This window comes from Sciurus carolinensis, chromosome 16 (assembly GCF_902686445.1).
Source record: "Sciurus carolinensis chromosome 16, mSciCar1.2, whole genome shotgun sequence".
Taxonomy (NCBI): domain Eukaryota; kingdom Metazoa; phylum Chordata; class Mammalia; order Rodentia; family Sciuridae; genus Sciurus; species Sciurus carolinensis.
In genome coordinates, this window is record NC_062228.1 from 49159588 (window position 1) to 49294880 (window position 135293).

The 135293-nt window shown below is 54.4% G+C and overlaps 5 protein-coding genes and 1 long non-coding RNA gene across 9 annotated transcripts; 3 read left to right on the forward strand and 3 right to left on the reverse strand.

The window, feature by feature from the left end:
- Nucleotides 1-1932: 1932 nt before the first annotated feature.
- On the reverse strand, nt 1933-24804 carry LOC124967175 (uncharacterized). The gene is made up of 3 exons (XR_007105476.1): nt 24582-24804; nt 23775-23891; nt 1933-2298 (listed from the first exon to the last, which is right to left on the reverse strand). It is a non-coding gene; the product is annotated as an uncharacterized LOC124967175 (long non-coding RNA).
- A 722-nt stretch (nt 24805-25526) lies between these two features.
- On the forward strand, nt 25527-40855 carry Acp7 (acid phosphatase 7, tartrate resistant (putative)). The gene is made up of 13 exons (XM_047529267.1): nt 25527-25914; nt 33458-33658; nt 33835-34017; nt 34918-34921; nt 35030-35149; nt 35375-35437; nt 35531-35645; nt 35720-35827; nt 35912-35969; nt 36068-36135; nt 36236-36307; nt 38871-39008; nt 40592-40855. The coding sequence occupies exons 1-13, from the start codon at nt 25530-25532 to the stop codon at nt 40655-40657; spliced, it is 1581 nt and encodes a 526-aa protein (XP_047385223.1). The 5' UTR covers nt 25527-25529; the 3' UTR covers nt 40658-40855.
- Nucleotides 40856-48407: 7552 nt separating this feature from the next.
- Pak4 (p21 (RAC1) activated kinase 4) lies at nt 48408-88011 on the forward strand. 4 transcript variants are annotated; one of them, XM_047529623.1, is made up of 10 exons: nt 48408-48551; nt 77178-77251; nt 78338-78573; nt 81217-81675; nt 81838-82272; nt 83636-83769; nt 84094-84220; nt 85231-85356; nt 86510-86644; nt 87099-88011. In XM_047529623.1, the coding sequence occupies exons 3-10, from the start codon at nt 78370-78372 to the stop codon at nt 87252-87254; spliced, it is 1776 nt and encodes a 591-aa protein (XP_047385579.1). In that variant the 5' UTR covers nt 48408-48551; nt 77178-77251; nt 78338-78369; the 3' UTR covers nt 87255-88011. The 4 variants fall into 4 exon arrangements, with proteins under 4 accessions (XP_047385579.1, XP_047385582.1, XP_047385581.1 ...); XM_047529625.1 differs by lacking the exon at nt 48408-48551 and adding an exon at nt 68062-68083; XM_047529624.1 differs by lacking the exon at nt 48408-48551 and adding an exon at nt 69804-69941.
- Nucleotides 88012-98396: 10385 nt separating this feature from the next.
- Nccrp1 (NCCRP1, F-box associated domain containing) lies at nt 98397-101561 on the forward strand. Its single transcript, XM_047527063.1, has 6 exons — nt 98397-98832; nt 99309-99371; nt 99467-99518; nt 100035-100130; nt 100945-101083; nt 101188-101561. The coding sequence occupies exons 1-6, from the start codon at nt 98448-98450 to the stop codon at nt 101326-101328; spliced, it is 876 nt and encodes a 291-aa protein (XP_047383019.1). The 5' UTR covers nt 98397-98447; the 3' UTR covers nt 101329-101561.
- Nucleotides 101562-102738: 1177 nt separating this feature from the next.
- Sycn (syncollin) lies at nt 102739-103425 on the reverse strand. Its single transcript, XM_047527185.1, has one exon. It carries the CDS (start codon nt 103423-103425, stop codon nt 102739-102741), a length of 687 nt encoding a protein of 228 aa, XP_047383141.1.
- Nucleotides 103426-121688: 18263 nt separating this feature from the next.
- LOC124966111 (interferon lambda-3-like) lies at nt 121689-129565 on the reverse strand. The gene is made up of 5 exons (XM_047527186.1): nt 129401-129565; nt 122443-122517; nt 122101-122244; nt 121905-122006; nt 121689-121823 (listed from the first exon to the last, which is right to left on the reverse strand). Exons 1-5 carry the CDS (start codon nt 129563-129565, stop codon nt 121725-121727), a joined length of 585 nt encoding a protein of 194 aa, XP_047383142.1. The 3' UTR covers nt 121689-121724.
- Nucleotides 129566-135293: the final 5728 nt, after the last annotated feature.

The following is a 135293-nucleotide window of genomic DNA, read 5'->3' on the forward strand; positions in this document are numbered from 1 at the left end:
CCACCCCAGGGCCTTTGCATTGGCGCCTCCTGCTTCATGGAACACTCTCCCTCAGGTCTCCCCATGGCTCCCTTTCCCCCTCCTTCAAGTCTTTGTTCAAATGGCACCTTCTGGGCCCAGGCGCCCCCTGACCGCTGCCTTTGCTGCTACTACCTGTCCTTTTAATCTCCCTTACCCTGATTGGTTTTCCACAGGCCTTCACGGACTTCTTCACCAGCTCCGCCTCAGGATCCCACTCATCCAGCCATGGGACATGGCCCCTGTCCAATGAGCTCCCCCTGGCTCACGGTGCCAGTGCCCTGGGAGGGCTGTTGGCACTCTGCGATCCATTCCCTGCATCTCACAGCCTCCGTGGGGTGCTGACCTTCCTCAGCTGGTGGCCACACCACACCAGGTCCCACCTCCAGCAGAGTGCCTCCCCCTTGCTGGACTTAACCTCCCTCTGTCCCTCCTTTAAAAAGATGCGGTGGCAGTCAGGGTCCACCCAATAACCCCAGATCTCGTCTCCAAACCATTCACTTATATCGGCGAAGATCCCGTTTCCACGGATTGGTGTATCCACAGGCGAAGGGGTCGGGAGCTTGCCTCAGGCTCTCCGGGCTGTGGTGACCGCAGGCTCCCAGCTGGGACGTAGGAACAATAGAAGCTGATTGCTCCTGGATTTAAAGGTGGGACGTTCAAGATGAGGCAGCAGCAGATTTGGGCTCTGGAGAAGGCTACTTGCTCACAGACAGTGCCCCTCCCGGTGTCCTCACATGGTAAGAAAGGCCATCCCTGGTGTCCTTTGTGAAGGCACCAGTCTCATTCAGGGAGGCTCCACCCCCAGGACGAATGGGCTCCCAAAGGCCCCACCCCTGATACCCTCACCTTGGGTGTTGGGATTTCAACATATGAATTTTGCAGAAGATGCAAATATTCACACCAGAGCAGACCTGGACGTATGTGGGGCCATTATTCAGTCCACTGGTGCTCAGGCCCTGACAGATGGTTATTGGCATTGAAAATGGATCCAGCAGGGCACGTGGTGCACACCTGTAGCTCCAGAAGCTCGGGAAGCTGAGGCAGGAGGTCCTGAGTTCAAAGCCAGCCTCAGCAACTTAGCAAGGCCCTAAGCAACTTAGCGAGACCCTGTCTCTAAATAAAATATAAAAAAGGGCTGGGGATGTGGCTCAGTGGTTAAGCACCCCTGGGTTTAATCCCCAGTATAAAAAAAAAGTTCCAGAATAGACCTTTGGAGGTGGGGGTCTGGAACTGGTTTTCTAGTCAGGTGGATTTAAAGGTCTCATCAACCCTGTTGCCATGTTAAAGGGACATCGGTGTCTCACAACATGCAGAAACAGAACAGTTTCTTAAATTGTCACCTGTGGTCACCTGCCATGAACAGGATCCTTCCACTCTATGCTGGTCTCCTTGCTTGTCCGTTTGAGGACTCTGCACATGCTAGGCAAGTGCTCTACTGCAAGTCCCACCCTCAGCCCCCGTGGTCTCCTTGTTAACCCAGGACGATGGCCACTGTCAATCAGGGCTGTCTACTTCCTGCTTTGGGTGTGTGCTGAGTCTCCCCAAAGCTCCTCTTAAGTGCGAGGGGTCCCTGAAGTATACAGGAGACTCTCTTGGGCTCTCACCAGCTGGACGACACATGAGTACCAGGGAACCCACTTCCGCAGGGACCGTGCACATGCCAGGCATTGATCCCAGATCCCAGCATGGAGGGCGCTCCACACCCCTTCGGCCCCTCTTCACTAAGCACTCACGAGGGTGGGAGCCCAGCCCAGCCCAGGGTCAGTGTCCTCTCCCGTGGTGAGATTAATCTAGGAAGGGCACCCGATCCAGTTCTGGCCAGTGGGGTGCAAGAAGGTGTGGAACAGAAAGTTTGGGAAAAATTCAGAAGAAACGATCAGGTTTACGGTTTAGAGTGAGAATTTGTGGGTTTTCTAGAATGACATGGAAGAAGGCACGAGGGAGAAGACGTGCTAGGGGGTGACTCGTCACCTGGTTCCTTGAGAGGTGTGAACTGAGAGCCAGGAAGAGGGAAGTAAATGACAGGAAGACGGGTTTCCTTTAGGAACAAATCGGCAGGAAATGGTGAAACCTCACATTGGGAAATCGCGTGGGCTTGACAGCTGCAGAGTGACCTGAGGGTGCCAATCACACGGTCTCCAAAGGATCACAGCCCTGGTCCAGGGTGAAGAAAACGCGGAGGTCCACCTGCGGGTTGAGATTTTGGCTTCTTCCTCATATGAGTCCATTATTGCTGCGACCCTCGTGGCATCAATGAGGGATCTTGAGTAGGGGCAACTGGAGATGGAGAAAAACACAGACAAAGAAAACACAGAGATATCGTCAAGCAAAGCTGGGACCAGGTGGGACGCTGCCCGAGGAGCAGTGACCCAGAACCAGCTCCGTAAGTTTATCATATAGGGTCTCATAATCAGGAAGTTTTGTAAATTGTTCAAGGCTTGTGAGTTATCAAGAGGCTTCTTTGTGCACTCAAAAGTCACAGAGCTAGAAACATTTTTGCAGCTATCCTACTGTTGCAGTGCTAGGAACATCCTGCTATTATCCGGCTGCGCCTAGGAAGTCCATAGTCCTGGAACGTCTGATAACTTGGCATCAGAGAAAAGTGTCAAGGCTGATAACATCCTTGCCTTTTTGGCAAGGAATGTTTCCCAGGCTTGGCTTTTGCCAACACAGCAGGATGACCTGGGGCTCATCTACTCTCCACATATTATCTTTTACTATAACCAAATAACTGAGGCTGTATACTTTGTAAAGATAACAGGTTTATTTTGGCAGGTCCAAGACTCAGGGACTGTGCCTGTTGATGGTTATGTTACTCAATTTTTTGTCATTGGGACCAAAATACCCAACAAGAATAACTTAGAAAAGGAAGAGTTCATTTTAAAACTGTATTTTGGGTCGTGGTTTTAGAGGTCTATGGTGTGGCCTGAGGTGAGGCAGAGCAATAAGGCGAAGGGTGTCAGCAGAAGAAAGCTGCTCAGCCCCTGGCAGCTGGCGGGCAGAGCAGGTGGGTGGGGTGGGGGAAGGGAGCAGGAAAAGATGAACCCTTCCAGGCACAACCCCAGTGACCTACTTCCTCCAGTTAGGCTCCGCCTCTCAGGAGTCCCTCCAGCCAACTTCGGATTAATCCATTAAATGGATGAATCCACAAGAGGTCAGAGCACTCACGATCCAATCGCTCCCTAAAAGCCTCACCTCCCGACCTTGCTGCATTTGATTTTTCTTTTATAGTAAAGTCACGTCTTATTTTTATTTATTTATTTTTTGTCTCAGTGTTGGGGATGGAACCCAGGGCTTCCTTAATGAAGCGCTACACCCTCTAAGCCCTAGGCCCTAAAATTACTTATAACATATAGAGTTGCTTTTAAAACAAATGAAGTCTAAGCTTATTTAAAGAAAAATATTAAGTAAACGAGAGTTCAAGTAGTTCACGAATACTTGCAAAGTCCTCACGTGACACATGAGCCAGAGGTTCAGGAAGCCTGGCTTTGGAGGAACTCTGTCAGTTTCCTCAGGTGTTGACTTGGTCACTTACCAGCCCTGTGACGTTGGACAAGCTGCCTAATCCCTCTGGCCTCAGTGTCCTCATCTGTGAAATGGAATGACTAATAAGGAAACCTGCTCCGTGTCCTGTGAGAGCCAAATGACGTAAGGAATAGACAGACCCTGGGGCGCTGGAAGCCAATTAGCTCGGGGTAGAGAGACCAGCCAGAGGAAGGTGGGGAACCATCACACAAAACTGGGGTGTGAGGCTTGTGAAGAACACCGTCTTGGACTCCTCACAAAGTTGGTCTCCTAGAAAATCAAAATGTACGTGTAGGGGTTGAAGGCACATTACAACAGAACGCCCCTTGTGAATGGTGGTTTTTTTGTTTTGTTTTTTGGTATCAGAGATTGAACCCAACTCAGGGACGCTTCCCCTGCCCTTTGCATTTTTTATTTTTAGACAAGGTGTTTCAGTCAGCTTTTCTCGATGCTGTGACTAAAGGACCTGACCCAACAACTGTAGAGGAGGAAAGGTTTATTTGAGGGCTCACAGTTTCAGAGGTCTTAGTCCATAGAAGGCCGGCTCCGTTCCTCAGGGTTCAAGGTGAAGCTGAACATCATGGTGGGAGAGTGTGACAGAGGGAAGCAGCTCACATCATGGTGATCAGGAAGCAGAGAGAGAGAGAGGAACTCCACTCGCCAGGTACAAATAATTACCCAAGGCCACACCCCAATTCCCACCTCCTCCAGCCACACCGGACCACTTCAGTTACCCTCAGTTAGTCCCTATCAGAGGAGTACATCACTGATTGAGTTAAGACTCTTACAACCCCATCATTTCTCCTCTGAACCTTCTTGCACTGTCTCACACGTGAGCTTCTGGGGGACACCTCACACCCAAACCGTAGCACAGGGCCCGCTAAGTTGCTGAGGCTGGCCTCAAACTCTCTATCCTCCTGCCTCAGCCTCCAGAGCTGCTGGGATTATAAGCGTGTGCAACCAGATCTTGTACCTGGCCCATTCAGGAATCCTGATTGACTGCAGATTTGGAGAAATAAAAAAGGAACAAGAGAAGAAAGACAGGAGGGAGGGAGGAAGGAGGGAAAAAAGGAAAGGTAAAGGGGAAAACAAACTGCAAAAGTCAATCGTGAGACTACACGAGAAATCTGCAGCGGAGGCGTGGTGGAGGCTCTGTGATTTCCAGGGATCAACTACTGCGATTGAGCAAGAGTTTCAGTGTGAAGCGTTGTCATTTCTGCAGCTTATTCCCAGAAAATGATAGAGACAAAGCAAACATGGCAAATTATTAACGATTATTAAATCTGGGTGGAGGTATTAGGTGGTGTAATTGACACTATTCTCTCTGCTCTTCTGTGTGGTAAAACAATAAAACCATCGTGTCGTAACAAGAGATTCTCCTGACCACAGGCAGGACTGGCCGAAAAGCCCTGGGTGGGCAGGGAGTCAGAAGAGACGTGATCCACTGGATGCTCGAGGTTATACACAATTTTTTAAATAACAGAAATAATGCCAGGTGCGGTGGCACATGCCTGTAATCCCAGCACTTGGGAGGCTGAGGCAGGAGGACTGCAAGTTCAAAGCCAGCCTCAGCAACCTAGCGAGGCCCTAAGCAACCTAGCAAGACCCTGCCTCAAAATAAAAAATAAAAAGGACTAGGGATGTGACTCAGTGGTTAAGAGTCCCTGGGTTCAATCCCCAGTACAGGTTTGGGGGTGGGGGGAAGGGAAAAGAAAAGAAAAAAGAAAAAGAAATAATTAAAAAATGCCGAACGTATATTACACATGTCTGTAATCCCTGGGGCTTGGGAGGCTGAGGCAGGAGGATCACAAGTTCAAGGCCAGCCTCAGCAATTCAGCAAGACCCTAAGCAACTTAGCAAGACCCTGTTTCAAAAGAAAAAAAAGAGAAAAGGAAAAAAAGGGGCGCTGGGGGTGTGGCTTAGTGGTGGAGCGCCCCTGGGTTCCAGCCCCAGTGCCGAGAAGAAAAGAAATAATATTAAAAAAACAAACGGAGTTAGTGGAGGTGGGGTGGGCAAGCCCTTCCTGGTCTGGAGCCCCGTTGCCCTCAGGAGCTGGAGGGCAGTATTTGCAAGGAATCTGCTTCACTTGGGGCAGAGATGTCCAGGTCTGTGGGAAGAATGAGGGGGTTCGGGGGAGGTATTCTGCAGGATAAAAAGTGAGGTGCGCACACGCCTAGGGCCGGGCGGTGCTGAGTTGGGGAGAGGATGGTGGAGGGGACTCGGGGCAAAGCACTGTTGCACTTCTCGCCCTGGTGACGTGGCACTTGCTGGTCCTGATCCCTCCATGCTGCTCTCTGTGCGTGTGTAAGAATGTTTTCTTTCTGCAACAGACATTGCCTGAAGGTATAAGCATGCCAGAAGTGCCGGAGGTCATCTTTGAACAAAGAGGCAACAAGTTCCAAGATGAGATGCCAGCATGCTGGAGATGACAGAAGGGAACAGTGGGCAGAGATGTCCCCTGCCCCTCCTGCTGAGCCACCGAACTGACCCACCTGTGGCCCTCCCTCAGCCCTCCCGACTTTGAGCAATAATAAATGTCCATATTTGAGAAGCCTCTTTGCATTGGGTTTCCTTTCAGGAGAGCCCAAAGCATCTTGGGAGTTATGTCGGGGGTCCCTGAGACCACCCTTGGGTTTGGTGAGTCACTAGAAGGACTTGCAGGACTCCGAAGCTGTAATACTTAAGGTTATAATTCTGTATACTGAAGCAGTATGAAACAAAATCAGGAAAGGGAAGAGGTGCCTAGGATAAAGTCCAGAGGAAACCAAGCACACGCTTCCAGAATCTTCCCAGGAAATTGCATAAGATGCACTTAAATCCCCCATCCACAATATGTGACAACACATGAGAAGTGTTTTCATCCTGGGAGTCCCGGATTTTTACTGGGAGTTGGTCACATAAGAACTGGCTACAGTTACTAATGCTGCAGACTCTAGAAGGAAAGCAGGTATTCAACCACGAGTTCCCCTGTTTGCACAAACTACCTGGTCAAACTGGTTGTATGAGTCCATTTTCTGTTACTATCACAAAATACCTGGGGTTGGACCCTTTATAAAGAAAAGAGGTTACTTAGATCACAGTTGTGGAGATTCAGGAGCGTGATGCAAACTTTTGCTCGGTTGTGGTGAAGACCCCTTGGCTGCATTCCACCGTGAGGGGTGGCATCATTACAGGGGTGTGTGAAAGGGAGAGACCACATGGGAAGACAGGAAGCTAGAGAGATTCAGGGCTAGACTTTCTCTTTTTATAACAACCCAGTCTCGCGGAAACTAACAGCAGTCCCATGAGAACTCATTAATCACTTTCAAGGGTGATGTTCCCACGACTTCATTAAATCTCATAAGGCCACGCCCCTTAAAGGCTCCCACCTCACCATCAGCACATTAGGCACCAACCTTCAGCTCATGAACCACTGGGGACAAACCACATCCAAACCACAGCACAGGTACCACATAGTTCAAGACCCTGAAGTGCAGAACACGCTTATAAGAGCGTTTGAAGAGCTCAATTCCCAGGCGCCAGTCAAGCAAAACGGGTCCCTCTTGGTCCGGAGCAGGGACCTGCTGAGTTAACTCTTCTCTGCACAAGATCATTACCCTTGCTTTTTTTTTTTTTTTTCTCTTTGAGGAAATGGAGGTCTGGAGAGATAAAGAAATGTGCCCAGGGGCTGGGGGTGTGGGTCAGTGGCAGAGCGCTTGCCCCGCAGGCGTGAGGCCCTGGGATCGATCCTCAGCACCACATATAAATAAATAAATTAAATAAAGCCAGCTCAGCAATGGCGAGGTGCATAAAATACAAAATAGGGCTGGGGATGTGGCTCAGTGGTTGAGTGCCCCTGAGTTCAATCCCCGGTACAAAAAAAATAAATAAAAATATAACAAAAAATCCTGGACCCCCCCCCCCACCACCACCACCAATAAGATGGAGGGAGAATGGACTACTTTGTGAGGTGGTGCTGGAGTGGTCACTGCCTCCCACCTCCACCCAGCAGCATGATGGGAAACTGGGCGTCCTGGTCTGGATCTGGCTTGTCCCCCAAGGGTTCACGGTTGTTGGAAGCTGGGTTCCCAGTGTGGCAATGTGAAGAGGTCAGGCCTGGTGGGAGCTTGTCATTGTTCCCTCTCTGGCTTCCTGTCTCACCTTTTGATTTCTCCCTCTCACACATCCTTCCGCCATTATAATGCTGTTTGCCATGAGGTGATGCAGCCAGGGGGCCCTCCCTAGAGCTGGCGCCATGCCGTCTGGACTTTCAAGCCTCCAAAAATGAAATAAAACCTCTTTTCTTTTCAAGTTTCCTAGACTCAGGTATTTCTTTCTTTTTTTAAAAATTAAAATATTTTTTATTTTTACAAATACATTTTGATTCATTGTACACAAATAGGGTACAACTTTTCATTTCTATGGTTGTACACAATGTAGATTCACACCATTCATGCAATCATACATATACATAGTGTAATACTGTCTGTCTCATTCTACTGTTTTTCCATCCCCACCCCCTCCCACTTCTTTTTCCTCTACACCATCCAAAGTTCCTTCATTCTTCTCTTTCCCCCAACACCCCTCCTTGTTATATTTTGTCATGCACTTATCAGAGAAAACATTCAGCCTTTGGTTTTTTGGGCTTGGTCTATTTCACTTAGCATGATATTTTCCAACTGCATCCATTTACCAGCAAATGCCATAATTTTATTCCTCTTTATGGCTGAGTAATATTCCATTGTGTATGTATACCACGGTTTCTTTATCCATTCATCAATTGAAGGGCATCTCAGTTGGTTCCACAATCTGGCTATTATGAATTGAGCTGCTATGAACATTGATGTGGCTGCATCACTGTAGTATGCTGATTTTAAGTCCTTTGGGTATAAACTGAGGAGTGGGATAGCTGGGTCAAATGGTGGGTCCATTCCAAGCTTTCTGAGGAATCTTCATACTGCTTTCCAGAGTGGCTGCACCAATTTGCAACTCCACTAGCAATGTACGAGTGTGCCTTTTTCCCCACATCCACATCAACACTTATTATTGCTTGTGTTCTCGAAAATAGCCATTCTAATTGGCATTAGGTGAAATCTTAGGGTGGTTTTAATTTGCATTTCTCTAATTACTAGGGATGATGAGCACTTTTTTCATATATTTGTTGATCACCTATATATCTTCTGTGAAGTATCTGCCCATTTCCTTAGCCCATTTATTGATTGGGTTTTTTGTATTTTAGGGGTAAAGTTTTTTAAGTTCTTTATAAACTTTGGAGATGAGTGCTTTGTCTGAAGTGTGTGTGGAAAAGATTTTCTCCCACTCTGTAGGCTCTCTTTTCACATTATTAATTGTTTCCTGTGCTGAGAACAAACTTTTTAGTTTGAATCTAACCCATTTATTGATTCTTGATTTTATTTCTTGCACTACGGGGATCTTGTTAAGGAAGTCTGGTCCTAAGCCAATTTGATGGAGATTTGGGCCTACTTTTTCTTCTATTTGGTGAAGGGTCTCAGGTCTAATTCCTAGATCCTTGATCCATTTTGAATTTTGTTCAGGGTGAGAGATAGGAGTTTAGTTTCATTTTACTGCATATGGATTTCCAGTTTTGCCAGCAGCATTTGTTGAAGAGGCTGTCTTTTCTCCGTTGTAAGTTTTTGGCACCTTCGTCTAGCATGAGGTTACTGTACTTATGTGGGTATGTCTCCGTGTCTCCTGTCCTGTACCATTGGTCTACATGTCTATTTTGGTGCCAGTCCCATGCTGTTTTGTTACTATTGCTCTATAGTAGAGTTTAAGGTCTGGTATTGTGATACCTCCTGCATCACTCTTCCTGCCCAGGATTGCTTTGGCTATTCTGGGTCTTTTGTTCTTCCAGATGAATTTCATGATTGCTTTTTCTGTTTCTATCAGAAACGTCATAGGGATTTTAATTGGAATTGCGTTAAATCTGTGTAGCGCCTTTGGAAGTATGACCATTTTAATAATATTAATTCTAGACTCAGGTATTTCATTACATAAGAAAAACAGACTAATACACCTGGGGAAGTGTTCTGTTGTGGTGGTGATGAGGAAGAGTCGCCAGCACTTCCTCGGCAGGGTATCAGGATGGCAAGTGCCCCAGACAGGCTGTCCCACACTGGGTCCCAGCTGACATTGGTTAGGTCAAGAACTTGTTTACAATTACCCAAGCCCAACCCTGAACTGCATTTTACTCATAAACAAAATTTTAACTTTCTGAAATGTAGCTATTGGGTAAAACAACAGAAGCCTGCCTGTTCATGGGTGATGGTTTGGGGGCCTGAATCACAGACAGTGAGTCTGCATTTGTGACAGTGCAGTCGGCATTCAGGAAGATTCTGCCCCCAGCACAGACTCCTAAGCCCTTTGTTATATCTTGTAGCTTAATCAGGCTTCAGCCTTTTCTTTATTTCTCTATAAATTACTTTCCTCTTATTCTTCCAATATTACAATGAGGACATAATCTTGATTTCAAAAAGATGTTTGTGTGGATAGGTCACATTATCCATGAGTTTTATTTCAGGGTGATAAAAGAAATGTAAAATATTTATTGTAACATAAATCTGTGATGATAAAAATCAGAACAGCAGTCGCCCCAGGGCCTGACTGGCAAAGGGGGGCACACCCCGGCCAGCCGCGCCCGTCGGGCAGGCGAATTTGATGGCGATTGTGAGATGAAGTATACCTCACTCAAGGGGACTGAAACCTAAACTTTAAAATATCTGTATAGAAACTTTAAAAAAATGTTAGAAAAAAGAGGTATGGATCTGAGAAGGCCTTGACATCAGCTAAATCAGATTCGACTGGCATTTAAAACAAAACAAAAACAGAATAGAATAGACATTCTCAGGATGGGGCACAGCTCAGTGGTAGAGAACTTGCCTCTGGGTTACACACACACACACACACACACACACACACACACAAGAATTTCCGTCAGTAGTGCCCATGTTAAAGATGAACAGGAACATCATGACTTCTGCATAAATTATAGAAAACTTTCAATTATATAATAGATAACTCTGTGTGTGTGTGTGTGTGTGTGTGTGTGTCTGTCTGTCTGTCTGTCTGTCTGTTTGCCTGCCTGTCCATCTGTGTTTTGCTGGTCTGTGTTGTAAATAGATACTGTGTGTGTGTGTCTATCTGTCTGTCTGTTTGCCTCTTTGTCCATCTGTATTTTATCTGTATTTTGCTGGTCTGTGTTGTAAATAGATACTGTGTGTGTGTGTGTCTGTCCTTCTGTCTGTTTGCCTGTTTGTCCATCTGTGTTTTGCTGGTCTGTGTTGTAAATACATTTCTTATTTGACATCATCGTCAAATATATTTTATTTTTAAATGTACTTGATACCAGGGATTGAACCCAGAGGTGCTTAACCACTGGGCCACATCCCTAGTCCTTTCTAATTTTTATTTAGAGACAGGATTTCACTAAATTGCTAAGGGTCTTGCTAAGTTGCTGAGGCTGGCCTTGAACTTCCGATCCTCCTCAGCCTCCCAAGTCACTGGAATTTACAGGCATGTGCCACCGGACCTAGCTCAAATATGTTTTTAAAAAACCCTAAAATAGTAGTTGCCAGACTTTCAAACATGCTCACCCATCTCTCAGCATAACACCCACCCAGGATGAGGACAGTGGATGGAAACCTGCCTTTCACACAGTTTTCTTGATAATATCTAATTTTTTTTACAGCAATGTATCAGATAAGATGAGGTTGTCATGGTTTTACCTGGGAAGCTTGCCAGTTAGGAGCTTGTGTGTGCTGGAAGCTTACATGTGGCAGTGTTAGTTCTAGTAACAGGGATCCCAGGGAAGGAGGAAAAGGAATAGTCCAGTCTCATCATCTCTAACGAGTTCATAGGGACTGTCCACCTGTGATCCATCCAGATGAATTCTGACAAAATTGGCAAACGCTCACATATCAAGGGCTAATTGTATCCACATCTATGTCTGTATCCATATCTATCGATCTCACCGATCAGTAAGGAGAGGAACAATCTCATAAGGAAAAAATGCAGAGTCTGTGAACAGGTAAGTCATAGAAAAGGAAATTCCTGTAGTTCTTTAGTATCTGAGGGTATAGGGGACCTGACCTGCAGTAAAATAAGGGCAGGTTAAAACAACGCTGAGACCCAGGTGTGGTGGCACACGCCTGTCATCCCGTCACCAGAGGCTGAGGCAGCAGGATTGCGAGTTCGAGGTCACCTTGGGCAATAGAGTGAGACTTGTCTCAAAGCGTAAAGCAACACTGAGATACCACTCTTCAGAATCCTGTGTGAAATAGCAAAAGGCAGAGAACCGTCTAAATCTCCCCTCCCGGGAGCTTGGTTGAAGAAGTCACCGTACTTCCAATACCGAGCAATGTGCAGCCATGAGAAACAAATCCATTCCCGGCCTGTCAAGGTCACCACTACCTTCACACCGCTCCACCTGGGTTTGATTCCTACTTCATCCTTGGACCACCTTTGGACCACCTATGGCATCTCACCTGCTTTGGCCCTCCATCCTTTGTGACCTGCGACTCCTGAGCACCATGTCTGTGGCAGCCACCTTGGTCTCTGAATCCCTCGGCCCCCTGTCTCTCTGTGTGATGCTTCCTCTTGTACATGCTCCTCCCAGGAGACCTTTGCCATGATGTGATGTAGCCAAGGGAGACCCTCACCAGAGGCTGAACTGTGGAGCCCCTCGAACTTGGACTTGCAGCATCCAAAACTGGGAGCTATACCGACTTCTGATCTTTATACACTCCCCAACCTTAGGTGTTATTTAGAGCAATGGAAAATGGATAATATGTCAGATTAACACATCAAAAACTGGATTCCTGCCAGGCCTGGTGGCTCACAGGGCTGGGGAGGCTGAGGCAGGAGGACAGCAAGTTTGAAGCCAACCTCAGCAACTCAGCAAGGCCCTAAGTAACTGTGTCACCTGAGCCACTGCAGCCGCCTCTCACTGGAGCCTCCTACACGTCGTCTGTTCTTCTTGTACTCAAAGAGTATAAGAAGGCCGGGTGTGGTGGCACACACCTGTAATCCCAGTGGTTGGGGAAGCTGAGGCAGGAGGATGTCGAGTTCAAAGCCAGTGTCAGCAAAAGCGAGGTGCTAAGCAATTCAGTGAGATCCTGTCTCTAAATAAAATACAAAATAGGGCTGGGGATGTGGCTCAGTGGTCAGTGCCCCTGAGTTCAATCCCTGGTATCTCCCCACCAAAAAAAAGCAGGATTTCTGACCTCTCAAGAGCAATATTGCAAACAAAGGGGTAGTGCTTTCAGAAATCTGGGAGAAATTGGTTTCTACCCCTGAATTTTGTACTCAGCCCAACTGTCAATCCAGATGGAAGGTCGGAGGGTTTCTGAGTGTGCAAACTCTCAACCATGGACCTCCCAGGAAGTCACAGGCAGGATGGGCTCCACCAAAATGAGAGCGTCACCAGAAGGAGGAAGTCTGGGGCCCAGGAGGCAGGGGACCTGAGCAGGGGTGGTGAGGGGCATCCCCAGGATGGTGGGAAGGGGAGATCCCAGCGTGGCAGCTGGGCACCCAGGTAGATTAGCTCCAGGTAAGACCGTGTGACTCGAAGGAACATGAACCGTGTTCTTGGACGTGCTCGGCTGGCCTTGACGCTGACGCTGCTCTCCCTCCAGGACCTGACGCTACCTGCAGGAGCCGTGCGCCATGGCCGCTCCTGGGAGTTCAGGGCAACCTGGGAGGTTCTCAAAAGTGGGAACCCCAGAGCTGACCACTTTCCTGCTGGCATGCAGGATGTGGCTCACCCTGCACCTGACAGACACCTCCATGTATGGCCGGCCAAGTGCCTTCCGGGATTCACTCATGCTCTGGCTCACTGAACGTTCCAGAAGGGGTGTGTGTAGACTCTCAGGGAAACCGACCCCAGGTTTGACTTGGGAATGGTGCTGCTCATTCTCTCCTGGGGGCTGTCACTATGGAGTGGCCAGACTGTCCTTCCAATATGCAGGTGGATGGTCCTTCTCTCTAATCAGTTTAAGATATCACCCTAGCCAGGTGCGGTGGTGCAGCCTGTCATCCCAGTGGTTCTGGAGGCTGAGGCAGGAGGATGGTGAGTTCAAAGCCAGCCTCAGCAACTTAGTGAGACCCTGTCTCAAAATAAAATATATACTTAAAAAAAGGGCTGGGGATGTGGCTCAGTGATTAAATGCCCCTGGATTCTATCCCTGGTATTATAATAATAATAATAATAAATAAAATACCCAGCCAACTATATAGTCTCATACATTAAATATTCCTTTCCCATATGATCTAATAATCAAGCTCCTTTGGTGTTTACCCAGAGGAGCTGAGCACTTATGTCCACACAAAAACCTACACATGCATGTTTATAACAACTTTCTTCTTTTTTGTTTTGTTTTGATGGTGGTGCTGGGGATCGAGCCCAGGGCCTTGTGCTTGACAGGCAAGCACTCTACCAACTGAGCTATCTCCCCAGCCCATGCTTTCTTTTTAATTGACAAAACTTGGGAGCAATCAAGATGTTCTTCAGTTGGTCAACGGATAAACAGACCGTGGGGCATCAGGGGATGAAAGAACACTCAGGGCTAAGAGGAAAGGAGCGATGGAGTCACGAAAGACATGAAAGACACCCAGTGAAAGAAGCCAGTCAAAAGGCTACATGCTCTTTGATTCCAAATCTATAGGACGTTCTGGAAAAGAACAAAACTATGCAGATGATAAAAGGGGCAGTGGCTTCTAATGGTTAGGGGTGAGCCGTGGTGGGGGATATTTAGGGGCAGCAAAACTGTTCTGTGGGATTTCTTATGGTGGACACGTGTCATTATACATTTGTTAAGACCCATAGAATGTACCCAAGAGTGATGTGAACCAACTATGGACTTTGGGTGATAATGATGTGACTCTGGAGGACACATCGATTGTCCCAAAGGGACTATGTGGTGGGGCCAGGGAGTATAATGGGACATCTCTGTACCTTTCTCTCAATCATGCTGTAAAACCAAAACTACGCTAAAACACAATGTCTTTAGAAAATCACAAAGTAACCATACAGCAGAAAATGGGTAAAATCCAAAAATAGACTGACATCTACTAACTAATATTATGCCAGTATGAATTTCTTAGTTTTGACAAATGCGTCGTGTTATGCACAATGGTGACATTAGGGGAGGCTGCGTGAGGAGTGTGTCGGAATCCTCTGTACTCTCTTCACGACTCTTCTGCCAATCTAAAACAAATGCGAAAGAAAAAAGAAGGAAAGGTGAGCTCAGTGGATGTGGTGCCGGGGCCAAAGCACAAGAGCTGGCCGGCGGCCCACGTCTGTCAATCCAGCAGCTCCGGAGACTGAGGCAGGAAGATCGCGAGTTCAAAGCCAGCTTCAGCAAAGGCGAGGCGCTAAGCAACTCAGTGAGACCCTGTCTCTAAATAAAATACAAAACAGGCCTGGGGGTGGGGCTCAGTGGTTGAGTGCCCCTGAGTTCAATTCCTGGTACCAAAAAAAAAAAAAAAAAAATCAGGGGTAATGTCTTAACATGATGCCTAGTTGTGGTTTGGGTGCAAGGCCACTGGCAACATTCCCAGCCAGCGTGCACACACGTGAGGGGCTTCTTCCTGTGCTCTGGGGAAAGTCCTTCCTTCCCAGACAAAACCAGCTTCCTGAAGGCGCAGGGATATCTATTTTGAAGATGTCATAGATCCAAAATGCAAGCCGGCCAGGTTCCTTGGTGTTCCGCATTTTCTAAGACTTTAATCTCAGCTGAAGATCTATCCAGACTACTGTTCAGTGACCCATTCCAAAGCTTGAGGAAAACCCAGAAGTCTTTGTGCAGCTTACTCAGACAGGAACTTTGTGCTTGGCTTCCCACATCTGTGAAATGGGTGTAATAAAAGTCCACCCATGAGGTGGGATTGTTATGAGGATGGGCCGAGCACTTGGAACGGCGTCTCACTGGCTGCCTGGAAACACTTGTTTGAAAAACGAGATTTTTTTAAAGGCAATTTTTAATAATTTCTATTTTGTTCCTTATTTATTGACTTTAAAATCCTCCACCAGCTGGGTGCAGTGGCGCACTGGCCTATAATCCTAATGGCCAGACTGGGGGAGGAGGGTCACAAGTTCAAGGCCAGACTTAGCAATTTAGTGAGGTCCTAAGCAACTTAGAGAGAGCCTATCTCTAAATAAAAGATAGAAAGGGCTGGGGATGTGGCTGAGTGGTTAAGCAACCCTGGGTTCAATCCCTGGTACCAAAAATAAATAAATACATACATACATACATACATACATACATACATACATAAGTTTCCAGAAGAGACCTCTAGGATGGGGATCTGAAACTGGTTCTCTAGTCAGTTGGATTTAAAGGTCTCATCAACCCTGTTGCCATGTTAAAGGGGACACTGGTGTCAAAATAAATAAATAAAAAGCCTCCACCACCCCTTGACTTGATTCCAATGGAAAATGTAGCCAAACAGTGACGTCATAAGTAGCTGGGCAAACTCTGCGAGAGCGCGTGTTCCTGGAGGGTTTTCTCCAGCCCGAGCCTCTCAATTCCAGATCTCAAGGAAACTTCTTTCTCAGGCACGACAGGACGGTGCTGGAAGAAGCCATTGAACTTGAGGCCTGAAATCCAGAACGCAGTGGCAGGTTCTGCAGACAGAGGGACACTGTAGGGACACTGTAGGGACACTGTAGGGACAGCGGAGCCCAGTGGCTAAGGGCCTGGGACAGAAGCCTGGGGAGCGAATCCCAGCTCCTCCTGCTGACAGCGTGATCTCGGTGATCAGTGTGACAGTGAGCTCACTGCTCTCAGCCTCGGATTCCTCTTCTGGGAGATGGGGTTCCTAGGGGAGGCGGTCACGCCTGTGAGCACCGATTGGCCTTGACGGTGACTGGAGACCAGGCTGCAGTGGCCGCCTTGGGTCTGTCACAGCGGCTTCCACGTTTGAGAGTGAGTCAGTCTTCCTTCCTGCTGTAATTCGGAGCAGGGTGGCATGTCCCAGGAGGTGAGCTGTGCCCTGGGCACACCTCTCACCTCCGGTGGCTCACAGGTCCCCTGATGCATGACAGCACACACAGTCAGGATGAAATCATGGAGCCCAAAATTTGGGACGGAAGGAAATGGGTCTGTACTGGCCTCTTCCTCCCTATCTCAAGCAGAGGAGGACTGGGGTGTGGTGACTAGCCACAATAACCCCTGGGGGGGATGGCGGAGGACAGCAAATGAAGGGTGGGTTCACAGCCAGGCATGGTGGCACATGCTTGTAATCCCAGCAACTCAGGAGGCTAAAGCAGGAGGATTGTAAGTTTGAGGCCAGCCATGGCCGTTTAATGAGGCCCTGAGCAACTTAGTGAGACCCTGCCTCAAAATAAGGACTGGGGGTGTAGTACTCTACACTGAGGTACAACCCAGACCCTTTACTTATTTATTTATTTATTTATTTTTAATTTTAAGACAGGGTCTCACTAAATTGCTGAGTCTGGCCTCAAACTGGTGATCCTCCGACCTCAGCCTCTTGAGCAGCTGGGGTTAAAGTGTGCGCCACCTGGCCTATCATTTGATTTCGCAGTCCGCCAGCTCATGGATTTTAATTTTTCTAGTAACCAGGGAAAAATTAAAAGAAGGATAATATTTCATGGCATGTCAAAATTAGATGAAATTCCAATTTCGGTAATCATGAATACAGTCTTATTGGAACACAGTCACTCTAAATGGGCTCTGTATTGTCTGTGGCAGCTTCTGTGTTCCAGTGACAAGTCATAATGGCCTGCAAGGCCTAAAATATTTAAGACCTTACAGAAAAGGTTTGCAGAGCCCTGGTTTAGGAGACAGGGAGTGAGGTACAGGGATGGGTTGTGATTTTATACAAGCAAGTCAGGTGGCCTGGTCTCACTGAGAAAGTGGCATTTGGATAAAACCTCAAGGAGGCAGAGGGGGTGTTATATGAGCATCAGGGGGAAGATGAATGTCCCAGGTAGAGGAAAAGGCAGTGCAAAGGCCCTGAGGTGAGTCTGTGTTTGATATGCTCAACAGAGCGGGGGGAAGCCCCTGTACTGGGAGCGGAGTGGGAAGGAGGGCAGCAGTGGGAATGAGGACAGGGCGGCGGAGCAGACCAGGGCTCGTGGGCCACAGGGAGGACCCGTGTCCCCCCGCCCAACTCCAGTGAGGTGGGGCCCAGGGGGGCTCTGGGCCAGGGAGGGATGTGACCTGACTCTGGTGCTCAGAAGGCCTCTCTAGTTACAAGTGAGAGATTGCCTCGGGGGTGCAGAATGGGGACAGAAAGGCCACAAGGAGGCTGTTGGGGCAGGCCAGGAAGGAGAGGCAGGTGGAGGCTGTGGAAAGGAAAGAAGCTTCTAGACAGATCTGAAAGCGGAGCTGTCCAGTGGTATTTCTCACTGGACAGTATCCCAACTGGGGCAAAGTCTCTCCCCAGAACATTTACACCCCAAACCAGACTCACCAGCCTCCTAGTCCTGCTTTTGCCCTGCATCAGCCTCGTGATCTTAGGCAAACTGTGTGGTCTCTCTAGCCTTGGTTTATCCATCTATAAAGTGGGTTGGTAAGTGGGGTGCAGTATCAAGGGGATCATTCATGCAATGCACTTAGAATGCCAGGTGTGGAGAAGCACACCTGTAATCCCAGCAATTTGGGAGGCCAAGGAAGGAGGATCACAAGATCGAGGCCAGTCTCAACAACTTAGTGAACTCTTCTCAAAAAAAAAAAAAAAAAAAAAAAAGCCTGGCACGGTGGCACACGCCTCTAATCCCAGTGACTGGGGAGGCTGAGACAGGAGGATCACGAGTTCAAAGCCAGCCTCAGCAACGTAGCAAGGCCCTAGTAATTCAGTGAGACCCTGCCTCTAAACAAAAACAAAAAAGGGCTGGGGATGTGGCTCAGTGGTCAAGTGCCCCTGAGTTCAATCTCTGGTACCAAAAAAATAAAATAAACAAAATAAAAAAATGAGATGGGCTAAGTGTGTAGCTCTGTGGTTCCATTCCCAGTACAAAATCAAGACCAAAACAAAATCCCTCCCCAAATAAAAAAAAACACTCAGAACGATGTGCAGCACACAGGGAGTACTCGACATAGTAGCTGTGATAATGAGGGTCCTTCCCCAGGGAGACCCCAAGACCTGTCAGCCCAGGTCTCTGTCCTAGAGGCCTGTGCCACATTTCCTCCTGGAAGGAAGCTATCCCTCCACCACTCGCTTCCTTTGCACCCCATCAGGTCAGAGCCTGAAGGTTACATAGATTTTTAGCTTTGCCCAGCCTCAGTTTCTTCATCTGTGAAATGGGCTTCTATTACAGGGTCTGCATTACAGGGCCTGGGGGTGTAGCTTAGAGCACTTGCCTCACATGCATGAGGCCCTGAGTTCCAGTCCCAGCACCACACACAAAAATGATACCAGCAATAATAAGGTCCATGCTTCAGATCGTTGAGGCCATTAAATGGATTCAGGCGGGGCACAGGCCACACACCACAGGGCTGGTTGCTGCTCTGGTTTTCTCATCATGACTCTCACCAACGATATCTTTATGGATGTCCTCAAGTATTTTCCCCCAAATTTTATTATGAACATTTTCAAACACGTGGGGAAAATGACTTTCATGTGGGACACACATTTATCTACCACCTGGATTCTATCATTACCATTGTATATTATTTCTTTATCACACATCTATCGATTCCTCTAACCATCCAGTGATCCATCTTATTTTGTTAGGGTGAATTTAAAAATCCCAAAGTATTTCTATTAAGAATTTTTTAAGCAGGATGCAGTGGCACTCGCCTGTGATCCCAGTGGCTCGGGAGGCTGAGGCAGGAGGATCACGAGTTGAGCCAGCCTCAGCAACGTACTGAAGCCCTAAGCAACTCAGCAAGACCCTGTCTCTAAATAAAATACAAAAAGGGATGGGGAGGTGGCTCAGTGGTTAAGCGTCCCAGGGTTCAATCATCCCTGGTACCCAAAAAAATTTTTTTTCAAGGACTCAGTTTATGGCAAGGGCAACTTTTGTCACTGTTCTTAGTTCATGGCCTCCGTCCATCATTTGCCTAATCTCCACTTCCCCTCTCTAACATATGTCAAGCATGCAGTGTGGCATATTATCCCCACTTTATAGATGAGGAGCTTGAGGCACAGAAAGGCCGAGGATTTATAGCTGCTAAATATTTGGAGTTGGGTTTGAACCTGGTTTTAGAAACACCCTGGCTTTTTGCTCATTGATGCTCTCTCTTTTCTTCTCAGATTGGGTGCAGTGAGCTACACCAGGGGACATCACCAGCCAGTGGGAAGGAATGCCTGGGAGAGTCCAGAAAGACAGCCCTGGACCAGGATGGTGTGACCAGGTTCAACCCAAACCTGAGGTCTAAGAAAACGTGCTCTAAGGAGGGGCAAGCACTGAGGGTCAAATACAATCTTTTTGAATAATTGCAGCTATTATTCCCTGAGCTCTTCTTTGTGCCCCAGCCCGTGTTACAGGTGCTGTATCTTTCCAAGCATTTTTGAGGTGGGCACTGCTATACCCATTCTAGACACGAGGACACTGAGGCTAAGATAAGAGAAGGGCAGACACTCGCCCAAGGTCAAACTGCCAAGAAGTGGCGGGACAGGATTCAGACCCCAGTGGGTCAGTTCCCTGAGCTGCAAGACCTTCCCTGCTCATTCTACCTTCTAATTTTTAACTAATGAAATGATTTTTTTCATAATTAAAAATAATTTAAAAAGTGAAGTCTCAAGAAAGTTGGTTCTCTTTAAAATAAATATTAGCCACATGCATGACTCTGAGATAAATGAAAATCCCTGCCTCACACCATACACAACAAGTCAGTTCTAGATAGATTGCCGCCAAATTGGAACGCAAAATGATCAAGTTCTAGGAAAATAACATGAGAGAACATCAGTCTGTTTTGAAGGTATAGAAATATTTCTTAAATAAGATATAGTAGAAAAATCAGTATCCGGGCCTGGGGATGTAGGTCAGAGGCAGAGCAATTGTGTAGTATGCTTGAGACTTGGGCTCAATTCACAGTCCTGAAAACAAAAACAAAAACAAAAACAGGGGCTGGGGAGATAGCTCAATTGGTAGAGTGCTTGCCTCGCAAGCACAAGGCCCTGAGTTCGATCCCCAGTACCGCAAAAAAACAAAAAACAAAAACAAAAACAATAAAGAAATCACTATTGGGTTGGGGAGATAGCTCAGTGGGTAGAGTGCTTGCCTTGCAAGCACAAGGCCCTGGGTTCAATCCCCAGCACCGTGAAAAAAAAAAAAAAAAAAAGAAAAAAGAAATCACTATCTAAAAAGGAAAAGATTGATAAACTAAATTATGTTAAAGTAAAACCCTTTTGTTCATTTTTTAAAATGCTATTAAGAGCCGGGCACAGTGGTGCATGGAAGTGGCTCAGGAAGCTAAAGCAGGAGGATCATGAGTTCAAAGCCAGCCTCAACAAGTTAGTGAGGCTCTAAGCAACTTATCAAGATCCTGTCTCTAAATAAAATACAAAAAAGGGCTGGAGATGTGGCTCAGTGGTCAAACACCCCTGGTTCAATTCCCAGTACAAAAAAAAAAAAAAAAAAAAATTCCATTAAGTGTGAAAAGGCAAGCCACAGAAAAGATATCAAATGGTTCCCATTCGGAACTTAGAAAGAGTGAATCCATTTAAAAATGAACAACTCAATAGAAAACCAGGCAAGACACTTGAACAAGCACATCACAGATACAAAAGACAGACAAAAGGCCCTGTGCAAAAGGAAATATGTTCCATGTCATGACTCATCAGGGAAACGCACATTAAAATGACAATGAGCTACTACCTCACGCCCACCACGATGACTTCAAGAGTGACAGCTGACAATGCCAAGTGTTGTCGAGGATCTGAAGTGATGGAACTATTCCCATCGGGCTGGTGGGAGAAGAAATTATTACAATGACTTTACAAAACTCTTTGGTAGTATCTACTAAGATGGATGTATATATACTGTGGGACTCAGGCATTCTCTCCTGGGTGTGTGTGTGTGTGTGTGTGTGTGTGTGTGTGTAGACACCCACAAAATATGCACTAGAATGTTAAGAGCCGTACCATTTGCAAAACCAAAAACATAAAAACAAAAAACAAAGAAACTAATCCCCATTGACTGGTGGGTAAATAAATAAACCATAGACTATTCCCACGATGGATACTCCTTGGCAGCCGGAAGGAATGGATTACATTTATCTATCTGCCCAACCCAGATGAATTTCACAACCAGCATGCCGCGGGGAAGAAGTCAGACATGCGAGTGCTCGCTGCCTGTTTCTATTTGTATCACATGCAGGAAAAAAAAGAGGGCAAAAAGAAGCCCTGGATAGGGAGGCATACTTAGGTGGGAAAAGCAGTCAGGTCAATGTCAGTAAAGTAGGTTTCTTCACATAGATGGAGAAAGTAGTGCCTGGAAGGGCCAGGAGGGGGTCGGGCGAGCTGGTGCAGTTGAATTTCTTTGCCTGGATGATGGTCACACAGGTGTGTTTGCCTTGTTGTACTGATTAAATGCAACGCTTGTGTTTTGTGTTCTTCTCTGTATGGATCTCATATTTCAGAAGAAAGTTTAACTGGGCATGGTGGTGTACACTTGTAATGCCAGCAACTCCAGAGGCTGAGGCAGGAGAATGGCAAGTTTGAGGTCAGCCTCGCAACTTAGTGAGGCACTGAGCAACTTAGTGTCTCAAAATAAAAAAATAGATGTGACTCAGTGGTTGAGTGACCCTGGGTTCAATCCCCAGGACCACAAAAAAATTTATAATAATAGGAAGAAAGTTTAAATGAGTTAGAAAAGTAAGGTCATTATAGTCTTTTCTTAACAAGCTGTGTAGATGAGTTATCTTGGGTTTAATAATAATCGGAAGCGGGCTGGGGTTGTGGCTCAGTGGTAGAGCGCTTGCCTGGCACAAGTGAGGCATTGGGTTTGATTATCAGCACCACATGTGATCAGATAAAATAAAGGTTCATTGCCAATTAAAAAAAGAAAGAAGAAAACCTTAAAAAAATAATAATAATCGGAAGGGATGCAGGATACTTGCTCTGTGCTAAGCACTATTCTAAGTGTTTCATGTCTATTCCTTTATCCTCACAACAATCCTTTGAGGTAATTACTATTATCATCCCCATTTAACAGATGGGGAAACTGAGGCATCATGAGGCTAAAGGCAATCAATGCTGTAGCTAGATTTGAACACGTGCCATCTGGTCCAGGAGTAGATGCTCTGTTCACCACCCCAAGATTATAGCCATACATGCACGCTGAGTCCTCCTCTATCACATCAGCTCCAACATATGTGATTCTAGTGGGGCATTTGAACATGGGTTGCTGGATGGAATTCAGTCACTACAGGAACTTGGGTGGGGGAAAAAAAAAAAACTTCGCCTCTTTTACTTTTATTCTTCTTCAATTTAATAGCCTTGAAATGTGACCTGGGAACTCTGTGGGGTTTTAGGGGTTCATGAGGTCAACACTATGTTCATAATAACATTAAGATGGATTTGTCTTTTTTGTTCCTCAAAGGCTCCCAGACCTGGGACGAGGTCATTGCTTTGTGGCTGTTGTAATGTAGGCACGCATGTGCTTATTTTATTCATTTCTCCATTTTATTTTCCTGCATAGTAAATAGTAACAGACATAACCCACAATATTAAAAATTTCCTGACTTTTTGGAGTGAAACTTTCAAGAGCCATCAGTGTAATTGAACTTGGTACGTCCTTCTATGGTGAGGAGCTCAACAGACCACAGGATTATTAGCAGACTCAGGGCTTTGTCCTGAGAGGAGATCACAGACGGTTTCAAACCCATTACAGTCATTCAGGCATCCCAAACATCTTCCATGCCCCGCAAGCTTCTAAACGACCTTATTCTTTTGGACCTGCCCCCTCAGTGACATTGAATGCATGAATAAAGAAACACATCTCACATACCTGTTTTAAAAATATTTGTCTGTACTCGGCACTGGTGTCTTCTGTAATTCTCTGTGTTTATTTTATGCATGTAAAAACACGAACCTGAGAAGGGCTTCACCAGCTTGCCATCGGCACTTTTAGCACAATGACAGTGAAGAACCTTTCATTGTGGAGACCATCAGAAAAGAATAAAACAAGGGGCCACGTCATTCTGGTGGCCACGGTAATGGTGGGCTAAAGGTTCTTGACTCTGACTAGGAGAGATGCTTTTCTTTATATTTTAAGGTGCAAGGGAATCTGTGGAAGGTGCATGTGGGGGGATCCAAACCTGCAGAAGATTGATCTGCACTCCTGTCTCCAGCTGCCCATCTCTGAATTCCGGTGCTGGTCAACCACAGAAACCCGTGCTTTGAACTTACAAAGCCAAATAGTGGGGTCATTGTACCTGCAGACAGGAAGGGTGAAAGAGTGAAAATCCGGACCCCCAGATATTTCCTGCTGTTTGGTTTGGGGAACCCCCAAGCATACTTGTAACAAGCAACCTCAAAATTCAAATAACTCACAAAAGTTTACCGAGAAGGTTCCTGCTTGCTCACCTAGAAAGCAGTGCGGTTTCCGGAATTCGTGCATTAATACTAGCAAAAATACCAGGATCGGATTGCAGTTCAGGGGTAGGGCGTTTGAACCCCCTGCTATCTCTGGCACCAAAAAACCAAACCCAACCCAGAGCTGATTTGGATCCAGTCCTTACTGAGCCTGGCCGGGTTTTCAGCATCAACTTATTTAATTCTCACAGCATTCAGGGGTTATGAACTATTATCACCTCCTTTTTACAGGTGAAAAAACAGAGGTTCAGAGAGGCTGAGTAACTCCCCTAGGGCGCACAGCTCAGAAGTGGCACTGTCATTCGAAGAGGACCTGAGGAGGAGTCAGTGGCCTAAGTTCGGAAAAGGAGGAAGCCGGAAGGAATTGCGAGAAATTCGGCCGGCTGGGCTGGAAAGGATGGGGATTCCCCGGGTGCCCGCACACCTGGGTACCTGGGGATGGGGCATCGGCAGGAGTGGGGGCGGGTGTATGTACCTGGGGGCTCCACAGCTGGGCGGTGGCACGCCTGGGGGGACGAGCGCATCCTTACCTGTCCGGGCGCTAGCCTGGTGTCTGGCTGCGACGTAGTGGCGACTGCATACCATGCCTTTCTGGGTCCCCTTTCCTGTGCTCCACCCTGGGGGGCGGGCGGGCGGGCGGGTGGGCGTGGGGCTCCCGGGACCGGCCTGACCTGTGGGACCCGGGGCCCCAGCTGTCTGGGGAGCCGGTCACCCCGAGGCAACCTGCTCTTCCGGGGCTGGGACAGCTGTGGGCGGCGGGAACCTCGCTCCGCGCCTGCAAACTCATAAATAGTGCGGCGGCCCTGGTGGCCGAGAACAGCGTGCGTGCAAGCCGGCGCCCGCGAGGGTGAGCCGGGGTCCCGGAGGGCGCCCCGGGTCCCAGGTCCCCGCCTTCGGGGGGACGGTTTCAACCCCGATGAGCCCCAGCATGTCCCAGGGGTGCTGGGGACCGAACTGGAGCAGGCGGGGGATCCCTGGGGAGGAGGCGGGTGGGTGGAGAGGGCTGGGCTGCGGGGACAGCTGGCGGGAGGATGGAGACACGGAGGACTGGGGCGCCGAGATGGGATGGGTTCTGGGGAGACGGTGGCGAGGCTAAGGCCACTGCGGGCAGCACGGATTTCTGAGAGATTCGGTGATGGAGCGAAGGGAGTGGGTGGCTGAGACCGACTGGGGCGTCCCCGAGGACATGGTGGAATGCTAGGCACCCGGGAAAAAGGCCGAGGAAACGCAGGGGCTGGGGTTGCCAAATGCGTCCTCCTGCGCTGAGCCCCACCCATCCCAGCCTCTCCCGGGAGGAGCGAACCGAGGCTGGGAGCCGCTCTGGAGCCAGGCGTTCCAGGGTTCAAATCCTACCGGCTCCATCACATCCCAGCCTTGCCCCTGAATCACCTGGTGGCTCAGTTTCCTGTCCGTGATAGGACGATACTCGCCATGGCCACCACCTCCCAGGAATGCGGAGCGGCGTCCCCAGTTAATCTATGCAAAGCGCGGAGCACACCGCCGGGCTCCGAGGCTCGCGCGCTGCTCCGTGGCCACCGAAGTCTCTCTCCCTCTCTCTCCAGCATCTGGACCACCACTCCCCGCGAAGGACCCCCTACCGTCCTCCCTCCCTCCCCCGCAGGGGCACCCGCGGCACTGCCTGGCCTCTCTCCATCCTCCGCCCCCTCCTGCTGTTCCTGACGGATCGGGAATTTGATTTACTCCCCGCCCCTGCCTGCCCTGCCCGCCGTCGTCCCCCTACCATGAGCCCCTTGCGTGGCTGCTGCATCTGCTGCTGGCTCCTCCTCCTCTTCTCCTTGGGCGTCCAGGGTGCCCCAGGATATCCCAGCGCTATCCCTGAGCAAGTCCATCTGTCCTATCCCGGTAAGTGTTCAGGATTCCTTGCAACGAATCTCCAGTGAGAGGCTCTGTGGTGCGTCGTTGGTTGGGGGGCTCAGGAAATCTGTGCCGATTGCTGCGGAGTCCTAGGCTGGTGGCTGTTTCCTCCAGAGCCTCAGTTGTCCACCTCCGTGAAATGGGTCTACCAGCAGTCTCGTGTCTGGCTGTGTGGGATATGGCGGTGGTGTCCAGCCATGGTGGGTGCTCTCCTGCTCTCAAAGGGGGCTGCTGCTGCCCTTGCTCTCTGGGTCACTGTTGTATCTTCAGGACCTGGAGTGTTAGTGCGCAGTAGGCCCTGAAGTCCATCGTGGAAGAAACTTCTAATCCTCCCCACCCCACAAGTATTGGGATTGAACCCAGGGACTCTCAACCACTGAGCCACATCCCCAGCCCTTTTATTTTTTGAGACAGGGTCTCTGTAAGTTATCCAGATTTGGCCTCGAACTTGCTATCCTCCTGCATCAACCTCCTGAGGGCTGGAATTACAGGCATGTGCTTCCTCACCAACTCCCCATCCTTGATGAAGAGGTGGTGGAGCAGGCTTGGTGGCAGGAGTCTGTAATCCCAGCTACTCCGGAGGCTGAGACAGGAGGATCACAAGTTCGAGGCCAACCTTGGCCATTTAGTGAGACCCTGTCTCAAAATAAAAAATAAAAAGGGCTGAGGATGTGGCTCACTGGTAGAGAGCCCCTGGGTTCAATCCCTGGTACCAATAAATAAATAAATAAATAAAAATTTTAAAAGACTTTACAGGGGTAAAGTGTTGCAATCTGGACCTTCTGCATCCAGATTGCCTGGTTTTGAATCCCAGCTTTGCTACTTACCTACTGTGTAATCTTGGGTAAGTGACTTAAACCTCTCTGGCCTCAGACTCCTCTTCTGGACAATGGAGTGTTAGGAGAGCAACTTTGTGGTGAGTCCCCTGGTTGCTGCCTGTGGAGTGGCAGAAGTGAGCCAGGTGTGCGGTAGTGATTGGCCATGCTTTTGTCTCAGGACTATGCTGAAAATGACCAAGAACCTCCGAGAGCTTTAGTTTATGTGATTCGTGTCTATAAGTACTCCCCATATCAGAGATGGAAGCTGAAGCCTGTGCTGGCTCCCTGGTAGAGCATTTGCCTCGCACGTGTGTGCCCTGGGTTCCGTCTCCAGGATGCCACCCACAAAAAAAAAAAAAAAAAAAAAAAAACAAAACAACTGAGACACTTAAAAATATTTATGAATGAAGTCATTTAAAATGAATGCAAACAAATCCTTCTATATTAGTATAATGACTTCTTTTTTTTTTTTTTTTTTTTTTTGGTACCAGGGATTGAATTCAGGAGCACTCAACCACTGAGCCACATCCCCAGCCCTATTTTGTATTTATTTGGACACAGGGTCTTGCTAAGTTGCTGGAGGCTGACTTTGAACTCTCGATCCTCCTGCCTCAGCCTCCCGAGCTGCTAGGAATACAGGCCTGTACCACCATTCCCAACTAAATGACATTTTTTTTTAATGGAAAAAAAAAAAAAAAAACCCTCTATTTTGGCAAAGAAAAAAATATAATGAGGACAGTGGAATTGACTTACATGTTTTTTTCTCTCTCTTTTCTTTGTTTATTTATTTAGTGGTATTGGGAATTGAACCCAGAGGTACGCTACCACTTAGTGATACCCAGCCCTTTATTATTTTATTTGAGAAAGGGTCTCACTAAGTTGCCCAGGCAGTCTTCAAATTTGCAATCCTCCTGCCTCAGTCCCCCAGTAGCAGAGATTACAGCATGCCACCCATCCTAACTGGATTTACACCTTTCAAAAATCTGATATCCAGCTGAACAGGTGACAACCAGATTCTCCCCAGGTCTGCTTCTCTTTCTGTTTTGGTGATGCGTTGGTGCAGATGATGTAGATCTGACCTCACACAGGCATGTGGTTGAAACAGGGAGGAAGAGGTTAATAGGAGTTTCAGATAATTGTGACTATTTTTCTTTGCTACTGCACCAAAACACAATGTGAAGAGTTTTTTTTTTTTTTTCTTAATTGAAAACAATTTAAAGATTTTATTTTGAAGTAATTTTGAATTTCCGGAAGAGTTTGAAGGGTTGTCTGGAGTTCCTCTATGCCTTCATTCATCTTCTGCTTCTGGAACCCTCTTCCCTCACCCCAGTAGCACCATCAAAGCTAAGACGTTCACATGGATAAGATGTCGTTAGTGAACTTTTGGATTCTGCTACCATCTGTGTTCTCATGCATTCTCCCCAACCCCACCTTGCATTTATTTCTCTCCGTGCTGGTTCCTCAGTCTTTTCTGTTTTTCAAGTCCTTGGCTCCCTGCAACCTGCTTTTTCCTTATTGAGACAGGCTCTCACTATGTTGCCCAGGCTGGCCTTGAACTCTTGGTCTCAATCAATCCTCCTGCCTCAGTGTCCCCAGTAACTGGGACTAAATCTGCCCAGTCCTGCACCCAGCTCCATGACACTTTTAAAGAAGGTAGATGTTGGTTTTTGTTTTTTTGAAATGGGATCTGGCTTTGTTGCCCAGGTTGGCTTGACCTTGGGATCCTCCTCCCTTGGCCTTGGAGTAGCTGGGATCACAGGCATGCGCCGCTGCGCCCGGCTAAGAAGGTCATTTTTTTTTTTTTTGCGGTGCTGGGGATTGAACCCAGGGCCTTGTGCTTACAAGGCAAGCACTCTACCGACTGAGCTATCTCCCCAGCCCAGAAGGTCATTTTTTAAAAGTTTAATTGCAATGTGGAATCAGAAGTTGCGTGAATGAGCCGGCGTGGCATTTGCTGACCAAGTGACCTTGGACAAAGCACTTTGGAAACTGGCAACACGGTAACCCTGCCTCTAGGTGCTGCCGTGAGAATCCAGGGACACATCCTTCTTCCCTGGGAACACAGACGCAGGACACGCTTCCTGTGAGCTTTAAGTGGAGAATTCACGTGACCTCAGGTTGACCTTCAGGTACAGGTCCTGTTGTCAAGCTGTGGGTCTGTCGTGAAACTGTAGCTCCTAACATGACTCTTATTTGACAAAGAGTAAACTGAGGCTCACGAAACTAAAGAGTCTGCCTTCAGATCACATAATCTGGGATTTGAATGCAGGCGGAGCCCACAAACTTCGTTTTAAAACTTTCCATTTCCTACTAGCTTTATTTTTCAGAGTAGTCTCCAGCTTCAATCTTTAATTTATTTTGACGGTAATATATAAATGTTGTATCTAGAATGTTTGAATCTGAACCTCAGATTGGTCTGTAGATTTTTTTTTAATGGAACATAAGATTTGTATATCTTTAAGGGATACATTATGAGAATTCGATGCAGGTATATCATGTATAATCATCGAATCAGGGTAATAAACACCTTCATTTCTTTAAATGCTAATCATCTTTATGGTTGGGGCTATGTACTAATTTTAGATTTAACAGTAGAGTTCCAAAAATATTACAGAGAATTCCCATTCCTCCTTCATTCAGTCCCTGACTATGAACATCTTATGTAACCATGGTATAATGACAAAAACCAGAAAAATGGAGCCGGGGCACAATCGTGTGCATATTTAGTCCCAGCTACTTGGGAAGCTGAGACAGCATGATTGCCCGAGCACAGGAGTTCAAGGCCAGCCTGGGCAACATCGTAAGCTCCCATCCCAAACGGGGTGGAAATCAAAGCAAAACCAAACAACAACACAACGGGAAGCCAACTTTGGTACAGTACCATTGACAAAACTATAGACCTCATTCAGATTTCACTAAGCCCGCTGAAGTCTGCATGCATTGCAGAATCTGATCTGGGATCTCATGTTCATTTTGTGGCTGACCCTCTCGGGGCTCCTCCAAACTGTCAGTTTCTCATTCATTGGTCTTTTGTGATCTTTATGTTTTTGAGTACCGATCAGGTGTTTTGCGAGACGCTCCTCATTTTGAGTTTGTCTGGTGGCTCATGATTGTCTCATGAATTAAGTGCTGCATTTCGGGTGTCCCTCTCGGGAGTGATAGCAGAGGGTCCCTGAGGTGGTTGTGAATTTTGCTGCTGCGGGTGAGGTTGTCCTCGATTGCTTGGTTCAGGAGATGCCTGCTGGCTTTCTCCACGTAAAAGTCATTATTCTCCTGTTTGCAGTTAATAAATAGCTGGAGGGAGATAGCTCAAGACTCGAGAAATCCTGTTTCTCCACCATGTTCACCCGCTAATTTTAGCATCAATCAGTGGAACTTGTCTGCAATAATTATTAGTGTGGTGTTTGCCTGACTGTGATTTTCTAATTTTCTCATTCCCTCTTTCCACCTAATTGAAATGTTAGTGTAAGGAGGAGCGGTCCCTCCCTCCTCCGTTTCTTCAATTATTTATTCCTGTTAGGGACTCATGGATATGCCTTCTTTTTCTTTCTTTCTTTTTCTTTTCTTTTCTTTTGGTACTGGGATTGAACTCAAGAGCACTTAACCACTAAGCCACATCCCAGTCCTTTTTATATTTTATTATAGATGGGATCTTGCTGAGTTACTCAGGGCCTTACTATGTTGCCGAGGCTGACTTTGAACTTGAGATCCTCCTGCCTCAGCCTCCCGAGCCGCAAGAGGATTACAGGCATGCATCCGCTCTTGGCTTTTTCTTTTATTCCACAAGAGAATTCCGATGTTATTGTTATTTACTCTGCTGCTTATGGTGTCCCGGATTTGGTCTTTGTGATCTCTCCACATTGGTCTCTGTTCTTTCTTTCAAGAAGCGCCCCCTAGGGGCTGGGAGATAGCTCAGTCGGTAGAGTGCTTGCCTTGTAAGCATAAGGCCCTGGGTTCCATCCCCAGCACCCCAAAAAAAAAAAAAAAAGAAAGGGAGGAAGTGCTCAGAAAGCCAGGGGGCGCTTCTTTTTTTTTTTTTTTTTTTTTTTTTGGGTGCTGGGGATGGATTGAACCCAGGGCCTTATGCTTACAAGGCAACCACTCTACCAACTGAGCTATCTCCCCAGCCCCACTGCCTCCCTTTCTGACACCATCAATGATTGCCTGTCCCTTCCTGGAATCGACTATTCTCCAGCCCGTCCTCACTGCTTTTACTGCAGCATGGGTATTTAGAAACCAGTCTCAGCACCAGGGGTGCTCACTGGGCCTGGGGTGTCTCTGCTTTCATCCCTCTCAATAAACAGAGAAGGGAACCCATCCATGGATACAAACCTGCACACTCGCGTGTCTAGATGTCTGTGTTCCGCTCTCTCTGTCCATTTGGAACACCATGAGCTCCCGCTAAGACTTCCGGTTTCCGTCTAACGCCAGGGGTTTCATTTAACCAACCCCTTTCCTTACTGGGAACCTCTTTTTCTCCAACACTGAGAAACCCGACTCTCACCACCTACCACCTCCTTCTCTGTCCCATCTTAGTGGCTACATCAAGCAGTTCAGCATCCTTTGCCGGCATCCCTGGGAGATGCCGTAGGGACCAGTCCCTTTTTTCTTTTTCTTAAGACACCAGCCAGGACACTGTTTCGCCGGGTTATTTTCTCCCCTACGCCCTTCACTGTGCTCATGCTACTCATTTTTAATAGAATGAGGTCCGTGTATTAGTGTTGATCTTCCTTATTGGGTTCCTTCCACATCCCGGGTGGTTTATTTTTTTAATTTTGGGGTGTGCAGAGGAGATATCAAATGTGACTACAGCTCTAGGAGGCAGGCCACACAGAAGGATCAGCTCAGGGAGGTGTCTCTCCTGTCACTGCTGCCGTGTTCCCGTTTCACCTTTTCCCAGTTCTTTGCCACCTGTCCCCTGGTAAGGCATACATCTCTTTAGCCCCTGGAGCATCCTTTTTGTATTTCTTCCACACAAATGAGCAGTGAAAGAAAATGTGTATTTTCTTATATCCCTTTACATTAAGGGTAACTGAGGATTATACTCTTGTGTGTTTTCTTTTTCTTTTCTTTCTTTTTTAAATAATATGTCCTGGAAATCATGACATGGCAGTGCATAGATCTTCTTCCTTTTTTGTGTGTGGTACTAAAGACTGAACCCAGGGCCGAGCACCTGCTAGGCAAGCGCTCTACCACTGAGCCACATCCCCAGCCCTTTTCATCTTTTATTTTGAGACAGGGTCTCAGTAAGTTGCCCAGGCTGGCCTCCAACTTACAGTCCTCCTGTCTCAGCCTCCTGGGATTACAGGCATGCGCTGCATTCACGTTTGCCTCGCTCCTGCGTGGTGTTCAGGCTCTCCCCAGCCATAGGCATTTAGGGTGTTTCTGGAAGTTGTCAATTACAACGAGTGCTGCCACGAGTGACCTTGTGCACATGCATTTTCGTATTGCTGGAGGAAGAGCCCATGTCCTTAACATTCTGCTATACCATATGGTATTTTGAAGCCTTGACTTGGCTGCTAACATTTAAGAATTTGAAGCTACCACTTAAAAACCTGGATTTGCATATCTATCTATATTGTACGCTCCCCGGGGGATAAAATAAATCTCTCTGTAAAGATTTACTCTAGAAGTCAATAGGTTTGGTGGCACCTGGCCAGTTTCCTGCCTGGCAGCTCTCCAGAGCTGAGCCAGGGCTGTCCCTCTTAGAGAGGACGGTTCTACAGTTTGCGCATGCTCCGTACTTCCTGCTGCCTTACAGCTGGCCCTTGTCACCGTTACATTACCCTTCTGGCCACCAGACATCTGCGTTGTCATGTGAGTGCAATGTTTAGTTAGCACACAAAGCTTGTGCACAGTGAAGAATATTAATACCGATACTCACTTGACCCTGACTCCATCAGGCATTGTTTCAAGTGCTTGGCTTCCAGTCTCCCTCGGTAGCCACCAGCGATTGGTTCTAGAACCTTCCACGAACACCAAAGCCTGCTCCTGCTCACGCTCAAGTCTCTTACATCAAATGGCATAGTCTTTGCGTATCACCTATAGGCATCTCTGTATACTTTAATTCATCTCTAGATTATGTAGCAAGTGATTGTTAGACTGAGTTGTTTGGGGAACAGGGACAAGAAATAAAGTCTATATGTGTTTAGTACAGACTCATTTTTCTTCCTGAATATTTTGGACGCACAGGTAGTTGAGGGTCAAAAGGATGTGGAAATCATAGACACAGAGGGCCAAATTTTAAAAATATTTTTAGTTGTCAATGAACCATTATCTTACTTATCTATATGTGATACTTTTTTTTTTTTTTTTTTGCGGTGCTGGGGATTGAACCCAGGACCTCGTGCTTGCAAGGCAAAGCACTCTACCAACTGAGCTATATCCCCAGCCCTATATGTGATACTGAGAATGGAACTCAGTGCCTCACCCGTGCTAGGCAAGCGTCCACCACTGAGCCACGACCCAGCCCCAGAAGGCCATTTATATCTATCTATGTCTACCTATAGATATAGATAGATATTTAATCTAAGCTTCATAACAACCTCGCAGGGTAGATGGCATTATTACTCCTTTTTACGCACGGGGAACTGAGGCTCTGGGAGGAGAAGTGACCTGGTGTCCTTAACTGCTAGGAGTCAAGCGCTCCCACCGTGGTGGCCCTCCTGCCCTGGCCTCACCGCCGAGCCCCGGCCCTGCTTTTGTCTCCCTAGGTGAGCCGGGTTCCATGACGGTGACCTGGACCACGTGGGTCCCCGCCCCCTCGGAAGTGCAGTTCGGGCTGCAGCTGGCGGGGCCCCTGGGGCTCCGGGCGCGGGGCTCGGCGCGGCCCTTCGTGGACGGCGGCATTCTGCGGAGGAAGCTCTACATCCACCGGGTCACGCTGCGCCGGCTGCTGCCCGGGGTGCAGTACGGTGAGCGGGGTCCCGGCGGCGGGCCGGTGGGTGACAGCAGAGCGCGCGGTGCCCACCGGGGGCGCCCGGGACGCAGCGCGGGTGGGCAGGGCGCCGCGCCCGCTCCTCCTCGCACCCGAGGGCCACGGGGCGGGCCGGGCCGGGCCGCTGCCGACCGGCGTTCCTTCTGCCCTCAGTTTACCGCTGTGGCAGCGCCCAGGGCTGGAGCCGGCGGTTCCGCTTCAGGGCCCTGAAGACCGGGGTCCACTGGAGCCCCCGCCTGGCGGTGTTCGGGGACCTGGGGGCCGACAACCCGAAGGCCTTCCCCCGGCTGCGCAGAGACACCCAGCAGGGCCTGTACGACGCCGTGCTCCATGTGGGTGAGGCATCGGCGGCGCGGGGGGACGGGAGGGGGCGCCTGCGGTCCCTGGCAAAGCCCCAACTCGGCCGGACGATAATGAACAGGCCGGGCGGGGGCGCACGCCTGTGTCCCGGCGGCTCCGGAGGCCGAGGCAGGAGGATCGCGAGTTCAAGGCCAGCCTCAGCAACTCGGCCAGACGGTCTCTAAATAAAAACAAACTAGGGCTGGGGACATGGCTCAGTGGACGAGTGCCCCTGGGTTCAATCCCGGGTACCAAAAAAATAATAACAATGAAAACAGTAATAGTTTTATTTTAATAAGTACACACAATTAATTATGTATTTAATACTATATTATTAAATATTATGTATTTATTTAATATATGATAAGTATTATATATAATATGTAATTAATTTAGTATCGTCATTATCATCATTTTTAGAGGTAAGGCTAGTTCAGAATTCACAGGCTTGTGGTGGTGAGTGAATAAGTTAAGGTGACTGACATGTTTTAAGTGTCACCTCTGTGTTGGTTATCGCTGTCACCGTCATGTGAGGGGTCAGCGGTGGAAGAGGGGCCTGGACCTGCAGGTTCAAGGCACCAGCTCTGGACTCAGGTTCCCTGATTTGACTCCTGGATCTTTGCTTCCTGGCTCTGTGATCTGGAGTCTGGGGTCCCCTATCTTATATGGGGACAATATAACATCCCCTCTGAGGACCTTTTGAAGACTGAAGTGATGGGTTGTGGAGGGCATTGCTAAGTCGTGATTGGTACAAAATCAGCACTAAACTCTAGGCGTATTTATGTTGACTTGGGAGGAGACAAGCTGCAGACAGAGGTGGGGGAGGGACTCAGGGACCTGAGCACAGGCTGCCAAGTGTGAGGTAGGGAGCCGGGAGCCGGCATGAGCGGAGGCCAGGGGAGTCTCGGCCTGCCAAGCCACACCCGCACCACCAGGTAGGTCTCTCAATTCTGGCAAAAGCAGAGTGGTGTCTGGTCCTCACTCTCTCTCTGCCCCCTGCCCCCAGGAGACTTGCCTACAACATGGATCAGGACAACGCACGTGTCGGGGACAGGTTCATGCGGCTCATTGAACCCGTGGCCGCCAGCTTGCCATACATGACGTGCCCTGGGAATCATGAAGAACGCTAGTGAGGATCAAGGGCTGTAGGGGTGGGCAAAGGCTGGATAGGTGAAAATGTCCATGTCCTCCTTAGTGTCTCACCTTAGTCCCTCATGCTTCAGTGTCTCATTTGTAGTAACTAAAAAAGCGATGAGGAGTGGGCTGGCGAGCTGGACTCTGGGTCTGAGAGTGCGCTGGGGGTTGGGGCTGCAGCTCCAGGCCTCACCTAGACCTCTGACTTGCTTTTCGCCAGCAACTTCTCTAACTACAAGGCCCGGTTTAGTATGCCAGGGGACAATGAAGGCTTGTGGTACAGGTAATCCGGGGCGTGCTGGCGGGTCGGCCTCGGTCCCCTGAAGGACAGAGATGCAGAGATCCCTGCTCTGAGCCCTGCCCTCCGCCCCTCCAGTTGGGACCTGGGTCCGGCCCACATCATCTCCTTCTCCACCGAGGTGTATTTCTTTCTCCATTACGGCCGCCACCTGGTCCAGAGGCAGTTTCACTGGCTGGAGAGCGACCTCCAGGTAGGCTGGTCCCTTTGGTCCCTTTGGTCCCTGGCCAGCCTCGCCTCTTGGCCTCACGCGGGGCTTCTCTTTAGAAAGCCAACCAGAACCGGGCGGCGAGGCCGTGGATCATCACCATGGGCCACCGGCCCATGTACTGCTCCAACGCCGACCTGGACGACTGCAGGTGGCACGAGAGCAAGGTGAGGCCCGGCCCCGCGGGGCGGATCTGGGCGCCAGCGGGCGTCGGCCTGGGGCGCCCCTCACCTCCCGGTTCGTCCCGCCAGGTCCGCAAAGGCCTCCGCGGGAAGCTGTACGGGCTGGAGGACCTTTTCTACAAGTACGGTGCGTGACCCTGGGGACCCCGCCCAAGCCCCGCCCAAGCCCGGCCCAAGCCCCGCCCCCACGCGCCGCGCTCCGCCCTGACCCGCCTTCTGTCTCAGGAGTGGACCTGCAGCTGTGGGCGCACGAGCACTCGTACGAGCGACTGTGGCCGATTTATAACTACCAGGTGAGGCTCCTGGGGCCGGGACCCACGGCTGATGTCAGGGTGGTCGAAGCCCCTGGGCCCGGCCTGCCGCGAAATGCCCGCCCTCTTGTCCCTTCTCCAGGTGCTCAATGGCAGTCTGGAGTTGCCCTACACCAACCCACGAGGCCCTGTCCACATTATCACGGGATCTGCGGTGAGCCTGGGGAGGGGCCTGGCTGTCTTCCCTTTGGATATATGTGCACATATACATTCCTTTCTTCCTGGTACTGGGGATTGGACCCAGGAACACTCTCCCTCTGAGCGACATCCCCAGCCTTTTGTTATTTTTTAAATTTTAAAAACAGGGTCTCACTAAGTTGCTGAGGCTGGCCTTGAACTCACAATCCTCCTGCATCAGCCTCTCAAGTCACTGGGATTACAGCCGTGCCCCCGGGGCCCAGCAAGAGGACTTATTATTATTATTTTGGTACTGGGAATTGAACCCAGGGGCACTTGACCACTGAGCCACATCCCCAGCCCTTTTTCTTTATTTTTTATTTTGAGACAGGGTCTCACTAAGTTGCTTAGGGCCTCACTAAATTGCTGAGGCTGGTTTCGAACTTGTGATCCTCCTGCCTCAGCCTCCCAAGTAGCTGGAGTTACAGGTGTGCGCCACCACACCCCGCAAGAGGGCTTATTTTTAAAGCCGATTCTTATAAATGATTAAGATAAAAGTAAGACTCGCTGGGGATCAAAATTCAAACCGTACAGAGGGCAGGAGGTGAGCCACATCTGCCTGCGCCCCTTATCTCCTGTTCTTAGTCCTCAGGTCTCTTGGGTGGCATTTGAAGCTGTACTCTGCTATATAGAAATGAATCGTTGTCTAGACGGAGATGTGTTAATGGATCTCCCACTCTGCAAAAAATGACTCCCATCACACTTTGTACCTGGTGGTTCTCCAACGTGGTACTCGTCAAAACTACCTAGAGAGCTTTTAAAACTTCAAAGCCTGGGCTCTGACATCTGAAACAGGAAATAGACGTTACCAGTGTCTGATGGCTCCTCATCCTCCTCCCTGTTTCTGCCCATAGCTGATCACTGTTCAGACCTTTCTTGGCAGTGATGGTTTTTTTGTTTCATTTCATTGATTTAGTGAAGTGCTGTACCACTGAGCTCCATCCCCAGCCCCTTTTATTTTGTTTTGACAGAGTTTTACCAGGTTGCCAGGGCTGACCTTGAATTTGCCATCCTCCTGCCTCAGCCTCCCAGTCACTGGGGTTACAGGCTTGCGCCACTGAACTAGGCTCCTTCCATTTCCAATTTTGAAATGATCTCAGACTTAAAGAAAAGTTGCAAAAAGGGCAGAAGGACGTTCCATCTGCCCTTTGCCAAGATCCTCCGAATTTGAACCTTGAACCTCATTTGTGTTAATCTTCCCCTCTCTCCTCTTAGTTTTTATTTGTAGATCCAATCAAGAGTAAATTGCAGGACTGGGGTTGTGGATCAGTGGTTGAGTGCTTGCCTGGCACGTGTGAGGCCCTGGGTTCGATCCTCAGCATCTCATAAAAATAAATAAATCAAATAAAGGAATGGTGTTCATCTACAACCAAAAAAAAAAAAAAAAAACACACACACACACACACAAAGTTGCAGATATGAAGTCCCTTTACCCATCTGTATTTCCTTTTAAAAAGGACATTCTCTCACGTCACTGCAGTGTAACGATCAGAGTCCAGTAGTGAGCATCTGTAACCACTGTTGCCTAATCCACAGGCCTAATTCAAAGGAGCCAACGCCCCACCCCCACCCAATTTCTTTCCCAGCCCAGGATCTAGGCCGAGGTCACGCGCTGCATTTAGGTGGCTTTTCTCTTCAGCTTCCTTTAATCAGAAACATTCTCTCCACTCTTTCTTCGTTTTCCATGACGTTGACAATTTTGAAGAATTCGTGAAGTTGCTGGGTAGAATATCCTGCCATCTGGGTTTGTCCAAGGTTTGCCCACGACTAGATTAGAGTTCTGCAGTTTTGGGTCACAAGAGCAACCCTGTGTTCTCGGGATGCCCTGGACTCCATTGTGCCTGTGTTTTCCAGCCAGGAATGTGGCCTGGTCTGAGTCACTCCAGGGACGTGAGCGATTTGATCCCTGGGTGAAGGGGCCTCTGGCAGGCCGCCATGGTGAAGTGACTCTTATTTCCTTTATAATTAACAGGTGGCCCCTGGAGATAGGCAGATGCTGTGCAAATGTCCTATTATTCCTCAAACTTTCCCTCGTAGTCTTGCCACCCACTGGTGGCTCTTGCTTGAATCACTTGTCACCAAACTGGGTACCAAATGGTGTTTTTTTAGTTTCCGGCTCCTCCACCTAAGTAGGCTGGCTTTCTTCTGGAAGGAATCACTCTCCCTTGCCTCTGGCACTGGCGTTTTATAAAGCTTTCCAGAAAGCTCTACTGGGGCGAGACTTGCTGATGTCTTCTATTCTTCAAAAGACTTTTTTCCTTTAAAAATGTGCCTTGGCCGTCGTTCCGTCTCCCCAGCTTTGTGAGGGCCACCACGTCATTTATTTAACTGAAATGCCCCGTGGGCATCCGGGAGGCTTCGGGTTCAGAGCTTCTCACACTTTTCTAGAAATCAGGCGCAGCGCCGGAGGCCGGGCCGAAGCGCACACCTGGGAACGTGGTCATGAACTGACCTGGCTTCTCTTGGGGGCAGCAGGGTCATTTCTGCTTCCTTGGGTCCTTAACCTGCCCCGCCCCGCGTCTGACCGGTCCTCCCCGCAGGGCTGTGAGGAGCGGCTGACCCCCTTTGCCATCTCCCCGGGGCCCTGGAGTGCGGTGCGCGTGAAGGAGTACGGGTACACGCGGCTCCACGTCCTCAACGGGACCCACGTCCACATCCAGCAGGTGTCTGATGACCAGGTTAGTGAGGGGCAGCCCGGGTCACCTGATCGAGCTGCCTGGCGGGGTGCATTCTGGGGACGGGTAGTTAGGACCTTGAACTTAAGAATAAATAAGTCTGGGTGCTTGGGAGGCTGAGGCAGGAGGATTGTGAGCTCAAAGCCAGCCTCAGCAAAAGGGAGGCGCTGAGCAACTCAGGGAGGCCCTGTCTCTAAATAAAATACCAAACAGGGTGGGGATGGGACTCAGGGTTGGAGTGCCACTGAGTTCAACCCCCAATACCAAAATAAATAAGAAAATAAGTTAAAACTCTAGAGCTGAAAATCCTGGGTTGGAATCCTGCATCCTACCAAGTGTGTGACCTTGAACAACTTATCAAACCACTTGGAACCTCATTTTTTCCCATTTATGAAATGGGGTGGGGACATTCTTACCTCTCAAAGATTATATGGAGATGGAATGGCTTATCCAGGGAGTGCTGAGAACTGTGTGGAACTAGGGAATTTGTCAGCGGAAGGAAAGAGGTGGGTGGAATTCGAGAGATACTCATGTGTCCTAGAGGTGGCTTCAGGTTAGGTGGACCCAAAGAACCATGACTCAGTTTATTGTTCCATTGTGGTTTAAAATATGGACACATTGCGATTGTACCAGGCTATGGGTTAGGTGCTCTCTATTTAGAAGCACATTAGTCACCATAACCATCCCGCAGGAACAGATGTATCTTCCCATTTTACAGATGAGGGAACTGAAGCTCAGAGAGGGGAAGTAATTTTCCCAGGGTCACACAGCTGGAGGGTGGGCAAGCTGTAATCTGATCCCAAAGACCATGTTATCAGTACAAATCACTATCATTCATCAGACAGCGCACCCAGGACACACGGGCTTCCGCTGGCATTGTCCCCTTCCATCCTCACAAGGGCTTTGTGGGCTGTCCTGTTCTGTCGCTCCCCTCCATGCGTACAACACGGAACCCGGACTAGGTCACACAGACAGCGGAATGGCTGGAACGTACACCAGGGTTTGTCTGACTCTGGATTTGTGCTCTTTAAACATATTTTTTCTTTGGTACTAGAGATGGAGCCCAAGATGCTTCACCACTGAGCTACATACCTGACCCTTTATATTTTTATTTCGAGACGGGGTCTTGTTGTTAAGGACCTTGTTAAATTGCTGAGGCTGGCCTCCAACTTGTGATCCTCCTGCCTCAGCCTTCCAGTTGTTGGGATTACAGGTGGGCATGTGCCACGGTGCCTGGATCTGGGTCTGTTCTCTTGATAATGGCAGCCGACACCTGCACAGTACCCATCACGGGCTGGGCTTCCCTTTTGTCCCTATATGAATATTATCTCATTTAATTCCCATGAGCTCTGTGATGAAGGTACTATCACTATTTTTCCCCCCATACTGGGGCAGAACCCGGGGCCTCACACGTGCTAGGCAAGCACTCTACAGCTAAGCTGCATCCCCAGCCCTCAATTCTGCTTTTCAAATGAGGAAAACATAGGCTCAGAGAGGTGTAGCAGTTTTTCCAAGGTCACACAGCCCATCAGAGGCAGAGATGGGAGCTGAGCCCTGGCCACCTTCCTTGTTTTTGTTGTTGGCAGGATGGGAAGATCGTGGACGACGTCTGGGTGGTGAGACCCCTTCTTGGCCGGATGACGTACCTCTAGGGATGGGGGCTGCTGCCATCGGGAACTCCAGGCCTGTCGCCTTGGATGGTGTGACTGGACAGCGCCCTGTCCCGGGTGGGGAGTCAGGGCGGGCCCCTGCTCCTGACCCTCTGGAGGCCCTGTGTGTCTTGACGGAACGGGGCAGGTGGGAGGCCGCGCCCTCCTCCGCATCAGGCGGGCGCCCCTCGGGAATAAAAGGCTTCCAACTGTGGCTCCGTGGACTCCCTGCTCCTCTGCTTCCTGCCCAGCAGGCCAGGGGCATCACCTGCCCCGTGGGCACCGCTGTGGGGACCGCGCTTACCAGCAGGTGGCGCGCGTGGCTCTTCCTGCAGATCCTGGCCCCGCGCTCTCCCGCTGGGCTCCTGCCCTAGCCTCCCAGGCAGAGCTCGGCCCCTTTGCGCTGTCTGCCGCGCGCCCGCCCCCCAGCCCGGGCAGCTGACAGCCCTCGCTGCTGGCACCCGCGCCGGGGCCTTCTCTTCCTCCCATCCATCAGCCGTGGTCTCCCGGGAACAAGGCAGCCCGCCCCCGTGCCGCCGGCACCATAAGCAAAACATTGCAGTGGACAAGATGAAGTAGGATGGGGGTCACGTGGGGGGGGTGCACAGAGGAGGAAGGGTCAGGGAGGCTAGGGAGACATCACGGAGGGGGTGACATTCGATCTGAAGAAGCTGAGAGGAGACAGGGGCTGATGCCTGGGAAGGAACATCCCAGGCAGAGGAGCAGCCAGTGCAAAGGTCCTGCGGCAGAAATGGGCCTGTCCTGTCGGGGAATCAGCCAGGAGGCCCATGTGGTTGGAGCAGAGAGGCTGAGGAGGAGCTTGGGGGCGTGTGGGGCTCCGCCAAGGCTCACTGAGCTCTTGATCGTCAGAGGGCTCTGTCCTGTCTCGTTCAGCGTCTTCTCCACCTTGGGTCTCAGGCCCAGTGTCCCCTCCTGGGAGCCTTCGCTGACCACCCAGATAGAAGAGACCGCTTTTCTTCAATCGACAGTTCTCTCATTGACCTGTGGCTCTTGGCCTCCCTCCTGGAGCAGGGGTCTGTGAGGGTGACCAGGGACAGGTCACCTCCACCAAACTCTGCCGGACCCCTTCTCAAGCTGGGTTGAGGGTCCTGGCTGTCCCTCCTCCAAGCCCTGCCCCCTCTGGGCCACCACTCCATGGGGACAGCTCTCTGGGGCTCTCCCGCTGGGCTGCCAGCCTCGGGAGGGCGGGGCCGGGGCTGCACCCCAGAATCACCCAGCACCAGACGGGAGCTTCGTAAGTATTCATCACATGAGTGAAGGTCACCACATGGCAGCCTCTGGCCAGGTGACATCAGGGACAGCAATGAATCAACCCAGTTATGACCACTGGGAGCCACGGGCAGCCAGGGAAGTGGTCGGTCGTCCAACCCAGGTGACTAACAAGGAAGGAGGGAGCGTCGGGAGGGACGGACCAGGACTGTGGAGTCTCCAGGGGAGAGTCACTGCAGGCTGCGACTAAAGGCTGAGCTGGGCCTCCTGTGGGTCTGTCCCAGGCTGGGAGAGGCTGCGGACATGCCTGGGTGGCCGAGTCCGCAGAGGGCAGAGGCCTGGCACTGGAACCAGACAGAAATTGGAGTCAAGTCTCTGCTGTTTTTTTTTTTTTTTTTTGGTGCTGGGGATCGAACCCAGGGCCTTGTGCTTGCAAGGCGAGCACTCTACCAACTGAGCTATCTCCCAGCCCCAAGTCTCTGCTGTTGCACTTCCTGTGTGGCTGTGGGCAAGTGATCCACCCTCTCTGAACCTCTGTTTTTTCATTTGTAACATAAGGATGGCAATACTCTGGGGGGTGATCTTGGGATTAAATGGGTTCCACAGCCCTGGTGTCCTCCAACTCTTCTTTTTCTCACACCCTGGGACCAATTTGCCGTAAATTCTGTGCACTCTCCACTCCTGCCACCTCCTGAGCTATGACCCTTGTCCTGTCCCCGCTGGCCATTCACCACAAAGGGACATGGAACACCTGTGTCAGGTCTCATCCCTTACAGGATGTCGTCCTGTGGCTCCATTGTACTTACTAAAAGCCGGAGTCCTCTGGTGGCCCATGAGCCCCCACCCCTCCCTGTCCTCACCCCTTCCGCTCCCTCGTCCTCTGGCCTTAGCGTTGGCTGTTCCCCCTGCCAGAACACCGTTCCCCAGGTATCCATGTGGCTCCCTCCTACAGGTCTCTGCTCAGTCACCTTCCCTGATCGCCTCAGGTCAAACAGCCCCCCAGCTGCGGGCGTGTGGCTGAGCGTCGGAGCACTTACCCAGCATGCCCTGGATTCCAGCCCCAGCACCACGAAGCATTCACACCCCATAAAGCAGCCCCCCGAGTTCTTCCGTCCGCTTCTTCCCTCTACCTTCTTGAGCACACTTAGCTCTGTGACCTGGGGTGCGGGCACATTTCACTTATGTTTGGTCTCCTCCATCAGAAGGGGCAGTTTCTGATCTGACGTATAGTAGGTGCTCAATAAATGCCCTGACCCACCGACGGAAGAAATGGGAACTCTGGGTACAAGGCTAAGCAAAGCACCTGGCGCAGGAAGCACATTAGGAAAAGCAGGAATGACAGTGATCTGGGGCACTCCGGTCCCGGGAGCTCCCACAGCTGGGTGCAGGGGAGGCAGGCGGGAGGGGCTTATTCCGTCGCGGCATCTATGTGACATGCGCAGGAGGTTCCAGGTTGCAGGCAGGAGAGGCGGGGGCTTCTGCCGGGCAAAGCCAAGCAAGGCTTTGGAAGGTGGCTGCAGATGGAATGCAGGGCCACCGCAGGACAGGGGAGGGCTCGTGACCTGCTTTTCCTGCCTGCTGAAATTAACATGGGCTTAACACCATCTCACTATTGCATTTTTTTTTTTTTCTTTTTCTTTTACAGTTCTGGGGATAGAATCCAGGGCCTTGTGCATGTCAGGCAAATTATCCCTGAGCTATGCCCTCCTCGGCCCTCCCCTTTATTTTGGAACCAGGGATTGAACCCAGGGGACCTAACCACGGAGCCACATCCCAGCCCTTTTTATATTCTCTTTTGAGACAGAGTCTTGCTAAGTTGCTTAGGGACTCACTAAGTTGCTGAGGCTGGCCTCAAACTTCCCATCCTCCTGCTTCAGCCTCCTGAGCCGCTGAGATTACAGGCATCAGGCACCGCGCCTGGCGCAAAGAATTCTTAATAGACAGGAATTGCAAATGTACAAGGCTGGGAGAAAGCAGCCTGTCTCAAAAGGCCACTCACAGGGCCTGGGGGTGTCGCTCGGTGGTGGAGCACTTGCCTGGCATGTGTGAGGCACTGGGTTTGATTCTCAGCACCACATAAAAATAAATGAATAATATAAAGGTATTGTGTCCACCTACAACAACAGCAAAAGATTTTTAAAAAGGCCACTCACGGTATGATCCATTCCACACTCTGGGAAAGGGCAAGTTCATCTATGGCAACAACAGTGGATTAATTGTTGCTTAAAGCTGGGGCAGAGGGAGGATTAGGTGCACAGGCACAGGAGGAAGCTCTCTCTAGTGCTGGGGTGGGACCTGGAGTCCCACAGTGGGAGGCGAGCGCTCTGCCACTACCCAGTCTTTTACGGCTGCCTGAATGTGTTTGATGACTTGGGATTTTTCTTTTTTAATTCTGTCCATCACCTCAATTTATATGATTTTATCTATTCATGTATTCATTGTCTATCTCTCAAGCATCTGTTCTCTGAAAAAGAAGAGAAGTGGTCAGAAGCCCAGACCCGCAGAGCCAGGCTGCCTGTGTGACTTTGGAGAATTTACTTACCCTCTCTGGGCCTCTATTTGCACTTGTGTGGAGTAAAGCTAAGATACTGCTTAGAGATGTGGTGGGCATAAAGGAGGCTGTAGGTCCGTGCTCAGCACAGGGCCTGTGACACCGAGTGCTCAGCAGTGTTTCCGGTTGTCACCATTCAGCCTGCAAGTCTCCCCGGTGGCGTTCAAGGGATGCATTCACGAGAGTGAACTGCCTTTGAGAGCATCCTTTTTAAAGCCGGACTTGCCGGTTAAAATGGCCGCGGAGCTGTTCTCAAGCGTGGGCTGTGTTCCACTTCTCACCAGGCCTCCGTTTCCTCATCTGCTAAGTGGTTCTAAAGATCCCATCCCATAGACAAATGAGGATTAAATACAATAATGTAGGCAGAATGTCTAGAGAGGGCCTGGCATAGGGAACTAGGGAAAAATGGGAAGAAGCCTAAGTGTTAGATGAGAGGGGATTTAAATGCACTCTGATAATCAAAACCAATGATAATAAAAATTCTTACTAAAATAGTGCTTACCAGTGATATATATCTTTGCATACCCACACACCTCCCCACCTGCCTCTTGGTACTGGGGACTGAACCAAGAGTCACTTTACCAACACACATCCTCCAGACAGATCTCACTAAGTTGCTGAGGCTGGCCTTGAACTTATGATCCTCCTGCCTCAGCCTCCCAAGACGCTGGGATTATAGGCATGCACCCCCACACTCTGCTGTCTTTCTTTCCCTTTAAGAGCAATTCCTAGTCTTGATGAATATTACCAAAAGGCTGCCTGAAACACAGTTCACAAGTGAAGTGTAAGACTGGCTTTTTAAATATTTTTTTATTTTAAGAATGGATCTTATTTTGTATTCTTACCAGCACCAATTAGGACATTTTAAAGATTTTTTTCTGAGCTGGGTGCAATAGTGCATGCCTATAATCTTAGCAACCTGGGAGGCTGAGGCAAGAGGATCAAAAATTAGAGGCCAGCCTCAGCAACTTAGTAAGGCCTTGTCTGAAAATAGAAAATAAAAAGGGCTAGGTTATAGCTCAGTGGTAAAGCACCCCTGGGTTCAATCCCTAGTATCAAAAAACATATTTTATATTCCCCCCCCCCCAAGATACCTAAAAAAGATCAGTTTTGGTATGTATTTCATTTATTGCTTATTCACCAATTCCATTTTTCCTATTTATTGTTTGGGTTGCTTTCTGTATTTTTGTTCATATCTTTGGCCTATTTTTCTGTTATATAGAAATCTTTCCTTTCATATTGACTTGCAAATGCTTTCTACATATGAAGGACAGAAAGCTTTGCTTGCTACCCATGTAGTGTGATTTATCTTTTTCCTTGATATAGTGAAATTTATAATTTTTATTTTTGAGTTTAAATCCTCCTCTCCCTCTTCACCTGTTTCCATCCTTTAAAAGTCACCCCCACACAACCCCTCAGGGAGCCCTTTGGAGCATGCTCTTTTGAGTCTGATTTTTCTTCTTCCAGGGTCCCGAAATAGCAGGGTCTGCCCCACCCTGAGTAAGCTCTTGGGGCAGATCTGTCACCTAAATTGTTCCAAGAGTCTGATCTCTAACTGGGATCCCCAGCTAAGTTATAAGAGGGCTTCCCCTAACACAGTTCTACGGCCTATTGCCCTGAAATTTGTGCAGGGGCTTCAAAGAGGTAAGGACTGTGCCTGTTTCTCTTCCAATCTTGGGGGCCTGGGTAGGATACCATCATCTCAGCTACCAGTCTTGCTTTTTCTAAAGCAGGGATTCTGTAAGCCATAAGGATTTTAAAGGAGCCCAAAAACAAGAACGTTTAATGCTGGTGAGGAGACTGCTGAGGAGTGGAAACCACACCATTTTGTAATGTGCGCTCCGGCCATGGGGAGGCAGCAGAGGGCAGTGAGTGAGAAGAGTGCTGAATTTCAAGGGTTTGCCCCATGAGCAAGACTGAGCAAGCGAAGTTGCCTCCTGGATGAACCAGATGTGGATAACCATAGCCCTATTGTTAAAATCAAATGGCTTAGCCAGGTGCCGTGGCACACACCTGTAATCCCAGCAGCTCAGGAGGCTGAGGCAGGAAGATCACGAGTTCAAAGCCAGCCTCCGCAACTTGGCAAGGTCCTAAGCATCTTAGGGAGACCCTATCTCAAAATACAAAATAAAAGGGACTGAGGGATGTGGCTCAGTGGTTAAGTGCCCCTGGGCTGAATCCCTTGTACCAAAAAAAAAAAAAAAAAAAAAAAAAAAAAAAAAAAATCAAATGGCTTAACATTATGACTTCTGATGCATAGAAATGCTTGAAACTCAGGAAATGTATTAAATCTTCAAAATGAACATGCTAGGATTTGGGAATGTAGCTCAGTGTTAGCACCCTTGCCTAGCACGCCCAAGTCCTTGGGTTCAATTCCCAGCACTGCAAATAAATAAATAAATGTACATTCCCTCTCAACAGCTCCATTCATGGTAATATATTCAAAGGAAATAATCAGAGTTGTGCACAAATATTTAGCTCTTTAGATTTTTTTCGGAAACAGATTTATAGTAGCAAAATATGTATCAACAGTATAGATGCTCAACAGAATAGAGTGTTTAAACAAATTAGAGTTCACCGATAGGATGCCTCTTTAAAAAATCTTCCAAAAAATGTTTAATGGCATAGAAAGATATTAGTGATACTATAATCTTGTTTTTTTTTTTAAAGGCAATATTTTTTAGCAATGTATGTCTCTGATCCTATTTTTTTTTTTAAAGGTAGGAACAAGTAAAGAGAACATACCTCCACATCCATCATGGTTTTCACAAACATTAATGAAATGCCTACTATGTACTAGACAATCTGCTGGGCAGAGGAGCTGCATTAAACATTTAAGTGCATCTCTGAAGACTGGAATCACCAGTCATTCAACCATTTAGCTATATCACCCAACCCTTTTCATTTTATTTTGAGGCAGGGTTTTGGACGGGTGGCCTCGAACTTCCCAACCTACTTGTGAACCTTCTGCCACAGTCTCCCGAGGAGCGAGGACCACAGGCTGCTCCACCGTGCCCAGGCCATTTAACAAATGTTTATCGAGCATTTCCATGTCAATGATGCCAGGGCACTGGGAACGCAGCAGGGAGCAAGGACCAAACTCCATGCTCTCTTGGGGCTGACATTCCAGCAGAGACAACTGACAATAACTGCAACTAGCAAGGACTAGTGAAGGCTTTGGTAACATGTGAGAACCGTGTTTGCCGATTTAGGTTGGGTGGGCAGGAAGGAGCTTACTGAGGTTTGCGTAAAACCCTGAAGGAGGAGCGGAGGGAGCTGAGAGAACACTGGGGACCTCCAAAGCAACGACCTCGAGCAGAGAGGGCGTTGCTGTGTTTTCGGGAACAGTAAGAAGATGGGGGCCTGGTTGTAAGATCATGGATGTCCGAGTTTATTCGTTTATGAAAAGCTTTTTAAATTTTCCATTTTTTGACTAATTACTTTAAAAACTTATTTAAAAAATGAAGACCAAGTAGTGCCAGACAGACCGTCACTGGAAAAGTGTTACCTAGGTCCTGTGGTCCTAGGCCAGCCCGCTCCCCGCTGAGCCTGATTCTTATCTGTAAAATGAGTAATAAAAATAAAACAGGGCTGTGTTAAGTGTCCAGCTAATCCAAGGAAAGCATTTACCGCGTGCCTGACACATGCGCTTAAGAACTGTTCCTGGCGATTATTAACCCATGGCGGTCCTCCCTCCCCTAACCTTTTGGGAGAAGGTGGGAGCGCGCGCGACAGGAGGACAGTCATTTCCCCTTTAAAGAAACTGGAGTGGGCGGGGAGTCAGCTTCTCCGCACCTTTTCCAAAATTTCCAATCCCCGCCAGGCATTTTCTGCCCGAAGGTCTCCGATTGGGCAATCTACACCAATCAGAAGCTGGAGCGGGCGCAACCCGGAGCTCAGCTCCGCCCCTGCGCCGGCCCTGCCCTCCGCCCGGTCAGCGCCGTTGCTATGGGGACTGGTGGGCGGTGAGGGGAAAAGCCCCGGATGTTCGTTGGGGATTCAACATGGCGGCGGTAGTATCCGCGGTGGCGGCGGCGCAAGAGAGCTGAAGGCGGCGTTAGGGCGCGGAGTTCCGGGCGGAGCAGCCAGGCCGCGAGCGACTGTGGCGCCGAGCCGGTAGGCCAGGCGGTCAGGGCAGGGATTTGGGGTAGGCCGGGAGCTGGCGGTGGGAGAGCATTTAAGTGGGAGGGGGCGGGGCCCTGGGGGTCAAAGTTCACCAGTGGAGGGTAGGGTCGTGTTGAAAGGGTCGGGGGTCAACGCCGACGAGAGGGAGGTGGAGAGGAGATCGGTGGTCAGACTCTGGGGGGGGCGTGGCGAAGGGGAGCGCAAAGTTTGAAATTTGAAGTGGGGGCGCGTTCGAGGGGATCGAAACGAGTCTCAAAAAAGGGGGTCTCAAAGTTAGTCGTTTGAGGGGAGGGTGCGCCTCGTGGGTCAGAGGTCACGACTACAGGGACGCCGGGTTGCAGATGTAAAAGCCACAACTACAGGACAGGTGAATGAATTTTAGGTTTGGGGGTCTTATAGGAGATAAAAGGTGGGGGCGTGGCTAGAGGGTACAAAGGTCAAAATCTGACAGCGGGGCTGATGTTCGGGAGGGTCTAGAGCTAGAACCCAGTGGGACATACTACGGGAGGGAAGGGGCAGGGGCAGCCAGAAAAGGGGTCAAAAGTGCTTCCTGGTGGTGGAAGAAGGGGAGCCCCTCCCACAAATGATGATGATAGCAGCAAACTCACCGAACGCACTGATCTCCAGCCAGACTCTTCCCAGCACTTTACCTGTGTACTCGCCTAGCCCTCTCTACAACCTTATGGGGTCTTAACCTGTTGTTAAGAATTTAAGTGATTTGCCCAAGGTCAGCTAATGAGTAAGTTGTGCCGCAGAGATTCCACCTCTGGAATCCTGGCTCAGAGTCCTAGGGCTTATTGCTTCTCAAAGAGTCGTAATGCGGGTTAATGTTTAATGAGGACTCACACTGTGCTGAGTGCCCTGTGCCTGGTTTTGTTTCATCCCTATCACAATCCGTGAAGTGAGCACTAGAGGTAAACCCACTTCACAGACAGAAAAAGAGAGACTCAGACAGCTGCTGAGGACAGGGGCCATTTCAAAGTGGGATCCGAATGATTCCAGAGCTCCTGCCTGTGGCTTCCACCTTGTCCATTTTCCAGCAGGTTTGTTTCTGGAAGCAGCAGGCTGGGCAAGGCTGGGCCACTCCCTGGGCAAGAACAGAGTGTCTGTTTGGTCTCCTTGGAAGGGTGTGATCTGGGAGGGGAGGTTCCCATGGGCCTGTTGGAATGGGATGTTGGTGGGTGGCCCAGAGTTCAGCGAGACTGATGGACTCAACGCTGGGGAGGGTGTCCTTAGGGGGTACCCTGTGCAAAGTGGGATGTCTATGTTCTTGAACCCCCAGGCTCTCCCTGTGGTCCCCAGTGGCTCCCACTACATTTCCTGCTGCTGTTCCCATAGCTCCCAAACTCTGGAGCTCTAGGTGTAGGCCTTCTTGTAGGCTTTGACCTTCCTGTTCCCTTTGCTTGGAATTTTTCCTCCACCCTGCCCCTCTCAGCCAGCCCTGGACCACCCTATCTTTCACCGCCCTCAGGAGCAGCTCCCTCGCGTTGGCTCCCCAGCCTGGTACTGGTCTGCCTTGTTTACTAGTGTGCACATTTGTAGTTTGCCTCTGCCGGAATGTGGGTGTTCCTGAACGCTGCCCGGCTGCAGAGAATGCCCTGGTGGTGCAGGCGATCTCTGGGTACTGGGATTGCAGCAGAGGACAAGACTCACAGAGCCCCTAACCAGACCCCCCAGTGACACATGGTGATATCTCTGCAGACAATGATGAGGCCTGGAGAGTGTCCAACTCTGGACCTGGCCTGAGGCCTTTGTCCCTGGGAAAGTCCCTTGAGGAAGCTCTGAAGGTTAGGTAGGTGGGAAGGAGCACCCAGACAGAAGGAGCAGCCTGTGCAGAGCACTGGGTGTAGTGGAGGCCTGGCCTGGTGACCCTCGCACAGAGCTGGAGCCTGGAGGTGGTGTAGGGTCAGGGTGAGAGGCAGGGAGGCCCAGCTGGGGGCTCAGTGGGCGCAGGAGAGGGACCAGGCGTTTCCTCCTCTGTGAAACCGGCGCAGTGCTGGGGGCCGCCTCCTGGAAGCCTGCAGGATGCAGAGCACTGGTCCCAGATCTGGCGTGCAGGGCACTGTAAGCATTAGGCTGCTGCTGCCAGCACCACCCGGCGGGCCTCAGAGTTGATGAGCAGCCTCCCTCCACCTGCCTCCTGGCTTTCTCTGCAGCCGCCCCTCCCCCACCGGCCCTGGCCTGGTTGGGAGCAGGCACGCTGCCAGGCAGCCCTTTGAGGCTGCCCAGCCCAAAGCTTTGTGGTGCCAGCTTGGCACAAGTGAGGGAAGGACTTTGCTGTTGGAGACCCACATGTTCAGGTTCCTGCCTAGTCACTTACTAGCCTGGGACCTTGGGAAAGTGATTTCTTATTAGCGAATTTGTACCCTATGGTACATTCTAGACTGAAAATGTGGGAAAGCAGAGCTTTCAGTAGCAGAACACCCAGACACCTGGCACCAGGCCCAGGACGGCACGTTCCAAGGGTCCATGAAAGGCTGAGGGGCTGCCGCCTTCTCCCCTCACCCCTGCCCCTCCATCCCCTCCAGTGGTGGTGGGCCTTCCTCCACAGTGTCACTCTTCTTGAGTGTCTCACAGACAGCAAGCACTTTGGAGTCACCGGCTCGGTGAGATCAGGACGTGGCTCCCTTGCTCTGGGCAGGCACAGCCTGAGTACTTTGGAAACCCCAGGTGGCTCTCTTGGCCAGTGGGGCTCACCACCCCTGAGCTTGGACGTGGTGTCGCTGTCAACATGTCCCTTTTGCACCGTGCTTTTCACGTTCCGTATTAGACTTTGGATCTTGCTCCCCGTGTCTGTGTGTGGGCCTTGGGCTGACCATTCCTTTTCCCTGCGTTTGAGTATTTCTCTTTTGTGATAGTGTCTCAGGAGTTATCTATCCATTCACACCTTTGGGGGCCATTTTGGTGGTTTCCTGTTGGAGCTGTACCAGTGTTGCAGAGAACATTCTGGAATGGGTTTCCTTGTATACTATGTCCGGAGTCTGCCTTGCAGGAGAAATGCTGCCTGTACCTTTTGCAGCAGTGGCCCTGCGCCTCCTGAGGGGTTTCCCGTGTGCTTCCCAGCAGAGCTTGAAGTTGTCCTCACGCCACAGGCTTTGGGCACAAAGCGCCGTGAGTTGACAGGTGTTAGGAAGCCCACCCCAGTAGGCTAATTGGGAACAGTTGGAAAGTGGTTGGTGGCACTGCCTTAACTGGGTCCACGTCAGAGGAGGAGGCAGGCTAGGGAGGACTTGGACCTCTACCTCTGGGGCAGGACAGTGACCACAGCTTTGATTCAGTTCTCCTTGGAGAGCAGCTGCGGGGGCTGACATTTGGGTGACAGACTGGACTGACCTGAACTTCCTTGGGGAGTTGGCAGGGAGGGAGGAAGTAAAAGTGGGGGAGGGGTGGCACAGCCTCACTACACTCTGTACATGTGACCAGCAGAGCCAGCCCCTGACAGACATGCTGACCCCGGACAGTGACAGCCCAGAGAGGTCAGGACTGTGGAGGAAGAGCCACAGGCAGAGGGGTCAAGGCCAGGGCAGCAAAGTACCCAACCCAGCATGGGAATTCAACAAGGCTTTCTAAAGAAAGGGACATCTAGTCAATGAGAAAGAATGATCCCAGCCTAGAAAGGAGGTAGACAGAAATAGAACAGTAGTGGGTACAGAAGGTGCAAAGGCCCTGAGGTCTGAGTGCAAAAGCCCATCACAGCAGCTGGGCGGGGAATGAGGAGGAGGAAGGAAGGAGGAAGAGGAGGGGTGGACAAGCTGGGCTGGTGGGATTTGGGCTGTGAGGGCAAGTCATTGGAGGACTTGGACAACCTCTGGTTTCCCTTTATAAAGATTGTTCAGGCCTCTCTGGGAGGGGCAGATCATGGGAGATGGTGACAGAAGACAGGGCTGCTGCTCACATAGTCGATGCAGAAGAGGGTGGGTCGGACGGTGTCTGTGACGCAGGCGGGTCCTGTGTGCTGCCCCAGTCTGAGTTCTTTACCCATATTCTATTAACTCACATGATCTTCACAGCGGCCTGTGAAGTCGTACGTTACTGTCCCCACTTAGATGAGAACACAGATCCAGCGAGGTATGTGACTTGCCTCAGGTTGGAGAGCAGGCAGGATTTTCACCCCAGGCTTTGGGCCCCAGAGTCACTGCTCATTATGGGAGGTAGCTTTCCCGTAATGAGCAGAGGTGATCTGGAAGTAGCTTTGATAGGACAGGGCCCATTCCTGTCCCCTTGCTTCTTAGCCAGGCTGCTTTTTAGACAGAAGCCCCCCGGGAACCACTGGATTTGGGTTCTCTGGACGCGGAGTCCCTCCTTCCTCAGGGCTGCCTCGCCCCTCCTTCAGCCTGCTGGCTCGTAGCGAGCTAGACTTCCTGGCCAGACGCCGTCAGGGGTGTCCCCAGCAGCTGTTTCTTCCATCTCCAGAGCAGGCAGTTACAGATGCTGCCGGCAGGAAGCCATCCCCTTCCAAGTCATGGCCAGGGAAATGGGACCCTTCCCGTCCCAGCCACTCATCCGGGGCCAGGACTTATTGTCTGCCAGACACACTGACCCACAGGAAGGTTGTAGGGGGCGGCCAAGGAAGGTCAGAAGGGAACTCTCCCAGGTCCCAGGGGAGCCAGCTATGCTAGATGGCACAGAAGCCACCCCTGACAGCAGCATGTCTCCTGGGGCCCTCTGGTCGTAACCTGCCCTTCCCTGGGGACCTGTGGGGCAATGGGCGTTTCCCTGCCCAGCATACAGTCTGCACGTCCCTCAACCTGCCTGGGAGCCCGTGGGGAGTAGCGGGGTGCTCCCCTGGTAAATGGAGGTGTTCTGACCCCCTCTCGGGGCTGAGGGAGGATCTGAGGGGATCTTGCCTGTGAAGTGCTCAGCCCAGAACCTCAGTGCTTGGCGCAGAACCTCAGCGAGCTCTTGAACTTGATGGCTTTAACAGTTGCCGTTTCCTGCACGCTGTCCTGTGGGCTCCGGGCCTGTAGCAGCTGCAGGCACCGTGCTCCCCTGCCGTTGGCTCTGCACGGGCACGTGCTTCATGATCTCCCCGCCAGGGCTCTGCGCCGGACCCTGAGGACCAGGTGTTCCTGACCTCATTTCTTCCTTCCTCGTTTTCATCTTCAGAAGGCACTTTGGCTGCGTATGCTTGGATCACCTTGTCCCCCGAATACTCGCTGAAAACCCGCCCACAGCCAGAAGGATGAGCGGCGCCCAGGGAAGCTCCTTCCCTGTGACTGCGGTCCCTTCCCAGACAGCGCCTGGTTCCCAGGGGCCTTCCCTTCTCTCTTGCCATGTCTGTTCCCGAGCCCGCCCCCTGGCCCCTGCTGAGGTCGCAGGCTTCCAGCGTGTCTGCCCTGCCCTTGGTATTTTCTCTCCAGAGTTCTGGGTCAGGGCAGGGCGGGTCCTCCAGCATCCCGGGGCGAGCGTGTGTCCCGCTGACCCCCTTTTGCGCAGGCCGTGCCAGTATTTTTATGCTTAACCGTGTGTGCTTGTGGCATGAACGTCCTCTAGAAGTGGGCTTGTGGGTCTGAGGTGTCCCCTCAGCTCTGCCAGTGTGTTCCACCCTGCAGACAGGGGACGCCGGGTCACCCTCCCACCCCATGTGCGGCTCCACACCTGAGCCTCCTCGGACGGGTATTATCTGCCACTGTGGGTCCTCATCATCTTTCTGATTTTAATATGAGTGAAGTGAAATGTCTTGGTGTCATTGAAAGCCATGTGAATGTCCTTTTCTGAGAAGTGTCTGCTCATGTTCCTTTCCCAAGAAGGGGTAACCAGCATAGGCCACAACCCCACAGCAAGGGACAGATCTGGGGCTCATACCCAGGCCTTCCTGGCTCCACTCTGGAGCTGTTCACCTGTCTGATGTAGTAGAGGTGGAGGAGGGTGAGCGCCAGAGCCAGCTTAGTAGCTATGGGGACCTCAGACAAGTCACCACACCTGTCTCTGCCTTGGTGTTCTAGTCTATAAGATGGGGATAATATTGGTGCTTCCAAATAGCTTTGTTTTGAGGATGTAAATGCATATTCAGCAGGTGAAATACTTAGTGTCTAAGACCATTAGCTGCTGAGTTTAGTCATTATAAGAGTACCCTGTGTTACAGTGTTAACAGCACTGTTCTAAGTGCCTCTGTAAACGACAAATGTCATTATTGTCTCCCTTTAATAGGGGAGGGATGCTGAGCGTAGTGATGCATGCCTGTAATCCCAGCGCTCGGGAGGCTGAGGCAGGAGGATCACATGTTCGAGGCCAGCTTCAGCATCTCAGTGAGACCCTAAGCAACTTAGTAAGTTCCTGTCTCAAATAAAATATAAAAAGGACTGGGGATGTGGCCCAGTGGTTAAGTGCCCCTGGGTTCAATCCCCAGTATTAAAAAAAAAAAAGAAAAAAAGTGGGGGACTGGGGTTGTAGCTCAGGGGTAGAGTGCTTGCCTGTCATACCAGGTTCAGTCCCCAGTACTGGAAAAAAAAAAATGGGGGAGGAATTGAGGACCTGGGCAACTTGCTGGTCAGCCCAGGGTCACTGAGCAGGCAGGACTAGGATTTGGATCCAGGAGGTCTGGCTCCTCCCACTGTGACCCTCTCCTGCTGTGCCCCCTCCCTCCTTCCCACCATCCTCTTCTAGGATGTCCCCATCCCAGGCAGGCTGCAGTGGAGCTTTGAGGGGACACCATGGCAGGTGGGGACTGTCTCTGCTCCCACCCCAGTTGCCCGGCCCGGAAACTCCTGATAGAGCAGCGTTGTGTGAAGTTTGGAGCTTGTTTCCCTGGTCTGGTTTCAGCTCTCCCACGTGACCAAAAGCGGCCTGTCATTCTGGGCTGAGGGGGATGCTAGAGACTCCCCACTAGCCCCCGCCCCGCAGCCAGTGGTCATGGTTGGACCTAGGGAGAAAGAGGGACACCGCTGCCCGCCGCCTCCGTGGAATACTCTTCCCGAGCGGGGAGCCCATGCAGGTCCTCAAGCGAGGGGCAAGTCCCTTCCTGGTGCCCACCGGGGCCTCCACAGCCCTGTCCTGCCTTCGCCCACGTCTCCCATAGCAGCCTGGCCCCAGGTTATTTGACTCTGAAATACATCTAAAATGCCACCACTTTTTAAGAACGGTTACTGATTTCCAGCGCCACGTGCGTGCAGCAAAGTGCGTGAAAGGCGCACGTCAGGTTAGCATGCGCTACAAGGTGGACAGATACTTTGTCCCCTCCTGACATGACCTGCATGGGGCCCCATTTGACTGTGGCGGCCCAGGGCCTTGCTGGTCCCCATAGTGTGTGCGCCAGTGTGCCTTCTGAGTTCCCCAGTGCCGTCTCGCCTGCTTCCCACCTTTACCCAAATGGACTCCCGGGGAGGCCTGCCCTGTCTGTCTGTCCTGGGGTCTGTGAGTCTGTGCCCGAGCTGCCGCGTCATACTCCATGCCTCCTGTTGCAGCCAGGGTCTGTTTCTCCCTCTCGGTGGCTGCCCTGTCCCTGCTGCACACACGTCAGGAAGCATGCCCAGGAGCGCACCATGGGCGCAGAGAACCAGGTGTTGTCGCCGACAGTGGACCTGCAGCCTCCCCAGCGCTAGGGTGCTGTGTCCACTGAGGGTGGGCTGAGAGCCTGGTACTGCGCATCCCAGCCTTGGGACTTCCCCTTTTTCCTTGCCATTGGAACAATTTTATTCTTCTCTTCTGCCACAGTAACACTCTGCTGACGTTGGGATGGGTCCCCATGTTCCTGCCCGCCCTGTGTTGCCTGGCGTTCCGGCCCTCCCGCCCTCTGTGCGTAGGAGTCAGTGCGGATCCCTGGATAAGCCCGTGCAGGGGCCGGGGACCCAGAGCTGACCCAGCGTCCGCAGCCTACACAGAGCCCGCCCAGCCGGGGTACAGGCCTTGACCCAAGAGTGGCACCCGGCAGGGAGAGGCTCAGGGCCGCTGACACCAGGCCCCCGTCTTGCCCCTGCACCTGGCTCAGTCCAGGCACCCTTCGTCCTCTTGCTGGAGCCCAAGCCTGGCCTTGTCCTGACCCTCCCTTCTTCTTCTCATCCCAGAGTTAGCACCTGTCCCTCCCTCAGGCGCCCTCACTGTCCCCTGGCCCTTCCTGGCTCTTCCCCCGCCACCCTCAGTCTGTCCTCACCACCACCTGACCACATCATACCCTGGCCCTGCTGGGGACCCTCCTGTGACTCTTCCTCTGCTAGGCCCACAAGGCCCAGGCCTAGCCTCCCCGCCCACCCTCGCCCACCGTCCACCCTCCACCATCCACAACACTTCCTCCACTCCTCTGCCTTGCCATTCCTGGAACATTCCAGGTTGGGTCCTTCCCCAGGGTCTATGGTTTTTTCCCTTTCCTGTGCTGACAGTGCTGTCCCTTTGTCCATTCAGTCCCCCCTCAGTGAGCCCTGCCCACAGGGGCTACAGCGGCACATCCCCCACCTGCATCTTTCTCTGGCCACCTTGGGCTGGGATTCCTCGTGCTCCTCAGTCACTTACCTTGCATGGCGCTCCTGGGCCCGTTGGTTTAGGGTGCACCGCCCCCACAGTAACTTAGCTCACCTTGTTGGGGTTGGGGTGGGAGGACGGGCCCAGGCTGTATTCCCTATTTCATTCCCATGGTGTGGTGTGCAGTAGTCGCTCAATAAGTGCTGATGGGCGAGGCACAGTGGCATATGCCTGTAATCTCAGTTACTCAAAGACTGAGACCAGAGGATCACAAGTACCAGGCCAGCCTCAGCAATTTAATGAGACCCTGTCTCAAAATAAAAAACAAAAGGGCTGGGGATGTAGCTGTGTAATAGGGCGCCCCTGGGTTCAATCTCCAGTACCGAAAAATAAACAAACACGCTGGCGGAGCGACTGACTGAGCTGTAATAACTCAGGTGGCTGGAGTGTCTAGTAGGGACCTGCTGTGGGTGGGGAGCGCAGGAGGCTTTCCTGAGGAGGAAATGTCACTCCAAGAACGAACTGGCCTTTAGCTAAGGGAGGAGGGGTGAGGGAAGTCCCCCCCCGCAAAGAACGCAGGGGCCCTTGAGGAACGGAGGGGGACTGAGGCACAACTGGTCTGGGTTCAAATCCTGAAGCCTCGCGGGCTGCCACACACCGCAGGCCTTCCTGCCTGGCACAAGTTCTGGGCATTTCTCAGACTTCTGCTCCTCACAATCTCATCCTGGCGCCTGGCACATAAATCTAGATGTGATTGTTTAGTTTTTTCCAAGAAATAAGCGCTGGCCTGTTGTGACTTCCAGGAGGGACCCAGTGGCAGATAAAGTGACCCAGTTGCCTTCCGTTTGGAGACTGTCTCTGCCTCTCAGCCCCTGGGGCACCCCTGCTCGGAGGCAGAAGGCCTGCCGTGACCTTGACTCTGGGGTGTGGAGCCCTGTTTCTGCATACAGGATCCTGGTTAGGCTGATTAGAGGGCAGCCGGGTCCTTCCTGGAACCGCGGGTGGCTACGCCCACCTGACCCATTTCACAGACTGGGAGGGCACCCGGCTCCGGCAGTGGGTAAGTCCCTGGCGCATACGGAGGCTGGTCCGGCGCTGGGCAGATCGTGGGGACTGCCAGGTGCAGTCTGCGTTCTTGCGACTCCTCCGAAGCCGGTCCAGATCCCTGCCGGCCCTCCACTGGGCTGCCTGCTTTATTTTTGAGTTCTTATTTCTTCGAGTTACCCCTAGGTTCTGTTAAGAGCCTTGGCTTCTGGGGTGGCGTGCTGCTTTTTCCCAGTTGGTGGCTTGTCTTTTCACTTTTTAAAATTGTGTCTTGGGCTGGGGAGATGGCTCAGTTGGTAGAGTGCTTGCCTTGCAAGCACAAAGCCCTGGGTTCAATCCCCAGTACTGCAAAAAAAAAAAAAAAAAATTGTGTCTTATGGTGAATAAAAATGCTTAATTTTAAGGGAGTCAAGTTTGTCACTCATTTCCTTTCTGGTTTGATAGTGCTGCTCTTGGTTGGTTGTGTGTAAGTGTGCGTGCGTGCGTGTGTGCGGCGTGTGAGTGAGTGAGTGAGGGAGGGCAGCTGGGACCCGGCCACCGGAGCGCCGGGTATTGCAAACAGGCTGCTCGGGCTCCTCCCTGGTTGCCTCTGAGCCTCTGCGAGCAGCTGTCTGGGGCTCTCCTTTCTCTGGAGCAGGTTGTCATGTGCCACCCTGTCCTGGTTTCTCTAGTCCTGGTTGTAGAGAGCACTCACTCTTCTTCAGGAGTGTCCCGGCCACTCTTGGTTTTTATGTTTTCATTTAAATATGAGACCCGCAGCTTGTCAGCGTGTGCACCCCCCAACTGCCCCATGAACTTGGTACGCCTCTGTCGCCTTCCCCAGCGTCTCAGGAAGGTGTCGCACTTTCCCACACTGGCCTTGCCCACCTCCTGCTGGATTCATCCTGGGTCTGTCAAGACAGCAGGGCCGCCCCCAACCAGGAAGGCTGGCTCCTCGGTTTGGCCTTGCAGGGTGCGGCTCTCTGGCATGGGCAGGGCCAGCCCCCCATGCCCCGTGTCTTCCCTGATGCGCCCTCTGAGCCCTGGCAGAGGGCAGCAGGGTGCCCAGTGAGGAGGCTGTAATTTTCCTGAATGATTTCAAGGGCTAATGAAAGGTTTTCCTTGACTAATCAGCTTACAGCTTAATTATCAGGGAGCAGGCTCAGCGGTGCGGGAAGCAGGAAGGAGCATGGCCCAGCCTTCTCCCCGGGGCGGCAGAAGCTGGCCTGGCCCAGCACCCGCCAGCAGCTCTGCAGGGGTGGCCGTCCTGAGTCCCTGTGCTGCTCTGCTGCTTGGAGGGAGCCCTCGGCTCTTCACTGTCCGCACCTCACTTACCCTGCCCAGCTGGGTCAGCTCTGGCAGTTGTTCTCCCCTCGCCCATTCTGCCCACTCTGATGAGTGATGAAGGGGCGCCCAGGCCGGGCTGCGGTCGGAAGCCCCAGGGGAGTGGAGTCCTGAGGAGCTGTCCAGAGTTAGGGTGCGGACAGGAGAGTGGCGCTGGGCCTTCCCTGGGAAGGTGGCCGTCTGGACCTGGATGGGCTCCTGGCTTATGAAGGGGGTGGGACCTGGGGATGGCCGTGCCAGGCCTGGCTTCATTCCTTGCATTCCTCAGCAGGCCCCAGACTCCCGGTGGCCCTAGGTGGGGGAGGGGGCCAGCAGGATAAGGGCCTGTGGACTCGGAGGCTTCCTGCCCCTCTCCCAGCTGCCTCAGGCTCGCTTTACACCTCTCCTCCCTGGGGAGCAGCGAGTGCGGGCATCCCAGGCTCTGAGTTTTAGGAATGGCAGCAGACCCGGCTCACGCTGGTGTGATCCAGGCACGTTCTAGGCACTAATGACACGATGGGAAGGTAGGACAGGTGTCCCCATGTTCCCGCAGGGGCGGTCTGCTGAGACCCCGGGGGGCTTCTGGGCCTTCCCTGGCTGCCCACCCCTGGGCCGCCCAGCCGTCTGGGCAGCTGCCCCCAGCTCCCTCCTTCTCCGCCTCTGGTCTCTCTCCCCAGCCCTGCATTTCTGCTTCCCTCCTCCCCTGGCGGAAGCGTCAAGGCTTCTGGGTTTGGGGTGGGATGGTGCCGAGCAGAGGGGAGATGGCTTCAGCAGGCCCAGGACGCTCCCCTGATGGGAAGGGCGCTGGGCACTGGGCAGCCTTCTTGCCCCTGGAAGGGGAGTCTAGGCCACATCTGACTGACAGTTGTGGGTGGTGCTGGGGCCAGTTCTGTTGCCTGGAGGGAAGGACGCCAGGCCCCTCTGAGCCCCAGAGTCTGGTCACCCGCTGCCAGTTGTCATTCGCAGCTCCAGCAGGTAGACTGCGGGCTGGCCCTAGTTGAATTCCAGCAAAGGCTTGTGCTGAAGATGTGCTATCGCATCGCGAAGAAGCTGAGTTAGTTTATGGAGGGGGAGTGGTAGCCAGTGCTCCCCTGTGTCCCTGCTTGTTGAGGGCTCTGCTGCCGCCCCCCCCTCCCCCCGTGCACTCCGACACCGCCTCCTCCCCCACCTCGGGTGAGCCTCTGAGCCTCTGAAGTCCTGCATCTGGAGCAGGAGAGGAACAACTCTCCGGCTTCCCAGAGTTGCTGGAGGATGGAGTGAGTCCACGTGCGCAGGCTCAGCACAGGGCTGCTGCCCTCTGCCATCATGGTCCCTGCTACTGTTATCACCACTACAGTGATTAGAGAGGCAGGGCGTGCGGAGTCACAGGGGGAGTGATCCAGGGTTCTCTACTCTGGATTAGGTCGCCTCTCCTTTCGTAAACCGGCTTGACACCTCTGTGTCATGGAAACGCTTACTCTTACGGAGTCAGAAGAATGGCTTCTTGCCCTCCCCAGGTCCCTGTTACCAGCTTTATCAGGTGCCAGTCACAGCCAGGCTTTATCACCGTACCCCCAACCCCTACCTCCCTGACATTTCAAAATAATTTCCAAACATCACACACTTTATTCAAGAATGTTTCAGATTTGTTTATAAACAAGAATTCCTTAATGTCCTCACATTTCCCAATTGTTTTAAAGTCCTTTTTCCTTCTGTTTGATTCGGGTCCAAAGTCTGCACTAGGGCCTTGGTTGAAAGGTCTCCGAAGCCATCCTCCACCTCCAGATGTGTCCATGGTTTTCCCCACAGTCTGTCTCCAGTACGGTGTGGTCCCCAGGGCGTCTTGTCTTCCGGGCCACCTGTGGCTGGGGAATAGGTTCAGAGGCCGCGCCTGCGGCAGGCTGCTTTCTGCAGCGAACCCCTTTCAGGGGCTGAGCCGAGTGTGAACCTGAGGGTGTACTCAATGTCTGTGTGACTTTCAAGTTAACTTTGAAAATTAAAATTGCTAAGTGAAGAAAGTGAATGGATTAAAAAAGACCCTTTAAAGTCTCTCCTAATAGGCTTGTACCCCGGATACAGCAGAGGCAGGGCAGGAGGGACCCAAGGGACCGAGGCTGGGAACTCCCCTGGGCCTATGTATGCCGGCCCCAGTTTCTGCTTGATCCTGGGATCTTTGTGATTGACTGTGGCTTTGGGGTCCCACTCTGCTGAAGTTGCAGCCCCTGCTCTGGCTGACAGCTGCCCCCGGCCTGGTGGTAAGTTTTTAGGGTAGAATCAGCTCCTGTTCTGCTCCCTACCTGCTGTCCCACCCCAGGCAGCTTTCCCAGCCCCTCCACCTCATCTTCCTCTACATCAGGACGGTACCACATGTCCTTTGGAGAACTGTGGTGACAACTGTGTGCTCCAGAGCTGTCATTACTCTTCTGCAGATCCTTTGACCGCAGCTGCCCCTCCCCTCCCACACGGGCTCTCTCCACTCCTGGGCCCTGGGGACTCCCGCTGCCTCCCCCTGAGTGTTCTTGCCCCCGAGCTCCCTTATTCTTTCTGATCTCTGCTGATATGCCACCACTTCAGGAACCTGGGACAGGCACTCTGTCCCTCTCTGTCCCTTTCTGTCCCTTCTCCCACTTGTTTACTAGAATGTCAGCTCCAGGAGAGCAGGGACTCTACCTTACTCACTTCTGTGTCCCCGGTGCCTGGAATAGTGCTTGGCAACCGCTAAGTGCATAATCAAGAGTTGTGGGTGGCAGAATGAATGCAAGGACGATCAAGTTAAGGGAGCAGACTTTGACCAGGGTCAGACCTGCTCTACTGTGTCCTTTGTGACCTTGGGTTGGCACCTTCCCTCTCTGAACCCCACTGTCCTCTGCAAAATGGAGCGTTGACAGCACCCTCCTGGCTGCCTTGCTTCGCACTAGCCTGGAACTCTCTTGGATGCTTTGTGGGGCCTCATGGCTGTCCTGTGTCTCCAGCATAGGGCACAGGTGAGCCAGGTGGGCAGTCCCTGCCATGGGGATGCCTTACCTGATCTTAACTCCTTCCACCTGCTGTGACCAGCTATGGTGCCCCAGGGCAGACCAGGACCAGGATGCCTTGGACTGTTGGGGGGCTCGAAAGTTGTCCTGGTTCCAGCAGGACAGAGTGCCCAGTGTGTGGGAAGGACTGGGTGTCTTGGCCTGAGTCCTAAGCTTCAGGGCTGTCTGCTTCCAGACCTCTCTTCCTTGCTGGAAGCAGGCCAGGAGCTGCACGGGGCCAAGGGCCCTGCTGTGACTGGTAGCAGTTGCAACCAGGGAGAGGGTGGGGAGAGGAGACTGGCCGAGACCTACAGGCTGTGCAGACGCAGAGCGCTCCCCGGGTCCCCAGTGCTGCCAGTCCTCCTGCCGGGGAGAGTCTGGCCGAGTGCGTGAGGTCCCCATGTGCATTTTCGAGACTAATTACCAGGCAGACGCCCCCGTGGCTGGGAAATGAGGGAATGAGCCCCGTGGCCATCCGCCACATTTACCTCCCTTCCTTTCTGTTCGTTGTTGTCTGCATAGCTGGTGCAGGATTTTGGGTGCTGGCAAGAGAACAGAGAATCACCTCGCTGACGTCCCTCGGGCCTGCCACCTGGCTTGAAGACCAGTCCTGCTGGCCCGGTTGCAGCCTGCAGAGGCTGTCGCCGTGTGCCCAGCCTCCCTGGTTCCTGATACTTTCCTAAGCAGCCCGGCTTCATTCTGCAGGGTCAGGCCACAGGAGGTGGCACAGGGCGGGTGGCGAGGTGGCAGCTTGCATGCGAGCACTTTGCTCTCACGGTCCCTCTGGGTGGATGAAGGCAGCGCAGTGCTGTGGGAACCACTCCTCGGCAGGTCAGGGTGCCCTGCTCCGAGGCAGCCGTGATTCTGTCACCCAGGCTGCTTCTGTAGCACCAGCCTCAGGTGGCAGTGGAAGCGGCCCTTCCTGTCCACAGCACACTGGCGCCAGGTCACCAAGTGGGACTCAGGTGCAGGCCCTGAGCACCTGTGTAGTATAAAGCGTGCTGGTGCTGCCCCGCCCAGGTCAGTGTGTCATGTAGAGGGACCTTCCCTGCAGGAGGGAAGGGATTGGGGTCTGGGGCCAGAGGGTCTTTCCCCTCCCCTCCCCATTTCCCGTTAGCCAGGCACTTGCGGCCCTTCATGGGAACCCTCTGGGGTACAGATTGCCCTTCAGGCTTCACCTGCTGGGATGGGTTTGCTACCCGGCTCCGTTCCCTACAGCTGAGTGACTCTGGGCATGTGGCACCCCTATCCTGCCTCTGTTGGCCTGTTCCCCATTTGGGAAACTGGTTGTGGTAAGGGACATTTCATCCATGGAAAGCACTCAGCACTCAGCTGGCGCTGAGAGACTCCTCTGTTGCCGTCAGGAGCATTGTCATCGCCACTTATTGGTTCATTTGGCAGATTGGCTGTGTCCCCCTGCAAGTCCAGCCTGTCAGCCACCTCCCTGACAGACTGGTGGTGACCTGTCAGGCTGAGGCCCTGCCTCATGGGACTCATAGGTACATACCAGGTTCAGTGACAGCAGGGGTGGGCGGGGGGCCCCGCAGCTGTGGGAGGCCCAAACTTCAGGGGAGGAAATCTGGCAAGGCTTCCTGGAGGAGGAGGTGTCTGGGCTGAGGCCGAAAGGAGCAGGAGTTAGTGTGTGGAAGGCTGTTTCGAGGAGAACGATGGCAAGTTCAAAGCAAAAAGATGGAAAAGGACCTGACATTTTAAATGTTATTAATATTTTAAGTAAACTTTTTACTGTGAGATAATTGTGGATTTGCACGCAGTTCTGAGCACCCTGTAAGAGAGGTCTGGTGCATTCTGTACCTGTTCCCCTCCATGGTGACATCTTGAGAACTGTGCAGATAAGACCACAACCAGAGTGTCGACTTTCGTAGTGACCAGGATGCAGAGCATGCCATCACAAGTAGCCCTCCTGATGTCCACTCAGCCACCTGTTCCCCAGGTTGCAATTCTATCCTTTCAAGAATGTCGTGCAGGGCTGGGGTTGTGGCTCGGGTAGAGTGCTTGCCTAGCATGTGTGAGTCTCCGGGTTGGATTCTCAACGCTGCATTGTAAATAAATAATAATAAAGGTCCGTCAACAACTAAAAAAATACTAAAAAAAAAAAAGAAAAAAATGTGTGAGTGGAAGCATGCCATTGGTCGCCTTGGAGTTGGCCTTATTCACACAGCACACTACCTGAGCGTCATGCAGTTGGCGTGTGCAGAGCCCCTTGTGTTGGGTCGCTGTGTTGTACTGCGCGGTGGGTTTTTAACCATCCATCAGTGAAGCGTGTCTGCTTATTTCCCATGTTTTGCTATTAAAATAAAGCTGCTGTAAACATTCACGTGCAGGTTTTTGCGTGGCACCTAAATTTTCCTTTCTCTGGGACAGATACCCAAGGCAGGATGGTGGTGGCATGTTTTGAGGCGGTCAGCAGACCCTTCCCAGAGGGCCCGCACCATTTTGTGTTCCCACCAGCAATGTGTGAGCGATCCGCTTCTCTGCAGCCTCACCAGCATTTGGTATTCTCACTGCTTTTATTTTGACTCTTCTAGTAAGCGGGTAGTAAGATGTCATTGTGACTTTCTGTACGTCTCTGACGGCTAAGGATGTTGAACATCCCGTCCTGTGCTTATCTGCCATCTGAGCATCCTCCTTGGTGGAATGTCTCATGTCGTCTGTTCCTTTTTCTTATTGGATTGTTGGTTCGTTTGTTGCTGTTGAGGTCTGAGAAGGCTTTATCTATCCTAGATACTAGTCCTGGGTCAGATGTGTGGTTTGCAAACCTTCCTCCCTGTCTCAGCTTGCTTTTTTTGTCCTTTTCACATGGACTTTTGTAGAGCGAAAGGTTTTAATTTTGATGGGGTCACTTTATTAATTTTTCCTTTTATGGATTGTGCTTTTGGTGTTCGTCTGGAGCCCTGTGCCTTGTGCTAGATCCAGAGGATAGTGCCCTAGTTTTTTTTTTTTCCTTGAAGTTCGTAGGTGTACATTGTGTGTTTAAGTCCATGCTGCACTATTTCGTGCAAAGCATGAGGTTTAGATCAAGGGTTGCTTGTTTGTTTTTGCAAATGGATGTCCAGCTCTTCCAGCATCATGTGTTGGAAACGCTCTCTTCCACCGGCCTCCTCTGCTTCTTGGTCAAGAATCAGTTAACCACAGTGAGACACCACTTCCCACCTGCTGGGATGACTGCTATCATCAAAAAAAAAAATAACCAGTGCTGAGAAGATGTGGAGAGATCAGAGCCCCATGCTTTGCTGGCGGACATGTCAAATGGTGCAACCGCTGTGGGGACCAATTTGCAGTTTCTCAGGCTAAACATGGGAGTACCGTGTCATCCGGCAGTTCCACTCCCACGTGAGAACAGGCACGTGGACAGATATCTGTACACCCAGGGTCATAGCAGCGTTGTTCACAGTAGCCGAAAGGTGTGAGTGACCGCACGTCGTCGGTACATGAATGAAGACAATGTGGTGCGCACCGTGGAATATCATTCAGCCATGAAAAGGCTGATGCTGTTACGTGGCTAGACCTTGAAAACACGCTGGGTGAATAAGCCAGTTACGGAGGAGATGGCGATTGATTCCACTTGTGTGAGGGCCCCGAGTGGACAGCTTCAAGGGAAAGAAGCAGCAGAGGGCTTCCCGCGCTGAATGGGCGCAGAAGGGAGCAGCTACTTTGGGTGGGACAGTTTTGGTTAGGAGCGATCCAAAGGCGCGGGTGTAGATGTGGTGGTGGCATGGTGTTGTGAGTGTATTCAGAGCCACACAAGAGAGTTTAAATAGTTACAGTGATCGACCCTGTATGTTTCGCCACGAGAAAAAAATTAATTTTTAAGCACCCACATAGGTCTCTTGGTGCAGGTGTGTTTCTGGGCTCCTATGCTGTTCCCTGATCTGCATGTGTCACGCGCTGCAGCTCTGTGGTGTCCTCAGTGCTGGGTGCAGTGGTAACTGCCACTCTGTCCCCTCCCCCAGCGTGCCCAGCTGGCGCCCTCCCAGGCCTGGCCTCAGGCACCCTCGCGCCTCCTCGCCTCAGTCCCAGTGTCCTACGCATCACAAGTGTTGCTTTTTCTTGGTGGACGGAACTCACGGGCGTCCCTCTGCAGCTCCTGCTGTCCTGGCTACCGTCCTCGTTGGCTGGGCCAGCGCTGCCCCTCACCTCCCGTCCCACATCCGTTCAGGCCACTCGATCCCACCCTCCACTGGGCAGCCAGAGTTAGACCCTGGAAGCTCACACCTGTCCTCAGGGCCACTGCAGGCCCCTTGCCCCTTGAGCCTGCTCCAGCACCCTGTCCTCCCTCAGGCCCTGTCTCGCCTGTCCCTCCAGCTGCTGGCGTCAGCGAGAATTTCACATTTTGTTTGTGTGAACTTGTCCGTGAGTTCCACAGGACAGGGACTGTGCTGTGTTTCCACCAGCCTGGGGGGCGTGAGCTGGTTAGATCTCTGCTGAGGACCCAGGAACATGGGTAGTGACGAGCGGCCAGAGCAGGTGACTGGCGGAAGAGAGGAAATGAGACCCGAGGTAGGCACAACCTGGGGACCTGCGAGGAGATAGCTTTAGCTGCATGGCCCGAGTATGTTTTCAGCAGAGAGGGACAGTCAGATTAGGTTTACAAAGGTCTCCCTGACCCAGAAGGACAGCAGAGGGTTTGAATGAAGCAGAGGCTTTGAATGAGGCATTTGGTGAAAGAGGACATTCACATGACTGCTTGTCCTGAGCAGGAAGCGCACCAGAAAACCGGGTGCGAGGTGCCGTCCCTCCTGGCTGGAGAGATCAGAGAGGTGGCGCACCCTGTGCCTGGGGCTTGGGCCGTGAGGGGCAGCCCTCTCGGTCATTCTGCATCTGGGCCTAGACCCGCAGACAGGCGTCTGCCTGCACAACCTCGCACAAAAGACAGAGCCGAGACCCGCTCCAGGGGCTGGCTCAGGCAGCAAGCCCTTCCGCTGGGCTGGAAGCAGCAAGGCGCATGGCCCAGACCAAGGCAGGCACGCAGAATCACCACCACAGGCACGGGTGTGTCGTGTGTGCACATGTGTTCTTTAAGGTCATGATTGTGGAATATACACAGCATCCGCGGCTGCTGCGAAGGGGAACCCACGCAGCCACAGCTGCTGCAGCTGGGCTGCTGGGCCAGTCTCTCCTGCGTGCCCTGCATAGAGTGGCTCTCGGGCCAGGCCATCGGTCCCTTGCCCTCCTCTTTGGTTTTGGCCATGTCTGTGTGCATCCATCCTAAGCAACCTCCTTTCCTCCTTGTCTGGTTTTGAACTATATCCAAACAAAATCCTGGGAGTGTTGTTTGTGCTGCTTGTGTTTAGCATCCTTTTTCATATTTACCCACGTGTGTGTGAGCCATTCATCACCCACTGTGTCGCCTCCCAGGGAACCAGAGGTTGCCCCTGACTGGCCTTCCCCGTGGACAGCACGTCTTGTGTTCAGTCCTAGCTGATTGAAACTGTGCTTCTGCATGAACCTCCCCGGCCTGTGCGTCAGGCAAGCCCTTGCCAGGTGCCAGGTGTGTCTTCACACACTTGGGAAGCTGCCAGACTCCTCCCCAGTCCAGCAGTGAAGGAGCGCCAAGGACTGTTTTTGAGGAAAGCAAGGTGCAGAGCTTGGGTTTTTAAAGGCGTGGAGGCGAGTGTGCAGGTGCGCAGGATCTCAGAAATGGCCAGCCGACGCTGGCAGGGCTCGCCTCCAGGACTGAGTGGGCGCAGGGCAGGAGGACGGCTGACTGCTCTTCACCCCTGGTGCCTTTTGGCTTTGGAACCGTGCACCTAAGAGATGGAAAGGAAAGGGGTAGGTACCCTGAAGGCTGCGAATCCCCCCACAGCGCCCCGGGGACCTTGCTTCCTGCAGCTCGCCAGGGCTGCCCAGTCCCGACCGTCTCCCCCACCAGAGCCCAAACCAGCTGGTCTGGTTTGGGGAGATGGCCCCATCTGACTCCTCTCTGGGTGGCTGCTGGTAGGTGCCCCACCCCCATAGGAGGTGGGGCCTGACATTTGGGTCGCCTGGGGTCCCCTAGGCCTGGTCCAGCCCTTGCTTAGGGCTCTTGGGCAGAGGGGTGGGCAGTGGCCGTGGGCTCTTGGTGCAGTGCCATCCTCCCAGCACCTGCCCTGTGCGTGGAGGGGGTGCTGTCCTCAGGGAGCTGGCTGCAGTTGGTGGGGGACAAAACGGGTGGGCAGGACACAGGCGTCTGCCCACATGCCCACCTTGCCACCTGCTCGCTGCTCTCACTGAGCTCATCAGGATCTGGGACCCTGTTCTGGGCTCAGCATCCAGTAGACAGTGGACGGGTCCCTGCCACTCGCTGAACCAGAGCCCCTAGCAGAGGCCCCCTCCGCTGTCAGACCCTGGGGCAGGAGTTTGTTTGGGTAGCTCACTGCTGACCTCGCGGGCCTCCTGTAGGCCTGCCTCGTGTGAGTGATGGGAGAGGGACAGACAGGGGTGGGGCTGGTGTGGGAGGCCCAGGGCAGCATGGTCAGGCCCCCAGCCTGGAGTGTCAGGGAGGGCTTCCGAGAGCAGGCGCCTGAGTCCCTGGCCCCTCCGTCACGAAGTGCTCAGCCCTGGAAGGGACAGTCAGGTCATCACACAGCGGGCCGTGCCCTGGGTTAGCCAAGGCTCCGCAGGAAAGGTGAGATCTGAGGGAGAGGGAGGTGTGGTGGGGAGCTGGGGGCTCCCTCCTAAGGGTTCTGGGGTGGTGGATCTGAGCAAACTCGCCTTGGGTGCAGGCACCAAGGCAGATGGCCTGCCTGGAATCTGTCCCTGGCCTCCCTGGGTAAGTCACTTGGCCCCCAGGCCTCAGCTTCTCCATTTCAAAATAGACCTGCTGAGGCCTCTGTCCCATCCTATGTGGTGGCGGGGTGACCACACTAAGATCAGAGCCTGGCCCAGAGTGGTTCTCCGCCAAGGCGGGCTGCTGCAGGGCTGGCCTCTCCCAGTGAGACAGGGCCAGCAGAAGGCATCCAGGAGTCCCAGCCTCCCACGTCCTCTCTCCCGGTTCCTCCATGGCATCTGCCTTCCCAGCCACCCTCCACCCCCCTCTCTGGTGCTCTTGCAACACTGGTGGGAATCCCATGGTGGGGGCTAGCTCCAGCTCTCCAGCCACCCCTCCACATCAGAGGCCACCTGCCCCTTGCCCAGAGGCGCTTCACCTCGCACCTCACCCTCCTGTGTGCCCCCAGAGCGAGCTGTTTCTAACCCGCTGGCCTCCAGGCGCCCCTAGGCACTCTGCCCTGCTGGGCTGTGGCTTCCTGGCCCTGGTGGCCAGCCTGGCATCAGGGGTTGAGGTGGGCGTGTGTGTTGGAGACTGAGCCTGCTGAAGTAAAGGCTGTGGTTGGGGTCCCCAGCCAGCCATCCCACTGTCCTGCAGCTGTGGGCCACGTGGCCCAAACCCACCCCCCGGGCTCTAGGCTCTGGGCTCTGGTCTCCCAGCTTGCCCCGCCTCCCGCCTCCCGCCTCCTGTGGGTGGGAGCCACAGCCAGGCTGAGCTGCTGCCAGGGCAGGGCCGCGTCACCAGCACCGCCAGGGCGGCCGGGCTGTGGAGCCAGCCACTTTCCTCAGTGGGTTCTCTACATCCACACGCCCTGCCCTCCCAGGTGGCACCTCTGTCAGCCGCCCCTTTGAGGGTGGCCCCGGAGCAGGGAAGAGGAAGGAGGTGAGCTGGCGGGGCCTCAGCAGGAGGAGGGAGAGGGCCGGGTTGGGGGAGGGGGCGGTCTTGCTGCCTGGCCACTGGAGCCATGTGGGCGTGCTCTCTGTGGGCCACGCCTCTCGGGCTGGGGAGGGGGCGGGGTCGTGGTTGTTCCTGTGTGTGAGGTGGCTGGTGCCTGTCAGCTGGAAGGCTGATGGGGCTTACCCTGGTGTCTTAGCAGGTCCCCTAGCCTCTGTGCCAGCATGTTCCCAGGGTCTGGTGTGCCCAGGCTGGGAGGGTTCCTGCCGTAACTGAGTCACTCTGGGAATGCGCCTGCGTCTCTCGGAGGGGCGCATTACCTGCTGCTGCGCGTGTCTTGTGGTCCAGCTTTGTATCCTGGGGCCTTCCTAGTTTGGGAATGTCTTGGGTACACCTCTCCTGGCAAGACTGGCCGTCGCGGAGCGGCCATGGGATTGCGTGCCTGTGGTACATCCCTGTGTTCTAGGGGAAGACTGTGGTCTATAGTGTGTCCTGGGGCTTCCTGGGGTCCTTGTGACACGCCTCTCTTGGGAGTTGCTGCCTCTCTGGGGTGTGTGGGTCTTTGCATATTTGTGGAGGAGGTCCCGGGCTCCACTCTGGGCTGCCTCCGCCCCAGCCCTGTTGTCGAGAATTCACTTAGAGTCCGCCGGCTCCAGAGCTACTTTCCCCACACCCCCCTCCATGCCTCTGAAGCTCTGTTGGCGCCCGTGTTCCAGGAGCAGGACCTCGGGCTCAGGGCACATGTCCCTCCCAGTGCTTTACAGTGAGCAATTCACTGGGCCTAGCCACCAGCTTCCCCCGCCCTTGCTCCTGTGACACTGCAACCAGGTGCTTAGGATGTTGCAGGGTAGAGGGTGGATTGCCAGGGTCTCCCTGTGTGGCCAGTGTCTGTCGTCGTGTGTGTCTGGCTGTCCATTCTGCGTGTCTGCGAGGTGGTCTCGGAGCTCCGTTGTGTGTAGTGTCCCCCCGCGCCATGGAGTGTGCATGCGTGTGTGTCTAGCAGGACGGCCACATGCTTGGTTACTGTGCATTGGGCTCCACCATAAGAGCACAGGTGTGTGCAGTGGACCTCAGTTGCTGCACAGTGTGTCACATAGCCCTAGGGGGTAGGGCGAGGGCTCGAGTTCCCAGCCAGGGAGGGGCCGGCGCCTCTTATCTGTCCTGTTCTCCCTCCTTCCTGCCCGGCCTCAGGGGAGGAGTGAGTGCGTCCTGATCTGATTCCAGTCCTGAGGCTCACCCACGCTCGGGTTTGCTGTGGCATCCATTCCCACCCTGGGCGCCTCCAGGGACCAGGGGCAACAGTGTCCTTTCTGTCCGTGCCCCATTGTGCCTGGCCTGTTTGAAGGCGGGGGCTGGTGGGGTAAAGGAAGCACCGGCTCTATTCACCCTCTACGCTGTGCCCCCTGGTGCTGGGCAGGGACGGGGGTGCAGGGGACTAGGATGGCTGAAGCCTGCCTTTGGAAGAGGCTGCCTTGCCCGTGGACCGGCAGCCTGTCACAGTGCCTCCTTCCCAACCCTGTGGAAGTGAGACGGGGCAGGCGCGTTCTGCCAGGGCAGCCCGTGCCCAGCGTACTCTTTGACATGTTCGCTCGGTCGTTCTTTGTTGGTGTAGGAGCTGCAGGAGAATGGTGACAGCAGTGGGCAACCTGAAGTGGGGACCCTCAGGGTCTCTACACGCTGTCCTCCTGTCATCTCATTTTCTTGTCCAAACTTTCCCAAGAAGTGGGGGCTCTTATTACCCCCAATTTGCAGATGAGAACACGGAGGCCCAGAGAGGCTGAGTGATTTGTCCCAGGGGCACACAGCTTGGAATGGTACAGTTGGTACTGAGTCTGGGCAGTTTGCTCTTGACCGCCCACAGCCTGCGGGGCCAGCCCTGTGCTGGGCAGTGGTCAGAAGTAGGTCTTGTCCTCATGGGGCTACCATCCACTGGGGGAAGCAGTGTTCACCAAAAGGCCACCTGGGCAGATATGCAGCACTGGCTGTGAGGGCGCCTCAAGGAGCAGGTGAGGAGTGGGCTTGGGGGCGGGGGGACCCCACCAAGTGCTCAGTCTGTGAAGGCATGGTGGGGGAGGCAGTGCTGCCTCTGGGCTCTCCAGAGGGCCCGCTGCCCACGGTGAGGGCACCCCCAGGTCTGGGTGGTGTATGGCATGTCCCCCACTGTGGTTGCTAGTGGACTTCTAGAGGCTTCTCCGTGGGCCGCGCCTCTTGACTGTGGCTGAAACGTGCGACCACAGCGTCACATTCCCTGGCCACGCGGCTTGGGAGAGGTTGGTGAGGCTCCTTGCGGTGGGGGCAGCCTGGGTGGTCACCGTGTTGGAGCATGCCAGCTCTCTGCTGAATCCTGAGGCGTCAAGGTCAGGCTGTGAGGCAGAGTGGGATCGAGGCCTGGGACTCCTGCCTGCCCCTCCCTCCCCTCCCTGCTCCTCTTCCGGTTCAGGACTCCTCATGGGCTCAAGATGCCAGGGAGCCACACTGTCCTGGGGCTTGGAGGAAGGGCCCACGTGTGACACCCAGTGGCGAGTGTCCTGGGGAAACAGAAAGCAGGGCCCAGAGTTTGTTTCAGGGTTTGTTGGTCTGGCCTCCCTGAGGACCTAAATATCAAGCAGCTCTGGGCAGAAGGGGCAGTAGGTAGGGAGCTCCTGGGGACGCAGCGGGCTTTGATGTGGCCAAGACGCAGGAGGGGGCGTCCTCTTGGCTAGAGCAGAGCAAGCGGGGAGGCCAGGCAGGAGGGGCGGGGAGAGGCAGCAGGCAGGTCCCTCTGCTGGAGCTCCAGGAGGAGGGGCCGGAGGAGTTTGTTCCTTTGCTGACACCAGCTCCCTGCCCCCAGCAGCTTTCCCATCTTGGTCCTGGTCATTGTGCTCATGTCCCATAACCCTCTGGTGTCCCTCCTCAGGACTGGAGCCCCCATTCCCCCTGACGTGGCTCTCTGCCCTGCAGCCCTGCCTCCTGGCCCACCTCGGGCCCCTGCGCAGGCCCCTGAGCACCTCCTGAACCGTCCTGTTTTCCTCCTGGGACTTCCCGCCGGCTGACCAGATCTGATTTGTCTCTGCTACTGTCCGCTCCTTCCGGGAGGCGAGCCTGCAGGCCCAGGGCTGTTCTGGCCAGCCCGCCCGCTGCTGCAGGCACCCCTGGGCCTGGCAGAGTCCACCTCTGTGGTTTGACGGGCCAGCAGGTTGATGGGGGGGTGGGTGTCACAGCGTCGCTTGTGTGGAGAGGTGTTTCCTAGAAGGGCTGGAGGACATGCAGCCCTGCGCGAAGCTGGGAGATGTGGGTGGGGAGGGAGTGGTGTGGTGGCCAGCGCTGGCGGTGGTGTGTAGCAGGGATGGCATGGCACTGTGGTACGGCGCAGTGAGGAGCCAGACTGCCCTCGCCGCCAGAGCACAGCTCGCCAGGTGGGGTCACGGAGCAGGAGCGGTGACTGAGGGAGGCGGCCAGGCGGGGGCCTTCGTGCAGGCCAGGGCCAGCGGGCACTTCTTCCTTGACCCTTCCTTGTAGGGATTCATGTGGGTGATGGGGAAAGATGCCTGTGACCCTGGCTGCGTCCCCTGTGCTTCCCCTGGGCCCCAGTTCCACCTGGGTCGGCCTGGAGTCGGGGTGGAGGCGGGCCGAAGGAGTTCTGGCCACACGTGTGCGTGCAGGGCACACCCCCACCAGGCAGCGCTGTCACGCGGGCCGAGGCACGGGCAGCGGTATCGTTTTCTTCTCGTGACAGGTGGCAGGGTGGGATGAGCAGGTGAGGCGGTGACTGGAAGCATACTTGTGTGCTCCCGGGGCAGAGACCGCCTGTGTTACAGGATACAAAATGTGCCTGCAGTTTAGGATCGAACACTGGACTTGAGAGGCAGCCGTGCCTGTGGCCGGGGCTGGACGCTGTGCCTTCTGGTCTCTCCCCTGGGGGTCACTGGGTCTCTGTCTGCCTCTGGGTTCCACGTGTTTCTCCCGACTTTTCGGTGCCACTGGCCTCATCTGCGGAGGCTGAGGTAGTGCAGCAAGCACAGGTGACCCGCCTCTTCACCAGCTGTTCCTCGAGGACCTGCGCAGGGCGGGGCAGCACTGTAGGTGTCGGGGTATTGCAGGGAGCAAGATGGTGACGGTCCCTGCTCTCGAGGAGCCGACCTTCTAAGGGAAGAGATAGACACGGAAGGATCAGAGTCTCTCCCTCTCTCTCTTTCACACACACACACACACACACACACACACACACACACATATCCCTTATTTACCCCATATGTATATGGCAAGTGCAGCAAGGACAGATAGGACAGAGGGTGAAAGGTCAGGAAGAGATATTTGAGTGCAGACACACATGGGGGCGCGTGGGGGAGGAGAGGAGCCCCTTGTAGAGGAGCTGAGGAGAGTCGGGGTGCAGCCCTGCACAGGCATTCAGCTGGGCATGCGTCTGGGGTCTGAAGGTGGGCGGGGCGACCGTGGCTGAGAGGGAAAGAGGGCAGTGAGGTGATGGGCAGATCCTGCAGGGACCTGTGGGCCTGAGGGAGCAAAGGGCTTGCAGGTGCCTTCTCTGGAGTGGTTTGGACCATCTGCACAGCTGGTTCTGCCTGGTGGCTTTGGAGAACAATTTCGCCTTTGCGAGCTCATTTCCACATCTGCAAACTGGGGCCCAGAATGGCCACTGCACCAAGGTTGGAGGGCGTCTGTGAGTTCCACTTCGGCACCTGCTCTGAGGTGTGGGTCCCCTCATGGTAGAGATGATGGTGTTGGTCCCGGAGCTGAGCCCAGTGAGCTGCATCTGGCAGCGGGGCTGGTTTCCTGCCTCCTTTCTGCCGCATGCAGCCATGCCAGAGGCAAGAAACGACAGAGCAGCCCCAGGGTCGGGTCTGTTAGCCCTGCACTGTGTGTCCTGCTGCCTGTGGAGGCCAGGACAGTCCAGATAGGAGGGGACTCCAGAGGGACCAGGGCACAAGAGGAAGGACAAGGTCTGGGCATCGGGAAGACGGAGGGCGCAGGGCCATGGCCAGGGCCAGCCTCGGAGATGACAACAGACAACCCAGCAGCCAGGCCACAGCCCTGGGCAGGACAGGTGGGCAGAGCCCAGCCTCTGCTGCCCGCTGCCCAGGTCCACATCCTGGCTGCCTCTCACTGCGACCCTGGACGTGGGGTTCCCCCTCTGGGTCTCGGTTTCTGCATTTGGGGATCGGGATCATGACAGTGCTTGTGTCTGAGGCTGGACGCAAGGACCAGACGCGATCGGGCTCGGGAGCAGGTGAGCACGCGCTGGCCTCTGCAGCTCGCATGGCCGCAGATGCAGGGTCAGACAGGCCAAGCTGACTTCTGCTCCCTCGCTGTCGCCTGGGCAAATGGGCTCTCCTCTCCGCCTTTTCCTTGTCCATGGCACGGACTTGTAGTGTCCCCTTCCTCCTGGGCCGGATGCTGGTTCAGTGAGGCATGTGGGTGAGGCGAGGGCTGGGCAGGCACTGCAGTCGGGCTGGCCGCTGTGGGTCAAGCTGGCCGGCGTGGAGCGCTCACTGGGTGCAGCTTGACTTGACCGGGCCCTGTGGACTGGGGGTGCCACCAGTGCCTCGTTCTCCTGAGTGAAGAACAGGCTGGACGTGAAGACAGGTCCCAGGACGCGGAGCACAAACTGGGGTGCCACGCTCGTGCGACTCCAGGGAGCAACTCTCATCATCTCCCTCTGCTAACGGGGGGAGACCGAGGCGCAGGGCAGAGTTGTGGCCTGGATTGTGATCGAGCTCCCTGGAGGGCTGTGTCGGGTCCCCCGCTTCACGGATGTGGTGAGGTCGCACAGCCACTAAGAGGGAGCCTGACTGCCTGGCTCTCAGGTTCCCAGCTGGCCAGCACTCCCCGTCCCTGCCCTCGAGGCCAGAACTTCTGATGGGGGAGCTGCAGGGCTTGGAACCGAATGGGTGGGGCTCCTGCCTGGTCATTATAAACATGGCCAGTTCCTCTGTTTGTCCTGTCCTCTGTGCTGTGCCCAGAGGAAAGGGGTGGCCCAGGCAAATATCCGGAGGTGTGCCCCTCTGCCCCCTTCCTCTGCAAGGTCATATGAAGGTGGCTTAAGGGGGAATGAATGGGGCTTGGGGCCCATGGGAGGTCAGGCCACCCTGGACAGCCCCACCCATCTTGGCTCTGAGTTCCTCCCACCTTGGTATCTGTCCCTCCCTCCCCTGGGTTTAGTGAGGGGTCACATGGCTGACTGTGCCTGCAGAGGCCGTGGGAGCTGCCTTAGTGTCCCCAGACAGTGGGAGAAGGAGCAGACAAAGAATGGAAAGTTCAAGATAAAGAACAGGCTGGACATGGGGTCACAGGACACGGAGCCGGAGCTAGAGTTCCTTGCAAGGGGTGGAGGTGGGGGACCGTCGAGGTTGTAGGGACAATCCTGGGAGCCGGGACTGGAGACTAGAGCTGAGCTGGGGAGCAGAGCGTGGCCAGGGCCACCAGGACCGACCAAGCGTGAACGGCTGGGAGGGCAGATAGTGTTTAGGAACTGGCCCTGAAGAGACCGCACAGGGGCTTGCTCACCCGCCTGGGGTCAGAGAAGGGGCTGGGGTGGAAGCAGAGGGGGCCCTGTCCCTCAGGTCTGCCTCACCACACACCTGGGCTCCCGGAGCCCAGAGCCTGCAGAGAAACAGGACCAGCCCGGGAACCCTGGCCAGGCCTGGCCCTGACCACCCGCTGGCCTCTGGGGACCAGCTGAGACAGGTTGGCTGGTGAGTCCCCACCCGCCTCCCACTGGGCTCCTGCTGCCAGACCGGTTCCCCTGGTCGGCTCTCCAGGCCGCCTCTCTGGCCAGGGCTGGCTGCCTCCCGCTCAGAGGTGCGCTCCAGGGTGGGGACACAGGGCTGCAGACCCTCTGCAGGTACCCTCTCACTGGGGCCATGAGACTGGGTGCCCCCTGTACCCAGCACTGGGAACCAGCTGGGAGCAGGACAGACGTCCTCACCAGAGCATCGCTCCTGTCCTGTTGCCTCAACTCCCACGTCCCCTCTTCCTTCCGAAGCCACCTCAGCCCACGCTGCCATCCCTCCCTGGCTTGGCCTGGCACACCCTGTGATCCCAGGCCTGACCACTCTGAGCTGTCACTATCTCGTCTTTCTGCCCCGTAGAGACACCCCATGAGGTCAGAGACTGTCTAGGTCACCACTGTGCCTGGCACCAGCCAGCCAAGAGCTGGGCACAGGGGAGGCCGCAGCGAGTTCCTGGAGTGAGTGGCGAGTGGACGGACGCTTTCTCCCTGTTTTACAGATGAGTAACCCGAAGCCCCGAGAGGAGACGTCACCTGCCCTTGGGCACTTCTAGCCCAGCCACCCTCAAACCAGGTCTGTGTGACTCCAGGGCCCAAGTGTTGGGACATCTGGGTGGGGGCTGCCCCGCAGCAGGGCGCCAGGGCCTGGGGCCCCTCCTCCACGGCTCCAGCGAGTCCTTCCTGCTGATGGTGGCAGCACTGGGTGTCGCCCATGCCCAGCCCTGAGCTGGGCACTTTGCCTGCTTGTTCGTTCCCCACGGCAGCCCTGTGGGTTGGGCCAGCACATGGAGGGCTTCAGCCATTTACCAGGGTCACAGGCAGCAAATGGCAGAGAGGGATTTGTTTTCTGGACACCTGGCTTCTCTGCCATCCTTTCTTGGGCTCCTGTAGGCTGCCACCATCAGCCTCCCCTTTTGGCCTATAACAAATCCCAGACCCTAAAGTCAGGGTCATGTCACAGTGAAGGTCCCTGGTGCCCTATCTGTCCATGACCGTTGGTGAAATCGCAGCTGAAGGAGGGCAGCATCTGGAGCCCAGGGTCAGGCCACAGGGGCAGGGGTGTTGGCCCAGTGCTCACGTGTGCCCGGCCCTGGGGTGGGACTTGGAGGCAACGGGGCGGACAGGCCTGGCCCAGGCAGGTGTTGTGCTGGAGGTGTGATGTAAATATTAGGCTAGGGGACACGAGAAGCCGCCCCAGACTTTTCGCAAGTTAAACTATCTCTGAAGGAGACGTGATGGAGGCTCATGGGACGTGGGGGCCGTTTTACTTGGGGTGGGGGAGGATTCGATGGCCGTTCAGGGCACCCACGAGGAGAGGACGGGAGCGTGGCGGGGGAGGGCGTCCCAAGCAGAGGAACTGCCACCGGAAGGCACTGAGTCTCGAGGGCTGACGTGTGGAGGTGAGACGGCGGGGTGTCACGGGCTGCCAGGAGGACACCAGCCCTGAGGGAGAAGAGCCGCAGGGCTGTGCCTGACCTGATTGCCCAGATGAGCCCAGGAGGGCCGGGATCCGGTCCCGGGAGACTCCTGCCTCCCGCCCTCCAGGTGGGAGGGGGTCTGGAAGTGGCCAGGGCGGAGGAGAGGCGGGGGAACAGGCAGGTGTGGGCGCGTGCCCACTGCCACCGACCTGCCACCACCGACCTGGTGCACCCTCCCGCAGGGGCCCCGCTCCAGGAGCCCAGGGCCGGCGCCATGTTTGGGAAGAGGAAGAAGCGGGTGGAGATCTCCGCGCCATCCAACTTCGAGCACCGCGTGCACACGGGCTTCGACCAGCATGAGCAGAAGTTCACGGGGCTTCCCCGCCAGTGGCAGAGCCTGATCGAGGAGTCGGCCCGCCGGCCCAAGCCCCTCATCGACCCGGCCTGCATCACCTCCATCCAGCCTGGGGCCCCCAAGGTACACCGCCACCCCACTGCCTTCCCGGACCCGCACCGCTCCAGAGCAGCCCAGCCCTGACCCCACACTCGACCCCTGACCCTTCCCGCATCCATGGCCCTGGCACTGACCTTTCCCGCTCCCCCACCCGCTTCCATGCTTACCCCAGCCCGAACCTTGCTGGTCCCCACACCTGCCTCCAGGCCCTGCCCTCACCCCAGGCCCCAGACCCCAGGCCCTGAGCTCTGTCATCCTGCCCCCAGACAGTGAGGCCACCAAGTGGTCCAGACTGGGATAGGGCGCACAGAGGAGGCAACCCAGGCCAGGGCCGAGAGGGAGCGTCTCAGACCAGCAGAGCTGCGGGCTGGAGAGGAGTCAGGCAGGCGTGGGAGGAGAGGGCCCCTGGGAAGACGGGGTTTCTGCCGTCTTGAGCACATTGACCAGGGTGGGACTGGAGCCGTGTCGTGGTCTCAAGGCCCATCCTCCTCTCCCTGACCCGCCTCTGTGTGAACTGAACTGTGGTCCTGATGCTGGGGAGGTCTGCAGCCAGGCTGCCCAGAGGTGCGGGGTGCCGTGGCGGGCTGGTAAAGCCAGCCTCAGAGAGAGGACTTTATTCCAAGCCGGAGGCAGGGAGTGTGGCTAGGTTTGTCCCCAGTGGGTAGAGATGGGCGTGCCTGTCACTCAGCAGACTGGCGCCCTGGCAGGCAGTGGTGACTCATCTTCTCCCAGTGCCCTGGCAGGGAGGAGACCCGAGGCCAGCAGGTTGACCTTGGACCCAGTGCTGAGTCTCAGCCTGGGGCCGCTGAGTGCGTACGCGGCCCTGCTCGGTGCGTCCCCTGCTTTGCCTTCTGTGCCTCCGCCTAGAAAGCCAGAGACGGCTCGTCCCGCACTGGGCTTTGGCTTCATGATGCGCACCAGCCACAGCCCAGCGGTAGCCGCCTCCGTGGGTGAGCGCTGGCTCTTCTGTGCCCACAGCTGCCCACAGCCCTCCACACCCACCGTGGCCACTTGCGTGCAGGTGTGCCCATTCTAGGTGGCTCTTCTTGCCATCCAGGAGCCCTGCCCTGCAGCCGGTCCACCAGGAGGAAGGGCACCTGTCTTAATTCACACCTGACTCAATCCAGCACTGTCCCCAGGTCCCATGGACTCTGTGTTTGCTGCCCAGGCCAGGTGTCTCCCCACTCCTCCCAGGGACTTCACCACAGCCCAGCCAGGCGGCCTCCTTGCTCTCCTGCCATCTTGGGACAAGGCCGGGCCCCAGGTTGGCAGCTGACGCCAGAAGGCAGGGCAGCAGCGGCCACCAGTGCTGTGTTTTGCACATTAGAGGTAGTCCTGGGCCCGTGTCGCTGCTGCCAAGATCAGCAGCATGAGGCCCAGCCCCCGTCAGCAGGTCCACTTCCTGGCTCATCGTGGCCTTTCCCCACCTGCCTCCTCCCTTCTCCCTGGATTATCATGTCTGCTGAGCACCTTCCGTGTGCCAGATGCTGCTCTAGGGACTGAGATGTCGCAGGACTGGAAACTAACAGGAGAAAACAGTTGCTGCCCCCAGGACCATGGCACCTGCAGAGCCCAGCAATGGACAGATGTGCTTACACTACCCCGGATTCAATCCCTAGAGAAAAAAGAAGGCCGGGAGCGCTGGACGCTGGTGGTGCAGCCTTGGCAGGGGCTGGGGGCCAGCCAAATCTGAGAAACCCGGTTTCGAGCAAAGACCTGAAGGCTGGGCAGGAGGAAACCCTGGGGCTGCTTGGGGAAGCTGTAGGTTCTAGGCAGAGAGAACAGCCAGTGTGGAGGCCCCGAGCCGGACTCGCATCTGGGGGGTTTATGTTTTGTTTTTCTGTACCAGGGATTGAGCCTAGGGGCGCTTAACCACTAAGCCACATCCCCAGCCCTTTTTTATTTTTATTTTGAGACAGGGTCTCACTGAGTTGCTTAGGGCAACCTTGAACTTGGGATCCTCCTGCCTCAGCTTCCTGAGCTGCTGGGATGACAGGTGCTGCTGATGTGTCTGGTGTTTTTGAAGAGCAATCAGGAGGCCATAGTGTGTGGAGCTCAGAGGGTGTAGGAGAGCCAGGACGCCACCCAGGGGCAGGCAGCGGGTGGCCAGGGAGGTTGAGGGCTGGGTGGACACAGAATGCGTTTGCACTTGCCATGCAGCCCCAGGGCCCTCTTGCCCTCCAGTTTGGGCCCAAGCATGTCCACTCTCCCTGCACCCCACCTTCAGCCTCCAGGGGAGCCGAGCTGGTTTGGGGGTTAGCAACCCTGGCAGCCTGCAGGGAGGAAGTGCCCAGCTGGGCCCTGATGGCCTCCTGTGATTGCAGCTCTCTTGTGCTGATCACAGGGTGGGGTGCCTCCCTCCTCCACCCCCGAGCAGAACTCCTCTCGGCCCAAGGAGCCAGAGGAAGATGGGGGCCTGCTGCTCAGGTGCCATCATCCGGGTCCTGGGGTGACGGCTGGCGCGGGAGTGCGCCTCAGCTCCCTTCCTGCTGCAGAGGCGTTGGGAGGGCTGTGGGCCCCGCCCCACCCCCACCCCTCATCACCCATGGCATCTCTTCATTCCGTCTCTGTCTTGTCTCTGTGTCGTGTCGTCCTGTCTGTCGGATGCACTTCCTGTGTCCCCTCCTCCTTGCCCGGCCCCCACCCTGCCATTGCCTGGGACCCCAGACCATCGTGCGGGGCAGCAAAAGTGCCAAGGATGGGGCCCTCACGCTGCTGCTGGACGAATTTGAGAACATGTCGGTGACACGCTCCAACTCCCTGCGGAGAGACAGCCCGCCACCCTCTACCCGCGCCCGCCAGGAAAATGGGATGCCTGAGGAGCAGGCCACCACAGCCAGAGGGGGCCCAGAGAAGTCTGGCGGCCGAGGCCGGGTCACCAGTCGCAGCGAGGCGGGTGGCAGCAGTGTTGACAGGCGGCGGGTGGGGCCCGAGAAGAGGCCCAAATCCTCCAGGGAGGGCCCGGGAGGGCCCCAGGAGTCCTCCCGGGATAAACGCCCCCTCTCCGGGCCTGACGTCGGCACCCCCCAGCCTGCCAATCTGGCCAGTGGGGCAAAACTGGCGGCCGGCAGGCCCTTTAACACGTACCCGCGGGCTGATACGGACCACCCGTCCCGGGGTGCCCAGGTAACCCGTCCCCTGCTGTCCCCTTCCCACTGTTTCCCCTGCCCACCTGCCAACCCCAGTCCACCCCTGCACATCACTCATCCTGACCACCGTGCGTCTGTCCCGCAGCTCAGCAAAAGCGGCCCTGGCCCCCCGCTCAGCCACCTCTCTCTTCTGTTTCAGGGAGAGCCTCACAGCAAGGCCCCGAACGGGCCATCAGCAGGGGCCCTGGCTGCCCCCCAGTCCTCCTCCCGGCCTCCCACCCGAGCCCACGGCACCCCCAGCCCTGGAGTGCTGGGTCCCCACGCTTCCGAGCCCCAGCTGGCCCCTCCGGCCCGTGCCCTTGCCACCCCTGCCGGGCCCCCTGCCCTTGGGCCCCCCGGGCCCCGCTCACCCCAGCGGGAGCCACAGCGAGTGTCCCATGAGCAGTTCCGGGCTGCCCTTCAGCTGGTAGTGGACCCTGGGGACCCCCGCTCCTACCTGGACAACTTCATCAAGATCGGTGAGGGCTCCACGGGCATCGTGTGCATCGCCACCGTGCGCAGCTCAGGCAAGCTGGTGGCCGTCAAGAAGATGGACCTGCGCAAGCAGCAGAGGCGCGAGCTGCTGTTCAACGAGGTGGGTGGGAGGCGCCTCGGAGGCCGAGTGCCAGAGCTGGGCTGCTGGCCCCTGCTTCCCCCGCGTTTCCGCAGCTGCGGCGTCCACGCTGCCCCACGGTGCCCACTGTGTCTCCATCCACTGCCAGCGCCCCACGCCTTGCACAGGGTCCTCGGGCCCACAGAAGCCCTTCCTCAGCATCCTCTGGGCCTTGCCCCCTGCCAAGGACCCGCTGGCCTACAGTGTCCCCTTCAGGGATAGTCCCCCTCTGCTTCCCTGTCCCCAGGAGGCCTTACCACCCCTGTCTCCGTGCAGCTCCTCCCCTCCCCTCCTACTCAGTCTCCTCCCCTGCCTCCTCGCTTGACGTCCCCCGAACCTTCCCCATACAAGAGCCAGGGCTGCCAGGTGTGGTGGTGCACGCCTTTAATCCCAGCGGCTCAGGAGGATCGCAGGTTCAAAGCCAGCCTTGGCAACTTAGTGAGACCCTGTCTCAAAATTTTAAAAATTATTAAAAAAAAAAAAAAAATAGCCTGGGGATGTGGCACGGTGGTTAAGCACATCCCTGGTCCCTCACCCCAGCAAGAACAGAGCCAAGGGGTGATTGGCATGTAGGCCAGCCATGTCCACCCGCTGTACAGACTCAGCACCCCCGGTGCTCTCAGGGTGGGGCCCTGGCCCCTTTGCTGCCCTTCCAGGTCCTTCGTGATCCAGCCCCAACTCGGCACTTGGTCTGGTTTCCTGCTCTAGCTCTATGGCCTTTTTCATAGGCAGCTCCTTACTCTGTCCCCAAGGGGTGTCTGGGTGGGAGAAGTGTCTCCCCTCCTCTGACATAGGAGTCCCCAGAGGAGCTCAGGTCAGAGTTGGAGGTCATGGGGCATGAACTGTCTTTCTGTCTCTGCACTTGCTCCCCCTAACCTGTTCCCCACCCCACTTGCAGCTGCACCCTGGGCCCCACCCACCCCATCCCCTGGGGTGAGCAGTGTCCCCACCAGCCCCAGGCCTTCCCCTGGCCCATCCTAGCCTGGAATTCCTCATCCCCACAGGGGCCTTTATTTGAACTTGAGATTCCTCTCAGCGTGCACTTGGGCTCTCCCACCTCCCCCTCCCAAGGCCAGCCTGATGGCCAGGGCCACTCAGACTAGCCCAGAGTTGGGCAGAGGTCAGGGTCAGAAAGCATGGGTGGTGCATGGGGTGAAGGGTGTACCCCAAATGGAGGAGTTAGGCCTCCAGCTGGCTTTGGGGTCTGCTGCAATCGGGCAGTGAGGAAGGCGACCCAGGTGACCCAGTGAGCAGAGGGAGCAGGGAGCCAGTCCTGTGTCAAGAGGGAGGGGAGGCTGGCTGCGGCCCTCCTCGCTGAGCCGCGGTTGCCCCGGTTGCCCGCCAGGTGGTGATCATGAGGGACTACCAGCACGAGAACGTGGTGGAGATGTACAACAGCTACCTGGTGGGCGACGAGCTCTGGGTGGTCATGGAGTTCCTGGAGGGTGGCGCCCTCACCGACATCGTCACCCACACCAGGTATGTGGCTGGCCGCACCCACCTGACCACCAGCCTGCTGGCTCCCAAGCTCCTGGCATGGACCTGTCCTGTGACAGGGCCACGTCCCCTCTAGATCCTGTGGGCAAGGCCCCACCGCAGAGCCAGCAGTGCTGTGCGGCCCCGGCATGGCGTCATGTCTTCCTAGATTCTTTCCCACCCCCATCAAGGCTGGTCTCTGCGTCCCGCCTGGACTCCTCAGGGTGGGGTGTGTCTTCTCAGATCCCCCCACACCCCAAGGCAGAGCCATGTCCCTCTCAGACCCCTGAGCAGGGCTCTGTCCGCCCCCGTGCCCCCGGCCCACAGGATGAATGAGGAGCAGATCGCCGCCGTGTGCCTGGCCGTGCTGCAGGCCCTGTCTGTGCTCCACGCCCAGGGCGTCATCCACAGGGACATCAAGAGCGACTCGATCCTGCTGACCCATGATGGCAGGGTAAGGGGCTCCACTACGATTCCCCAGGTCCCTCTGTGGTTGGGGGTACATGCTGACCCCCAATTTAGCAATGCAAGGAATAGTAAGCTGATCTGTTTCTCACAGAATAGTCCAGAGTCTGAGCCCAGGTCGCGGGGGGCCCAGGCTGGCCGGGCTCTGGGTCCGCACAGACCTGGACCCAGCACACTAGCCCTGGGCCCAGAGGGATGTGCTTAGGTCGACAGCTTGTGGCCATCTGCTTCTCCCTCTGCGGAAACCAGTTCCCAGACTAGCCCAAGCCTGTCTCCCCTGTTTTGGGCTGAGATTCTGAATCCAGGGCTGTGTGTGAGCCAGCCGGTACCCAGAACACGCATTTATGAGCCAAGGGGGACGTGATTTTCTTTGGGGAAGGAATCCTGGGGCCATTACATTCTTGCAGAAGTTGCGCCCCGCCGCACCCCAGGAAAGCGCAGCCTCTTCCCATGAGGGCGGAGGAGAGCACACTGTTTTCACAGTCTTGAGGTGGAAAATCCAAGACTCTTGACAGATGTGTTTGGGGAACATCTGTGAGCCTCCTGAAGTTGTGGGTGCCCCGTGAGAGCCTGTGATTTGGAAAGATCTATAGCTACCCTCAGGAGTCTGAAAGAGCCCGTTGTTCCAAATCCTCAGTTCTGTTGCAGAGGCGGGCTGTGTCCGTCTGCCTGTCTCCCCCACCACCCCTTACACACACACACACAGAGCCCTGTTACTTGTCTCAGTCCCCACCCCGCCTTTGGTATGTGCAGGACTCAGGTCACTTCCCCCAAGAGCCCCAGGGCGCCTGGTGTCCTCTATAGTTTGTTAGGACCACAGACATAGGAGCCTGAGGGCTCCCCAGCCGGAGGCCGAGCTCCCCAGGACTCAGCTCCAGAGCCCTGCTCTCGCCTCTGGCTGTACCGTGGAGCCAGGGTATCCAAGGCCAAGGAATGAGGCAGGCGGGCCTGCTGCCCCGTAGGCCAGCACCTCTGACCCTGTGCTCTCTGCTGCCCTAGGTGAAGCTGTCAGACTTCGGGTTCTGCGCCCAGGTGAGCAAGGAGGTGCCCCGGAGGAAGTCGCTGGTCGGCACACCCTACTGGATGGCCCCGGAACTCATCTCCCGCCTTCCCTACGGGCCAGAGGTGAGCCCAGCAGTGGCCCAGCTGTCCTGGTGACATCCCAGAACAGCCCTAGTGGTGGAGCTGAGGAGGGGCAGTCTGGGGAGGGGTTACCAGGGAGGGTGACGGAAGCGGGCAGCGTGCTCTTGTCACTGATGGAGGAGTGCTGGTTCTGAGCCAGAACCAGGCCATGGCGGTGGGAACAATGCTGAACAGAAGTGGCTGGGGTCCTGCCTGGCAGTGGGCCGGAGGCCATGGACGGCGGGGCTTCTGGCTGGTGTGGCCTGAAGGGTCTCACAGATGCTGTAACCGGGGGTTCACGTGAGAGGTGGGATTTCCATTCTCCATTGGAAAAGCCAGAGCTGGCTTCCTGGAGGCCAGCTTCCCTCAGTGGCCGCTCTCAGTGTTGCTGAGGGGTCACTCTCCTCTAGAGACTTGGCCACAGTCCCACCCATCCCATCCCGGCTGCTTACCTTGGCCTGTGTCCCTCTTCTTGTACCTGCTTGGCCCTGGGGACTCCTTCCTATTCAATCCACAAGATTTGACCCAGTGCCTGGCCATGAGAAAGGCATTCTGGGAAGCACATTGTGGGGGACCTCAGGCTGGAGTGGGGTCACATAGGGAGGGGAAGCTGCTGTGAATCTGAGGGGACATCTCAGAATGGCCTGTGAGTGACAGAAATCCTTACAATCAGATTTAGCAAAATGTGAAGACCGGGGATCCCAGCACTGTCCCCCACAGTGTTCCGTTCCCAGCCCCAGTCCCTCAGAGTGGCCTTTGCTCCAGCAGGGACACATCTCTCCCTTATGAGCCTCAGTGTTGTCCGGATGTTTTAGCTGAAGTCCCAGGACGAGCTCTGGCTCAGCTTGGGTCACATGCCCCATGCCGAACCAATCCCTGTGTCCCCACCGCTCATCTGGCAGCCCAGGTCATGGACCCACCTGGGACCTAGTGTGTTGAGGCAGGCGTCTCAGCAGAGGAGGCCCGAGTGCAGTTAGCAGAGAGCAGGCGGGCAGCACCTCGGGGCTCCTGGACGGGAGCACGTGGCATCGGGCCACCAGACTCCCGGGGATGCTCAGGGTCCAGGGAGGCGAGGGCGGAACCGGATCATCACTCCCTGGGCTTCCCTGGGGACTGGCGTCCCTCCCCGGCCAGCCCTACTGTCTCTTCCTCCCAGGTGGACATCTGGTCGTTGGGGGTGATGGTGATTGAGATGGTGGATGGGGAGCCCCCCTACTTCAATGAGCCACCCCTCAAAGCCATGAAGATGATCCGGGACAACCTGCCGCCCCGACTGAAGAACCTGCACAAGGTGGGCCCTCCCGGTGGGGGCTGTGAGGGGCACCCAGCCCCAGCCTCCTGTGCCAGCAGGTGTGGGGGGACCGAGCCCAGGCGGGGACAGCAGCGTCTACAGGGCCCCTGCACTCTCGCCATCCACAGAGGTGCTGAATACGTGCCACACAGCCCCGCGCCACCCCAGATGGGTCTGCTCACTTAGAGGCAGGGGACGGGGGACAGGCCTTCCCGGTCGAGGACCCACTCCTTGAAAATAGACTGCCTCAGGCCTTGCTGCGGCCACGTCCTCCCAGACCACAGACGTGGGGAGGAAGCGAGCCCTGGAGTCCGTTGGGTGGGCCGCCCAGCTCGAGCTCAGAACACCTCCACCCCCTGACAGCACGTGCCAGGCGCACCTGCGGAGGAAAGGGTGCCTGAAGGAAGTGGACCCAGTGCCGGCCATCCCCTGACCCTGCCTGCCTCCCCCACAGGTGTCGCCATCCCTCAAGGGCTTCCTGGACCGCCTGCTGGTGCGTGACCCAGCCCAGCGGGCCACCGCGGCCGAGCTGCTGAAGCACCCGTTCCTGGCCAAGGCAGGGCCACCCGCCAGCATCGTGCCCCTCATGCGCCAGAACCGCACCAGATGAGGCCTGGCACCCTGGCCCTGAACCAAAGAGCCCCTTGGGTCATCCTGCCCTGCCGGAGGCCAGTAGGGCACCGTCCCCCAGTCCTCCCAGCCCACGAGACACTCATGTGGCGCCACCCTCCTCACTGGGGGCTTTGTGGGACCCTACTACTGAACTCTGGTTTTGGACTTTGTGACCCTTAGAAACACAGGGCCTTGGAGCAATCGAGGCTCCTAGGACCCCCACCCTTGGGACAGGCCCTCCCTGTGTTCCGTCTGCAGGAAGGAAGGCGGCCCGCCCATCACTGGAAATTGCAGCAGGGTCGCTGCGGGCAGATAACACCAGGAACCAGGGGTGTGCGCGTGCGTGGGAGTCTGCTCTCTGAAGTCCAGCTCCTCTGTCCTCAGCCGCGGGTGGGCGTCTCTGAGACCTTGCCTGGCATCCAGCCTCCCCTGAGCCGTTGTGGAGGTCAGCCTGAATGTCTGAAGAGTGGCCTTTCTCCAGAGCCCTGCACAGGCTGTGGCCGGAGGGGAGACGGTCAGGCCTCCCCGCAGCCCCAGCCTCGGCAGCACATGACTACTGCACCAGGACAGCCTCCGTTTTCTAGAAATCTATTTATATTGTCATTTTATAACACTAGCCCCTGCCCCCACGTGGGGCAGTCGATCCTTGTCCTATGGGGTGGCACAGGGACAGAACCACTGCCTGAAGATCAGGTTCCTGCCCCCGCCCTCCCCCGCCAAGTCGTTTTACTATTAAAACGTTTTCTTGTTTTGTGTGCTGTGTGGACGGTGGGTGCCGCGGGCCCCGCCTGGCTGCTTGGGGTGGGAATTTGTGGGCAGGGGCAGCCCAGGATGCTGTGGCTGATAATGCGCACCCAGGCCCAGGTGGCGCTGGGACAGCCTGCCCAGGGGGCAGCCAGCCAGAGAGAGTCCAGGAGCTGCAGTCGCCCAGTTGCAGCTTCCGGAACTTAAGGCTGTCCTGCGTGTGCTGTGGGCCATGAGAGGCCTCCGCAGACTGGCCAGTAGGCTGGCGGCCCGGGGCGGCTGGCCGAAGCCCAGTGATCTGCAGGCGCAGCCTGAGCTGCTTCCGCTGCCACCAAGGACCTAGCCCAGGCGGGTGGGGGAGCGCCTGCTCTGAGTGCCCATCCAGTGTCCTCCCCGGCACCCAAGCGGCAGAGGCAGAACGGCCAAGCCTCCGGCCCATGGGTTCCAGCTGGGGACAGAGTCAGCCGAACAGTGCAGGAAGCCGCCGCTGCCGCGTGAGGACGTCCTTGAGGCCGGGGGGTGCGTTCGGGAAAGATGGGCCCAAACTGGCAGAAGGTGAAGTAGGAAACAGGAAAAAGCAGAAGGGCCGGACGCAGCGCTGGCTCCTCCAACCACCGCAGCAAAGTCCAAAAGTGACCGTCTGTAGCCCCAGAGCGAGTGAAGCTCTGGGCTCAGGCACCTCGCAGCACTGGGGAGCGGGCGTCCCATGCTGGGCGAGTTGTTCCCCAAAACAGGGCGGGAGGGCCCTGAGACCAGGACTCCAAAGCCAGCGGGGCAGAACGCCCCCGCGCCGTGGCCGCCCGCCCTGGGGACCACACTAGGCAGTGCCCGTGCTCCACGAAGTCACTAGCAGTCACACTGGCTCCACGGTGGGAAGACAGTCCTGGGTGGGGAGGGAGCTGCCGAGGCCCGTCCTCCGCACTGCCTCCCACTGCTGTCCCGCGGGAGGGCTCCCAGGCAGCAGCCCTGGCGGGTCAGGGACACGCAGCCCCTGGCTGTGTGGGCGCAGCAGGTGGAGGTGAGCGGCGGGGAATCTGCACTTGAGGCGGAAGGTGCCGAGCTGCTCCCTCCCACCCACGTGCCTGGGGACAAGGAGTCACTTGCACAGACCCTGGAAGGCCCCCTCGCCTCTGCTGTGGCCAGAGCCCAGTGGCTCCTCCTGCTTGCATCCTGCGCTTCAAGTGCCTCCTGCTGGCAGAGCTGGCGAGGGTGCGTGCAGAGCGGCACCTCAGGCTGAGCCGAGCGGGAGCCTTCAGAGGGCAGTGCGCGCTGTCCAAGTGTGATCGGCCAGGCCCCCCACTCCACCAGCAGTGACCGTCTGCTCAGCTGGCCAGGTGCCGCGATGCTCAGGCCCAGGTCCAGACGGAGGTCGGAGGTGGGTTAGTCAGGCTGCAGGCCAGGGGCGGTTACAGAGGCCCCAGTGAGCCATTTAAACAGGTCCAACCAGTCCTGCTCGAACTGCAGCTCGGGACCAGCAGCAGCCCTGGGAACGGAGAAATGCAAATTTCTGGGGCCCACCCCAGGCTGATTCAGAAACTGGGTGGAACCAAGCAATCCGTACCCCCTGACCATGCTGGGAACTGAAGACGGGGGTGCTCTACCGCCGAGCTGCATCTCCAGTCCTTTTTACTTATTTTGAAGCACTGAATGACTGGCCTCCAACTTGCAATCCTCCTGCCTCAGCCTCCTGAGTCTCTGGGACTACAGGTATGTGCCACCATGCCAGCAGCAGTCTATAGTCCCGGCCTGTTCAAGTGTGGAACCCCCTGAGGCCCACACTGCTCTGTGGGGCCACCAGCCGTGCAGGATTCTGCCCTTCTGAGGCATCAGAGTCCCAGTGACCTTCCACCTTGATCCTTCATCCTGGAAGTGGCGCTGCACATGGGATAAGGTACAAATGGCCTCCACCACCACAGAGGGGCAGGAGAGACGAGGCTCTACCCCTTCAAGGGCTTGACCAGAAGTGCATCATTTCTCCATTGGCCAACGCTCAGTCACACAACTGTGCCCAGACGCAAGGCAGGCTGGGAAAGGTAGTCTTTACTCTGGACAGCTTTCTATCCCGCTAAGAATTCCATTGCTCGGGAATTGTGATTCTTCACCCCTGTGGTTCGTTGAACTTTCTTGGCCTCACTGAAATTTTCACTTAATGACACAACAGGGAACCAAGAGGCAGAGCCAGATTCATGCAGAAGCTTCCTAGGAGAGGACGACCCCACCAGTCAGTGGGGGAAACCGGTAAGGCAGACAGAGCCTGTAATCCCAGCAGCTCGGGAGGCTGAGGCAGGAGGATTGCAAGTTCAAAACCAGCCTCAGCCAAAGTGAGGCACTAAGCAACTCAGTGAGACCCTGTCTCTAAATAAAATACAAACTAGGGCTGGGTATGCGGCTCAGTGGTTGAGTGCCCCTGAGTTCAATCCCCCGTAACCAAAAAATAAATAAAAATGTATAAGGACTGGGACGCGGCTCAGTGGTGAATCACTCTTGGATAGATATACGAAAAAGAAATCCAGGTGATTCCACGTGCAGCCAGGACGGAGCACGGGAGGGGCGAACACGGGGCCGCCTGGCAGTTCCCTGCCCCGGTGACTGACTCCTCGTTGATGCCACGTGTCACGCCTGCCTCCTGGCAACACCCCACTACTTATCAAGAAGATCCATTTCACAGATGTGGAGACTGAGCTCTGTGGAGGAAAAGGGTCTGGCCCAGGAGTCCCGGCCGGGAGGGCCAACGGTGGGCTGGGGTGGAGCTGCCTCCCCCGTCCCAGGAGCCTCACATCCAACATCCCCGTGGCAGGCAGGTGACAGGAGTAGCAAGCGGGTGAGGAGGGCCCTGAAGTGCGGGCCAGACATGCAGGGCTGTAAGGGCACCTCCCAGGTGCCAGGTGCTCCGACTTTATTACTTTTGAGGAGCCCCCACTTCCATGCTAGAGCTCTTAGAGTTGAAAGGACCCAATCTCGTGGACAGGAATAGTCAGGCGCCATCGAGCCCTCCTGTGCCCAGGGCCTTTGCTGACCCCTGGTTCGGTGAGTGGACTGAACGGCGCCCCCCAAAGACACGTCCTGGAGCCCGCGAGTGTGGCCTTTGTAGAGAGGGCCCTGCAGGATGTCCGGGGAGCGGCCTGCCAACTCCTCGGCTTCCCAGAACGAGGAGCCTGAACCGGGAACGGGGACCACAGCTGTGGCCCAGCAAGGACCAGGTAGGGCAGGGCCTGGGTCCTGGGTTGGGCTGGGGCGTCCCTGCACATACGATGCCGCAGGGGTGACTATACCAACGGAGGGACCGCAGGTGTGGGCAGAGGAGAGCCAACCCCTCCCTTCCCAGCTGGCCGGTCCCTTCCGGGGCCCAGGAGCCGGCTCGGGGAGGGGCCGTTGGTCCCAGGATGGGGGACGGAGGGGCGGTTTGGGGAGGTGCGACAGCTTGGGTCTTCCTCCAGAAGACCAGGGTCGTCCCTGGGAGTCCGGGACCTGCTGTTTCCTACCCTTTCTCCCCGACTCTCCTTCTTCCTGCTGCTGAATCTTGTTCATTATTTGAACAGGTGCCCCAAGCCCGTGGCAGAGGGGATACATGGAAAAGCCGACCTCCCTCCCTGTCTCCCCACCCGCCCCCTCTCAGTTCCCCTCCCCAGGACAGCCACTGGTACAAGCGTCTGTGTCTCCTTCCAGAAAAGCAAGTGTGCATGGGAAGTATCGCCTGCACGCGCAGACAGACAGGCTGTGCTTGGCATAAGTGTTGGCATAATGCCCGCGGACTAACAGTGCATCTTGGTGGTTGTTCCTTGGTGGTACATGAAAAGCAGCCTGGCTCCTGATCATGGCTGTGTAGTATTTCACGGCACAGATGAACCTGGACAGAGGCAAATCATGCCGTTGGTGGACACAGGAGGAGCTTGTGGTTGCTGGCCTTTCTTAGCTCGTCTGGCACACATTTATCCAGCACCCCTACGCTTCCTCTGGATGTCACCTGCCCTGTGCCCCAGGGCATCTCTGATCCACTGGACCCCTCTCTGGTTCTGATCATCCCCACGTGGGTCTCTGTGTCTCTCTCTCTTTAAGTCTCTCTGCCTCAGCCTGGCTGGCCCTTTCTCTTTCTCCGTTTATCTCTTGCTCACTCAGACTTTTTTTTTTAACCAAGGATTGAGCCCAGTGATGCTCTACCACTGAGCCACATCCCCAGGCCTTTTTTTTTTTTTTTTTTTTTTTTTTTTTCAAAAAATATTTTTGGTTGTAGGTGGACACAATAACTTTATTTTATTTATTCATTTTTTACGCAGTGCTGAGAATTGAACCCAGTGCCTCACACATGCTAGGCAAGTGCTCTACCACTGAGCTACAGCCCCAGTGCTCTTCATATTTTGTTTTGAGACAGGGTCTTGCTAAGTTGCTGAGGCTGGCCTCAACCTTGCGATCCTCCTGCCTCAGCCTCCCATGCCACTAGGATTCCAGGCGTGCACCACCATGCCCAGCACTCGGACTCTATCTTTGACTCTGGCTCTGGCTCTTCTGAATCCGTCCCTCCTCCTCTCTTGCCTCCTTCCGTCCCACCTCACCTCTGCCTCTCTGTCACCCCTGAAAGGCGACACTGGCTCACTGCCCTGCCATCCCACCACCAAGCACTCAACCCAGCCTGCCTTGCTTCCACTGGGACAGGGATGCAGCTTCCCGCCCCTGTCGCGCTGGTGGGGAGCCCAGGATCTGCTCCCCGAGGACCCGTCTTGGGATGTGCTGGTGTCTGGGTGACACAGTGGGGTAGCCTTGGTTCCTCGACGGAAAGGTCCACTCCTCCTGGTCTTGTCCTCCCTGCCCAGCAAACACAGCCGCAGCCCAGGCCAGCCCCGAACTGGGGACAGAGCCAACATACCTGCCCAAGGCCCTGGCCTGGTGACGCTGACGTTCTGGCAGGAGGAGCCGGATCGTGGCCCAGCCATCATTACCATGCACGCGGGCGTACTTCTGGGGCACAATATGTGCAAGAAAGGACGGGGTGTGGTGACAGAGAAAAGCAGAGGGAGGAGTTTGACTGGGCTGGGAGGACCCCGTGAGCCGGCAGGGAACAACCACCAGGCATGTTACGAAGTGCCAGTTGAGTGGAGATGAAGGCGACTGTGGCAGCAGCGACGGGGAGGCCATTTGGGCTGAGGGGCGGCGTGTGCAAAGGTCCTGAGGCAGGCAGGAAGCTGGAGGGGTCCAGGACCAGCAAGGAAACATGGGTCACTGTGAGCACAGGACAGGGTGTGGCACAGGCCACTCAGGCAGGAGTCAGGGAACAAAGGCTAAGTCCTGGGGAGCCATGCCTTCCAGAAGGCAGGTCCTTTGCCACGGACACACATGATCACGGTGGCCCTGTCATGTCCAGGCAGCCTCTGCTTCTGCAGAGTGGTTCCTGTTCTGGGGCGTGTGTGCGTGCGTGTGTGTGTGTTGGGGGAATCAAACCTGGTGCCTCTGCCAGCACAGTGGAACCTCGGGTGGGGTGCCAGCCCAGCACATCAGCATTATCTTGGGACTCATTAGAAATGCAAGTTCTCGTTGGGCCCAGTGACACCCCTATAATCCCAGTAAGTCAGGAGGCCAGGGCAGGAGGATTCCAAATTTTAGGCCAACCTCAGCAACTTAATGAGACCCTGTCTTGAAATAAAAAATAAAAAGGGCTGGGGCTGGGGCTGAGGGGTGAAGCACCCCAGGCTCAGTCCCCAGTTTACAAAAAGAGGCCAAGTCTCAGGCGCACCCAGGAGCACCGGGTCGGAAACCCAGGGAAACAGGGTGGAGGCCGGCAGTCCAACAAGCTCTCCAACTTCAGAACTGAGCTCAGCCCTCCTGCCTGCCGAGCCTCAGCACCCTCCCCTGAGCGTCCCCGACCGCAGTGGGTGAACGGCGGCCCGCGGCCCGACCCCTGGGACCTGGGAGTGCTACTTTATTTGAAGAAAAAGTTCTTTCTAGATACAATTTGGCGAAGCACCTTGAGGCGAGCTCAACCTGTCGCCCCTGGATCATCTGGTCGACCTGCCACACAGTGACGAGCATCCTTAAAGAGTGAGGCAGGGCGCATTTGAGAAGGGAGGCAGCGAGTCCCCAGAGGCAGAGGCGCCAGACACCGGGAGAGGCAGGAGGGCCTCCCTTGTGCCTCTGGAGAGAGCCACTCCCTGCCACGCCTCGAAGGGGCCTAAGGACAGGGAGCCGCCAGGGAGAAGGATGGTCCTGGGTGTCAGAGGCCACACGGGAACGTGGCCCTAACCTGAGCCTCCCTCCCTGGGTCACTGGTCCAGCTAAGAGCAGACTCTGGGGCCACACGCCACGTTTGGGTCCCAGCTCCACCGTTTCCTGGGCAAGTCAGTTCATCCTCTGGGCTCCGTTTCCACATCAGGTTTTTTGGTACCAAGGGGCGCTTAACCCCGGAGCCACATCCCCAGCCCTTTTCTTATATTTTATTAGAGACAGGGTCTCACTGAGTTGCTAAGAATGGCTCTGAACTTGTGATCCTCCTGCCTCAGCCTCCTGAGCCTCTGGGATTACAGGTGTGTGCCTAAGCTGGCCGTGGTGGCTCACACCTGTAATCCCAGCTGCTTGGGAGGCTGAGGCAGGAGGATCACAAGTTCGAAACCATCCTTAGCCCCAGGTAACTTAGCGAGGACCTGTCTCTAAATAAAATATACAAAAGGCTGGGGACGTGGCTCAGTGATTAGGGCCCCTGGGTTTAATCCCTGGTACCAAAAAAGAGAGAGAGAGAGCGAACTTTTTCACCACCCCAGAATGTTCCCCCTCATGCCTCTTTGCCATTAATCCTCCAGCCCCTGGCAACCACCAACCTGCTTTCTTGAATTCTAGATTAGCCTTGCATTTTCCAGAATTTTATATCAATGGAATCACACTTTGGGTGTCTTGTTTTGCCTGGCTTTTGTCACTCAATAATAATAGTTGCTCTTTGTTTGCCTAGTTAGTTCCTTTTTCTCGCTGAGTACTATTCCACTGGATGAACATACCACAGTGTCTTAGACAACTGGTACTGCAAAACCCAAACAAAACAAAAACTTGAGATCATCAACTTAACAAGAGGCAAGGTTTATTTGGGCCTGTGGTCTCAGAGGTTTACATCTTGATTGATTGGCTCCTTGGCTTTTGGGCCTGTGGTGAGGCGGCACATCATAGTGGGAGCGTGCGCAGAGCCAAGCTGCTCAATCTCCTTCAAGGGTCCCGCCCCCCAGACCAGAAGACCTCCCGCTAGGCCCCGCCTCTTAAAGGCTCCAGCACCTGCAGCAGCACCAACCTGCAGGCTCAGTCTTACCACATGGCCTTTGGGGGAGTCCCCACTGCGAACGTGGCACACACATGGCACACCGCCACTCCTGCTCACGGGCACGCTGGGGGCTGATGCCAGCAGCTCTGTGGGGCCACGTGCTTCCACTGTGGCTAAGCGCGAACGAGTGGGATCACTGGGTTGTGGGGCAAAAATACATTTGTTTTCCTAAGAAACTGAAAAATGCTGTTCCAAGTGGCCACAGCGTTGCCACACCGTTCACCGTCTCACGACGCGCGAGACGAGGCTCTGCGCTGGCACCTGTCAGGGCCGGGTCCCCACTGGGCCTTTGCTCATCTTCTGGGGAGGGACAGGAGGTTTGGGATCCCACGTTGGAATCCACCGACTTCCTGGGGTTCGAGCTGTTGATCCCTCAGATGCGAGTTTCTCAGAGCTTCCGGCCTGGGACTTGGGAATTGGCCTTCTGTTTGTTTGTTTTGTTTAAATGGACACACTTTACTTTACTCCTCTTTACGTGGTGCTGAGGATCGAACCCAGGGCCTCACGCGTGCCAGGCAAGTGCTCTTCCACTGAGCCAGGACCCCGCCCAGGAATTGGCCTTTTAAGTAAGCTCCCTGGGTGATGTGACTTGTCATAAGGTCTGGGAACCACTGAGTGTGGGGGCATTGGTGAGAGGGAGGGGCACTCCAGGTGGAAAGAATGTCACACGCAACAACCCTAGGATAAAGCCTGGCATGGTGGCTGTAATCCCAGTGACTCAGGAGGCTGAGGCAGGAGGATCACATGTTTGAGGCCAGCCTCAGCAAAGGGGTGAGACCCTGTCTCAAAAATAAAAACCAGCAAGGTAAAAAGGGCTGGGGGTGTGGTTGAGGGGTTACACCCCTGGATTGGATCCCCAGGACCAAAGAAACACACAGCCTGGGATGGGAGAGACCGGGTCATGGAGGAGGAACCAGAAATTCAGGGCCTTGAATGTCAACCAAAGAGCAGGAATTTCCTCCTCAGGGCACTGGGGAGCCAAGGAGGGTTTGCATGAGAGAGCAACTGGTTGGGTGTGGTTAGTAGGACCGCCTGACTATCCTGTGTGTGGTGGGGTGGGACAGGTGTGGTGACAGCCCAGAAGGAGCCGTCAAAGCCTGATGGGGGGGGGGGCGAGGTGGGCAGTGTCCCCTGGACTCTGGGTGCCCCTCCCTCACGGCCACTCCCTGCCCTGGATTCCGACTCCGCTTGGCAGCCCCTCCTGCCCCATGACAGGTCTGAGGCAGGCAGGTGGGCACCGGGACAGGTGTGGGCTGTGTGCCTTTGGTGGCCGGGAGTGCTTCTGGTCACAGGTGTGTCATGGGCTCTGCTGGTGTTTTTCTGGGGATCTGCTGGGGACTTCCGGGTGCCTCTCCCAGGGCCTGGTGACCTCCCAGCTCTTCCGGGCAGGTCCCTGCGCCTGTCTAGCCTCGAGTCCCTGATCTGTAAATGGAGCCACTGTTACTAGTTGCTGGCCCCGCAAGGCTGAGGTGAGGAGGGACGAGTTCAAGACAGACAGCAACGGCCCGTCAGCCCCCCTGCTTCTGGGTGAGCCAGTGTTTCTTCTCCCAGGGGCGGACTTGACTCAGTGTCCCTGTGCACCTCATCGGAGTCTCCAAGAGTGTGTCCAACTCACCATGCCCCAGCTGTGCAACCTCAGGGCGTAACTAAACCTCTCTGTGCCTCAGTTCCCTTGTCTGCGACGTGGGCATGCCGAGCGCGTGCAGAGACTGAGTTTCTCCACCCACAGGACCCGGAACAACGCCGGCAGCAGGCAGCCCTCAATTACATGAGCAGCGTCACTGGGGTGTCAGTGTCTGTCACAGTCCCAGTTCGAGGGTCTGTGTCTGGCGGCAATGAGGAGCAGGAAGTGTCCCAGAAAGCAGGAGGGAACCAGGCCCAGGAGGGTGGCCCCTATTTTCTCATCTGTAGAGTGAGGACGACAACAACAGCACCCGTCCCAGGATTGCTGCGGGGTGCTGGGTGCTGTGCGCTGGGTGTGGGTGCTGGGTGCTGGGTGCTGTGCGCTGGGTGTGGGTGCTGGGTGCTGGGTGCTGGGGATCCGCCCAGCACAATATAAGCTGCGGCACAGCGCGCCCGCTCCTCACCTTTGATGGGAGATGAAATGAGCTGGAATCCTCTAGAACAGCCCCTGGAGAGCAGAAAGCACGTGGGGACAACCGGTGCCCGTCCCCAGTGTGGGCAACCCTGCGCCTGACTCCCCTGGACCAGTGTGGGATGGGCAGAAGGCAGGAAGTGGCCCTGGGCACCTGGTCCTACAGGTTCCTCCGCGCCAGCCCCACCCCGGGCCCAACTCTCTGTGACCCCCAGGGAGGGGGCGGGACAGGCGCCAGCAGCCCAGCCCACCTGCTCCCTCTGTGACTCCCTGGCCCTCACCTTGCTGTCCAAGATGGAAAACGTCAGGGTCCCCAGGGCCAGGGCAAAGGAGGAAGGGACAGAGGTTGGGGCCCTCCCCACCCCCAGGGCCTCCGCAGAGAGAGGCAGAAGGCAGGGTCTTGGTAATTAGCCTCTTAACCCGCCAGGCCCCACTTAATGAGGCGGCCTCATCAGAGCGCCTGGCATTGGCTCAGGTGACACAACCCTCTCCAGGGCTAGTGCGGGTCCTCAGCTGGCCCCAGGAAACTGGGGCAGGGACACAGAAGGGCTGAGGCTGGACCCCGGGTCCCTGAGAGGAGGAGCTGAGGCTGGACCCCGGGTCCCATGGATGAGGAACTGAGGCTGGACTCAGGTCCCAGGGAAGAGGAGCTGAGGCTGGACCCCGGGTCCGAGGGAGGAGGAGCTGAGGCTGGACCCCGGGTCCGAGGGAGGAGGAGCTGAGGCTGGACCCCGGGTCCCATGGATGAGGAACTGAGGCTGGACCCAGGTCCCAGGGAAGAGGAGCTGAGGCTGGACCCCGGGTCCGAGGGAGGAGGAGCTGAGGCTGGACCCCGGGTCCGAGGGAGGAGGAGCTGAGGCTGGACCCCGGGTCCCATGGATGAGGAACTGAGGCTGGACCCGGGTCCCAGGGAGGAGGAACTGAGGCTGGACCCGGGTCCCAGGGAGGAGGAGCTGAGGCTGGACCCCGGGTCCGAGGGAGGAGGAGCTGAGGCTGGACCCGGGTCCCGGGGAGGAGGGCGGGATGGAGGACGGGCTCCCTGCCCCCACGCCCCCTCTTAAATGCCGCAGGCGCCCCGCCCTCCCGCCCCAGTTAACCCCGGGCCCCGCGGACCCCGGACAGTCGCAGCCCGAGCGATGGCGGAGGCGCGGGACCCAGACGCGCTCGGCGGCGGGATGGAGGCGGACGCGCCCGAGAGCTCCCCGGAGCTGCCGCCGTCCCCGCCGTCCCCGCCATCGCCGCCGCCGCCGCCGTCGCCAGCCGCCCCGGAGACCCCCGAGCTCCCGCAGCCCGAGCCGCCGTCGGAGGCGCACGCCCGGCAGCTGCTGCTGGATGAGTGGGGGCCGCTGGGCGGGGGCCTGGAGCTGCCCGCGCGCCTCACCTGGAAGCTGCTGCTGCTGCGGCGGCCGCTCTACCGCAACCTGCTGCGCTCGCCCAACCCCGAAGGTGCGGCGCTGAGCGGGACGCGGCACGAGGCCGGGCGCCACTCAGACCGTCTGTATCTCCATCTCGGTTTCCTCGTCGATCGTTTTCGCCTCTCTGGTTCTGCACCTTTCCGCATCCCTCTCGTTTCCTCTCCTGTCCTTGTGCCTTTTTCTCCCTGCGTCTCTCGGCATCTTCGTTTTACCTCTCTACGTCCGATCGTCCCCATCTCTACCCGCGTCTCTCCGTTTGTCGCACCCTCTGCCAGTTTCCTTCTCGGGGTTCCTCTCTTTCCCCCGCGGTTTCACCACGTCCCCCTCCACATACCGTCCCTCTCTGCCCCGGCGGTTCTCACCGCCTCTCCCAGGGCTCTGACTCACTCATCCCTGCCGGGCTGGTCTGGCCCGGCAGTTTCCTGCCCTTCCAGTGCAGCCCTGGGGCAGGGAGGGGCGAAGGTGCGGAGGGGCTGGCCCGAGGGTCCACTTCCTTGTGCGTTTCAGGCATCAACATTTACCAGCCAGCGCCCCCTACCGGTCCCACCTGGCAGCCCCTGGAGGCTCTAGGTAGGTGCTGGGAGCTGCGGCCAGGGAGGGTGGCCTCCCGGGGAGGGTGGGCCTCCCGAGGGAACCTTCTAACCCTTGCCTCTTCCTCCCGCCAGGCAATTTCCGCGGATGGCACATTAGAACAGAAAAGCTCCAGCAGGACCTCAGGTGAGCCGCAGGCTCTTGGGACCTGTTCTAGATTCCCTTCTACCTCGCTGTGCAGCCTGCCGAAACCGACTTGGCCTCTCTGGGCCTCCATTTCCTGCTCTGTCAACTGGGTTAGTCATAAGAGAGAACGCTTGCACAGGGGCCGGCTAGGTCTGGCCAGCACACAGTAGGTGTTCAGCACATTCCAGCTGTTCCCAACCTCTTTCCCTGGGATGGGAATAGTCACCGGAGGCCACACGTGTCCTCCATCATACCCATCCATGCTCTGTCCAGTGGACAAGAGGGTGTGATTTAGTGGCTTGGAGCCACACATGCCTGGATTGGATCCTGGCTCTGCCACTTCTTTGCTGCTTGACCTTGATCTTAGGCCTCAGTTTCCCTGACTGCAAGGAAGGGTTCCGTCAGCATGGACTTCAGGGGGCTGGGGGCAGGCTGGCAGGCGCCCTGCGATCAGGTCTCCTTCTCCCTCGGCCTGGGAGGCCCGGGGTCACAGCAGGTGCTGTCCCCCCTTTGCAGCTGGACGGTGAAGCAGCAGTGTGTGAACCTCCTGGCAGAGGGCCTGTGGGAGGAGCTGCTGGATGACGAGCAGCCGGATGTCACCGTCATGGACTGGTGCGTGCCCGTTGCCTGCGCGTGGTCATCCAGGGGCTCCCCAAACTCAGGCCTCCCCCTGCTTCCTCTGACACAGTTCCTCACCACACCCGGCCATGCCGCAGGCCGGGCGAGCCCCCCTCTCTGGCCCCTGTCCTCTGAGTCGTTCAGGTCTTAAAACGGGCCATACACTTTGATCTTCAGCTCTGCTGAAGCTGTTCCTTCTTGCATGAATGCTTGTCCCCCTGTTATTGTTTCTTTCTTTTTTTCTTTTTTGGTACTGGGAGTTGAACCCAGGGGTCCTCTACCACTGAGCTACATCTCCAGCCCTTTATTTTTTATTTTGAGGCAGGATGTCACTAAATTACTGAGGCTGGCCTCTAACTTGGAATCCTCCTGCCTCAGCCTCCCTAGTTGCTAGGATTACATGCATGCGCCACTATGCCCGGCTTCTGTTAGCCTTGAGATGGATTCCTCTTGACTGTAGGAGTCAGTTACACAGGCTCCAGAGGAAGCCCTCCCTGACCCCTACCCTCATGGCTCAGATGGGTTTGCTCCAGGGCCCCGGGTCACCCCAGACCATCCTGACCCCTCTGCCTGCGCCTCCCCTTCCCACCCTCTTCTACATGTCAATCAGTGCGGGGCCCACGTCTGCTTCCCACTGGATTCTGAAGCCCATGAGGACTGGGCGAGGGGGCATCTTGGTCCCTGCGGTGCCGCCAGCGCCATCCAGGCCGGGCCTGTGCAGACTGGGTGCCCGGAGCGGGTGTGGAACGGGAATGTGGTGCGGGTGGGTGGACGGTGGTGGCAGCCCCAGGCCTGACCCCGCCTCCAGGTATGAGGACAGCCGATTAGACCAGTGCGTCTACGAGCTGCACGTCTGGCTGCTGGCCGGGGACTGCCGCACGGTCATCGCGCAGCACCACGTGGCCCCGCGGAGCTCGGGGCGTGGCCCCCCTGGCCGCTGGATACAGGTGCGACAGCTGGCCCCGCCCGTCGCGACAGACGCTCCTTCCCCACGACCTCCCAGAGGGACGTGAGTTTCTAATCAGGACTTCTTCCCACCCCCGGGCCCCAGGTGTCCCACGTGTTCCGCCAGTACGGCCCCGGCGTGCGCTTCGTCCACTTCCTGCACAAGACCAAGAACCGCACGGAGCCCGGTGGGCTGCGTCGGACGAGGGTGACCGACTCCTCCGTGTCCGTGCAGCTCAGGGAGTGACAGGCTGACCCTGCGCCTGTCCTGCCTGACCCCGGAGCACCTCCGGACCTTCTGCCTGGCCCTTGACTTTGCCTGTGAAAGCTTCGCACACCCCTGAACGTCTGCCTCCCTGGCTCTCTGAGCTCCCCCAGGCGAGGCGGGAGCCACTCCTTGCCCATTCAGAGCTTGTCAGATAGTAGGTGCTCAATAAAGCTTCGCTGAGTGAATGAACACCGGTGCCCCGGATGCTGGGCGCTTCCCTGGCCTCTGCTCCCTAGAACTTGTCGGGGTTCATTTCTCATTTGCAAACCCTCCACCCTTGAGCCTTCAGCATCTCCATGACTCCTGCACTTTTTGCACGACCTTGACCTCTGTGGACTCCTCCCCAGTGTATGGCCACTGACATCCCTCCTGCAGCCTCTCCTGTGGCTCTTGACTCCCAGACACTCCCCAAGTCTCCCTCCTGCCCCCGCCATCCCAGTCACCATGCCCCAAGGCTGTCCACGTGCCCCTCCTCCCTCCATCCTTGTGGTTCTGCTCTAGTTCCCCCAAGGTCCCCAAACCCAGATACCCATCACGGGCACTTGTCCCTGGGATGGGGACACAGGTTGCAGCCTGAACAGAAATATCCAAATTTAAACCAAAGTGTCCTCCAGGTGTGGGGAGGGAGGGGGAGTAAAGTACTTAACGTTCCCTCCCCAGGCCGAGCCCTAGCAGATCACTCCCCTGCCCCTGGGTCAGGGCCCTGCTGTTCCAGGCACGTCCTGAGGGTCCAGAGCTACTTGAGAGGCCAGAACGGCTCAGGGAAGGATTCTGTACCCCATCGTGGGGAACATTTCAGTATGTGACAATGGCCAGCCATCCTTGGCATTCTCCTGACCCCCATGGTCCCCACAGTCCCACCCAGTCCTGCGCGGACGTGAGTCCCAAGCATGAGCAGATGGCAGACAGACCAGTTGACAAGGCTGTATTGCAGAGAGGGCAGGCGGGCGGCAGGAAGCCCGCTCCTCCGGCTCGGCCGTGCTGGTGGCGGGCTGCGGATGAGGGGCCCTCCAGGATCAGTAGCATCTGCAACATAATCAGAAATTGTCACCGGGGGCCCAGGGCCCTGGGTTCCAGCATGTGGCAGGGAACTGGGATGGGAGTCCAGGGCTCTAGTTTGGGCGCTGTCCTAGCCTGGGGGCCCTTGGGGCTCTTGGGGTGTGGGCAGCTGGGCTGAGCTAGGGGTGCCACAGCTGGTCCCAGCTTCCGGGAGCTTGGGTATAGGAGTCAGGGGGACTTGGGTCCCGGGCTTGGGGTAGGGACTCTGGGACTGACTTGAGGGTTGAGGCTGATCTGGGTTCAGGTGAGCACCCCGGGACTAGAAGGGGTGTCCTGAAACTGGACCTGGGGTCTTGAGGCCTGGGAGTCCCAGAGTGGCCGAGGGAGCTTTCAGAGGTGCCGATCGATCGCAGCAGGAGGCTGGCCTTGGGTCTGGGGGCTCTTGCCCCTCAGGCAGTCCTTCCTGGGGAGCACAGCTGGGGGCAAGCGGGCGATTCTGGAAGTGGGCGGGGCTGCTTCCCAGGACCAGTGGGGTGCGAGCCGGGAGCGCAGAGCCTGCGCGTGCGCCCAGGGCCGGGGCTGCCTGGGGGGCTGGGATGAGGAGTGGGCCGCGGGGGCCGGTCCTGCCTGACCGGGTGTCTGGATCCTGCACAGGCCTGGGGCTCGGGCGGCGGGCGGGCACCTGCAGTAGAGCGCGGAGATGGCGTTGGCCCAGTGCCCGAAGATGCCGCGGCGGAACTCCTCCAGGCGCGGGTAGGAGCCCGACGTGAACTTGCGCGTCTTGCCGGCCTTGCCCGCGCGGGACCACACGGTGAGCTCGCAGCGCGGGGCCACCACCAGCGAGGACGCCGTGTTGGCCCAGTTGGAGGGCAGGAAGGGCAGGTCGGCGCCCGGCTCCACCGAGAGCTCGGCGCCCTTGCAGCAGTTGTCGTAGTAGGGGTCGTTCTTGTCATAGAGCTTGGCGCACGTGCGAGTCCCGTCGTCGTGCTTGAGGTCGGCGGGCACCGGGCAGGCGCCCTGGGCACCCGGGAGGGCCACCAGGGCCAGGGCCAGCAGCAGCGAGGGCAGCAGGGACATGGTGACACCGCAGAGCTGGGCCCCCCCGGGCGCTTTTATGCAGTTGACCGTGGGAAGGGAGAAGGTGCAAGATAAGGACTTGGGAGGGAAGGAGGGGGCGCACTCCCCGGCAGCGGGAGTGCCTCCCTGGCCCAGGTCATGGGTGCAAGGTGGACCCAGCGTCTTTGCATAAAACCTCACACCTAGCATATGATGTGGTCAATGTCACCCTAAAGCCAGTGGACAGGACTTGAGATCATTTGCAACAGGTAGGGTGGCTTAGGGCGCCTACATGGAAGTAGGCAGAGTTCTTAAAAATCGACAAGCACCGGGCACAGTGGCACCCTGCCGCGGGAGGCTGAGGCAGGAGGATCGTGAGTTCAAAGCCAGCCTCAGCAAAAGTGGGGCGCTAAGCAGCTCAGTGAGACCTTGTCTCTAATAAAATACAAAATAGGGCTGGGGATGTGGCTCAGTGGTCAAGTGCCCCTGAGTTCAATCCTGGTACCCCTCCCCCACCACCAAAAAACATCCACAAGGCACAGAACAACCCTTACTAAATAAGGAGAGGCAGGCAGGGGGAAAGGAAGGATCCAACCCTTGGAAAAGGAGAACCTGGAGCTAAGGAAAGGGACTCTAGAGGAGAAGGAGGGGCAGAGGAAGAAGTCTCCCACCGACACAGGAAGATCATTCTAACCAAGACTGGAACCCAGAATCTGTGAAATAAATAGATCATTTGCATAATACTTCAAACCTTTGAAGACTACATAAAAAAGTTTGGGGAAATTTTTGCACATTCAGATAACAGAGTTGATAGTTATAATATGTAAAGAGTGCTTACAAATTGACAAGAAGAAATCAGCACACACCCAACACATGCATGTACTAAAGAACAGACCCAGGATGGGAAGAAGGGGAAAGAGCCTATCCCACCCTGTTTCCCAGGAGCCAGGAGACGCTGTGTGTGTGTGTGTGTGTGTGTGTGTGTGTGAGAGAGAGAGAGAGAGATGCTGGGACAAATCCCAAGGTCTCACATGTGTTAGGCAAGTGCTCTCCCACTGAGCTACCCAGCCCTACCAGGAGGCTCTCTTAATCAAGTCTGGAAATCTTGAATCTATGAAATAAATAGTGGCCCTGTCAAGCTGTATAAAACTGAGAAATTTAGCTGGGTGTGGTGGCATAGACTTGTAATCCCAGTTACTCAGAAGGCTGAGGCAGAAGGATTAAAATTTCAAGACCAGCCTGGGCAACTATAGTGAGAACCTGTCTCAAAAAATGAAAGGGTGGGCTGGGGACATAGCTCAGTTGGTAGAGTGCTTGCCTCACAAGCACAAGGCCCTGGGTTCAATCCCCAGCACTGCAAAAAAAATAAAATAAAAGGGCTAGTGGTGGAGCTCAGTGGTAGAGCGCTGCTGGATTCAGTCCCCTCCTGGATTCAGTCCCCTCCTGGATTCAGTCCCCGGCGCCAAAACAAAACAAAACAAACAACTAAAACCACTGATTAGACTTTTATAAAGCAAAACAAAACAAACACCCCAGATCCATCTGGGGAAAATGATCTCAGTTCATACTTTACACCACGAGCTCTTATCAGCCAAAGGAAAACTCAGGGCAGGTAGAAAGGGAGAGAGGCGCAGAGCCCAGGGCTGGACGGGGACGTGACCTGGAGCCCGAGCACAGCCTCCAGAGCTCCTGGCCTCCTGCCCGGTGAGCGCGGGGTCTGTGGCTCTGTGAGGGATCGCGAGTCGGAGCCTCAGTCTTCTCATCTGTAAGGTGGGTGCTGTTTCTCCCTAACCTCCTGATTTGTTGGAAGATGACCAGGGATGTGAGTTCAGAGAAAAGCCCGGGGACTTACATCCCAGCTCCTCCATGAGCCTGTGCACACGGCCACCCCAGGACCCCCTGGGAACCCCATCCTGTCTCCTCCAGAGTGCTGGTGCGGGAGTAAATGAGTTAATCCAGGTGACGGCGTGTGGAGAAGGGCCCGGCTGTGGCTGAGCACCCCGGAGCATTGGCCATCGCCATTACTATTAAGACCCTTAGCATGGAGCCCGGCACCCGGGAAGCGCTCAGCAGACATAAACTGTCACCGCGGCACAACAGCCACAACACTGTGCTGCTTTCCCTGGTCACTCAGTGAACCCTGCTCCCTACTGGTCCCCCTCAGGTGCTTGTCTCCCACCTTGGGTTGGGTAGTGCAGTGGTTAGGAACCGAGACTCTCTGCCACCTGCTTACTGAATGGGCAAGTGAACTGACCTCTCTGAGCTTCAGTTTCCTCCCACCTTCAGTGGATGATAGAGAGTATTTTCCACATAAAGCCAGGTATGCTAATGAGAAACATCACGAACGATCCGTGATTATTACTTATGGTGTAAATACTTAATGTATAAAATTGAATAAATACAAGAGAATAAATGTGAATATATGAAGCATGAAGGTGGGTGCCCGGCAGTGCCCGGTCACCAGGAGCTTCGCGACTGTTCTCGTGGTGATTCTGACAGCCTGGCCCACCCAGCACCTGCTCTGGATCCTTCTCTCTCCTTTCCTCCTGTGACCCCAGGAAATCTAATCTGCAGCCGCTCACTTCCCAGAGAGCCTCCTTGACCCCAAGATCGCAGAACCCCGCCTCCTGGCACTGCAACCAGACACATAAGGGTGGCACGGTCACCCGCAATTCCACCCACGGGGGTCCCAGGAGCCTCAGACACAAGGGTGGGGACACCCTGGGTGGGAGGCAGATCCAGGGACAGGAACATGGCCCACAGCACAAGCCAGTCTCACACAGAACCCGTGGAGACCGGGGTGTGATCACCAATCTGGCATTTGCACATACGGGTAGAGGACAGAGCAGCTCCTTCAGAGTCCCCTGAGTGCCACCAGTGTCACCAGCACTGATGGTTATGCATTGGCACTGGTGCATCCCTCCTCCTTTCTTCTCCCTCCCCACCCCGCCATGCTGGGGGTGCACCCAGGGTCCACGCACGCTAGGCTCTGCCAGGAGCTTCACCCCAGCCCCTTCCTGGTGACTTCGGAAGGTCTGCACGCTTGAGTGCAGACACATGCTTGACAGGCAGGCCTGGGGACACGGTCACAGTCGCCCTCACTGGAATGTGCGCACCACAGCAGAGTCGCACCACAAGCCCCCGACCTGGCCATCCAGCCCTCCCCCCGCGAAACCTCCCGCACACACCTCTGGCTGGCTCACCCAGGTGCACCGCGTCCAGGGCCAGAAATAATTTCCTCGGCTTCTTAACACAAATTGGGCAAATACTAGAAAAAAAAATCAACATCTCTTTATTACACAATTTTTTTTTCTTACACAGAAGAATGTCCTGCCCTTGGGGAACCCGTAAGCCCTTGAGAGAGTCAGACGGCAAATCAATAATCCCAACACCATGTGAAAACAGTTTGAACAGGGGTGCTGCAGAGGATTCTGGGAGTGCCGTGGGAAGAAAGGTTTTCTTTTTAATCTTCACGGCTATATTTTGATTCGTATAAGAAATCCTCTTTTCAGATCTCACAACCTTGATTCGACATTTTCCAGCAGACAATAAAAAGGAGATGGCCATAGACATGAAATTGCCACTGGAAGAAAGAAGGACGGGCCCGGGCTGTGGCTCAGGGGTACAGCGCTTGCCTGGCGTTCGATCCTCAGCACTGCACATAAAAAAATAAGTAAACAAATGTCCATTGACAACTGGGAAAAGAAAGGACGTGTTCATCTCCGTCGGGATGCACCCAGACACAAAGAACATCGGGGCGGCTTGCAATTCAACTGAAAATGCTAAGGGTGTTGCCCAGATACGGGACGATACTCAGGTCAGCACGTAGGTTCGAGTTGGGACATCAGAACTCATTACGATTGTGTAATGATATGTCACTGAACAGGATTATTTTTATGTACCATCACTCGTCACTAAACAATGGGGACACATTCCAAGAACTGTGTCGTGATTTTGTGGTGCAAACATAGCGTAGTTACACAAGGTAAAGTGACCACGATGTCACCAGGTGATATCATCTTAGGGGATCCACATCCTATATGCAGTCCTCCGTTGACGGAAATGTCACTATATGCGGAGCCTGGCTGTAATTCTTAAGGGATGATATGACCTCAAAGCAGCCATAAATATGTGGTTTGGAGGCAGTGGTTCTCAAAGTGTGCTGCCTGGATCCACAGCACCAGCATCTGCGAGGAACGTGCTAGAACATAAAATCCCAAGCCTCACTCCAGCCCTACTGAAGCAGGAACTGTAGGGTGGGACCCAGCAGTCACCTCCAGGTGACTCTGATGCCAGCTTAAGTTTGAGAACTCGTGGGTTAGGGCTTTGGCCCAAGGCTTCATACATCCCTGGTTGTATATCACATTTAGAATTTTCTGTATTGATAATGCCCGTTTGCTCAGCTCCTTTTTTTTTTTGCTCAGCTCCTTTAAAGGTATATTTTATATAATTTTCCTGATCACAAGACCTTAGCAATTAAAAGAAGAACATTTCTTGGGGGTGGGGGGTGGGTCTCAGACATCTTCATAAGACAGTGTCTGAAATCCAAATGCCTAGAATGAACTTGAACTTCTCAGATACAGACAACCCAGTCATCATCTAAGGTCAGCATGCGGTTCATACCCATTTTCTCAGACATACCTGCCCCAGGTAAGGTGTCTCTTCTGGAAGGTTCCCTGGGCCCCACGACCACCTTTGGGTCTAGGCCAGAGTTATGCATAAGGCGACCCACATTGCCCGGATCAGGGAGGGTCCTGCCAAGTGCTGATTCTGATCCATCTGGTCTGGGATGGAACTCGGTTCTGTTTCCTACACATTCCCAAATGACCCCAGGCTGCCCAGGGCCACTGTTTAAGTTCGTCTCCAGGCAGTTCTCGCTGAGACAGAGAAATAAAGCAAGAACACAGCCCACCCTGCAACCTGGGGCGGGAAGACAGAGCTGAGCAAGGCCAGGGGACCAAGGGAAGTGACTGAAATGTTGCTGTATGTGGAGCACGGCTGGAATTTTTAAGGGAACTCAGACGAAATCCAGAAGAAGCCTCAGAGGAAGCTGACCCGCCTCAGGGCGTCTTAGCTTGGGACCAGGAGCCCCTGCGGGCCGGGGAGGCGGAGTCCCTAAGCCAAGCGCGGAGAGGGGGCGGGGTTTCGCAGGTAGCAGGACCGGGAAACCAGGATCCCCGAGCGTGCGCGAGGTGGCGCCAACGCGCAGAAGCTGAGCAAGCTGGTTCTGGAATCCTGGACCCGGGTTCAAATCCCGACTCTGCCTCTTGCGTGCTGCGTGACCTTGGGCGGGTAACTTGAGCTCTCCACGCTTCAGTTTTCCCCATGTGCGAAGTGGGCGTGATACACTCAACAACTAGTTGCACCCTCTTGGAATTTGGAGATCCGTAGGGAAGTTGACAGTTGTTTTATTTTGGTCGTAGGTACATTCTCTCTCTCTCTCTCTTTTTTTTTTTTTTTCTTTATCAATGTTGAGTTACAAAAGCAAAACCTTTAATAGTCTTTTCAAATGACCAACAATGACCCATCAGTGACCTAGTGGATCCTCTGTGTTACGTATTTGGGGTCTCCCTCTTTAATCTGTTCTTATTTCAATAACGACAATGACAACATTTGTTTCCTTTGTGCTTTTGGCTTTTATTTCTTTTATTCTGTTTTCTTTGAGTCTATTGTGCTGTTATTTTCCTGACTTTTGAGATTGATGTTCGACGTGCTTGTTTCAGTCTTTTTTCTTTCCCGGCATTTGTATTTAAGGCTTTACATGTTCTGTGTAGGATCCCTGTGTGACTTCCCAGTGACAAAAAGCATAGTGTGCTGAGACTGTTCCAGGCACCCGGGAAGGGATCAGCAGTTTGCTAATGAAGTTGTTGGTTTGGATTATTGTTGTTGTTGTTGTTACTGGGACTGAGGATTGAACCCAAGGACTCTTTACCACTGAGCCACATCCTCAGCCCTTTTTGATTTTTATTTAGAGACAGGGTCTCACTGAGTTGCTTAGAGTCTCACTAAGTTGCTGAGGCTGGCTTTGAACTTGAGATCCTTCTGCCTCAGCCTCCTGAGCCGCTGGGGTTACAGACGTGTGCCACTGTGCCCAGCAGGATTATTATTATTAATTAGGGACCTTGAAGACAGAGAAAGGTCAGGGGAAGAGGCCTGGATCAGCTAGCATAACAAATGATTGCAAACTTAGTGGCTTAAAATGATCATTTATTCTTGCAGTTCTGGGCATCAGAAATTCAAAACGGTCTCACTGGGCTAAAGTGACGGTGCTGGTGGGACTGGTCCCTCCTGGAGCCTCTGGGTGAGGGGGAGGCCTTTTCCTTGGGGTTTCCAGCTTCTGGAGGGCACCTTCTTTCCTTGACTTGTGGTACCTTCCTCCACATCAAAGCCAGTAGTGTCCTCAAATCCCTTTCTAAGCCCTCCTCTTCTGCCTCTCTCCACGACCTTAATGGATCCACGTGATTGCTCTGGACTCACCTGTATAGTGCAGGGTAATTTCCATAGCATAGTGTCCCTTGTCCTGGTTTGAATAAGTGTCCCCTGGAAGTCTGTGTATTAAAGGCTTGGTCACCAGTCGTTGGTGCTGTTGAGAGGTGGTGGAACCTTGAAGACCTGGAGCCCGGTTGGAGGTCTTGGTCACACGGGGCTACTGGGGCCCTGGTCCCGCCTCTCTCTCTCTCTCTCTAGCTCCTGGAGGCCATTAGGTGATCAGCTTCACCTCCTCACGGGCTCCCTCCATGCTGTGCTGTGCTGTCACAGGCCCCAACAACCACCCACTGACCATGGGCTGAATCCTCCAAGACTGTGAGCCCAAATCACCCTGTTCTCTGAGTGGATCATCTAAGGCACAACCATAATGGAAAGTGGATCAACACACCCCTTATCTGAGGGCGCTATTGATACCGCCGTTTACCGGTGACGAGTTCTGCTCCCTTTAATGTTGAAGTTTGAACACTAGAGAAGCACGCCCAGCCGAGCAAATTAAGCAGGTTTTATTTAAAAGTAGTAATACAGACTTCTCCCGGGAGGAGAAGGGGGCCGTGGCTGATGTTCTAGAGCCCCAAGAAGTGAGTGCACCCTCCATCTTTTATAGGTTAAGGTCTCTTCTGTTCTCCAGTTCTCTCCCCCCTTGTCTCTCCTTCCTGCCTACATGACTAGGCCTGGTTTTGCAGGTGGGATGCACAGGGGGAGAGTCAATGTGATTCAGCCAGGTAAGGGCCCAGGGGACATTAATTAGCAGCTCCTTGCCTGTAGTCCTAACAAGCAGGTAAATCTGGTAATCAATGGGCTCCGGAGATCCTTGACATTCCATTCTCCCAGGGGCAGTCTCTAGCTTCCAGAGGCAGATGGCTTTCTCCATTTCCTCGATTTGACCCGATCCCCTATTTCTACACTAACTGCCTGTCCCCAGTTCTGGTTTCAATATGTTTCAAGACGCCTACTGGGCGTCTGAAACCATGGATGGTACCAAATTCTCTGTATGCTAGTTATTTCCCTACACATACCAACCTAGGATAAAATTCAATGACATTTCCATCCTAACTAAGCACTTATCATGCACTGGTGGCTGTAATTTTTGCAGTTTCAGGTGCCACGGAAGAACCAGCATGAATTTCTTTTCCTTCCTTACAACTTCACAGATAGAAGATTGGGTTTTAGCAGCTCTTAGCAACCTCAGCATAGAATTTTTTTCCTTTGCTTACGTCAAGAACATTCACCTTTTCACTTAAAGGAAACACTTTATGGCTTCTCTTTGACATATGTGAATTGCTGCCATCATTACTTTTGTGATTTGGGGACATTATTAAGAAAAATAGATGTCTCTTGAGCACAAACACTGCAATACTATGACAGTTAATCTGATATCCAAGAGAGCAACTAAGTGATTAACGGGTAGGTAGCATATACATTGTGGATACTCTGGACAAAGGGATGATTCGTGTCCCAGGCTGGAGGGAGAAGGAGTGCACAAGGTTACATCCTGCTACTCAGAACAGTGTGTGCTTAGAGACGTAAGAATGGTTTATTTCTGGAATTTTCCATTTAATATTCTCAGACCCCAGTTGACTGTGAGTAACTGAGACCAGGGGAAGTGAAACCATGGATGGAGGACTGTTGCCTTGTAAGTCAGCTGATTAGTAACTCAGTTCCATCATGGCCTCTACTTCCTCCTTGCTGTCTAACACAACATAATCACAGTTCTGGGGACAGCTCTAGGGGCCATGATTCTGCCCACAGGGAAGTATTTGGTTTTATTGCAAATGAGGAATATTCTTCTTTTTCATATCAAGAGCGATAACTGCCTAGGCCGTTTGGGGCTTCCCAGTGTCAGAGCCCAGGCTTCCTCAGTCTTGTTCCTCCATCATCAATAAGTGGCTTCCTCTTCATGGTCCTAGGTGACTGCTTGGGCTCCATCCTTCACAGCTGCATCCCAACCAACTTGTGGAAGAAGAGAAGGAGGGAGAGAGATGAGGGGGGTGCTCATCCCGGAAGTGAAATACATGACATGCTTGTCTACGTCTTGCTGTCAGAGCTGAGTCTGCACTCGGGTTACCCTTGGCCTGGTCCACGATCAAGTTCCCTGATACTGAAGACAGACAGACATTGAGGACTTGTCTCAAAGTTCAGGTAAGAGACAGGTTGGGGGGATGACAGAGAGTCAGACAGGGCACAGGTCCCCAGGAAAAAAAGGGGAAGCAGGAGAGGAGGGAAACAGTAGTAGCTGATGGTCTCCAAAGATAGCCAGGGCCTAATCCTGGAACCTGCACACATGCCCTTATTTGGCAGAAAGGACTTTGCAGATGTGCCTGAGTTAAGGGTCTTGCAAGGAGGAGAGTGTCCTGGATTATCTGCGTGAATCGCAAACGGAATCACAAGTATCCCTCTAAGAAGGAGGGGCAGGGCTGGCACTTGTAATCTCAGCGACTCTGGAGACCGAGGCAGGAGGATTGCAAGTTCAAAGCCAGCCTCAGCAGCTGAGCAAGACCCTAAGCAACTCCGCGAGACCCTGTCTCTAAATAAAATATCTAAAAGGACTGGAGATGCGGCTCAGTGGTTAAGCGCCCCTGGGTTCAATATCCCTCATGCCAAAAAAAAAAAAAAGAGGGAGGTGCGGGGAAGATCGCCTGCTGAGTGGAAGGCTCAGGGCCCACCAGCGAGGAACGCAGGCGGCCACTATGAACTAGAGAAGGCCAGGCCTCGGAGCCTCCTCTGAGGCCTCTGTAGGAAATGCCCCGCCGACACCTTCTTTCAGTCCCTTGGGATCCACTGCAGACTTCCGGTGGCCGGCACTGTAAAGAATTCATCTGTGTCACTGTGAGCCACTGTGTTCGTGCTACTTTGTCACAGCACTGTAGGAAACAAGTACAGTGACTTTGTCCTGAAATGTCCCACATTCCCCAGGAGATATAACTAGGGAGGTGACTCTCTGAGAAACCGGGTCGGCTGAAGTCTTGCAGGGAAGTAAAAGAGTTGGCGGCGGGCAGGGAGGTGGAAGCCAGGGGTGGATTCGAGGAACAGTGTTAGTTCATTCAAAAGAGTAGCGAGGAAGGCGGGTGTGACTCCGTGGTAGACGCTTGCCTGGCACACACGGGCCTAGGCTCCATATCCAGTGCTGCTGCTCCCACACGGAACAGTGGTAGCAGCTCCCGGTGTGTGAACTGTGCTCTGTGCTGGGCTCTGCTAACAGTGAACACGCACGAGCTTTACCTTCACAGGCACTCAACGGAGCCGTGAGAATGAGTCTATTGGTCAGGGCAGGTTGTGATCTGCTGCTGAAACAAATAACTGCAACACTCAGCAGCTCATGCCTGTTGCCATGGCTTGGATAAGTGTCCCCTAAAGGCCCACGTGTTAAAGGCTTGGTTCCCAGCCCATGGAGTTATTGGAAGGGGGTAGAACCTTTAAGAGAGGGAGCTTAGTTGGAGAAAGTTAGGTCACTGGGGGTGTGTCCTTGAAGGGGATTGTGGGACATCAATCTCTTCCTTTCCCTTTACTTCCTGGCCACCATGAGGTGAGTATCTTCCTTCATATGCTCCCTGCAGTGATGTGCTGCCTTGCAATCAGCCCCAAAGCAATGAGACCAATGGCTATGACCTGGAACCTCTAAAACTGTGAACCAAAATAAACCTTTCCTCTTTCTAAGTCAACTCCCCCAGGTATTTTGTTACAGTAACAGCAAACACACCACAAAGGTTTATTTTTTCTCACACTGTATGCCCATCACAGGTCAACTTGGGGGTCTGTTGCCTTTGCCCTCACCTAGGTTGACAGAGCAGCCCATACCTGAATAATTGCCAGTCTCAAGTCATAGGGAAGAGCAGGTGAGGCGTACCTTGTCCTTAAAGCTTCAGCCCAGACATGACACATGTCACTCCATTCACTTTTTGGACAAGTGATTTACGAAGTAGATAAGAAACACTGCCCTTCTGGAGATTACATTCCAGTAGAATGAGGTAAGCAATGAACAACCTAAAATGCATGACAGCCTCCTCTCCCCGCAGGCAGGCTCCGAGGTAGGCGCTTCTCAGACTCACCGCACACCTGAGGGTGGTGTGTGCGAATCCCAGCCTGGGTCTGGGTTGGGGCTGAGGTTCTGCATTTCTTCCATCTCCCCTGTGCGATCCTGTTACCCCCGGGGAAGACCCAGATGGAGCAGGGAGCTCTTAGACCCCAGCGAGCTTTTACAGGGCTCCTGGAGGTGGGTCTCTGGGGAGAAGGCCACCTGCCTTCCAGGACAGGTAGCCTGAGAGCCCTGTGAGGACAGGACTGGGTCTGTGGGGTTTGTCACTCTATGCCAGGTGGTGGGCTCAGAGGTGCTCAGGCAGCCGAAGTTGCTAGGAAGGAAACAACAGCCAAGGGAACAGCTGGACCCACCCACAAAGGCTCGCCAGGCTGCCCTGCAGCTGTCTGATCTTTCTAGAAAAGCCAGGTAATTTGACTTTTTATAGGATACTTCCAACTTTGCGTCCTTGGCCTCCAGTTAGTTTTTATCCGTGTGCCGGAAGCACTACAAATCCTTGAGCCAGGCTCAGCTCAGTCACCTCTGACTGGTACCCACTGGGTACCAGTCGCAGGAACACCGCGCAGGCAGCCCTGGGTGCTACGGGCTGTTCTAGACTCGACAGGCTTCCGCCGCCAGAATCCTGCCTGGCAGGAGTGGCAGGAGAGCCCTGTGCCCACACTTGCTTTCCATGCGAGGGATGTGGAATTCCACGCCGAGCGGTGACTTGCCCAAGGTCCAGAGAGGAGAGGTGGCGCTGGCTGGCTGCGCACACCACCCGCGCCCGCGGCAGACGCGAGCCAGTAGCCCAGCAGCAGAGCAGCCAGGGCTCCCGCTGGCCCACACCGCCGTCCCTGCCGTGTCCCCGAGCGGGAAGGCGGTCGCCCCAGCCCTGCTCTCGTCTGCCCCTGAGTCCAAGGGCTGGGGTGGCGGCTGAGCTCGTTGAGATGGCAGCCTGGCGGCCCGTCCTGACCTCAGCTCCTGTCCTGGGTATTTCATTTCCTAACAGTCTTGTTAGAATTTTATTAAAAAGAGTTGAAATGGAACTTCATAGTTTTTAATATGATAAACCATTCGTGGCCAAAACTTTAAAATATAATAGATGGTTTTGTCGACCCCCTTGCCCTTCTCAGGGGCCTCCTCCCTTCTGTCACCCTTGCGGTCCCCTCCCAGTGCCCAGCAGGGACCTGGGACGCTAGGTGGCAAACACTCGGCCATTATTTGTTGAGTAGCAAGTTATTAAAAAAGTGTTAAAAACAAATGGTCGTTGGATTTACAGGGACGGCAGTTCACTCAGATGAGGACGGTGTCCAGGGGTCGCCCTCCTGTCAGGTTGCCGAGCCTTTGAGGTGAGCATTTTGCGTCTGGATTTTGAATTTTTTAGGAACAGGATCACATGCACATTATGAAAAAAAAAAAACTTAAACTTTTTCAGGTGTATTCTTTTTTTTAAAATATTTGTTTAGCTTCAATAAACCTTTATTTTATTCTTTTATTTCTATGTGGTGCTGCGAATCGAACCCAGTGCCTCACACGTGCTAGGCAAGCGCTCCACCACTGAGCCACGACTCCGAACCCCATGTGTGTTCTTTAGGATACAATTTTTTTAAAAAAACTTTATTTTGAAATAGTGCATATGGAAAAAATTAGCTTATGGGAGTAAAGATCATGTCCCCCGTTGCTTTTTAACTGTTATTCAGAAAGACAGCCAGAGACTGACTACCCAGCCTCCTGTGTGTACAGAAAGGGGCTCCTATGGATATTTTTGTATGTGAGCAAGCATATGAACTTTTATAAATATTGTTTCTAGCACAAAAGAAAGTAAAAAAAAAAATGCATGACATGAGTGGATGCCACCAAACCATATATATATGCTATGGGGACAAGTAAAGCAGGGAGGAGGACAAAGTGGGGCAGGTGCCTTTTGAATGGAGTGGTCAGAGAAGCCTTCTGAAGAAACACTTGAACAAAGACTCAAGGAGAAGAAGAAGGGAGCCATGGTGGTATTGGAGGGAAAGCATCCCCAGCAGTGGGAACAGAGGGAACAGCCAATGCAAAGGAATATTTGAGGAACGGCAAGGAGTTTGTGTAGTCCGAGTGGAGGGGTGGGTGCAGAGTCAGAGGAGATGAGGTCAGAGAGGCTGAAGAGGCAGATCATGGGGGGACTTTTATAAGGTTTTTGTCACTATGCACAAACTGGACGACATGAGTCATTGATGGGACTCACCCCAAGTGAGATGGAGCCATGGGACAGCACACTTCCCTGAATCCCCACTCTGAGAAATGGGCCAATTGGGTCATATTGGGTCCCTTGCCAGTGGCTGTTTAGGTCAGGACATGTGACACAGTTTGGCCAATGTCACAATCATTCACTCCTCCAAGCTCAGTGGGCACGTCATCACCAGGCGGTGTTCTGGGTGCTGGAGACACAGAGGACAGAACCAGCAAGAACCCGTGCCCCAGGGAGAGGGAGACGGGCAGTAAAGCGCGGACTCAGCAGTCATGGCTTGCTAGGAGGTGGCGCCCGCCGAGAGAAGAGCCATCCGGCGGGGACCGGCGGGAGCCATGCCGACTGTGTCCCTGCCTTGCAAAAATTATTTTTCTTCTCTTTTTCCTTTTTTTTTTTTTTTGGCACCAGGGATTGAACCCAGGGACACTTAACCACTGAGCCACATCCTCAGCCCTTTTTATTTTTTATTTTGAGACCGAGTCTTGCTAAGTTGCTTAGGGCCTCCTTAAGTGGCTGAGGCTGGCTTTGAACTTGCCATCCTCCTGCCTCAGCCTCCGGGGCCTCTGCAATTACAGGCGAGCGCCACTGGACTTGGGAGTTTTGATGAGATGTTAGCGTAGGCTCAAAGGGAAGTCTGCTAAGACACTGTTGGGGAAGCTTCCCCCTAATGACAAGACACACAGTAAATTGCTATCGCTTTTCTTCTTTTGGACCTTGCCACGAGAATGGAATGCCTGTAGCTTGTGACTGCCAGGAACTCTAACCTGAGGATGTGGAGATGTCAAGGCTGAAGATGGGAAGAATCTCTATTACTGATAACATCAGTGTGATTTCTGAATTAACCAACCCTGGTTTATCTTAACCTCAGACTTCCTGTTATGTGAGATTACAAATTCCTGCCTGTTGAAAGAGTTGGGGTTCTCTGTTATTTAAGAAAAAATACTGTCCAAATCTTCAACTTATTGGCTTAGGATCAGACTTCCTTAACAGGACTCCCATAGCACAAGAAATAAAAGCAAGAATCAATAACTGGGATAGATTCAAACTAAAAAGCTTTCTCTCAGCAAAGGAAACTATCAGCAATGTGAAGAGAGAGCCTACAGAGTGGGAGAAAATCTTTGCCACTCATACTTCAGATAGAGCACTAATTTCCAGAATATATAAAGAACTCAAAAAACTCTACACCAAGAATACAAATAACCCAATCAACAAATGGGCTAAGGATATGAATAGACACTTCACAGAAGATCTATAAGCAATCAACAAACATGAAAAAATGTTCACCATCTTTAGTAATAAGAGAAATGCAAATCAAAACTACACTAAGATTCCATCTCACTCCAATTAGAATGGCGATTATCAAGAATACAAGCAACAATAGGTATTGTTGAGGATGTGGGGAAAAAGGTACACTCATACACTGCTGGTGGGGATGCAAATTAGTGCAGCCACTCTGGAAAGCAGTGTGGAGATTCCTTAGAAAACTTGGAATGGACCCACCATTTGACCCAGCTATCCCACTCCTTGGCCTATACCCAAAGTACTTAAAATCAGCATACTACAGAGATATAGCCACATCAATGTTCATAGCTGCTCAGTTCACAATAGCCAGACTGTGGAACCAACCTAGATGTCCTTCAATTGATGAATGGATAAAGAAACTGTGGCATATATATACAATGGAATATTACTCAACTATAAAGAATGATAAAATTATGGCATTTGCAGGCAAATGGATGAAATTGGAGAATATCATGTTAAGTGAGATAAGCCAATCTCAAAAATCCAAAAGACGAATGATCTCACTGATAAGCGGATGATGACACATAATGGGGGGTAGGAGGAGGGCAAGAATGGAGGAAGGAGGACTGTACAGAGGGAAAAGAGGTGTGAGGGGTGGGGGGGAAGGAAAAAAATAACGGAATGAATCAAACATGTAAATGTATGAATATGCAAATGTATGCTGTTACTCCATGTACAAACAGAAACAACGTGTATCCCATTTGTTTACAATAAAAATAAACTTAAAAAAAAGAAAAAATCCTGATGAATATATTTATATTTCATAAGGCAAGAGAATGGCTCTAGTTGTTCATATGTAATGTTACATATCATTTAAAAAAAAGAAGAAGAAAACAACCTACCAGAACTGAAGAGGTTAACAGGCATCCATCAAAGACCCACCCCGGGATCAGAGAAGCCACTCGCAGGTGGTGGTCTTCAGAGCCATGGAGAACAGCCCAGGGCTCAGCCCTCCTTTCTAGGGCTTTCCATTGGTCAATCCTTTCCAAGGATCGTTGTTCAGAACAGGGCGAGGGGACCGGTCCACTCTGAGTAGGAACTCGAGACAGCTCCTATTGTGCGAGAACCAAGCATCTCCTTGAAACCAGAATTGGAGGGATGAGGGGCTGGGGTGGTGGCTCAGAGGTAGAGCGCTTGCCTGGCCTGCGTGAGGCCTGGGTTCCGTCCACTGGAGCACCAGAACAAAAACAAAAAACCCACACAAAAAACAAAACTGCAATACCATCCTGTCAAGAAAAAATGAAACATTTAAGTGAATCATTAAAAAAAAATGACTAGGACTTATATTCTAAAGATGACAAAATTCTGATGAAAGACATCAAAGGAGACTTAAAAAGAGAGAGAGAGAGAGGGAGAGAGAGAGACTGTGTTCGTGGCTAGGAAGACTCGATAGAGAATAGATGCCGATTCTGCCCATATTGATAGGCAGGTTTAACGTGATTCCTATCCAAACACAGGCAGGGTTCTTGTAGATTTTTCTAAAATTTACTGGAGAGCTAAAGGAACTAGCACAGCTACCATTCTGAAGAAGAATAAAGTGAGAGGAACGAGCCTACGTGACTTCAGGTCTTAGTGTTCACGACGGTAATAAGGACAGCGAGGTGCCGGTGCAGAGCAAGGCGGAGGGAGCAGCGGTTCACCAGGGAGCCCAGGCCCCAGTAGTGGGTCTTGAACCCAGGGTCTTGTGCACACTACTCAAACACTCTACCACTGAGTTGCACCCCCAGGACCTTTTACCTTTGGGACCAGGGATTGAACCCAGGGGTGCTCAACCACTGAGCCACACCCCCAGCCCTTTTTTGTATTTTTCTTAGAGACAGGGTCTCGCTGAGTTGCTCAGGGCCTTGCTAAGTTGCTGAGGCTGGCTTTGAACTTGCGATCCTCCTGCCTCAGCCTCCTGAGCCACTGGGATTTCAGGAGTGTGCCCCTGCACCTGGCAGCACTTCATGTTTTAATATAAAATATTTGAGATTTACAAAAGAATATTCAAAGTGCACATATGAGTCATGCACATTAATGGTAAATGAATGTTTATAAACCCCCTCGTTCAATTTAAACTTAGAACATCATAATGCCATCGGAGCTACCTTTGTGCCCTTCTGGATTCCATCCACCTGGTGCCCCAGGTGACCCCCTGGCATAGTGCTTGATTTATTATTCCTGTGCTTTTCGGTTTGGTTTAACCATACCTGAGTGGGAAGTTTGATGGTTGTTGAATCTTACGGAAAGGCCATCGTATGCTCTGCGGTCTTCTGCAACTCCGTGTCGAACTCAATGTCATGCTCCCGTGCCTGGGAGGATCGGAGGCTGCCAGGGATTTAGGAGGGCCAAAGGTGTATTGGTAGTGATACCTGGGAGAGCGACACAGGGGGTGGAATCTGGCAGGGAAAAACTGTGACCAGGATGCAGATGTGAAACATCTGGAAAGGACAGGGGCTTAGTGTGACCGGCAGGGAGAGACCCAGAAATCGTCTGTGGCTTCTCTGGTCTTGGCTTAGGAATGGAGGCAGATCCTGCAGACACTATGGCCAGGAGCAAACCGTACCTCCTGAAGCTGAATGGCATGTGCTCTTTCATTTTCTTATTTATATGCCGTGCTGAGGATCAAACCCAGTGCCTCACAGGTGCTTGGCAAGTGCTCTGCCACCGAGCCCCAGCCCCAGCCCCCTGCATGTTCTTTAAAGGGATCCAGTGGTGCTCCTCCAATGATGCCAGAGTTCCAAGATTAATCCACATTCACAAGTGCAGCCAGACGCGGGGGTGCACGCCTGCAACCTGAGAGACCTGGGGGGCCGAGGCAGGAGAACCACAAGTTCAAGGCCAGCCACTTGGCAAGACTCTGTCTCAAAACAAAAATGGAGCCGGGCACAGTGGTGCACCCCTATAATCCCAGGGGCTCTGGAGGCTGAGGCAACAGGATCACAAGTTCAAAGCCAGCCTCAGCAACGTAGCAAGACCCTGTTTCAAAACAAAAAATAAAACGGACTGGGGATGAGGCTCAGTGGTTGAGCACCCCTGGGTTCAGTCCCCAGTACCAGAAGAAAAAAAAAAAAGCGTAACTGTTCATTCATTTTCTTACTGCTTAGTGGTTGGGTGGTTTCTAATTTTTCGTCTAATGCTTCAAAGTACATTCCTGTAGCTGACTCCAGGACACAGGTCCTAGAGTTTCTCTGATGTATCTTAGGGGTAGAATTTCTGGCTCATAGCATCTGCATGTATTTGCCTTTTGAGATAATGCCAACAGGTTTCTATTCGATTCTCTTTATCCTTACGCGTCGTTCCTCTTTCCCTTAAGCTAGCTGGAGTAGGTTTCTCTTGCTTGCAATCAAAATGAATTCTAACCTTCCTAACCCATCAAAAAACGTCTCTGGGTTGACAACTCTCTGTGACTTTCCTCCCAAGAGATCCCACCCTGACAGCAGTGGTTTAAACATGTCCTCACCAGAACTCAAGTTGAAATTTCATTGTCATTGCAACAGCATCAAGAGGTGACTAGGTCACCAGGTCACCACCTTCATGAATGGATTAAGGCTACTGTCGTGGGAGCATATATACTACAGGTGTGAGTTCCAGTGAGTTCACTAGAGTTGTTTGCTCTTTCACGTGACAGGTGACAGGTGACACCCTCAGCCGCGCCATGACGCAGCATGAAGGCACTCCCTAGATACCTGTCCCTTGCTCTTGAACTTCCCAACCTCTAGAACTGGAAGAAATAAATCTCCAAACTGTATAAAGCACCCAGTCTCAGGTATTCTGTTATAGTAGCAGAAAATGGAATAAGAGACCAGCCCAGGTTTGGAACCAAAGGAGGTGATGGCTAATGAACCACAGTCACAAGGTGTGTCCTTAGAAACACACTCAGGTGCAAATCCGAGGCCCGTGAGGATGCCATCCTCCTGCTGCTCTGACCCAGGCACAGCCTGCCTCTGGACATCTTGCTCCTTGTCACTGTTTGCTGCGTTTTGAATCAGTCACAGGGAGATGGCCCAGGACGAAGCCGCCAGAAGCCTCCCTCGTGACCCCTGTTTGTCCTTCAGGTCCCCCTTTCTCGCTTGGTCCTTCTGTGTCCCTGTCAGTCACAGTCACATGCACAGCGGTAAAGTCACTTAGACAAATGAGGTCAATGTCACAGGCAATTGTTTTTCTTATTGTTTATTTTTCACAAAGCGTATAAAAATCACAAGAGTAAACACCTCTGGGGACGTCACCACACACATCCTGAGGCCACCGGAGCAGAGGGAGTGGGTTCATCGTATCTAAGGGGCCAGGGCGAGCAGGAGGGGCGGGTCAGACGCACAGGTGTCCGCTGGCGACACACCTCAGGTCCAGGGTCAGGAGGCGGAAGAGGTTGAACATGACAGAGATCTGGAGGCAGCCGGGGGTCTCCTGTGGGAGGGGACGGCTCAGTGGCTGCCAGGCTCAGGGCTCCCAGGTCCCCAGGCCTCAGTCCTCCTCCCACCCACTCACCTTCTGTGGGGCCTGCTGGAGCCTCTGCAGCCAGTGGGACAGGCGGTGGCGGTGGCGGTGGCGGCCATGGGGCCTGGGACCTGCTGTGGGCTGAGCCAGGGCCTGTGGGGAGGGAGGGGCGTGTGAGGCGGGGCCTGGCCCAAGGAAGTGCGGGCGTCACAGCCAGGACACAGCAGCCCAGGACCCCAGGACTCACACAGGCCTGCAGCTGGCAGTGGATGTGGCCCAGTGTGCGCAGGGGCTGGTCCAGGACGTCCCCCAGGGTGGAGTTGGCCACGGTGGCCAGGACCTGCAGTGTCAGGGCCAGCTCGGCCTGCAAGGCCACGGGGCGCTCCCACACCTGAGCAGGGACAGAGACGGTGAGGTCCCCTGACAGAGCTGGAGGGGAGGGAGGGTGGGGAGAGGAGAAGGGGCAGGAAGAGGGCAGAGCCAGCGAGTGGGCAGGGCTGGGCCAGGGGGCAGCGGCAGGGAGGGCAGAGGCACCAGGAGGAGGGGCAGGGGCCGGGGAGGCCAGGCTGGCCTGACTCTCCCAACCCACCTGCAGCTGCCTCAGGTCCCAGGGCCTGGGGAGCGGGTGGCTGCACGTGTAGTCCTTCAGCAGGAGCGACTCTTCCTAGCGAGCATGGGCCCAGGTTAGCCCACGCTGCAGGGGTGAAGGTTAGCCTACACAAGAGGGGCACAGGGAGCCTCAGGAAAGCATCCTTCACCCTCTCAAGGCCTCACCTTCCCCTCCCCCAGCTCCAGTCCTGGCTCCCGTGCCCCTTCCCTAGGAGGAGGCTGCAGCACTCTCCGTGGCTCAGGGCCCAGGGTTTCACACTTGCTCTCCTTGGGGTCTCTGACCTCAGTCTCCTCTTCTAGCTCTCAGCTCCAAAATGTCAGCATTTCCCGCTCCACCCAGGATATCACCCCTGCCTGAGCTCCAAAGCGCAGCGTGAGCCGGGCTGAAGGGCACGCCCTGCTGCTGCAGGAAAACACCGCCCGCCGACCGAGGTTGCGGGGCAGCCAGGCGGCCCGGGCGCCCGGGCTGGGGAAGCCCGGAGCGGGGCGGGGCCAGGTGAGCCCTGGGAAAGGGAAACTGACCCAGGCTCATGTTCGCCCACCGGAAGGTGACTTCCTGAGCGGGACGATTCCTGGCAGCTTCGGGTGGGTCCACAGGGACCCGCCGCAGGTACGGGGATGGGGCCCGGGTGCGGTAGCAGGTGTGGGAGGGGCTTGTCTCCCGGACACGCCCACACGCGGGGGCGGGGCGGAGCAGGGACTTTCCAGGGCAAGGGGTTGTTGGAGGCTCCAAAGGGAGGCCACTTAGGGGAGGGGAGACCACCCAGGGAGAGGAGTACTATGGGATGGGAGAACCGAGAGTTAAAAAGACCAAAGACGGAATTAAAGAAAATTAAGAGCGTAGGATGTGACGTGCATGTTGACAAAGGAGGGTCACAAATTCTAGACCAGCCTCATCAACTCAGCAATTGTCTCAAAATAAACAAGAGAAGGGCTGGGGATGTAGCTCAGTGGTAAAGTGCCCCTGGGTTCAGTCCCCAGTACCAAAATAAGAATTATAAAGAATAAAGAGAGATGGGGCTGGGGTTGTGGCTCGGTGGTGGAGCGCTTGCCTAGCACGTGTGAGGCACTGAGTTCCATTCTCAGCACATCAAATACGTAAATAAAAGACAGGCATTGTGTCCATCTACAACTAAATATTAAAAAATATATATAGAGAGAGAAGTAAAGGATTTGACCAGCCCCTGCCACATTCATGTTTTGAAACAGCACAGTGAACTGCATTGATTTGTGCACTTGATACACGTTGTTCAGAAAGAAAGTGTTAAGATGGGAAATTGACTAGATCTGAATGTATACCAGGCAAGGGACTTGAGACTTTTACTAAATATATTGACCACAAAGTTTGTAACCAGATGGTCACTCATGAACATACGTTCCCTGGTGTGATTTGCCAAGGATGAAGTGAAGAAAACATTTCTACCTGTTCAATTCCATTTATATATTTTTTTTCTTCTTTCCCTAAAAATTCTCCTTACATCAATGTGTTCCTTAGCCTCTGAAGTGAGAGAAAAGTTTCTTGTGGTTCAGCATGGACATCCATTTTCTCTTAAAGTCCTTAAGGGTTCAACCCTCTTTTTTTCTTTGTTCAAAGTTATTGTAGTGTTATTTTATCCAGGCGCGGTGTGGTGCATGCCTGTCATCCCAGCGACTGGCGAAGCCGAGACAGGAGGATCGGAAGTTTGAGGCTAGTGAAGTCCTGTCTCAAAATAAAATTTAAGAAGGTGGTGGAGGGGGAGCTGGAGATGTAACTCAATGGTAAAGCAGCCCTGGGTTCAATCCCTGTACCACTCCCTGTACAGTGTGATAATTTGATACAAAGATGCAGTGTCAATATTCTAGCTTTAAAAATTATTCTTGTCAATCATGAGCATGCATTAGAATAATAAATAGTTAAAGGCTTTGAAATACACACACAAATTAAAGGACAGCCCCCCACATTTGATACCAATGAGGGGGACAGTAATGAAGGTGTCACAGAGGAGGTACAGCCTTTGAAGGACCCCAGTTGATTGTGACCAACCCTTTCCTTTATTTAGTCCATCATTGACCCAGGAGGTATTTATGGGGTGGTTACTATGGGTACAAACTTCCAGACACTGAGGATCCAGCAAGAACCAAAGACACGAAAGCTCCTTTGGGCTCCTGAGCTGTTCCAGTAGGAATGTCAGACATTAGCAAAACAGTAACAACAACCATGCCAGTCGCAAGGGGTCCTTTTGAGAAAAAATAAGTAGGAGATGGAGTGGGGTGTGCAGAGGAATCGGGTGCTGAAAGACAGTCGCAGAGGGGACATTTGACAGAAGACCTGATGGAGGGAGGGAGGGGTGGTGAGACATGAGGGAACCACCAGTGCCAAGGGAGCACGTCAGGGGCACGCTCACTTGGCCCTGCCTGTTCTGACATTTACACACGTAAGACGGAGAATCCATGGGCTACCACGCCTGCCGTCCCCGTGGCTCTGGAGGCTGAGGCAGGAGGATCTCAAGTTCAAAACCAGCCTCAACACCTTAGCAAGACCCTGAGCAACTCAGTGAGACCCGTCTCTGAACAAATACAAAAAAGGTCCTGGGACGGGGGCTCAGCGGGCAAGAGGCCCTGGGTTCAATCCCCAGTACACCCCCACAAAAAAGATGGCGAATCTTCTCGGCACCTTGGAGGTGGGTACTGTGCTTCCTGCTGCCTCGACACTGAGGACCCAGTTAAGACTTGGTCAAGCCTCTGCAGCAGGGAAGCCCTGAGGGAGGCTGAGTTTTGTCTCACACCTGGTCTCACCCTGCACCTCCTGCCATCAGAGGCTTTGGGGTTTCTTGAGGACACTTGACTGGGGTTCTCTGTCACTCAACTCATCTAAAGAGTGCCCTGAGGGGACATGGGGGCTGACTTTCTTTGTCCACCCAAACCCTCTACCTTCCCTGCTCAGTTCTCAATGTGGAGACTAATATTGACCACTGTTCTGGTGTGGGATCCAGAAGGTCCCCAATGGCCCCTGTGAGAATGGCTTGGTCCCCAGGGCAGCAGGGTCCAGAGGGTGGTCTGGGGAAGGGATTGGATCATGAGCGCTCTGATATCATCAATGGGCGAATCCACTGGTGGGTTCATCACCGAGTGGTCTTTGGGGAGGTAGAGGAAATGGGGGGCTTAGGTGGATGAAGCAGGTCACTGGGAATGTGTCCTGGAAGGATGTGTCTTGTCCCCAGCGCACGCACTCGCTCCGTCCTTTCTGACCACCGTGCTCCCCATCATCCACAGGCCCAGAAACAATGCAGCCAAGTGACCTTGGACTGAAGTCCCTGGGATGCGAGCCGGAACAAAGCTTTGCTCCCTAAGTTGGTTCACTTTGCCAAAGCAGCAGAAAGCCAGCGACCACAGCCACCAAACAGAAAATGCCTTTTCCCTGCATCCTCTGGGCCACTGTGGCCGCATGACGCCCCTCTCCAGGACTTAGGCCTTAAAACATGCAGAGGTGGCCCTGCTTTGTCAGAATCTGGATGCGCCTGAGAACCAGACTTTCCTGTGCAGATGAGGACAGACCACGGAGCCAGGCATCTAATCCGCCATAACAATCTGGGGTGGGATGTGACTTAGAAGAGCAGAAAAAAAAGATTTATATTTTCATTCATTTTGAGCTAGAAATTGACATTTCCTGTTTGTATTAGTTCCTTATGGCTGCTGTAACAAAACGCCACATCCAGTGGTATGGAACCACTCAGGTTTTGCATCAACGAGTGGATGCACCAAATGTGGTACTCAGTCTGAGGGAGTGAAAGAAGCCAGTCCCTACAGGACAAATACAGTGTGAGGACACTTAATGGAAGTCCATAGAGAGGTCAGATGCAAAGACACAAAGCAGAATGGTTGTTGCCGGGGGCTGCAGGAGTGGAAGAGGGAGGGCTGGAGACTCGGTGTGGCAGGAAGGACGGGGCTGAGCGGCTGTAGCTCAACAGGGTGAGTCTGCTTAAAACGACGGACCTGCACGCCTTTCAACGGTTAAGATGGAAAACATTGTGTGCATTCTCCACAAGATAATTTTTAAACATTACCCAGGGCCCGGGGAGTAACTCAGCGGTAGGGCACTTGCTAAGCATGAGACAGGCCCTGGATTTGATCCCTGGAAACAAAATAAATGAATATATGTAAGTAAAAATTATTTCACCAAAAGGAACAACAGCTACAATAAAACCAACCAACTAACCCAGGACAGGAAGGTAAAAGGATTCTGAAGGTGAGCTCTGAAATCAAGGTGTCGCGGGGCCCGGTCCTTCGGGAGCCCCGGGAGAGAGGTTTGTCTTTTCAGCCTCTGAGACGCCTGCATTCTGGGCTCCCCATAGCTCCTCAAATGACTATACCCTCCTGCTTCCCTTGTCACACCCCCAGGGGTGGCAATGGCCCTCCTGCCTCCCTCCAGTGAGGCCCTGGGTGACAGCACTGGACAGCCCAGGACACCCTGTCCCTGTCCCCATCTCCCCCCTTCCTCTCATCTCTAAGTCCCTTCTGCCAGGTGAGGCTACACACCCACAGGGCCCAGGGCCACCGCACTCCTGTCACCATGCGGCATCGAGCCACAGCACTGTCAGCAGACCCTGTGCCTGTCGCCCGAGGCTCACGCACATTTTCGTTTCGCGCTAGCTCCTGAGCATCTCGAGATCTCCCTTTGACTCATCTCGACCTCTAAGTTACACTGCTTATTAAAGCTGCCACGCTGACTCCAGACTCAGCCCTCAATGAGGAAGCACACGAATTACCACATCACAGCACGAAAAATATTTTGATAACTGCGTTTCAATAGGAGCAGGATCGCTCTGTCCTCTGCACCTTCCTCCGAGCTGAGAAGGATCCAGAGGCTTTGCAAGGCTGCCGTGAGGTCCAGGAGTGAGGATGGTTAGGGACCCTGCCCTTGGAGACGGTGCAGCAAGACCCGGGAGGAGCCGGGCCCCGGGTGACTGAGAGGTCTCTGCTGACAGAGCTGTGTCCTGGGCGCAGGACGTGCAGGGACCACACTCCTGCCTCTCCCCCCCCCCTCTGGTGTCTGCTCCGCAGCTCAGCTGTGCGCAGTCTCTACCTAGCGGGGCGTCTCTGATCCCTGGGGCCTGGCTGGCGGGCAGACCTGGCGTGAGTGGGCTTCCGGTTTCCTGCATAATTCAGGAGATCCTTGTAAGACACAGGAAAGAAAAATACTCTACTTTGCTCTTTTTTACAAAACGAAGCCATCATGGGAATTGTGGACAGGGCCTCGCCCCAGGCCTGGAGGGCCAGTGAGCAGGGCAGGCCAGGGGCAGATGCTGAGCCTTGAGCACAGGGACACAGGCTGCTCCCCCAGGTCCCCTCTGCAGGACCCCACCACACCCCAGGTCGGGTGCCCTCCTCTCCTGGCTCCTGGGTGCTCTCTTTCTTGGGAATGGAGGCACAGGGAGCCACAGGCAAATGCCTTGCTTCAAATTTAGTCCCTTCCCAGGGGACAGCCCATGGCCAGTGCTCAGTTGCCACCAAGGTCCCAGAGCCACTGAGACAGGCTGCAGCTGGAACAAATCTGAGGGCCCATCCCAGCTGCAGAGCTCACTGCACGTGGGGGGCACCCTGGACCCACCCCGGTGGCTTCCTCACGTCCCTGCAAGGTGTCCCCGAAACCTCCTGTGACTCTTCCTCAGTGCTCCCTGGAACCGAGGTGGCCCTGGAAAGTGCACTTGGCTGTTAACCTCTGGAAGGGGACCACTGGCTGCTGGGCTGGCCGTGGGGACGTGTCCATGGGACAGGTGGGGCATGCAGGTCCCTGCTGTGCTCAGGGGCACAATGGTGAGAGCTCTCCCCTGGTGGCAGGGGTGGGAGGCCACCAGGCCAAAAGAGGGGCTGGAAGGCACAGAACCCCTGGTGCCAGAGAAACTCGTGTGAACCGAGCAAGGACCCTGGACCTCAAGGCTCTGGCTGAGACGCTGATGAGAGACGCTGAGGAGGCTCAGGAGAGGAGGCGCCATCCCAGGGCTGTGTGGGTCATAGAGAAAGTGGCCACAGGAGACCATCTGCCAAGCTGTGCGGCTTCGGGAAGACCCGCCCCCAGCCTGCCAGCGCCCTCTGCCCCTGAGGGACCCCCCTGCACGGGGACGCGTGGTCAGTGCAGAGGGAGCCTCACCCCCAGAGCCCCCGGGCCTGCAGGAGCAGCTGCTTGCCCCTTGTCAGAAGCTGCGGGTGTCCCCCACTGGACCGTCCGGCCAGGACCTCAGATGCCGCAGTGCTAAGCAGACCGTCCTGTTCACCTCTGGCTCCGCGAGAGTGGCGCACACAGCGTCACCGGCGCTGCCTCTCGCGGTGCCAGGCCTCATGTCCAAGTGCCTGGATAGCAGGGCCCCACTCCGGGGTCTCCGGGGCACACCTCTCTCTTGGCTCTCTGCCCTGGGGGTCTTCCCGTGCTCCTTGGTGGTGGTCTCTCGCTCCTTCCCCAGGGCTCTCCTTTCCGTCTTCCCATCACACTGTCCCCTGTGTCACCTCTCCTTCCTAGAGACTGCCTGTGACTACATCTAGGGCCCAGCCTGGCAATCCAGGAAATCTTCCCTCTTCCATACCCTTAACTTGACCAGCTCCCAAGGCCGTTCCCCAAATAAAGTAATGAGTATGGGCTCTGGGAAGGAGAACGTGAGGGCTGGGAGGGCCGTTGTCGCTCCCCCTTGACCATGTTCACCCCCAAGGACCTTTGTAATCAGGACTAAAGTGCCACAAACCTCACTGGAGCTCTGCAGCCTCTGCCTAGGGAAGCAAGACAGCAGACCCCAAGGGATCAGAAGCCAGGAATGCTCACCCTTAGGGCCCAGGGACATCACCCTGCATGGGACTGCACTGGGTCCTCTATGAGAGGTGCAGAGGTGCAGCTGGTGCCTTAGTCCCCCAGGGCTGGAGGAGGAAAGGTCCCCAACCTGGTGCCCTGAAACCACAGGTGTTTGTCTCACAGTCCTGGGGTCAAAGTCCTCAGGGCCAGCTCCCTCTGAGACTTGTACGAGGATCTCCGTGGCCTCTCCCGTCCCGCACGGGACCGGCTGGGGTCCAGTGTCTGGCACAAACTGTGCTCGGCTCATCTCCACGTGGCTTCTCCCTGCACATGTCCGGGTGCCCATGTCCCCTTTGGGAGGTCACCAGTCACATTGCATTGGGCTCATCCTGATGACTTTGCTTGCTTCGTTGCCACTATAGAGACGTCTCCACATAAGGTCACACTCTGGGTGCTGGGGACGAGGACTTCAGCATATCTTTGCTTTAGGTCAGCGATGGGGGGCAGAGTCCAGCCTGGGCTGGGGTAAGGGAGAGGTTACCAGCATGGAATGTTCTCCCATGATAAAACCATGAGGGTCCAGCAGGGGGCGACGGAGGGGGGGTGAAGGGGCTTGGGAACTGGAAAGCCCCGCTGGCTGGTGGCAGGAAGAGGCCCAGGGACAGGTGAGACTGGAAATGTTCCTGGGGTGGACAGCCTCCTGCCGTGCCCTCCACAGGGGGCTGCAGGAGCGACACCCTGATGTCCAGAGGAACAAGGGAACCCAGATCTTTAAGAGACCCCAAGGCGGCTCCCTCGAGGGCTGGGACGGACGCTCTATAAACTGGCTCCCTGCCAGCCACGGGCACGCGAGGACCTTGAGATGACACCGGCCAGGCAGCGACACGGATGTCATAAGCAGGCGGACGCGGTTGTTGTGACGGAGAGCAGGATGGGGTTGGCAGCCTGACCCCCGACACTGTGGGCAGAACAGAAATCTCCCGGAGGGAGGACCCGGGGGCGGCGAGAAGGGCACCTCCGAATCTGCACAAGCGGAGAAACCAGGACGCGGGAGCCCAGGCGGGTCAGACGCCCCGACAGGAAGTCCTGCTCCCTCGTCCAGATCCCTGACCTGAGTCTGTTCCTGTGCTGGTCTGAGGAGGACGGGCCCCTAGGAGGAGGGCCCTGCAGTGTCCCAGCAGTGTGTCCAGTGGCGATTCCTCAGCCCTTCTCCAAAGGGACCCGGGACCAGGGCGCTGCAGCTGCCGGGAGCTGGTTCCTGAGCCGACGGTTCACTTCTCTTCTTGTTGTCTTACTATTATTACCACGTTGATAGTGACGATGGTGACGGTGACGATGGTGATGATTTTACTGGGGTTAAAGCTGGGCTCTTGCCCCTGAGCTCGCCGGGAGCCCTCTAAGCTCTGACCAGGTCCCCCTACGCAGCTGGAGAACCTGCCACTTGCTGTCCTCCTGCCTCGGCCTCTGGGCAGCTGGCTGCAGGTGACCACCTCTGTCCTCCCACCCTCAGACGGAAGGAGCTTCTTTGTGTTTAAATCTGAACTACACGTGGGAGAACACTTGTGTTTTAAAAGGTAAAGCCCCTTTCGACTTATTCTGTGTGTCACTCTTACCTCTGCTCTGAAGGGTCAGAAGTTTCCTGGGTTGGATCTTGTCCCCATAAGAGCTGGGGAAGTCCTAAGCCCAGTACCTCAGAATGTGACCTCCTTTGGGATTAGGGTCACTGCACGTGGCACGTGGTAAGATGGAGTCACTGGAGTGACTAATGGGCCCTCCTCCATTAGGACTGGGGCTTTTATAGGAGAAAGAGGAGGAGAGAGGAGGGGAGACCCCAGGGAGGGGAGGCCGAGGGACATCGGAGGCGACATTGCATGTGCCTCTGAGGACGGCCCAGGATTGCCAGCAGACTCCAAGAGCTGGACACGGCCAGGGAGGCTTCTCCCTACAGGTGCCAGAAGCAGCCCTGCCCGTCCCTCCAGGTGTCACTTCAGCCTCCAGAGCTGTGAGACGGGGGTTCTGTTCTGAGCCCCTGGTCTGTGCTGCACGTCACCAAGGCCCACTGCAGTCAGCTTCTTTGCTGCTGCCACTAAAAGGACCCAACCAGAACAATTATAGAGGAGGACTCGTTTACTCGGGGGCTCAGGGCTTGAGGTCTCAAGTCATGACAGACGCTTTATGCCTCAGGGCTCCAGGTGAGGCAGATGGACATGGCGGAAGAGGGTGGCGGAGGGAAGCAGCTCACATGGTGACCAGGGAGCAGAGACCACTCTGCAGATGCAACATGTTCCCACAGCCCCGCCCCCAGGCCCCACCTCCTCCAGCCACAGCCCACCTGCCTCCTGGTACCACTCAGGAGCGGGTCAGGATCAACTCACTGATCAGGTCAAGGATACCACCCGGTCATTTCTCCTCCAAGCCCCCTGCATCGTCTCACCCGGGACCACGTCTGAACCATGACAGAGCCTAGGACACTAACTCATCTACGTGGCAGACGTGATGGCTCCTCTGCATCTCTTCCGAGTTCCCAGCTCATGGGCAGCTTGCACTGGCCGTGGTGGTGTGTTGACACTACGGACGTGGCTGGGCCAGGACATCGAGTCCTCGTGCACCGACAGCCCGTTGGCAGACATGAACTGCCAGCACCACCAAGGAGTAGCCGGCCACAGACCCGCAGAGGATCATGGGACACGAGGTCCGGGTTAGCATGGATGCTGGGGACCCAGCGTGTCACACTGACCCTTCTGGGGACACCTGGGGAAGGTATTTCCCAGAGTCCTGACCAGGTGGGACCCAGAGAACTGTCATAATGAGAGAAGATCAGGTAGAAACCTCTGTCCTGGTCCCCTCCCATCCTGGCCATGACAGTGAAAACAGTCTCAGTGTTCCAGAAATAATGGCAGAAGTCAGTGCCGTCTTCCAAGTTTGAAGGCTGCAGGACTCCTGGGCCATGTCACAGCCCCGTTTAATTCACTCCTCTGGCCCCTTTGAAACCCACATGGGTCTTGGTAGATGACAGGGGATTCTGCAATGTCCACCCGTTAGTGACCCAAGTGCAGCTGCTGTGCTGGACCAGGAATCTTTGGGTCAGACGGCTGTGTGCTATTTGGCCAGTGAGCTGGTGAATGCTGTCACCCCGTCCTTTCCCGAAGGGAGGTGGAGACTGCACGTTGACACAGGATGTCCAGTGCCCAGGTGACGCTGACCCGGGGTCTGTAAGCCACTGGACCCTGCGGTAATATGTGCTGAATGGAGGATGATACTGCCCTTCCCCAGGTCACCTCGGGGGGCCACTCTTCCATGTCCACGTGGAAGGCTCCTTAGAGAAAAAGGGAGGAAGTGACAAGGACATTTGGAAGAATGATGCTCCTAAGAGTAAGTAACCCTAGAAGTTCAGGTGCTGGTGCCGTGAGTGAGCTGTTTAGGAATCCAGAGGTCTGGCCTATGCCGACCCCCTCCAGATAGTCATTGTGACTCATACCTCCTGTCACGGGAGAAGCCACAGGGTGGTTAGTTGCCTCATGAAGGTGGCACGTTGCTCAAGCGTGATTCCCCAGTCATTAAACGTGGAGAGCTGTCAATGCTGAGTAGGTCCAGGACAGGAAGCCCCGGCACAGGCCAGGCTGATGGCCCAACAGACCCTTCAACTAGGGGTGTGTGTGGCCAAAAATGACCCCGTGGAGTTCACATAAACCTCAGTGGGTGAGGATACCTCCCCAATGTCCGGGTTCTGCAGCAAGGTCAAGGCATCTACAGAAAAGCACAGAGTGTTCCCAACACAGGGTCCAGCCTGTGACTGGGTCACAAAGGAGAGAGAGTGCGGGCCATAATACAGGAAGTGACCCACCACAAGTGTCAGGCCACCAAATCAGGAGATCAGGTACACTAGACAGCAGTGGTTGTAAAATAGAAGTAAAGTGTGCAGGATGTGGCACAGGCAGGGCCAGGGGACAGGAAAGCTTCCAGAACAGGGGGTCCTGCTTCCATGACATGCACCAATGTGAAATCAGTACCTGTTCTGCTCACACCTGTGGTCCCAAGACAAGGATCCTTCGGGACCAACTGATGAAGGGCAAAAGCAACAAAGCACGTTCTCGGATGGGTTAGCTCCTTACATCAGTTAAGAAGAAAGTGGGCTCATCTTTATAGTTGGATTCCAGGGGAGTCCTGAAACACAATGGTGGGAGGAAAGATTCCCGAGGGGCAGAGCTCCAGGTAGCAAAGGAAATAGTCCACGTGAGAAAAGAGAAGTAGCCAGAGATGACTAGATTTGAACTTCAGAGCTGTGGTAAATGCCTTGGCACTCAGTCAGCAAGTGCCGTGAAAGATGAGGTGATCATGGGTGAGGGCATATAGATTGGCTTAGGAGAGTGTTGTAGCTCTGTGTTGCTGTAACAAAATGCCTTAGGTAAGTGCTTTATAAACAAAAGAGGTTCATTTCACTTACAGTTTTAGAGACCAAAAGTCCAAGATGGAGCTGCCCCTTCCTTTTGGCCTCTGGTGAGGACCCTGCCATATATCACAACATGGGGAAGACATGGAGAGGGAACCAGCAGTACTCAGGAGGGGGTGCACAGGTAGAGGTACCTCACGTTATCACCACCAAATCTCTCAAAAGTAAACTCGCTCTGCAAAACCAAAATTAATCCTTTCAGAGGGCAGTGGACCCAATATGCTAACCACCTGCCACCAGGCCACATCTCTTAAAGGCTCCACCACCTCCCGCCCTTGCCACAGCATGGATCAAGCATCCAGCACCTTCGTCTTTGGGAGATCCACTCAGTTCACAACAGGGAGGGAGCACACAGTGTGATCGTCCTTCCTCGTCATGTCCTGGTTCCCAGAGAATCCACCCCACACAGCACTCATCTTCCAGGGAGAAGTAATGGCCGGGCCAGTTGCTGACACCTCCGCTTGTCATCAGCCACTGCTCAGTACAGCAGGCACGAGACCCAGGCAGCTGTGGGGACTGGATGCAGGCTGGTGTGGACCCAGGGCCTGAGCTCCCAGTCACCAGGTGCTCCTCTGCCTGCCGGGCAGAGGCTCTGCTGCTAAGAAGACCACCCTCAGGAGCCCTTCTGCCATAGAAGGGGCAGGGGCGCATCTGGCCTGGCATGACCTGGCCATGGCTTTGCCTGTCCTGACCTCGGGCCTTGGCCAGGCACGGCCATCGAGGCGTCAGAGAAAGCTGACAAGCAGGAAGCGTGCAGAACATGAGCAGGGGTTGAGCGTCATGCCCTAGCAGAAGAACCAGAGCCCAGCACATGGGCCGGGGCCTCGGCTCCATCACGAGCCCCTGCGCATAAGCCTGTGCCCCTCGGGCACTGAAGAGACGTCTTAGAGACACAGCTTGGCTGACAGCTTCGCACTGAGCCTCTGCAAGAACGGACCACCTCGTAGTCTGGATTTAGGTAGAGCACCCCAAGGCTACCAGGGGTTCAGAGGTTGGAAACAATCCAACTCTGGTGTCTGGAGGTGGGGCCACCGGGAAGGGACTCTGAGGAGATAAGGACAGGAGGTGACTGTATCTTCCTCTTTGGAAGAGGAAGAGAGACCAGACAGACTCACAGGTACAAGCAAGATCCCACCTTGTGCTGACTCAGGGCTTGGACAACAAGAAAGCCACCACCAGAATGGAACTCCTGCATTTTGAGAGCAGTAAGTAAATGTATTTTGCTGATAAATGTCGCCTGGCCTCAGGTATTCCATTATGATAGTGAAGGACTCAGCAAGACACTGACGAGGCCTCAGCTCTTAGACCAAGCCTCGGTCTTGGTGCTCAGTCCCCAGAATGGAGAAAAATGAGCCTGGGAATCCAAGGGTAAATACCGAGTGGCTTGCTATTCGCGAGGTCACTGACCACCTTGGAAACTCCCCCAAATGAGACTCTGCTGATGGAGAAGCCAACTTCCCAGAGAAGTAGATTTCTATCCGGAATGTGGCTAGTGTCCACGGAACCCGCAGCACCAAAGCGAAGAGGGATGTGTCCAGTGCCAGGTCCTCTGCTGGGGACACTCTGGGCACAAGCTGACCACATTTAGTGAAAAGGTAAGTAGGAGGAGAGCAGCCACAACCCG

Bases quoted from the DNA above. Each gene is read 5' to 3' on its own strand.
- Acp7 (XM_047529267.1), top strand. From the start codon at position 25,530: ATGCAAAGCGCGGAGCACACCGCCGGGCTCCGAGGCTCGCGCGCTGCT. The intron at 25,915-33,457 runs GTAAGTGTTCAG...TTGTCTCCCTAG, and splicing joins AGTCCATCTGTCCTATCCCG to GTGAGCCGGGTTCCATGACG. The intron at 35,150-35,374 runs GTGAGGATCAAG...GCTTTTCGCCAG, and splicing joins GGGAATCATGAAGAACGCTA to CAACTTCTCTAACTACAAGG.
- Pak4 (XM_047529623.1), top strand. From the start codon at position 78,370: ATGTTTGGGAAGAGGAAGAAGCGGGTGGAGATCTCCGCGCCATCCAAC. The intron at 78,574-81,216 runs GTACACCGCCAC...CTGGGACCCCAG, and splicing joins TCCAGCCTGGGGCCCCCAAG to ACCATCGTGCGGGGCAGCAA. The intron at 83,770-84,093 runs GTATGTGGCTGG...CCCGGCCCACAG, and splicing joins GACATCGTCACCCACACCAG to GATGAATGAGGAGCAGATCG.
- Nccrp1 (XM_047527063.1), top strand. From the start codon at position 98,448: ATGCCGCAGGCGCCCCGCCCTCCCGCCCCAGTTAACCCCGGGCCCCGC. The intron at 98,833-99,308 runs GTGCGGCGCTGA...TGTGCGTTTCAG, and splicing joins GCGCTCGCCCAACCCCGAAG to GCATCAACATTTACCAGCCA. The intron at 101,084-101,187 runs GTGCGACAGCTG...CCCGGGCCCCAG, and splicing joins CCCCTGGCCGCTGGATACAG to GTGTCCCACGTGTTCCGCCA.
- Sycn (XM_047527185.1), bottom strand. From the start codon at position 103,425: ATGTCCCTGCTGCCCTCGCTGCTGCTGGCCCTGGCCCTGGTGGCCCTC.
- LOC124966111 (XM_047527186.1), bottom strand. From the start codon at position 129,565: ATGGGCACCCGGACATGTGCAGGGAGAAGCCACGTGGAGATGAGCCGA. The intron at 122,518-129,400 runs GTGAGACAAACA...CATGCTCGCTAG, and splicing joins AGGACTTTGACCCCAGGACT to GAAGAGTCGCTCCTGCTGAA. The intron at 122,007-122,100 runs GTGAGTCCTGGG...CCCTCCCCACAG, and splicing joins ACTGCCAGCTGCAGGCCTGT to GCCCTGGCTCAGCCCACAGC.